A 140,296-nucleotide genomic window follows, 5' to 3' on the forward strand; every position below is an offset into this window, starting at 1 on the left:
GAGTGGGCCAGAGGGAGAGAGAGAGAGAAAGTATCCCAAGCAGACTACCCGCTGAGGGCAGAGTCTGACTTGGGTTCAATCCCACCACCCAAGATCATGATCTGAGCTGAAATCAAGAGTTGGACACTTAGCTGACTGAGCCACCCAGGAGCCCTGAGTGTACTTCAATTTAACCAAAACCTCTGGGATGTGACCCAGTAATCGTCTGTGCCTTGGTTTCCCCATCTGCAAAACTGGGATAATTACAGAACCTACTTCTGCAGCTATATTAAATGAGTTCATTCATGTAAACGATTTAAAGCAGTGCCAGCCCACATAAATGCTAATCTAAGTAATGTAAGTCAATGTTAACTATTATTAGGCACCCACCAGGTACCTCCTAGGTGTTGGTTGAATGCAATAGATATTGCCACAGGTCTGCTGCCTTGCTCCGCACCCCCACCCCCTGGCTGGGAGAGGCCCAGTCTGGCCTGTGTCGGGGGTGGGGGCCCAAGAAGAGGCTCACCTGCCCAAAGGCCTTCCGTCCAAAGTTCAAGGGAGCCGCACCCTTCCCAGGAAGGGCGCCCAGCCCCCTTGGCCATAGTGAGGTGGGCTCTGTAGCGCCCAACCTGCCAGGGGCCCGTGGAGTCAATGACAAGAACCAAACTTCTCCCCCAGCCTCCATCTCTCCTTTTTCCTGCTTTTCTTATTTTCTTTTCCATAAAGATTAGTCTGTGTTGCTCCTCTATCGAGGCCTGGAGGATAAACATGTGGTCCAGAGGCAGAGAAACCCCAGGCTTGAAAGCCCCACTGCCCCCATCCCGGCAGCATAAACCCAGGGCTTTTAAGCAAGGAATGGTTTTCAGTAAATCTCTCCTATCAGCAGAAACCTTTGAAAGAGTTTGTTTAAAGGCCAGGGAGATAAACAGCAAGGAGAAGTGTTTGTTTAAGATGTATGTTCTGTGTGGCCACTCTGGGGCCCGGATTCACATCTAAGGGAGAAGAGCCACTCAGAGACCGGCATGGGGGCCTCCCAGGGGCACCCAGGGCCAGGGATGTGGGCTCCAGCCCAGGCTGGGACTGAGCCTCGGAGGAGATTGCTGAGCTGGGCTGCACCTGCAGGCCCCTCCTAGCCTGGGGGGAGGCGGGGGGGGGGGGGGGCGGCTGAAAGGAACCACAGGGAGGGAAAGGGCCAGGGGAGGGGGACCCAGAAAGGCCTGCTGATTGGACAGCAGGTAGAAGTCCCCCAGGGAGCCCCCTAACTCAAAGTTCAGACCACAGGCTCAAGGCCCAGCCCCCAAGGCTCTCTAGTCCGCAGCCCAAACAAGCAAGGGCTTGAATCCGGGTACTGCTAGCTCTGTGACCTTGGACAAGACACGGTCCCCTAACCCCTAACTCCAGCCCTGGTTCCTCTCTGTTGTGAAAATAACACACCCGCCTCAAGGAGTTGACAAATGTGTGTGTAGAGCACCTGCTCCGTACCAGACACTGTCCTCAGGGCTCAGGATGATAGGACAATAAACAAAATAGACAAAGTCTCTGTCCTTTGGGAGCCTAAAGCGGAGGGAAATCGTCAGGTGGCAGGATGACTGAATTATTCCTATATTAGGTGATGGGAGCTATGGAACAGGGCACGAGAGCCTGGGAAAGCCTGGTCAGGTTTGGCCGGGCTGAGAAGGTGACCTTGAAGGACACGCAGGTCTCTGAGGGCAGGGGGTCCAGGTAGAACCCGAAGCAAGGGCAAATTCCCCGGGGAATAGAATGAAGTACCCTCTGTGAAACACATGTAAAGCTCAGAAGCGCAGCTCTGGGTCAGTAAGTAATAGCCGACGTGGCCATTATTGTCACTGAAGCAATTACTGAGAGCAGGGCAGCTTTCAGGGAGGAAGCAGGACTTGAGCTGGGTTTCCCCTGGAATTCCTTCTCCCTGCCAAGGAGAGAGAGCACAGAAAGCATGTGTGGAGCAAAGCATCTTGAACGTACGAAGACAGGCAGACCAATGACAGGGCTCGTTCCCCAAACCCAGCGTGTTCTCAAGGAAAGCCTTCAGCTGGGGTGGGGAGTCTCAACCCTGATTCTGGCTCTGCTGCTTATCTCTCAGGTCATCTAGGGCAAGTGGCTTGTAGCTTGTAGCTTTGTGGGACTTTCTTTCCTCTAACTAAGATGGGAATAATATATCCCCTCTCCCTGGGACATATGGTGGGTGTTCGTGCCTAGAACATGGTAGACGCTGGCACCTAGGTGGTTCAGTCGGTTAGGCGTCTGTCTTGATCAGGTCATGATCTCAGAGTCCTGGGACTGAGGCCCCTATTGGGCTCCCTGCTCAGCAGGGGGTCTGCTTCTCCCTTTCGTCCCTGCTCATGATCTCGGTCTCACTCTCTCTCAAATAGATAAATAAAGTCTTAAAAAAAAAAAAAAAGAACGTGGTTGATGCTCAATAAATATCTGATTTGTGTTTTGGGCCCCCTCTCTCATCCTTTTAGAATAGAATCCTCATCCTTTAAAATCCGTGGCACTTCCATGGGAAGGTGAGCTGGATGGGTTGATGGGCCCACCAGGTCCCAGAATTGGAGGACAACTTATTGGACAGCTTATTGGACAGCTGAGCATTGTCTTCATGTAGCTGGAAGGCTGTCCCACTGGAGAAAGTTCAGATTTGTTCCTGGGCCCCAGAGGGGAAGGTAGGAGTTGGAGCAATCTCATGGTCAGGAGGGGTCTTCAGTGGCAGGGATGCCTCCTGGCCAAACAGGTCTTCTTGGACTGAATAAGGTAGGAATTGTGTGAGCACAGGAAGCCAGTTTTTGGATGGAGTTTGAGCAGAAGAGATACCTGCTCTGGGAAGATTTTTGGACCTCTGGGTGCCTGGGCATCTCCCCACCCCCAGCATTGAGATTGGGGGATTAATTTGCATTCCTTCCCAGGCTCCAGGGTCCATTTGTATCTTCCCACATCAGATCTTCTCTATTACCTTGTGGAAACTTGCCTGACCTGTGTCCTTAGGTTTCTGCCAGGTGACAGGCCAGCATGTCTGATAGCTGAGTCCCTGCTAAATTTGGAATGGTCCCAGGCACCTGGCTGGCTCAGCGGTTGAGCATCTGCCTTTGGCTCAGGTCATGATCCTGGGGTCCTGGGATGGAGTCCTGCATTGGACTCCCCACAGGGAGCCTGCTTCTCCCTCTGCCTGTGTCTCTGCCTCTCTCTGTGTGTCTCTCATGAATAAATAAATAATTTTAAAAATAAGTAAATAAGTAAATAAATAAATTTGGAATGGTCTCCCCACATTAGCATGTTAGTCCTGTCAGGTAAGCTAGGTGCAGCTTAATGGGGTCGAGAATGTGTTATCTTAGAGGTATGAGGGATGATAGAATTTCAGGCCCTGTGGGAGTGACCAAGGGACAGATCTGTTTGGGAAAACATGTCTGACTAGTTTATCAAATAGTTCCTAGAACCCTCTGAACCCTACCTACAGGAACATCCACTTTAGCTAAGATCAGAGACCACATGGCTCAAAGAATTAAAGGGTGGGAATGCCAGTCCTCGGCCTGCCCTTACCGACCAGACCAGTGGAAGGACCAGGGGGATCTCTGCACACCTCTCCCTGCCCCATGGATGCCTTGCCAAGGAGAACCCGTGTGCCTGGCAGCTGGAAGCCAGCACTTTTCTTTTCAAAGCCCCTGCATCTCCTTTCCCTCCTCCTCCCTTCCCGCCTCCCCCCACCCCAAAAGGAGGATGCCCCTTCTGTTGAGTACACAGCCTGTAATTTTGCTGTCAGATCTCAGCCAGGAGGTCAGTGTTGTGACTGACTGTGTAAGGATCGCTCCCTTAAGGGTAATTACACTAAATTCCCCTCTGAAGGACAGCTCTCTCTGGATAGAATACAAGAAAACCCTGCATCCCCCATTCACGGAAATTCATGATTTCTGTGGTTGTCACTGGCACCCTGACAGCGAGACACTTCTAGGCACTCCGACTACTTGGAGGTGAGTCTGCAGGGTGGCAGGACCCAGGCAGGGAGAAGGGGTGGCAGTGGAGGGGATGGTCAAGCAGGGAGGGGGAGGGGGCCACCAAGGGCCACAGTGGGAACCAGGTGGTGGGTTGGGGACTGGGTTGTCAGCAGGAATGGGACCAGAGCCAGAAGCATGGCCACTCCAAAGGAGGAAAGCAGGACAGCTCCCTGCTGACATCCAGCCAGGAGAGGACACCCCTCCACATTCACTGGTTCCTTTGTTTAACAGGTTGGCCTTGGGCACCCACCTGCCCCACGCTATCCTAGGTGCTGAAGGGTAACTCCAAGACGGGTGGCAACCCTGGAAGGAGCTGTAGGGCTCTCAGGCAAAACAAAGCACTCACAGGTGGAAGGTGAATAGACAGCCTAGTCCCTGCCCACCATCCCCAGGCCTAACCGTTGTCCTGCCCGCTCGCTCTCCTGCATGGCCAAGAGCGGACTGACTGCAGACCTTCCAGATCCAGCATCCCCGGCCCTGGCACTTCTCCCCGCCCTCCCAGGGAGACCCGGGGGGAGCTGGGGAGTCACTCACCCACGACAAACAGTTAAAGGGAAGAAAGCGGGTCTGGCGATATCAATGCACTTTGATAACAATAAACTCTGCTTTTAATTTATGCTAATGTGTAGGGCTGTGGTGACAGTAAGAAGTAAATTACAGAGTGGCTTTCGAGCTGGTAATTATCCCTCCATTTTTCGCTGCTCTGGAAGATGGACACACAATTATGCTCTCTTGCTGTATATTAATACAGATTCTTGACATCTTCAGCAGACCTGGAGCTGTCATGGAGCTTTTTGTCTCCTTTAATTGAAAATTAATGGTTACTGGGTTGCCACGGAAACAGAGGCCACGGACGCCAATGGCGCTCACGTCTCACCGAGGGACTGGCGGCGTCAGGAGTCCGGAATGACCTTGAAAGTTAAAAGAAAAAAAAAAACTTAAAAAAGAAGGGGAGAGGAGGGGAAATGAGGACAGGAGGGTGGGAGAGTGTGTCAGGGCTGAAAGAGAGGAGAGAAGGAGAGAGGAAGAGAGAGAGAGAGAGAGAGAGAAGGGATGGAAAGAAAGGGAGAGGAAACAGAGGGAAAGAGAAGATAAAAAACAAGAAAGAAAGCTGCAGGAAATTAGGAGCAGGGATGCTCGAGAGGGGGACATTCAATTAGGAAGTTTTACCTCTCGATTTTGGTCTCTTATCTCTCTCTCTCTTTTTCTCTGTTTCTTTCTTTTTTTTTTTTTTTTTTGTAAGACCTATTGAAAAACTAGAAGCTGGATTTCGGCTCCAAAATCCATGATTCTACAAATCTATATCAGGAGGAAGGCCAGCCTGCACCCAGAGCCCTGGAAGCAAGAGACAAAGACTCCTGGTGCCATGGGAGGTGGAGCGGGGCAGAGCTGAGGTGTGCCAAGTGGGCACTTGCCAGGGGCCCAGTGGGCTGTGCTGTCAGAAAGGGAGGCCAGAGAAGAGGTTGCTTCATGGGGAGCCCGGGGAGCTGCCACAACATTGCTCCAGCAGTAATGAGCAGGTGAAAGGGCTCTGTCGGCTGGGCCTTCAGCTTGAAGACACAACAAAAGAGCTCAAATGAGTCAGAGATGGGGGGTAGGTAGGGGGAGGGTCCTGACAGGGGAAGGCGAGGACGGTTGGTTTGCTACCAGGAAGATAGGAGATAAAGGGAGACATTTCTGTGTGCCTCCAGGATGGCCACTGGCTCTGGGCTTGGGAACCTCTTTTTCCTTAGGAGAACTTGGCAGGCCAACAAAGGGGCACAGGGATCCCTGGGGGTTCTAGCAGAGAAGGTGGGCTCCTCCCTCATCAGCCCACCGTTCCTGTCTCACCCTCTGGAGCACAGGCTTCAGAAATGCAATGCAACTCAACTAACTACTGGATGTCTACAGTGACCCAGGAGCCCAGCTAGGGAAGCAGATGCAGAGTCTGCTCTAGAAAGTCTCACACTCCAAGCAGAGGTGGGGGCTGGGGTGGGGGCGGTGGGTAGACAGACACAGAAACAAACATTGCAAAGTGAGCCACACACACAGCTCTCTCTATAGGAATGTTCATTACGGTGCAGTTTATAACAGAAAAAATCTAGAAACACTCTGGATGACCAACAATTGAGGACTCATAAAAGTACAGGAGCTCCCCTTTATCCACGGTTTCACTTCCCATGGTTTCAGTTACCTGCGGCCCGACCACATCCGGAAGTAGATGATCCTCTCTCTGACATACGGCTGGAAGGTCAATAGTAGTCTGTGCTCCAGCGCAATGCCTGTGTCATTCCCCTCACTTCATCTCGTCATGTGGGCATTTTAACATCTCATGTCATCACAAGAAGAGGGGTGAGTACAGAACAGTAAGATATTTTGAGAGAGAGAGATCATATTCATGTAACTTTTATTACAGTTATTGTCATAATGGAACTGTGTTCCATTTCACTATTAGTTATTGCTATTAATCTCTCACTGTGCCCAATTTATAAATTAAACTTTATCATAGATGTATAAGTATAGAAAAAGACATAGTATATACATAAGACTATTCACAGTTGCAGGCATCCACTGGGGGTCTTGGAAAGTATCTCCTCAGGATAAGGGGAGACTACGTATACGTCTCTTATTACACACCCAAAAGATGGAGCACTGTACAGTCATCAAATTCTGTTGGAGAAGAATATTTAATGACCTGGGGACAAGGTTCTCCATATTTTTGTTTAATCAAAAAGCCAGATACTATTCCATGATCATGTTTCTAAATTTTTGAGAGATACATACATTAAGCACATTATGCTGTAATAAAGCTACATAAGCGCGTGTGAACATGTATGTGTACTTTAAAAAACTGGAAGATACAGTAAAGTCCTCCTATGGTTATCTCTGAGTGGTGGAATTATGGTTGAACTTTATCTCCTTTTATATATTTTCCTGTATTTTCTAAATTTTTTATAATAAAGAGATATAACTTTTATTGCCAGGTTAATAATAATAATAATAATAATAATAATAATAAAAGATGTATTTTTGAAGTTAGCTTTTCTATAAACCAGTCCTGGGGAGATAGAAATTCCCAGCCAGAAGCTCCACACACACTGAGACTAGACTCCCTGGCCCAGGTGCTCTTCCCAAGATACCAGACTCAGCAGACCCTTCCCTCAATTACTGGGACCCCATTCTCACTCCCACCCAGACCCTACCCTACTACTACCCTGTTCACCCTAGGGTGTTCAAAGATGGGGTGAGGGACTGAGGCTCCTCCAGGAGGGCCTGTGTGGTGGGCCAGGCTCAGCAGGTCCTAAAGCATACAACCCTGGAGAGCAGGAACGACGCCTCCTTGGTTCCTGTGTGAATCTTAACCCCATTTTGCAGACCAGGCATCTGAGGCCCTGAGAGGCTAACTGACTCCTGCCAAGTCACACAGGTACTCTGGTAGGTGGGAGAGCAATCTATCTCCAGATTTGTAGCTTCTGCACCTTTCTCTGCTGCCTCACCCCCCACTGGGTCCAGAGAACTTGGGTGCCAGGTTTGAATTGCTTGGATTTCTGGAATAAGCTCCATTCAGGGAAGGTCACCATGATAAGCTGCATCTTTTCATCATCTTTGTACCCTTGGCTGGACTGGGAGAACATAGTCATGTCACCCCTAGTTAGAGCAGGAACTTTGGAGAAAAACTGGCTGGGAGTAGAGCTCCAGGAAAATGTATCCTTTCCTCCTCCCAGACGCCTCTCCAACCCCACCTGTAAATAGGCAAACAGGATCTGGCAAACAGGATCTCCATCCCTCACGCCAGCACTTGCCCCCCCTGCCCCAAGTCTCAGTCTCCAAAATCAGCTTCTGTGCCTCCTTCCTCTGGGACGCTTTCAGGCGGTTAACTTCCCGCTGCTACTCTTATTCCTTTCTGCCCCCTGGTAACCAAACTACGGCACACACACATCCTCTGTGGTAGGCCCTACACCAAGTACTTTTCATGTGCTCCCTCCGTCTTCTTAACAATCTTAGCAGAAGCTGCTACTATTTTCTTCCACTTGGGCAGAGAAAGGTCAGCTGACTTGACTGAGGTCACACAGCAGATGGGTGGCCAAGTCAGAATCTGGACCCAAGCAGTCTGAGACCAGAAGCCACAATGCCAACCAGCCCACCCACAACAATACAAGAGTTTGAGGTTTCCCTGCAATTCTGTTACACTGGAGGACATGGAACTCAGAAGCCCCTTTGGGGACATTTGAGTGATTAGGCAAGTCAGGGTGATGGCCTTTCCCCAAGAGGGGATCTTGCATTTGTAGGCAGGTGGAGACGGTTCATCCCCTACCCAGAGGGCATCTGGCAACTGCCATGTCATCCTGCTCGAGTCTATCCTCACTGGTCCTGCCACCGTCAACACTCAGGACAGACTCTGCAATGGGGGAACGGTTCCCAGGGGAGTGGCTGGCCCACTGGAGACAGTGGCTGGGGAAGGGTCCCAGGCGCAACCCCCACCCCACCCTGCCTGAGCCCTTGAGAGCCGGAGGAGGCCTGGTGTCCTCCACCCTCCTCCTGGCTGTCTTTCCCAGAGTGAGAATAAACAAGAAGACAAACCCAGCATCATCATGGTGGCGGCAAGGCGAGCAGGGAACTTGCCTTCATTTCCCTGGTTTCCCTGATCCCGACCTTAATCCCCGCTCAGCATCCTGTCAGCCGGGTTGTTCTCAAGCTGACATTGCTGCAGGCGCCTTCTCGGCAGCCTTTCCTCAGATCTGCCTCCTCCGGGGACTTCTAAAGAGGAGCCCGAGGTTTCTCTGTTACAGCCGGCTTCACTCGCTGCCCTCGAGCAAAGCCTGGTCTCCCAGCGGGCCTCAGGGAGAGGGGGCTGCAGGGGGGCAGCACCGGCCCCACGTTTCCATGTTTCGCAGCAAGAGGGGAGGACGGAGGAGGCCGCACCTCAGAAGCTTCCAGAGTGAGGGGCAGATCTGGGCAGGAGCCCCTCCAGTGCAGTCGGTAGCCTCCAGCAGTGGCCAAGCCTTGCTCAGGTGTGTTGGCCCGAGAGCGGGGAAACTGAGGCTGTACCCCTAGGGAATTCAAGCTGTTGCTGCTTCTGGCTGTGGAGGAAGCAGAGAGGTCTGCAGATTTCCTGAGTCTGCCTGGAGATCACAGCTCAGGGTGGGTTTGGAGGAAGGGCAGCTGGGGCCTGCCCTGCTCGTGTATGAGAGAAAGCCCGTACATACAAGTTGATCTGTTGACCCGTGGAACATTCCCAGATGCTGGGCATTGGGAGACAAACAGCAAAGGCAGCCTGGTGAAAGGAGTGAGATGTGAGCTTGGCGCATGGGGCCGGGTCCCAGCCCAGCTCTGCCATGAAGAGCTGTGTGGCCTTGGGCCAGTCACTTGGCCTTTCTGAGCCTCATTTCTCTCATCTACAAGGTAGTGGGAGGTGGGGAGAGGATATAATAAAAGCTACCTTGAAGGATCAATGTGAAGTTTAGAGACAGGTGCAGAGCACCTGAGGTTTAGAATGATTTTTACTACTCTTGTCACCACCCACAGGGGACATGAGAGCTCAGAATTTTGTCTGGGTCTTCATGAAGGGGGCTCCGCATGCAGGGGAATTGCCAAGTCCCTGTGTTTGAAATGAAGCTCAGCCCACTTCATGAAGAAATGTCCAGGACGGTGGGCTCTGGTCGGCCCTGCCCCTCCGACACACCCCCAGCCTCCAGGTTGTGACACACCTATCCTGCCAAGGGGACAGAGATGTGGGAGGCTCCTGGAAGCCCAGGAAGGGGTGCTCCTCAAGTGCCCTCTTGCCTGGCTCCTCTCTCCTGGAACCCCCCCCACACACACACACACAGAGCCACAAATGCTCCCCAGACCAAATTGGAAAGTGGTACCTGAGACCCTGGGTACTCAGCTTCCTATCCTGGGCATCTGCCTTCAGGCAGAGAGCTCTGAGACTGGGATGCAGGCTGGATGGGCTTTGAGAAAGTCCATGGGGTGCCAAGGGCAAGAGGCTTGGTGAGCGGCAGAGAGGGTACCTCCCCATCTATCCTCTTCATTCCACAGGTGGGAGAGAGGGAGCCCTGGAAAGAGGGCTGCAAATCAGCTTCTGGATCCGGTTACTCAATCACCTCAATCGGATTCCTCCCCGGAGCAGTGAAAAGAGCACTGGCTCTTCCTATTGCCAGGATTTACTTACCTGAGTGGCCTTAGACAAGTTACTAAACCTCTCTGAGCCTTGGTAACATGGGAACACTATTGTTTGTAGGCGTTGTGGTGCAGTAATAAGAAATCGAATGCCGATCATGTTTTAGGTTTCAGAAATGGGAACAAATGCCAAAAAGTCCAAACAGCCAGATCAAAATGTCATATAACCAAGCCTGGCACCTAATAGATGTTGGTAAACTCTCCTTTCTTGCCTTCCTCCCTTCCTTCCAACCAATTTACCAGTCTTCAGACTGATTCATTACTGCCCTTGGGGACAAGTCAGATTTCCTCCTGACCCAATTGTAATGTTTCCGGCTCATCTTTTGAGGGCAGGGGCTGCCTTCAGAGTCCACCTAGGGTACTAACACCTCCAAATCAGGATCCCTGGGTGGCTCAGCGGTTCAGCGTCTGCCTTCGGCCCAGGCTGTGATCCTGGAGACCTCGGGATCGAGTCCCACATCGGGCTCCCTGCGTGGAGCCTGCTTCTCTCTCTGCCTGTGTCTCTGCCTCTCTCTCTGTCTTTGTCTCTCATGAATAAATAAAATCTTTATATTAAAAAAAAAATAACACCTCCAAGTCTTTAGAAATCCACCAGTCTCAGAATTCCCAGGAACTCGCCAGTGTGGCCAATTCCTGGACGCTCCCTACTGAAATTAGTGCCCAAGGGGTGGGCCTGGGTGTCAGTATTTAATAAGCTCCCTTGTGATTCCTTTTTTTTTTTTTTAAGATTTTATTCAGTTAGTTGAAAGAGAGTGCACAAGCAGGGGAGCAACAGGCAGAGGAAGAGGGAGAAGCAGGTTCCCCACTGAGAAGGGAGCCTGATATGGGGCTCAATCCCAGGACCCCAGGATCATGACCTGAGCTGAAGGCAGATGCTTTACTGACTGAGCCACCTGGGCAGCTCTCTTCCTTGTGACTCTGACAACCCCTAGATTTGAAAACCACCTCCTTGGCTTCTTCTTTGACTCTGGGTCCACACTGTGTGGTCTTGTTTGTCACATGGTATTTAAAGTCCGTGTCTTGGGAATGTGGCTGCTTCTTCTACCAGCCAGGAGACGCCTATGGAACGGACCTGTGAGAACCCAAATCCACTGGGCAGGACAGATGCCATGTCACCTGTACACATGCCCCTGCAGTCAGCAGGAATTGGGGGCTTCCCGGCCCATCTTCCACAGTGGAGTCTGCAGTCTTCAGGTCAGTATCTCTGGGTTTCCCCAGGAGATGACCTGGAACATCACTGGGGCTCCAATGTCAAGCAAGACATGAGCTCCCTGCCCTGGCATTCAAGGAGGCGGGCTCAGGAGGGTCAAGTCGCCTTCAAACTCTCAAGAACCTTCCTGCACTGAGGTCTGGGGAGCAGGGCAGCTTTCTGCAGCTTCTTCCCTCCCTGGACCATCCCCCCAAAGGATGGCTGCTTTGGTGTTTGGGGAAGGACTGGGAGGGGGTACATCTCAGATCTCTGACAGCTCACATTCCCCTACATTCCAAGCCCCACGCCCTTCTAACTACTCCCACCTGCCTTAGCATGAGTTAAGTTGACCAGAACTCTACCAGAGGAGGTGCTCCTGGGGAAGGGGGGGCAGCGGGATGTGTGAGTTTGAAGTCCTGGCTTCTCACACTCACAGTTGAGTGGACCATGGCAAGTCCCTCCTGGTCCCTGCCCTCCCCTCCCCTCCCCTCAGGGAGCAGCACCTGAAAGCTGGAGCCTCAGAGAGGCCACATTTATAAGTGCTAAGTGAATGCAAGGCTTGGCTCTGTTTGTTCATATTTTGTAGGATGAATCCTTTTTGCACCTTCCCTCTAACAGGTGCAGGCTACCTGCGAAGCCCCCTGTCCCACTGCCGCCTCTCAGGGAGTCCCAGCCTCGAGCTGTCTGGCTCTTAAAATGAGCTCATCTGTTTGAGAGGCTTCAGAGGCAGCTGGGAGGAGCCCCCCATCACCCCACTCCTTCCAAGAATGGGAGAACTCTGTTCTAAGGTAGCTCTGAGCTGTGATGTCTGCCCAGGAGGTACTGGGGGAGGCGTGGAGGGGAGGCACCGGGGAAAGAGGACTCTGGGAGCCAGATCCTGAAACTCCCATGGGCGTGAGAGCAGAAACCCAACCCCTGGCCCCCCACCCCAACCCCCAAGCCACCGTCCGGAAAAAATAAACTATTTCCTGCAACCAGCTCTGAAACAAAGTCTATGAGTGAGCTGTGACACATGTTACATAAATAGAAGCCGCAGAGGGGAAAAGCCTGTTTTCTCTTTCATTATTTATCACTCTCTAACCATCTCCAGCTGGGTGAGTAAACAGGCGCATTGGCCCATAATGAGGAACAGACTGCACTGTGGGGCTGCCGCAGGGGCGCGGGTGCGAGGGTGACAGTGTGTGTGCCCTGTGTCTATCTATCTGTCTGCTCCCCTAGGAGAGGAAAGCAGGAGTCTGCAAGGAGCAGGCTTGTGGGGAGCACCTGACCCCAGACAGCATGGGGCTGTCTACATGGTGCCCTGACTAGGGTGCCACCACCTCCCTGCCCTGAGGGTTGTTTGGGGACTTGTGCGTGCTGGATGGAGGAGGTGGCACAAAGGGAGAGACTGTGTGGGTGGGGGAGGATTCGAGATGTACAAGCAGAGCACGAGGCTGAGAATGTGCCAGGTCTCAGAGCATGACCCCGGTGGGGTGGCCTCTGAGTGTGGCGAGGGGCCGTGTGGGAGCAGGATAGGAGCCGGAGGGAGTGTGGTGCTGTCTGTGAGACAGATACTGAGGGAGACGGGGTCTGGGCTGCTGGGGGTTCTGGGAGTGGGGACTGTGTGTGCATGATCCTGGTGGTATATATGGGTATGTGTGATTCTATGACTACATAAATGTGTGAGTGTGCATGTCCGTGCAACTCGATAGTGTATACATTTGTGTGTCACTGTGGGAGTATGATATGTACATGTGAGACTTTACAGCCATAAACGTGGTTATGGGTTGAACTGTGCCCTCCCCCCCAAAGATATGTTGAAGTCCCAACCCCCAGCACCTGGGAATATGATCTTATTTGGAAACAGGCCTGTTGGAGGTGTACTCAAGACAAGATAGTGCTGGGATGGTACTGGTGGTACCTAATGCAGTGTGACTAGATTCCTCATAAAAAGTCCATGTGAAAATGGAGGCAGAGATTGAGAATAATCGATAATAAGGTTCTGTTGCTTCAGCCACAGTACACAGCCGTGTACTTTGTTATAGCAGCCCTAGAAACTAATACTGGAGTACATGTGTGCACACTTGGGAGTGGGTAGGTAAGTTTGGGAAATCGTGGGAATGTATACGTGAGATCCTGACAGTGAAGGTGAGTATGGGTGTGAATTTCTGACTATGGGAGGCTGTAAATATGTGTGAAAGACAGGGAATGCGCAAATGTGTGTGTGTGTACATACCAGTAGACACACACACTCGGTAACCACCTATCATCATCGTGGGAAGGAATTCAGCATCCACCCTTCACTTCTGGCTGCCTCTAAACACCCCTAGAACCCTTCCCTGGCCTTGGGCAGTCCTGCCTGAGGTCAGGCCAGCCCTGAGAAGGGCTGGATGGTCCTTGCTGAGAGCTGCCCACAGCGCCTACCCCCACCTTGGGGTCAGCCTGACATCAAGGTTTAAACCTCATTCATGCAGAACCTGGATGCTCATCAGACTCCTTGTTTGTGGCCCTGGGCGTTCTTGCCCAAAGCCTGATTTCTCTCTCTAGCTCAGGGCTACTGAGCTAGTATCACCTGTCCTGCATGGGGGTTATAAGGGAAACAGGCCTAAACCCAGAGAGTCTTGGAATAGAATTGGGTTCCTAAGTACCTGTGTAGACAGGCCCATTCCAGGTGACCACTGAATGTCACAGAACCACCTGGACATCTAGCCTCCCAGGCTATGTCCAGACCAGGCTGTCTTCCTGCTGGCTAACCCCTGCCCCCCAACCAGGGAATACCACAATTGTTCAATTACTCAACACAACACATGCCCCTAGACTCTTAGAATCCTCTAACATGCACCAGAGAGGCCTTCCTGCAAACCTCAGACAAGCCACTTATCTCTGAGCCTCAATTTCTCCTCTGTGAAAAGGGTACAGCCACTCTTGCCTGCCTATTTTGTAGGAATGATGTCAGATTTAGGGAGCCTAATGGACACGAACTTGTCTTATAAAGATATGCTTTATAAATTGCTCCCACAGGGGTGCCTGTGTGGCTCAGTCAGTTAAATGTCTGCTTTAGACTGAGGGCATGATCCCAGGGTCCTGGGATCAAGCCTTGCATCAGGCTCCTTGCTCAGGGGAAAGTCTGCTTCTTTCTTTCCCTCTGCCCCTCCCCCTTGCTCATGCTCTCACTCGTTCTCTTAGATGAATAATAATAAAAATCTTAAAAAATATGCTCCCACAGCCCACCTCTGTGAATGGCACGTCACAAAGGTAGCCCACATACGAAGACCTGTAGTATCAGTGTCCTCTCTACCATCAAGGTGGTCTTCTGTTTCCTTTTCCAGCTTCCCACAGTCTCTCCTCTTAGCTTCATAATGGTTTGATTTAATTCAGGGCTCTGCAAAGTGTGGGCCGAATCCTGCCTGTTTCTGTATGGTATGTGAACTAAGAATGATTTCTTATTTTTATTTTTTTTAAGATTTGTTTATTTGAAAGACAGAGAGGAAGAGAGAGAACAGCGGAGGGGGGTGGCAGAGGAGAAGAGGAGAGAAACTGTAAGCAGACTCCAAGCTGAGCATGAAGCCTGGCAAGGGGCTCAATCCCATGACCCTGAGATCAGACCTGAGCCAAAAAACCAAGAGTCTGATCCCCAACCAACTGTGCCACCCAGGCGCCCCAAGAGGTTTTTTTTTTTTTTTTTAGGATTTTATCTATTTATTCATGAGAGACACAGAGAGAGAGAGAGAGAGAGATAGAGAGATAGGCAGAGACACAGGCAGAGGGAGAAGCAGGCTCCACGCGGGGAGCCCGATGTGGGACTCCATCCTGGGTCTTCAGGATCATGCCCTTGCCTGAAGGCAGTGCTAAACTGCTGAGCCACCTGGGCTGCCCACAAGAGTTACTTTTATAGAGGAACATTTGCCATCAATTTTATAATAGGGGGCATTAACTTTGAATTCCAATCAAACAAAATGTTAGCCCTCTCCTCCCCACAAATCTCATTCTTTTCACTAGCAGACATGTACTACAAAAAAAATATATTCAGTTATTTAATTATAATTATAATCCATCAATAAAAATTTTGTGAAAATTTCTTTTTTTTTCTTATTATATAAGTCCCCACATAGTATTCTTGATGCTGCCTCCTGGCCCACAAAGCCTAAAATACTTACTATCTGTCCTGTTACAGGAATCATTTGCTGGTCTCTGCTTCTACTATTGAACTCTGCTATTCTAGAAACAAGTTGGCCATAGTTTGCCAGTCCCCAAAATAGAACACTCTAAACCCTTGGCCATTTTGATTGGTTTAGAGTGAGGCAAGTAAATTCCTAGACAGGTCCTGACAAGCCAGCGTTTGCTTGAACAGTTCACTGGCCTGGACTGGGCAGGATGTGAGTCTAAACCTGATGGGACTCCCTCCAAGGACTCTGAGAACAAGGCCCACCCAAGGAAAGGCAGATTTAAGCAATGTAGAGAACCCTATGGCATTGGTTAAAGCTCCTGGATCACACATCACCTGCAGTGAGCCCTACCCCTTGATTTTTTTGGTTACATGAGGCAATCAACTCCCGTTGTTATTTAAGCTTATTTGAAGTGAATGTTCTGCTGTTTGCATGGTTACAAAAGCATAAAAGAAGATCGTCTAATCTAGCTGGGGGCATTCAAGGAAAACTTCCAAGAGGAGGTGTCATCTAAACTGGGCCTTAGAGTCAGCCATGAAAGCAGAAAGAAGAAAAGGTATTCTAAGCAGAGAGTATAACACAAGAGGAAGGAGCACAGCACAGGCCACAAGTCCCAAGTGGCAGAGCTGGGAGTGGCCAGGGATAGAATCAGAGGCTCAAGAAAGGAAAACTTGTGTACCAGGCCAACATGCTTGATTTTAGCCCCATGGGGGTTGGCACTTACAATATAACTTTTCACAACTGCTGCAGAGAGGTGCAGGAAGGGGATCAGGTTAGAAGTGGGGAGGCAACCAGAAGGGCACTGCAATGTCCCAGGGAGAAGATGATGAGAGTTCAGACCACCAGGAGTGGGGATGGAGATGAGGGAATGACTCTGAGAGTATTTTGGAAATCACATCCAGAGGAACTGGTGACTGATTCAATGTAAAAAGGGAGAGATAGGGAGAATCAAGGGGTGATCCCTAGTTTCTAGAGGGATAGGCTGGATCAGGATACCACCACCAAAGAAAAAATGCAAAGGCAAGGCATGTTTTTGGATACAAATGATGATCTGAGTCTGGGACATGTTGAATATGCCATCTCTGGAGGCTCATAGACATGAGAGTGGGAGTGAGGTCTAAGATTGCAATAGTGCTTGGAGCCACCAACCCACAGATGTGGTTAAAACCAAGAGAGTGGGTGGGATTGTCCAAGAGGACATGTACCTTGAGGAAAGCAGTGGGTCAAGGCTGAAGCCTTGTGAACCACACCAAGCATTTAAGAGGAGGGCATTGGGAAATGACATGAATCTGCAAAGACACATGGAAAGGAAAAGTCAAGGAGGAGCACAGAGGGCAGAGTGTGCCAGGAGCTGGCACCCCGCCCATTACCTCTGGGCGCATACCTTTAGATGGACAAGGCTGCTCCCTGCCAATACCTGCTCTTTGCCAGAGGGTTTTTCTGGCCATGGAAACACCCTTGGCTACAGCTCAAGGCATGCTGGAAGTGCTGGAGAGTCAGTGTGCCTGGAGGCAGCCCTGAACCAATGGCAAAGGGGGAGCGGTAGATAAAGACCCCAGCTTCCTTGCCCCGTGGTAGGGATGACTTGAGACCTATCTCATATGTCTTCCCGAGGTCCCAGCCAATGAAGGGAGTGCTCTTGTGGGTTCCCAGGCTTCCTTCTCACCCCTCCCCCCTTCACTCCTCAATGGGTATTTCCTGGGAGCACTTCCCAAATAGACCACTTGTGTTTAAATCTTTGTCTCAGAGTCTGCTTTTGAGAGAATCTAAACTTGTCATGAAAACCAAACAAGTGAAACATTTCGAGATGCTCCCTCCATGTAACTTTTGTCTTGGGGGGGATCAGGTCATCCCCACCCTGGGTGCAGTGGCCACCTCCACACTCATAAAGAGACAAGCTAATTTGTGCCCTGCTCCTGGGGTTCTCAGCCAGGGCGTTCCCATTCTGAGGCTGAGCAAACTTCACTATCTAAATATCTTTTCCAGGAGGGGCACCTGGGTGGCTCATTTGGGTAAGCCTTTGGTTCAGGTCATGATTCCCAGGGCCTGGGATTGAGCCCCACATAGGGCTTCCTGCTCCGCGGGGAATCTGCTTCGCTCTCACTGCTCCTCCCTACTGCTCATCCTCTCCCTCTCTCTCTGTCTCTCTCAAATAAACAAAATCTTTCAAAAATAAAAATAAATACATATCCATATCCATTCCAGGGGAAGGGGGGGGAGTCCTTTTCTATCTTCTCACCTTAGCTCCTTCTGTGTTTATAGGGGCTCCAGTGTACAGGGAAGAGTGGTCACGGCCCTGTGAATACTACAGAGGCTTAGAAAGACTTCCTCAGCCTGAGCGCCTCTCCTTGGACCCCTGGATCAGCCCTCTCCATTTCCAGCACTCCAGGTGTCCTGTCACTTCATTCCAGTTGTTCAGCCCTGCAGGTGTTTATCATTTCTCTTCGTCTGTGACCCAGGGCCTGGCTCTTACTACCGGTGGTGACCCACAGAGAGGTAGGGAGGGCTGGGTGGCCTGTAACACCCCCCACTTCCAACCTACTCCTCACCTCTTATCCCTCAAGGCAAGAAACCACGGAGAATGGCCTTGAACCAGAGTTCTGGGGACAGGGACAAGGATCCTCAAGAAGCCATATGGTAGAGCAATGAAGCGGATACTTGATGTGTATCAAACCAGGGTGTGAACACAGGCACTTTGCTTACATAATTGTGGAACTGTGTATGAGTTTCATTGAGCTGTGGTCTTGTCACTTGTAAAGTAAGGACAATGACAATACCCCCCCAAAATGTAAGTTGGTGTACCCACTGTGGAAAACAGTATGGAGGTTCCTCAAGAAATTAAAAATAGAAATACTATATGATCCAATATTCCCACTACTAGATATTTACCCAAAGAAAACAAAAACACTATTCAAAAAGCTATATGCATCCCTTTGTTTACTGCAGCATTACTTACACTAGCCAAGATATGGAAGCAGCCCAAGTGTCTACCAATAGATGAATGGATAAGGAAGATGGAATATCACACAACGGAATATTACTCAGCCATAAAAAAGAACTAGATCTTGCCATTTGTGACAACATGGATGAACCTGGAGGGTATAATGCTAAGTGAAATAAGTCAGACAGAGAAAGACAAACACCATATGATTTTGCTTTTATGTGGAATCAAAACAACAACAACAAATGAACAAAGAAACAGACCCATATACACAGAGAACAAACTGATAATTGAGGACAGGAGTAGGGGTATGGACCAAATGGGGTGAAGGGAATACTGGCTTCCTGTTGTAGAATGAATAAGTCACAGGGATTAAAGGCATAGCATAGGGAATACAGCCAGGGGTACTGTAATAGTGTCCTATGGTGAAAGGTGGTAGCTACATTTGTGGTGAGCACAACGTACAGACTTGCAGGATCATTGTGTTGTACACCTGAAACTAATATAACAATGTATGTCAACTATACTTCAATCTTTTTTTAAAAAGACTTCATTTATTTATTCATGAGAGACACAGAGAGAGAGAGGCAGAGACATAGTTGGAGAGAGAAGCAGGCTCCATGCAGGGAACCCGACGCGGGACTCGATCTAAGGTCTCCAGGATCACGCCCTGAGCAGAAGGCAGGCGTCAAACTGCTGAGCCACCCAGGGATCCCCTACTTCAATCTTTTTAAATGAGGGGAGAAACATGGCCCTTATAAATATGAAAGATGTATACTACTACTCCCAATGAAGGAAATGCAAACTAAAAAAATAAAAAATGATTGACTTAGGCTGGGTTCCCCCAGAAGTAGACCCTGAGACAACTATTCTAGTACATGTGGTTCATTCAGGATGTAAAGGAAATACCAGGAGAGAACTGAAGAGGTAAGACAAGGAAGGGAAGGAAGGTGACAGAATGTACACCGTCACACCAGCTCCTAGGGTGGGCTCTCCCTGCTGGGGAAGCCCCAGGCGTACACACAGAACACACATGTCTCAGACTTATCCCACCAGAGGGATGAGGGAGTGGGGGTATTTACACACCAATACCCACATATCATGGGTGGAGGGCTCTCCCAGAAGCTGTTAATGCCCTGGCACTTCTGGCCTCCCACATAGTGCTAGAGTGGGCTTCGATGCCCAGAGTAGGTGCAGGTGATTGGAAGTCTTGGGAGTGTAAGTGGCCAGGGGGTGGGCATAGAAACAGGGCACCAACAGCATCTGTTGCATCATCTTAGCTATTAGAAGGCAAAATGAGGTCACACGTGAAGAATGCTTAACACAGTGCTTGATGCATAGTTGATTCATCTCTAATCAAGACCCAGCCTCATTCCGGCCTTCTGATGCCTGGCTCCAGAGATTTCCTGCTGCCTAACAACCATGAGGGAGGTCTTGGGGACTAGAGGGCCAGGATCAAGAGAAGAAGGGACTGGAGGGGAGAAAGCCAGAAAGAAGAGGGCTGGCAAAAGAACTAGGAAGGAGGTAAGCCCTGGAGCCCAGGCCTGGCATGGAATGTGATTTGGAACAGAGTATGAAAGCCACAGGAAAAGGGGGGATGCCCAGTCCATGGGCCAGATGCCACACACAATAATGAACATATAAAAACTCTCTCCTATCTCCCCTTATGTCCACACTACCTCCATTGCCTCTGTTATTTGGGACCCACCTTCAAGAAAGAAAAGAAAAGAAAAAAGAAAAGAAAAGAGGGAGGGAGGGAGGAAGGAAGAAAGGAAGGAAACCAATCACCCAACCAAAACCAGTGGTCACAGTGAGACCACTGTGAGGATCAGAGATATGTGTCAGAAGTGCCTGGTATAAGATGCTTCATAGGTGGTAGCTATTTGCAGTGTGAGAGTGCAGTAGCTTGACTTTCCTCCTCCACATCCCATCTCACCCTCCAGTACCAGTGGCTGAGACCCCAAACCCTAGGCCTTCAAAGTTCCCCAGGGAAGGTGGGGCACCTGGGTAGCTCAGTAGCTGACTATCTACCTTCGGCTCAGGTCGTGATCATGAGGTCCTGGGATCAAGCCCCACATCGGGCTCCCCACAGGGACCCTGCTTCTCCCTCTGCCTATGTCTCTACCTCTTTCTGTGTGTCTCTCATGAATGAATAAATAATATCTTTAAAAAAAATTCCCCAGTGAAGGAATACTTCCCTTGCTCAGCACAGAGTTCTGAAGGCATCCTTGTGGACCAGGAGGAAGGGAGTTGGAAGGAGTGAGCAGAATCAGAACACAGCCATCTGGGAGGAGGGGATGGCCCCAAGAGAGGGAGTGTGCCACCTAGTTCCATTTTCTATCCAAGTCCCACCCCACCTCTCTGGACTCCCAGCTTCTCTGTTCCTCCAGTCAAGGAAGACCCATTTCCTGCCCATGTTCCACAACCCCCAGCTGATACCTTCAGGGCATCAACTTGCTCTGAGATGTATCAGGCTTTTTTTTTTTTTTTTTTTTTAACTCTGCTCTAAAGTATAAAATCATAAATAAAATAAAATAAAATAAAATCAACAAGCATTTACTGTGCACCTACTATGCAAAACACCCTGTGCCGGGGGCAACAGGAAATTCCAAAGTGACTACAATTGTAAGCCACTGACCTCAATTTGTTATGTAGTCGGAGAGATGAGGCATAAATGATTAAACAGTTAACACAATAGAATGTGTTCAAAGTTTCTAGGTGCTTGTTAAATAAAAGTTAGCCAACAACACATTGTAACATCCACAGGAGTGCCCAAGAGAAGGAAGGAGGTGTAAACTGGCCACCGGGAATCAAGGAACAACTCGGCTCCAAACTATCCTGTGCTGCCACTGCCCATACTGAGAAGCTCTGTGACTTCTCGGATTCCTCCCCACCTCTCTGCCAGACCCTCCTTTCTCTCTCCATCCTGCAGCCAAAGAAACACAGTAAGCCCCTTGCTTGGGGATTTCAGACTAGAAAGTACCAGAATTGGGATTAAAGTCCCCAGTGTCTTCACGAGGAAGGAAATCATGCGGTAGCTCCCGAAGAATGAAGGAGGAAGGGGGTCTTTCCTCCGTGCCTGCCAGCTCTTGGGCTTTTCCTTGTCCCTGGGCACACCCCCTCTTCCAGGAAAGGCTGCCTGATGTGTATAGGGGAGGGGGAAGGGCACTGGGTACTCTCCCCGCCCATCCTTCTAGGTGTCCTGCTGTCTCCCTCCACGGAAATCCCTCCACAGAGAACTCTCATTTGACGCAGAGACACTGTGTTCTAATAGGTGGAAAATTGTTCATCACTTGTCAAGTTATTATTGTTCATTTCCTGATCCTTGAGGACTGATTTTCCACCAATTAGCCTGGGGTCGCATGCCTGCCACCCTATGGACTAGGCCTAAGTCTCTGAGCCCCTGAAAGTGACTGCAGGGGGCCCTGCAAATATCTCCCAGGGCCCAGGCATCCAGCCTGGCACCAAGCAAGGGCAATTGGGCCCCACCCCCAGTCCTGAGTGCAGGCCACACCACAGCCCCCTGGGACAGCTCCCCACAGCACATGGACCTCTACTCAGGGCAATATGGTAAACTGATAAGCTTCCCGCACCACCCCCCCAGGAGCCTCCCTTAAAAGGGGGGCATCTAGGGAGTGTCTTGAGGGTTCCTGGCACAGTTCATTAAGATATCAACCCTTAATGAAATATTTCTTTGTTTAAATCATCATTTATCTTGGGGAACAGGGGCCTTTGTGGCAAAGGAAAAGGCTGTCCCCTCCCATTCCTCCCCCACCTTCACCCAGCACAGGCTCTTGGGGTCTTTCTGAGTCAGAAAGACTAGTAAGCAGGGTGGGGAGGAGCAGCTGGGAAATGGGGAGGGGAGAAGAATCCAGAGTAGAGAAACCACAGGGGGAAAGGAGTGACAACCTGATTGAGCAGGAGGCAAAGGGGGAGAAAGAAACAGAAGGCCTGGGGTGGGATGGGGAGGGGAGGTGCACACAGAAGCAAGCCCACTGCCATGTGACCACAGTGGCCAGAGGTAGGAAGCAACCTAACTGTCCACCACCAGGAGACTGGCAAAGAAACCAGGGCATACCAAACCAGTGGAATGTTCTCCACCAGCCTTTTTCAATGACTGACCTGGAGATACATGTAGCAAACCTAAATTAATCTTCCCAGCATGAAGTTCAGTAATAAAGACCAAGAACAGAAAGTTACCTTCTATTTGAAAATTTCTAGATACCCAAGCAACACTAAAGGATTAATTGTATAAACTTACTTGGGAAGGGCCACCTACCAACTGCAAGAAAGTGACTACCTCTGGCAAGGGAAGGCTGGGGAAAGTGAAAGAGATACAGAGAGGTCCTCAACTAGAGCAGCAGCCACAAGGTTGATCTTTTTAGTTCTAAGCATGAAGAAGGGCACACAAATCAGGAGTATAGAGCAGCTCAATTAATTTTCACAAAGGGAGCACTGCCTTGCAACCAACACCCAAATTCACAAAACTCAGAACAATAATCCCCAGACAACCTCCCCCGGGGTCCCCTCGTACCCTCTCCCAGTCATGCCCCACCGCCTCGAGTTCTAATGCTGTCCATCTGCCCAGTTTTTGAATTTCCAAGAAATGGAATCATCTTGGGTGCTTTCTCATGTGTGGTATGTTTATGCTCAACATTCTGCATGTGCGATATCTCCATGTTGCTGTGCATAGCATTGGCATTGGCTTGGTTCATTCTCATTGCCAAGTACCAGCCCGTGAAATACCACGATTTGTTCACTTATGGCACTGTTGATGGCTATTGTGCGTGGTGCTGCAGAGAACATTCTAGTGTAGGTCTTTTGGGGAACGCATATATGTATGCGTTTTAGGAGTGGAGCTGCTGTGTTATGCTGGAAAGTTTTATTCCTTAATAAGGCTAAAAAAAAAAGTTTTGAGGAAAAAAAAAAGTAAGACTCAAACAGATGATGGAAACATAAACCATCTGGGCCTAGATATGTTGTGACTGTGGGATTAAGGAGACTAATGTTTTTGGACACACCCCCGCCCCCACCCCAGAGTGCCAGGCCTCATATGAGGAATAGGCTCACCCACTTGCCCACTCATCCCCACGGCAGGGAGGCAGCTGACCCTGCTTCAGAGCAGAAGACCTGGAAGCACATCCTTGCTGCACCACCTCCCAGCTGTGTGACCTGGGGCAAGTTGCCAGACCTCTCTGAGTCTCAAGGTCTCCACTTATAAAATAAGAAAAGCCACTACGTCTGGGGAGATAAGGCTCAAAGGCACATGAGTCAAGTGGCTGGCACACAGCAAGCATTTAATAAGTATCAACTGTAGTTGTTGTATGTACAGTTTGCATTTTTGCGAGGTCAGTATTCCTCTTTTTTAGGTGAGGAAATCAGGGATTACAAAAGGGAAATGAAGCATTTCTGGAAAGCAAATGATTTGCCCATGCTTTTCCCTGCCAACCACCCAAGGAGCCATTCTCCCAGTGTTGAGGATGAGGAAAGCAGGACTCAGACATCATGTAACTTGCCCAGGTCACACTGCTGGTAAATGATGGAGGCTTAAGTTCAACCCAAGGCTGCTTCATGCCAGCCCCTGTGCTTCTGACTATGGCCTTCCTGGCAGGGCTAGACCACAGACCCTCATTCTTGCCAAAGCCAAAGCCCCTTGCCCTGGCCCCTTTGAAGGAACGAGGATAGAAACGGGACCCTCCTGTCTATTCTGGATCACTCCACCTTGGGAGCCAAGGGCTACTCTCGAACCTTCTCACAGAGCTCTTGTACCAGAGGGAAGAGCTTCAGACCAGCTGCTTTGATTTCAGGGTGTTTGTTCTGTACCTTTCTTTGGTGAGGCTTGCTTTCCTCCCCAAAATGCCCTTTAGGTGAGGATAACACAGGGCCTTTTGCCTCCCTTGTGCCCCCCTCAATGTGACTCACAGGGCGCTGGAAACTCAAGCTGGTCTGGAGATGACCGGTCACCTGAAATGAAAGCCTAAGCATTTCCCAGGGACTCCCCACTTTGGGCAAGGGAGCCCGCGTGGGAGGTGTGGAGGGCTTCTGCACGAAGGTGATGGGGAAACGAGTGGGGAAAGGACTCAGAATAAGCCAGAAAAGAGGTGGACAAGCCCGTTCCACCTCCCCCTGCAAAAATCCCTTCTTTTGTACTGAAAGTCCCGAGTTGTCATCCCACCCCAAGCCTCTGCAGGAAGGATGGGCAGGAGGCCTGGGGGGCATGGCCACGGCCCAGCTGGGCTTACACAAGGACCAGCCAACTGCAGGCCAGGCCCAGACCTGTCCACACACCCCGACTCCCACCAGAGCTGACTCTCCATGGAAGCTAAACAGGATCACATTACCAAGGGCTTCCTTCCTTGCAGCCTGCCCTCCTCCTCAGGTAAGCCACAAGCAGTGCCGCTTCAGGGGCGTCCATGAGTTCTTCTCCATCCTCACCGAAGTGGCTCTGGTTGGAATCCTGCTTCATCCCTTAGCAGCTCGGTAAGCCTAGGCAAGTGGTGTAATCTTTCCATGCTTCAGCTTTCTCTTCTGTAAAATGGAGATAATGGTACTATCCACCTCATTGGGTTATTCTGAAGATGAAATAAGTCCTCCGCCTGGCCGGCTCTCGGACTCGAACATTAGCTGTTGTTATTCTTTATTGCTACTGCTATTACTGCACTGCGAAGAACACTGTGACAGTCACATAAAAGACACTTAGAATCTTCCTCCCCACAATTTCCCACTTAGATACCTGAAGGGTTCTGGGAGGACCTAAATCTCCATGACACCCACCCCGTGGGACAAAAACAGGATCAGGACCTGGACGGGTGTCACTAACCTTACAACCACTTCTGAGGTTAATATCCCTACCTGCAGAAAAGGGATATTATAATTGATGATACCACCCCAAAAGGAGCCTCCTCTCCTAGGTTCCTTTTCTTCCAAGCGCCTTTGGAAAGACCCTCTCTTCCAAGAGACCCTTCTCTCTCTCCCCAGGCGACAGGACTGACTCACCCTAAGCATCTGCAGCTCACACTCCACAGAGGCATCAAAGGGTCGGCCCTGTCTCCACCTGCCTCAGGTGATCTGGGCCAGGAAAGAAGGGCCCTCCCTTGGTCATGGGCACTCCTTGAAGATCTCTGGGGCGTCTTTCACCTCTCCCCACCCGCAACACAGAGAGACAGGAGATGTTTTGGGAGTGGAGGATTTATTCAGATTTCCACGGGTCTCTGGGTGGGGCATCTGCTACCAGCTTACTCCAGGCCGGGGACACTCGGGCCTTTTCCCATCCGGACTCCCCGCCCCCCCCATCCAACCCCCTCCCCCAACCTCCGCCCCCACCCTAACCCAACTCGCGCCACCGCCACCACCACCATCCCTCCGAGCCCCCAGGCAAAGACACCGAGTTTTGTTTGCAATCTAATTTGTCCGGATAATCGCCTCGATTTTGCACTTCGCTTTGCCCGCGTGTATCCGGCTTTGGGCCCCTTCTTCGCCGGTTAGCAGAGCACTTTCTGGGAAATTCCCCTTCCGGAAAGGGAGTCAGCGCGCGCCCGGGGTGAGCGTTCACAAAGCCCCGAAGGAGCCTCCCCACCCCCCACCCCCCCCCCCCCGAACCCCGGCTCCCGGAGCTCACCGCCAGCCCCCACGCGGCGGGGAGCGGGAGGGAGGCAAGGAAGGACTCCGGCCGGACACCGGCTCCGGGATCGGGGCCCCCGGCCACTCCCCGCGCCGAGCGCAGCCCGCCGGGAGCCAATGAAGCGTGTGGGAGCGGGCCTCTGCCGTACCTCCAGGCTCCGGGCGAGAGCTGGGGTTTGCACGGCGCGCCGCAGGCCCCGCGGGGGCAGGCAGAAGCCGGGGGCCCCGCCACCTCCCGCCTTTTCCAGGTCCGCCGCCCGCGTCTCCTCCCCAAGTCCCCGCGGCTTCCCCTAAAGTTCGGCCCACGTGGTCTTCGCTCGCGGCGGCGGCGGCGGCGGCGGCGGCGGCCAGGCCGGGCGAAAGCGGCTGCACCTGCTTTAGGCGAATTATGGTAGCGCTAGAAGTTGGTCTCCCCTCCCTCCGCCGCTCGCTCGCTCCCTCCTCCCAGGCTCTCCGCGCGCTCCCTCCTTCCCCTCCAGCCCGCGTCCCCCGCCCCCTCCCGCCCCGCCCGCGCGCCGCCCGCTCGCAGCCACTCGCAGCCCGGGCTCAGTCGCAGCCCCTCGGAGTCCGGAGCCGGCCGCCCCTGCGGACCGGACAGCGCGGCCGGCTGCCGGGACGGAGCCCCCAGCCCGCGAGGAGGGCGCGGCGCGGGCGGCGGCGGCGCGGCGGGGAGGAGCCCGGGCCGGAACCAGGGCTGGGCCGGGGGCGGGGACGCCGGGGTCCCGGAGCCCGGGCGCCGGAGCGAGCGAGCGAGCGTCGCGGGAGGACCGGGAAGGAGGAGCGCCGCCGCGGCGAGCCGAGCCCCCACAAAGTGCGATGCCCCGGCGGGGCTAGGGCGCGCGGCGGCCGGCGCGGCGCGGCGCGGAGGGAGGACGCCCGGGAGCTGCGCGGCGCCGGGCGGCGCGGAGGGGCAGCCCCAGCGGGCGGCGGCGGGCCCGGGCTGCGACCCGAGCGAGCCCCATGCCCCGCGCGGGCTGACGGGCCGGAGCCCGCACGGAGCGGCCGGGCCGGACAGGTAGGTGGCGGGCCGAGCCCGGGGACGCGGGTGGGGGCTGGGCCGGCGACCAGACCAACTCCCTGGCTCGCGCACTCTCTCGCCCGCTCACTGGCTCACTTTGTGTTTGCAAACTGCCCGCCGGAGACGCGCTGGGCGCCGGGAGGAGCCGGGCCCAGGCCGGCGCACTTTGTTCCAGCCGGGGCCGGCTGCGGCGCCCTGACCCCGCGCCGCCACCACACCCCGCCCCCGGCCTGGGCCCCCGCGGCCCGGAGCCGCCTTGGGAACAGGTGGGGGCTGCGGCCGGGCGGCGGGAGGTGGGGGCAGCCGGAGGTCGGCGCGGCGGGGTGGGGGGGCCTGGAAAGGCCACTGAGGCCCGCCCTTCCCCCAGGATCTGGCCCCGCCCCCTCCCGGCCTGGCCGCGGGGCGTGGGGTGTAAGGGGGCGCGACCCCCCCACCCCCCGGCCCCCCGCCGGAGTCGAACAAAGAGTAGTTCCCGGCCCCGACTTTCCTGAGCTGGGGAGGGAAGTGGTGGCGCGAGCTCCCCCAACCCAACCCGGGTCTGTCCAGGATTCCCCGAGACGCGCCCCGGAGGCAGATGGGGGTGGGGGGTGGGCCGCGATCGCACCCGCCAAGTAGCCTCGGGTGAGAAGGGGACTCGTTTTGCTGGGCTCGCACCTTGGAGGTGCCGGGGCCAGGCAACCCCTTTCCCCCCATCGCTTCGCTCGGCCAGCTCCGAGATGGAGCGGAAAACTTCTTGGGGACTTGGGAGCGTCTGGAAACGGCCCCTGTGATTTTGTGCGCCTGTGCTGGAGGGCGGGGGACCGACCCGGCGATACCTTTCTCCACCGCATTTAGGGAGAGCCACCCCTGCCCCCACCCGTCTCACCGCGTTGGGGCTGGAAAGGGAGGGCGGCCGCAGGGTTCCGACGCCCCCCCCCCCCAGGGAAGAGGGTTCCCGAGTGACCAAGCAGGACCCCCCCCCCCCCCAGACTGACGACCCCAGTGTCTCCTCCGGACTGCCCGTCACGGACACCTCTGTGACCCGCGGTCACCCCGGCGGTGCTCCGGCCTGGCGCTCCCGGTCAACGCCAAACTAACTTGGGGCTGAGCCCAGGCAAAGCCTGTGGCGCCAGGAAGCGGGGCGCTCCGAGCGACCCGGGTCCCGGCCTCCCCGGCAAAGGACCATGCGATTTCGCGGGACGCGGATTCTGAGACAGAGGCCCTAAGGGCTGCGGATTCCTTCCTACAACTGGGGCGATCTCGTGAACACGTCCGCGTCCCTCCCGGACCCTCTAGGCTAGGGGAAGATGATATGGGAATACGGACACCCAGAGCCTATAGAGCGCCCAGCTCATCCCTTTGCACTCCGGCTTCTCTTGCCAACCCCCGCCTGGCGGATTTCCTCGCTCACTCGGCGTCCGGGGTTTAAGGCGTCTGGAGATCACCGCGTGTCTCGCACCCCAGCACCGGGTCTTCCTACGGATTGGCCTGGCCGCGGAGCCTGGAGCAGGGGCTCAGGTGGGAGGATGAAAGAGCAAACCCGAGTCTGAAGCTGTCATCCCTGCAGTTCCTGAGAACACCCAGGGGCATTTTGGCCCATGCGGGTTTTTTCCTTGAACTTCAGCATCTTCATCCCTCGTTTTAAAGCCTGCCTGGATTGTCCCAGGGCGAACTGTGCTGGGTCTGGGATTGCAGGGCCCGGGAGTGAAGCATGAGATGTGGCGGGGGGGTTGGAGCCGGAGACCGACAGGGTGCCGCCATCTCCCACGCAGAGGGAAGGAGCGGCGGGAGCGTCTACACGGCCTGTAGCCGCGGAAGGGTCTGACCACAGCCCCATCGGAGAAGGCAGTGGGTAACCAGACTGGAACACGGAGAGTCTGAACCCAGAAACTCACTTTCAGCAGAGATCCCGAACTGGAAGCGTCCCCGGGGCTGGGCATTTCAAGCCCCTGACTCCTGGTGAGCCAGCGGGTAGTCTCAGGGGCCGGAAGGGCAGGGATGACAGCATCTCAGATGCCCTGAGAGACACTCGCTTCAGACAGTCCCTGCCCCAGATGATCTCCACGAACCCCATGCAACCGGGAAGAAAACTGCTCTGGGGATGGGAAGTCTGCAGGCTTGTTTTGTTTTGTTTTCAACTTGAGAAACTTTGTCTTGCCTGGGTTCTAGGGTGCCCTGACACCTGGCAGGCTGGAGGGAGGGCCCGAGACTGTTGTAGGCACCTGGACGACTTGCTTTCTCTGACTACTTTAGATTTGAGCCTCTCAAAAGCAAGGGGTATGACTGGGTGGGAGGTTGGGGTGCACTCCTTATCTGGTGTTGCTCCCACTCTTTTCAGCCGGGCAAGGTAGCATGGGGGAGGAAGTGGTGTTGTGGGGGCCCAATCCCCCCAAACATACCCAGGACCCCCAGGAAGTTGGGAATCTCTTCTCCCAGACCCTCCAGCCACTACTTTACTCTGGTCCCAGCCTCAGCACTGAGTTAGGGGAGAGACCATGGGAAGCTTCTCTCTTGGCACTAAGCCGTTGAGTCTCTGGGTGGGGTTTTCTCTCCTTCTCCCAGTCCTGGGCAGGTTTCCCAGGAGTTACAGAGTTGGGGAACCCCTGAGCCCTGGGGAGAGAAAGGCTTGACACCAATGCTGGGGAATGCCAGGGGTAAGGCAGGTTGGGCCCAGCCTGACACAGAACCTGCCTTTGTCCCTTTCTATGCAGGTACTCTGCTCACACCTAGACACTGATACCCCCCCCTCAACCCCTTTCCTCTGCTGTGGGCCAGAAACTTCCTTTCTGGCTGCTAGCAGGTAGGTCCCTTCTCGCCAGGAATGTGCATATCCTGCTGGGCCCCTACTCCAAACACACCTCTTCCTTAGGGGGAAGAAAGCAGGGGGGATGTGCTGGGAGGGGGGGTGGGGGGCTTCCTTTGATGTAGTAATTCCCCCAAGTGTTTGCTGAGCCCCTGGTCTGTCTGGGCAGGTCCCAGGCTGGGCACTAGAGAGCGTGAACAAGAAGGCTGGGTCTGCTCTCTGATGCTTCTTTTGCTGGGGTAGGAAGGACAGACAGGGAGGCTATTGCGTCAAGGAGAAGAGAATGAGAGCAGGGTGTCTGTTTCAGAGGAGAGGTGTGAGGCGCAAAGGGAAGGGAGGGTCATCTCCAGAGGACTCCCCTGCCACACCTGGCATGGCTGCACCCTTCTTCCCCCACATCCTAACCGATCACTGTGCTCCACCCCCCGTCCCCCCCCCACCTTGGTGGTTTGCCTATCTTTCCAGCTGAAATGCAAGCCCCTCCGCATCTGTCCCTGGCACAATGACTTGACTTTCCTAATAACCCAAACTGTGCAAAATAATAATTTCTTCTACCCGGGGAGAGCCACACAGTGTCCCTTCACAGTCTTACAGCTCTCCCAGCTTCTCCAGACCAAGGCCAGGTGGGTGCTACTTTTGACAGGATTCCATTGGCTGAAATGGTTTCCTTGGACTTGGTTCCAGAACTCCAGAACCCAAGGCAGGGAACACCAGCCTGGCCAGAACATGGGTCACAGTGGAAGAGACTTTGGAACCTGACGACCGGCAGTGATGGGACTCTAGGGAACTTATTAAGCTCTTGGAACCTCAGTTTTCCCATGTTGTAAAGTGGGTCAATAATGCTCACTTTAGAGAGTCCGTTTGGGAGTTGAGTGGGAGCTTGTATGTGAAGTCCCTAGCACGGAGCCTGGCACATACTAGTGCTGACCAAGGAGTGGTTTGTATTATTCGACTTCCAGCGTTACCAGCACTCACGTTGGACTGAATACTGGAAATGTTTGTGTTTTAACCTCCATTTCATGGGCTTGGAAAAGGAAGCCTAAAGAGAAGAAGCAACTTGGCTGGGGTTACCAGCTAGTGAGTGGAACAGCTGAGACTAAAATGCAGGGCAACCAGTAGGGCCTGAGCCTCGCTGTGGGGAAGGGAGAGAGGAGGGGATGAGAGGGCCTGTCAACCCAACCCTCCTCCACCACACCCTCCTTTACAAACTCAGGCCTGGGCTGCCCCTTTGCTGTCCACTGAGAAGGCTCTGTTTTCTCCTCCTGCCTTCCCATTAAGGGGGGGGGGGGGGGTCTAGGTTCAGAACCTGGCATTTCCCACCTGCATACGACCCTAGAACGATCCAGACGTATGTTACCCCACCATCACCACTTGTGATGGTGCTTGTGAAGACAAAAATGCGAGGAATAATTCACCTCTCTCCAAAAAGGGAGACTTCTGGGGTTTGGAACGCTAGCCTATACAGTCTTATGGAAGACAAGTTTGGCCACCAGTCTTAGATCAATTGGAGACCTACCTGTGGATGGATCACTTCAAAGAAGAAGAAAAAAAAACTTCAGCCTAAAGTTCCTGGCTTTTTCAGCATTGCCTTCCTGGATTGGCCATGGGAACACACACCTTCTTCACCTGCTGCCAGCCCCACCCTGCTGGCATCACAGCAGGAGCCCTGTTACTCCAAGCCTTGTGGCTGCCCATGCAGGGGTTTGGTGAAATGGCACTCAGTGGGCCCCTCATAGAGACTGTGGGCCCCTCATAGAGACTCAGAGCACACCTGCCTGAGCTAGACATCGAGAACTCCCAGCACAAGAAGTGCACATCTGGACAGGGCCACAGGATGTTGAGCTGTGGGAGTCAAAGTGCCCTGTGCCTTGAGGGGGCCTGGTCCTGATGGATGTCCTTCCTTCCCTTGATTCCTATCCCAGGACTACTCCTTTCCGGGTCTTTGCCAGGCTGTCCCTCTAGTGCAACCCTGCACCTTCTCCCCACCCTGGCCAGAGCCATGCCACCTGTGCCCAGAATACCAGTAGCTCTGCTGACCTCACGGTTCCCAATCCTCTGCCCAACTGGACCCTCCAGAGCTGGGACCTGAGGGCCATCAGGCTTATTGGTAGTCCTGGACCAAGGTAAATGGCATTTTCTCTCCCACTCCAAGCTGATTCTGATGGAACCTGACCTGGGCTGCCCTGCAAATGGGGTAGGGGTGAGGAGGACGAGCTGGTGGGCTTTCCTCAGAGTGGAGTGTGTACACAATACTAACCCTTGGCATTTGTTCAAGGTAGTCAGGGTCAGCAGGTGGAAGTTACCTCGAATTCTCACCAGTAGCAAAGGAGAGACAGATGGTGGCGACTTAAGGGCAGGGTAACTCAGGGAATGGAGACCAGGAGGAGGACTGTGGAGCACTTAATGGGTGCAGTGGCAAGCATGAGGGTTGAGGGGAAGAGGTTTAATAAGAGATGACTCCATTGCAACTTGGAAAATTAGGAGTGGAGCAAGTGCCCTAGGGCTGATCTTTCAGATAGGGTCTGGGGACTGGTCCTGATGCTCCCCAGGGGCAAGAGGATGCCTCTGCTGACCTGGGAGAGCCTTCATGAGGCCTGTGCTGTGTGAAGGAAAAGTGGAAGTTGGGGGAACGAAGGGACTCCCATTCTTGTTTCTTCCAACCGATGAGCTCCCTCAGATTGGGCTCCGCAGCCTGGAGCCCACACTTCCAGGAGACCCAGGCTGAAAGAAATTGGTCCAAAAAAGGGTATCGGTGTACTTCTTCCTTTCCTTCAGGGCTTCCCCAGGCAGATGCACATTGGCACTCTGCAACGAAGGGTGTGCATAGCTGGGGAGAATCTGAAAGAGACACTGAATGGCAGGATTTGTAGGAGACCCAGGGAGTGGCTGCAGCTGTAAGCATTGAAGGAGCAAAGCTCTGAGTGTGGAGAAGCTCCCTATCTTCTCAAGGCTCCTGCATCGCTGGATCATTGGAGCAGGAGGCGCTTGTGAAGGTTGGATCTTGCTAAGGATGCAGAATTGGTCCACTTGGGAGAACCCCTCCTTTAGGAAGCCTCCGGGATTTCCCCTGGAGAGCCAGTGCTACTGGTCTCCCCATCCAGCTCCGCGCCCTTGCTCTGGGTTGCTTGCCCCGCCAGCATTTCCCTGAGCCTCTGCAAGTGCATTAGTGCAAGTTGCTGGAAGTTCCTTAATCTCTGAGCTCAGGCGTGCTACACCTGACCAGAGCACCGAGAAAGAGCCTGGGGCACGAGACCCCCTCCACTCCAGTGCCTGGGGAGTCGAGGGAATTTTGGAAGAGGGGGCTGCCGGTGTTTGAAGTGGGGGGGGGTGTGCCTTCTCCCTGCGAACTGCACTCCTCTCTTTGGGGGATGACTTAGCAGATCTGGGTGGTAAACAAGGTCTGGATTCCAGGAGAGGGTCACTGGACAGCACACTGCTACCAACTTCCTAATGCTGGGGAGACCTTAGGCATGCCCACTTCTCTCTCGGCAAAGGTGTTCCTAACTGCAGGTTGACTTGGGAACCCCTGCAGCCTCTTCTGCTGGGCTTCCTCTGGCCCAGGCCGGAGCTGCGGGTCGGGCATGGGGGGGCCGGGGACACTGCCAGGTCCCAGCGCACTCCCCTTGTTCATGGCGGTGGGCCCGGCCTCCGCCTCGCCCTCCCGAAAGGGGCGCTGTGGAGTGTGGGGCAGGCGACTCCGCACGCACAGGCCGGGCTCCTCCTTCCCAATTAGGCAGCGGAGCCTGATTAAAAGGGGGTGCTGCCCCCCCCCCGCTCGATCTCCATCAACGAGATTTCCCTTCATCAGAATCTCACATCCTCCAGAAATTAATTTGATGCCTCTTGTTATCAATTAATTGAATCTCATTGGGAGAGAGAGCTCAGTGAGGCGGGCTGCAGCTTGGCCCTTGTGTGCCTCCGTGCTGCCCTCCCCCTCACATCAGGATGGCGTCACCCCCTCCCCATTTCTCTGTTTCTGCTTTGCCTTTCATTCTACCTATTTTCTAAAACAAAACCACCCTCATGAATGCTTTTGCCTTTTGCCAGGTTTGGCTTGGATGGGTACCCTCCCTGGGCACCTCCTGGGATTCACCCTTTCTGAGCTGGGGCGGGGGGGGGGGGCAATAGGGAGTTGTTCTCCCCTGGGCCCTGTTCCATCCTTCCTTAAACCAACAGAACCTCACCCTTGGGGGATTTGGCCCTGACCCTGACGCTGTGTACTCCAGGGGCTGCTGGTGAGAAACTTGGAGAGGACCCCGGGGAGAGCTAGGGACAGACTCCAAAGAGCCTCTTCCACAAGATACACACACCCTAGTTGGAGGAGGGGACCTTGGAGGGCCAGGCTAGAGGCCTGCCTGTCACACCTCAGGATTTTGTTCTGGTGAAAGTTTCATATTTTTTAGAAGAGGCCTTTAGGAGCTGTTGCCCCAGCCAGGGGCTGATCTGCTCAATGAAGGGGCAGAGGGCACAGATGTGTGGTACCTCCTGGCTGCCTGAGAGCTAAGTTGGGCCTCTGCAGGAATAAGAAGGTAAATGGAAGATGAAGGAGGAAAGTTCTAGAAGTTGTCCCAATCTGGGAGGGGGTTGTGGCAGGTACAAAGTACAATAAGTGGTCACCAGACCCTGACTGAGGATCTCTGCCTTGCCATTTCACATGCCTTCCCTGTTCTGATCCTCACAACAGCCCGGAGAGATTCTCCAGGCGACGATATAGACATATCTCAACTCTCAGTTGATGGGTGAGGGGCCCAGGCCTGGAGAGGTAGTGCAATGGCCCTGAGGCCACACAGTTAACTGGAACCTGCTTCTCTGGAATGCTGGCCATAAGGGCTGAGCCACTAACTGACCAACTTCACCCCTTAGGAGTCTTGTTGACTCACACAAAACTTATTACAAGGGTACATTTCACACAAATACCCCCCTTTGGCTTCTTGTGAAAAACTAAAACCCTGTCAACACTCAGCCTGCATTTGGTAAGGGCAGGCTGGGATTGATGCCCTGTACTTCTCACCTGGCCTCCTAGGTGACCAGCCTGGCCCCTGAGGGCATTGTGGTTAGTAATTCTGTCTTGGAGATTTTACTTATCCTCAATATTCTTCAAGGAAGAGCTAGGAGAAGGGGAGGTGGTCTGAGAGACTCTGCAAGGTCTTAACTAGAGCCAGAGAAGACCTCTAAGGACACCCTGACCCCAGCTGAATTCTGTTCAGAACTGACGGTGGTATTTTTCCTGTTTTTGACCACGGAAGGAATTATAGGGCCTTGTGTCGCCAGGAGTCTGTTCCAAGCTGAAACCAGGTCATCCCTGCCCAGGTGAGCCCGACTATGAAAGTCATCATCACTTGTCCCCCAAACTTACTTTTTGTGAGGGGGAGTGGGGAGACTTTCTTCCAAGAATGGAACCTCAGGTGGCGACAAGAGAATTGGATATAAGTCACCTTTCTGGAACTCATTTTGTAACAGGGAAATTGGGGCGGAGGGGAGGATGCTGAATCTTGTGTATCTGGATGTGGATGTATTTCGGATGCCCCTTGAGTTGGTACCCAAAATGCCTGTAAATACTACACCTAAATATCATCAGGGGAGACAGAGAGGGCCCAGGGCAGGTCAGGAGCAGGTTGGGCGTGAAGCAGTTAGGCCCCCAGGAAGGGCCAGACCAAGTGATGTGTCCCAGGCTGACTGGAGCCCCTCCTTTGCTCACGGGAGCCCCCTGGTGCCAAGGGCACTACCGGAACCAAGCTCCAGATGGCCACTCAGGCCTCGGATGAGTTGCCCCCACCCCAAACCAGCAGGCCCCCCCACGAAAGACGTCACTATTTAATTAGCCATCTCTGATTAACCAAACTTGGCATTCGGCTTCTCTTGCCCTCATCTTTCCCAGCTCCGAATCAATGGCTTTGATATGCTAATTAGGGAGTAATTTAATTTCAAAAGGCCGCAATTAACAAGGGTGTTGTGGACATGCTGTAGTTAAGCGGAGTAATCTAATTTGCATTAGTAACAAGCAGGGACTAATTAGAAGCTTAATTAGACACTTAGATGGCTCTTATGTTTACTTTCTTAATGAGATGGAGTGGGATCTTTGGTTCTCCTCTTTTCTTTCTTTTCTTTCTTTCTTTCTTTCTTTCTTTCTTTCTTTCTTTCTTTCTTTTTCTTTCTTTCCTTCTTTCTTTCTTTTTTTATTGATTCTTCCTCTTGGTGTGGTTCTAGGATGGGGTGCTAGGGCCTGGTGGGAGCATTATAGGGCCAGAGCCAGTGGAAAGTAAACTGTGGCTGGGGGCAGTGGTGAGGAAAGGTTCAGACTCCAGGGAGAGCTGAAGGCAGAGGCTCAACCGCTTCCCAGAGTGACCACCCTTTAGGCCTCTGAGGTGGGATTCAGGAGAAGAGCACTGATTTGGGAATGGGAAGAGCTGTTAGAGTTCCAGTTCAGCTCAGCCTCCTTGCAGCCAGGTGACTTTGTCAGGTCAGTAAGCATCTTCAAAGTGTGGCTCCTTCATCTGTCAAACGAATGCCAGGTTGTGTGCAGAAGAGGGGACAGGGTATGGGAAGGGACTTTCAAGGACTCTATGAGTGGAATGGTTGTTATTAAAATAAAATATAGTCACAAATTGTGTGCCCAGGCTTCACTTCCTTGTGACTCCGCTTAGAAGTCACCTCCTACTGGAAGAGCCTTCCCAGAGTATCCCCATTCCCTCTAGGCACCCATAGCCAGCACCTCACCCCTACAGTGTCAATTTCATGTAACATTTGGAAAGTTGGGCGATATATAGAGATCAGAGGTTCTCAATCCTGGCTACAATTGAAGCTTAAGGTATTTATTTATTTGAGAGAGAAAGAAATAGCATAGGCAGGAGGAGGGGCAGAGGGGGAAGGAGAAGTAGAATCCCTACTGAGCAGGGAGCCTGATGTGGGGCTCAATCCCAGGACCTCGAGAACATGACCTGAACCGAAGGCAGATGCTTAACCAACTGAGCCACCCAGGCGCCCTCTGCAATTGAAGTTTAGAATGCTTGGAAAATATTTTTAAATGATCCATGTCCGGCCCCACTCCCCAGAATCGCAATTTATTTGATGCAGGGTGGAGCCTAGGTATTGGGTATTTTTCTTAATGCTGTGTTTGCCTGGGTGTGTCTCTTTTTCTTCCACCAACTTGTAAGCCCCACAAAAGCAAAGGCTGTGTTTTATTCCCTCCATATGCCCAGACCCCAGTACCTACTGTGTTCAGTATTAGTTACAGGCAGAGGACCACCAGCCAGCTGTGTACCCTGTAAACTCACCCAGATTTGACAGGATCTGTAAGTGTTGTTTTTTGAATGCCTTATGCAGGATCTGAGAATCTTCTGGAAACAGACCTGAGGAGGAGGGAGGGAAAATGCTAAAAAGGTGAGGGGTATGTGAGTCCTCCAAGAGATGTGTGCATTGCCAGAGGGAGGATAAAGTTGGTACAAATTTAATGGATATCAATTAGGGAATAAATATATTGACAGCCTTAAAAATACATAGTTCCACCTAAACACGTTTCCTAAGCTAGTAGTTAGAAACATCGAATGTTCCGTTAGCAAAAGGGTGTTTATTGCAGAGTCATAGTAAAAAAATAGGTAATAGTCTGGATGTCCAACTCTAGGGGATTGGCTCAATAAATTCTGGAACATGCAGCCCATTGGAGCAACAATGTGACCACTAAAAACTGTTGCTTAAAATATTTGCTGTCATGTGGAAATGGTTATGATAGTAAGTGGTGAGTGGAAAAATAGGAAAATTCAAACCATGTACAGATTATGACCCCAATTTCACTTTTTAAATGTTTATATGCCAAAGAGAGTGAAAATGAACTGACTGGAAGGGGTGGATCCCAAAAGGCTAGCTCTCTGGGTGGCACAATTATGGGTACCAGTTTTTTCTTTATACTTTTTTTCTCTTCAAAATTTTCTACCAAGGTGTCTAATGCTTTTAAGATTAAAAACTAAAGTTATTTGAAATTCAGGAGAGAACGTGAAGCAGCACGGATGGTGGCTCATCTCCCAAGTCAGAGGCTTCTTGCCTTCCGTTAGAGAGGCAGGCCCTCACCCTGACTCTTGCACGACGTTCCTCGAGCTCTGAAGTTTTGTGCTGAGAGGTCTTGAATGGTCTCTGATATTGGGGCATGTGGCTGCTGGTGTGTCATTTAGGGAGAATCTTGGGCAGGAATCAGAGTACAGAGGGAAGCCTGGGGTGCCCCAAAGTATGGGGATAACAGGGGCTTGGAGAGGGATTAAGCTTTATCTGGAACTCAAGAGAGCCCCATCTTCTTAGGGAAAGACACTCTTGGCCTAATCAGAAAGCCCGGTGATGACGTGACTCACATCACCTTGCTCTGGTTTGGAGACCCATTTTGGAGCCATAGAGACATATTCTAAGCCATGGGCCCTATTCTCACTTTACTCAAATGCTGAACACGGGCTGTAATAAGGGGATAGGATCATAAACCATAGCCCACTCAGAATTGAGTTGCAGCAGGACTTTCTGGGCCCCCATACTTACTTAACTACCCTTTTCTGAATGCCTTCTTCATGGAGTGGATTTTATTTGATATCACAGCAACCCTGAAAGGAAGGTTTATTGGCATTAGCCTCATATGACAAATAAGGAAACCGAGGCTCACACGGATGACCTCACTGCTCTTATTACAAAGATAATGAGAGACCAGAAAATGGTCAGCAGGTAGATGGCAAATGAGTGGCTATCTACAGAAGGCCAAGGTCAAAAGTGGCTACTGCCCAAGCCCTCACCTCTTCTGGCAGCCTGAGCAGGTGCGCCTTCAGGGTCTGAGCTGAATGAGGGAGGGGGGGTCCCCCAGGCCTTTGGATGACAGATTGGGAAACATTCTTCAGTTACGTGCAATGTCAGAGCTTATTGCTCTGAAGAGCCCTCTGCTTTATGTCCCTGACACAAGATTTGATAGCAAGATAACTAGAAAGATAGGAAATAGGAAATATAAGGTGTCCTCATGCTCTGTTCTACGTGGTACCCACGTCTTTTCATGTAATCTAGCAATGTGTCCATTTCAAAGACTTTTGGCTCTGGAAGAGTCTGAAACTGGCAGCCTCTATTGAAATAAGGGGCTTTTGCCTGTGCCGTTTCCCCTGCAATTCAGTGTACACTTCACCTGGCCAACACCTACTCACCTTTCATTTGTGAGCATAAATGCCATTTCCTCAAAAAGAAGACTTTCCCTGCACTCCCCCCGCCACCCGCCTGGTTTAAGTAAGATTTCGCTGTTTATTCCCTGTACTCACACTTGATAGAAACCTACTTTATTGTGAGCTTATCTCTTTTTTGTGTCCTTACTTATCATCTGCCTCCCCTCACAGGAACCATGAGCTCCAGCAGAGCAGGGCCTGTGCCTTGTTCTGCCCTGTTCTGCTCAGGTCTGCAGACACGGAGCCTGCCACACTGTAGGTGCCTAAATATCTGTGCAACCCGTGAATGAAGGGTCCTTGCTGGTGCTGTACACTCTTGGCCATCCACTGGAGGAGAGAGAATGACTTCGTTCATAGCCAAAACTCCACTAGTGGCTAAATTTTCAAAAAGACCAATGCCAGATTTCCCTAGTAAAAAGAGGTTGGGGAGAATAGGACCCCCATTATTACAAGTTGCCCTCAAAGCATCTAGGACACTACTGCACAGGCTTCTTTAAGATTTATAAACCTGCAGAGGGCAGGGACCAAATTCCAGCGTCCTGCAAGAAAGGTCCCTGAGGACCTTTTTTCTTTTTTCTTTTAAGATTTTATTTATTTATGAGAGACACTTAGAGGCTGAGACATAGGCAGAGGGAGAAGCAGGCTTTCTGTGGGAAGTGTGATACGGGATTTGATCCTGGAACTTGGGATCACGCCCTGAGCCAAAGGCAGATGTTTAACCACTGAGCCACCCAGGTGCCCACCCCCCCCCACCCCTGCTTTAAAGTAAGCTCTGTGACCATTGTAGGACTTGAACTCACCACCTGGAGATCAAGAGTTGCATGTTCTACTAAGGAAGCCAGCCAGGCGCACCTCCCCATCAGTGTTGTCTTAATCAGGCACTAAATCCACGTTGAATGAATACATGACCTTGGAGATAGATCATTTCATTTTGGCCACAGGCAGCTCATAAACTAAACTCAGTGGTCGGGACACCTGGGTGGCTCAGTGGTTGAGCGTCTGCCTTTGGCTCAGGGCATGATCCTGGAGTCCTGGGATCGAGTCCCATGTCGGGCTCCCTGTGTGGAGCCTGCTTCTCCTCTCTCTGCCTGTGTCTCTGCCTTTCTCTCTGTGTCTCTCATGAATAAATAAATAAAATCTTTAAAAAAAAATAAAGTCAGCGGTCATCACGGGGGAGACCTGTGGTCTTGGATGAGCAGCATCAGCATCACTTGGGAGCTTTTTAGAAGTGAAGATGCTCAGGCCCACTCCAGACCTACTGAGTCAGAAACCCTGGGCCTGGGGCCCAGCAATCTGTGTTCTAGCGAGCCCTCCGAGGGCATTGTGATGCACTCAAGTTTGAGGTCCCCTGGCTTGAGATTAGGGTCCATTTTGTTCTCCCTTCCTACTACCCCATGATGTATTTTAAGAAGCCTCCTGTGTCTTTTATTGAGGCCAGCTTCCTCATCTTTCTCGGAAGTCTATACTCTGTAGATAGCTGGCTACTTCTAGTCTGCTTTCCCCCATTATACGGAGGAGAAACGCGGGTAATGAACGTGGCCCAAGTCACCCACAAGTTGATGGTAGACCTGGGGCTAGGTGCCGGGTTTCCCAACTTTCAGTCTCAGGCTTCCAGCTCTCGCCGTGGCTAGATTGTGGGTTTGCGGGGGGCTGGCAACAGTGACTACTCGTTTCACCTGAAAGCACTACAGTCGCTGCGGGTCGGGGTTACCTGTGGCCACGCCCCCGCCAGCCCTGCGGGCGCTGGAGCCCGGGTGCGCCCGCTGCCCGCTGCCCGCTGCCCAGCTGCGCGCGTGCACGTGTGCGCCGGGGCGGCCCCGCCCCTTCCCCCCTCCCTCCCTCGCGGGTAAACTCCGGGCATCCATCAGTCTGTTAATTGCACTAATTAGAGATCGCGGAGGTGTTAATTGGAAAACCCTGGTATTGTGCCTGTTTGGGGAAGAAAACGTCAATAAAAATTAATTGATGAGTTGGCAGGGCGGGCGGCGCGGGTTCACGGCGAGGCGCAGGGTGTCGTGGCAAATGTTACGGCTCAGATTAAGCGATTGTTAATTAAAAAGCTACGGTAATTAATACTCCCTACGCCATATGTGCCCGCGGAAAAGGCACAAAGGTTTCTCCGCGTGTGGGGCTCCCCGGCCCTCTTCCAGTCTCACCCCAAAAGCATCCTGGTCCTGGGGTTCTCCTTTTAGCCCCAAAATGGGTAGAGCTCGTCACTTCCGGCCTGGGGGCGGGGTGGGGGGCACAAAGCGGACCGGGGAAGTTACCAGGAGGCGTCCCCTGTTGCATGCCCGCCAGGGTTCTTCGAAGGGCCAGGAGCCTCAGGGGAAGTGGGAGCCCCCAGCGGCCCGCAGCCTCCCCCGGAGCGGAAGAGGAGACTGCGGCTTTGACCCAGCTTCCTTCCTTTCTTCCGCAGGCGTCTGCGGGAGCTTCGGGGCCTGGCCCAAGGCTCTGAGATGCCCTGGTTCCCCGAGGGGTTCCTGAGAGGTGGGAGACTGGGACCTGCCCAAAGGGGGGACTAGAGCCCCAGAGAGAAATTCTAGACCACCTAAAATAATGTGGCCTTAGTCACTTTCCCCTGACCCCAAGGGGGCAGAAGAGGGGTCAGGGGAGGTGGGGGTGGGGTGGGGGATGAAGGCCTCAATCTTCGTGAATCCTAGAAAGACCTAGTTGCCCCCTCCTTACGCACTGTATGAAGGAAGAAAGACCAATGTGGTGACAAGGGCAAGGGGCAGTGACTTGCCTAAGGTCACACAGCTGGCCCTTGACACCAAATGATTTCCTTCCTGCAAGGGTCTTCTCCTCTCTCGCAGGTGTCAGCTGCTGTTGGCTGAGGGAATGAGTGATGAGGGGGGGAGGGAGTGTGGACAGAGGGGAAGGGCAGGAGTGGAGGGAGGAGGGGGCTTTTGGAGGGGACTCCCCCCCACCCCAGTACCAGAGGAGGCAGCTCAGGTCCACATTAGGCGGAGCCCTTTGGGCAAGGGACCACAGCCGCAAGCCAGATGGGTCTTCAGTGGCTCCCACCTGCCACTAGAACACTGTGGCTTTGTGTGCATGTGCTGGGGTAGGGAATTTTACCCATGGAGCTTTCCAAGGCCAAAAAGGCCTTCAGGACCACCTCTCTGTAGAGATGGGGAAACTGAGGCCCAAAGGAGGAAGGCAGAGGATTCACAGCTGGTTGTGGCTGAGCCCAGGCTCCTGCCTTCTCCTAGCCAGGGTCCAGGTTCTCAGGGCCCTGCTGTCAAGGTCTACCAGCACCCTGCCCCAGGCCCTGTTGCCTCTAGAGCCTGCTCACCCACAGTGCAGGGAACACCCTAGTGCTATTGCAACACCCAGTGGAGAGCCAGGCAGGAGGCATGAGGCTGCTGGTGTACTCCTCCTCAGAGAGCAGGTGTCCAGCACAGAGAAGGTAGAGGGTGTGGAGATGCCTGGGAACACGTGCAGGTTTGGGTGTGCATTGGTGGGTGGGTGGGAGCAAGGAAGGAGGTGAAAACCCAGGGAGAGGGCAGAGCGTGCCACATGGGAATTAATGCCATTCATACACCCTGCGGAAATGACTTTTCAAATGCATATAATCTCAAGCATGCAAATGAGAGGCTTGCTTCACCCTGTTTAATATGAATGATCGGCCCTTGAATAGCTATTATTACACGCCACATTGCAGCAATTATGTTGTTCACTGGGTGTCGCTCTGTAACCCCCCCCCCATAAAAAGACAGAAAAGAAAGGGACACCTCTGTTTGCAGCCTCCTTCCTTTCTTCTCCCTTTTTCCAAACTTGCTGTCTGATCCACAACTTTATGGTGTGTGTGTGTGTGTGTGTGTGTGTGTGTGTGTGTGTGTTGGAAGGGGGGCACTCTCCATTACCCCAGGGAAGTAACTGCTGGATTTTCTTTCCTTTCTCCCGTACACACACACACACACACACACACCCCTGAGGCTCTGGTCTTTGTCCCCTGGGGCCCAGGAGTTCTCAGATCTCAGAGAAGCTAGATTTGGAATCAAGGCTGGCAGCTGCTCTCCACCCCCAGCAGGGCCAGGGTTGGGGGAGAGGAAGCAGGGTGGGCCCCTGCTGTCTCCCCATCCCCCTTATGTGTAGCTGGGGCCCAGGCCTGAGTGGGGGAAGGTGCTCTGCAGGTCGGTGGCAGGGATCAGGGTGGGTGGCTCAGAGAAGGGGGCTGGGGCCCTGTGCTCGGGCGGTGGAGGCCGGTGCCCACCCCATCCATCATTTGACAGCCACTGGCCCTCAGGCTGACATGGCCATTAAGGCCTAGGCCCAAGTGCTCAATCTCTTCCGAACCATCGCCCCCAACCTCACCCTCACCCTGGCCCACCTCTTCTCAGAACTCAGGAGTGGGAGAGGCAGCTGGGGGTGGGCAGTGGTAGGGAAAGCCCTTGGAAACACACAAGAATGCATAAACATGGGACACCCTAGCAGCATAGGGTCACCCAAAAGGCTACACAGATCAATCTATTAGGATGAAGACAAAGTCACAGAAGAAGAGGGGCCACAGGACCGGTGATGTGGCCCATGTGGCTGGTGGGCCCCCCACAGACCCTTAAATCTCTCCGTCCCCCTCACACACTCCCATACCCTTACACTTCTCCCAACCTTGCTTCCAGTAGAGACAAAAACAGCAAGTGGCCTGGCAGAGTAAGGGAAGAGTCCTTCTGGAGTGAAGGGAGAGGATTTCTGGGCAGGAGGGAGATGCTCTTGGGAGCCGCCACCTTGGGGAAGGAATGAGGAAGATAACCAGTCTCTCCAAGCAGCTCTCTGATCTGTGCAGCCACGACCTGTTGGAAGACCATGTTGTGTGATCCTGGGTCTGCTTAGGCCAAAAGAGGATCAAAGGAAAGAAAGAACACTGGCTGGGTTCTGTAGGCCCCTCAATCTCCATGTTAAATGGGCCAAGTCTTGGGCCTCTCAGGGCCTCAGAGTCTTCACCTTTACAAACAGGGCAGGCAGAGAGAGAAGGGGTAGACTGGAGCTTACATGCTGCAAGGTGGTTTACGTGTGCTGTTCAATTTACTCTGCTCAGGACTCCAAGAGGCTGAAATGAATTACTTCTACAGACAAGGAAACTAAACTTTAGGAAGTGTTTGGGGGGGGGAGGTGTTAATTTATTTTTAAATTTTAAAACAGATTTTATTTATTTGACACAGAGATTGAGAGAAAGAACACAAGCAGGGGGAGGAGCAGAGGGAGAGGGAGAAGCAGACTCCCTGCTGAGCAGGGAGCCCCATGTGGGGCTCGATCCCAAGACCCTAGGATCATGACCTGAGCTGAAAGTGGAGACTTAACCAAGTGAGCCACCTAGGCGCCCCCGGGTTTTTTTTGTTTTTGTTTTTGTTTTTAGTTTATTTATGTAAGTAATCTCTGCACCCAATATGGGGCTCATACTCACTACCCTGAGATCAAAAGTCACATGCGCTTCTGACTGAGCCAGCCAGGCGCCCTGAGGTTTAGGGAGTTTAAGACGCCTGTCAAAGATCAGTGGTGGGTACCAACCAGGTCCCTTGTGACTGCAATTCATGTTCCTCTCAAGGGGCTGTGGCTTCAGGGATAGGTTGGTACTGAGGGCACTCCAGATTTTGAGAGCAGCCCTGTATACTAAAGTACCCCATGTGCTTACAGGCCCCCACCCCCTACCCCCAGCACATGTTAGAACCTCCTTGAGTGGTAGAAGGAAGCTCAGGCCTCCTCTTTCTCCTGGCTGCCTTTGACCGTTCCAAACATACCCTCTCTTTCTGGGAATGTTTCCACCACTCCTTGAGAAGCAGCTGGGGGAGGGAGGGAGGGAGGGCGGGCACAGGATTCAGGCCTTGACTCTTTGCCCTGAACTCTCTGGACTCTCACTTTTTCCATCTGTAAAATCAGGATGATAATAGCTCTCTCATTCCTTGTGAGAAGGAATCATAGTGCTTACAGAAACAGTAAATATTATGGAGTATCTCCTTTTGGCCAGGTACTAGGCTGAGGGGCTTTAGAATGGAAGGTCAGAGGAGCGGGACCGCTGGCTGCCTTCACTGCACAGCTCCAGGCCCAGCTGAGTGGCTCCCAGTAGGTGCTGGGCAAAGGGCAACCACATTTGTGGAACAAATGTGGATTAGAGCTTTTCTGGGTCCTGGGGAAGGAGACTCTGTAAGGAGGCCCTGCCCTGGGGGAAGTCTCTATCTATAGGGAACACACCCAAAGGTCATTACTGGTGGGGGTGGGGCCCAGCAATATGGTTGGTCCAAGTGAATAGCTCCTCTGCTTTGATACAGGGTTTCCTAGAGGACCCTAGCTTCCAGCATGCCCTAGCCTGGAGGGAGAGCCCAAAACGGGTTTCCGACCCCACCCTCCCCAGGGGCAGGGGTGAAGCCTTCACCTTTTCCCCTTCCCTGCCAAGGTCTCCTGGAAGTCCAGGAAATGGGGAGGAGGGCAGTGGGGCAGCCTCAGCATGTCTGGAGCGGCCCCTTCCCCCAGCCTAGGGAGAGGGTGACATGGGGAGGAGAGGAGTCCCAGGAGCTGCTCCCTGGAAGTTGAGGAGGAGGAGATGCCTAGGACTGGGGCCTGGGGGGGGGGGGGGCAGCTGGGGGTGTTAAGTGGCAGTGGTGTGTTGTTTGGGGGTGTTGGGGGGACTCCACTGGCTGCCCTGGGATAGACAGCGGCGGCCTGGAGCCTCAGCCCCTCCCCCATGGCTCTCCCCCTCCCCCCCATCCAGGTCCCGCTAGAACGACATGATGGTGGAATCCGCCTCGGAGACAATCAGGTCGGCCCCCGCTGGTCAGAACGGCGTGGGCAGCATCTCCGGGCAGGCCGATGGCGGCGGCGGGGCCGGGGCGGCGGGCGCTGGCGGCGGCGGCGCGGGCAGGGACCCGGCGGCGGGCGCAGACAGCAACGGCGAGATGAGCCCTGCGGAGCTGCTGCACTTCCAGCAGCAACAGGTAGGAGCCCGCGCCCCCTTCCCGGCAGCCGGCAGGACAGGGGCCCGCCAGCGGGGCGGGTTGGCCCCCCCCTTCCTGGTGACCCACGCCCCAGGCTTGCCCGGGGGGCCTCACTCTTGACCTCCCCTCCAAGCCTCCCAGCCTCCAGGGACTCCTTCTGTGCCCTCCCATTCTAGTGGCCACCTAAAGGCAGGGGCCCAGCAGCATTCCCAGGAGAGAGAAGTGGGACCCAGAAGTCAAGGAGTTTAGAACAGCCCCAGAAATGCCCACAAAGACAGAATGACGCTGGGCAGTAGGCTTGAGACTGTGTGTCTGGGCTGGGTGGTCGCCTGGGCTCTCCTCCTGCACACTGTGGGGACCGAGACCCGTCTAGGTGGATGCCCCTTGGAGGAAGGGGCTATGCACAGAGGAAAACCTTCACTTTGTGTTGTAAAATGTTCCCCACCACTATCTCTGCCTGGGCACCTAATCCAAGCTGTGAAGAAATTAAAGTTCCAGGCACCCGAGTCCAAAGCAGCTAGGGAAAGGCCAAGAGCAGTAGGCTAGAAGTCAGACAGGGCATCTCTGTCTGCGCCCCCCCGCCCCCATCCCCCTCCACCATTCCACCCTCAACTACAGAGTTCAGGAGTTCAAGACCAGCTGCTGAAGCTTGAGAGGCCCTGGGGTGGGGAGCCAGGTTGGGTGATGACAGAGCAGGGGCCCCAGGTCCTGGGCCCACAGCCCCACCCCTGGACAAAGGGAGAATCATGCTTGACAAGTTCAGGGGAACCGGCCCAGCCAGCCCTGGCCTTGGGATTCTCCTCCTCTTATTTGATTGCTCCTCCAAGCACACTGATGGCACTGCCTGTGGGGGGGCTCTCTGGGAATGCTGTGAAGTCGGGTCTTGCATGAAGGTCCCCACCCGTGCCCCACCCCTGCCTCAAGTGTACACATATGTGGGTTCCCACGTTGTCCTCCTCTTCTCTCCCAGGCTCACCCTGGGGCTCCTCCCCCAATTCCATGGCCCCTAAGGGGCCCTCTCCCACCACCACACTATGTGAAGCTGGAGGTCAGACTACAAGCAGCACCATCTGAAGCCCCAAACCCCGCCCAGAGTTGGTCAGCCACCACTAACACAGAAACTGAATGAACCTGGCTTAAGTCCCAGGCAGCCCCTTACCAGCAGTGCAACTTTGGCCAAGTCATGGGGCCTCTGTGAGCCTTGGCCTCCTCGACTCCTAACGTACAGGGATTTTAGGATCAGATGCAAGTTGAGTGTGAAGTCCCTGCACACACTGAGTGGCCCATGTGGATGCCAGCAGACTTGAGAATAGAAATCACTTCCTCTTACAAACTGTGGAGAGGATCTGTTACCTTTCCCTGGAGACACAGTCCTTGGGAGTTTGCTGGCCTCTCCCAGGTCTTCCTAAGCAGGTTCTCTGGGGAAGAGACCCACAGAGTTTGTGACATCTCCTGGGGATGCAAGGTCAAAGGGCAAAATCCTACCCTTTATGAAAATAATAACAAGACACACCCCACCAGAAGTCTCCAAGGCCACTCATTTTGTATAGCCACCTCTTCCCTCCCTTCTGTGCACACTGAGCTCAGAAAGATCTTGAAGGTGGCGGGGGGATGGGACATGGGGGAACTACTGATACTGCAAAGTGTCCTTTAAACAATTGCTAAAACCGCAGAGTGAACACAGATATCTGTATAGCTGAGGAGATGTGTGGGGTGGGGAGAGACAGAACTTTCTGTACTGATCAGGTTTCTTCATTCTGCATTGCACACGAGCCATGTTTTGCCATCTATATTCCGCATTCTGGTTATTCCTGTTTGTTTTGGGGAATATCCCAAAGTCCTGGAAAATCCTATATCTGTTTCACAAATAAACTGGGGTGGAGATTTGGAGGCAGGCAGAGGGCTGTTTTATCCATTTGGGCTCACTATGGGCCTGGTGCCTGGGGCCAAGGAAAATATTTGAGATCTGAAAAAAGTTCTATTGGCTCCAAACTATGAAAGAACCCCACAAAACTAAAAATTATAAATTTTTCAATTAGCAGGAAAGTCTGTGGACCCTCCTTCTAGCCCCATCCATATATGAGCCAGGCTTTGGTGGGGGGTGGAGCTTACGGTATAACACTTTCTGGTACCCCCAACAACAAATGTTCCTGGCTATTTGTGGGGTAGAGTAACTGTAGAAAAGAAAGCCTGGCCCAGCGGGTTCCTCCTCCCTCTCCTCAACCCCAACCAGGAAGTCCTTCGAGGACAAACAAATAACCTTGCCTCTGTTTGGCTTGTTGGATCCTTCTCCTACCCAGGTCACTTAATCACCTGGCCACCTCTGGGTGGTGGGTGCTGTTATTCCCACTCTGCATAGGAGTGGGCACGAGAACAGCTGCAGATAGATCTCAGGTCTTCCGGTTCCTGGACCCAAGCTCACTCAGCCTCCTTTTGGCTACTATCCCTGTCACAGGGTCCCCGTGGGAAATGGAGGGAGCAGGGCTTGACTCATGGTAGGTGCTAGATATCCGTCTACTGGTGAGTGCATGAGAGCGCCCCATTCCTGGCCCTGAAAGCTCTTAAACAAACAAAAGCAACACACTGCCCTGCCGCAGGCCCTAAGTAGCCACTCTAGGGGAGGGAGGTTGGGGACCAGTGTGCAGGCTGTGCACTGGTCCCATTCCTCGTCCTTGGGCCTCCTTGCACCTCCAAGCCCCTCTCCTTCTTTTACATCTGTCCGCTGGTCTCTGTCTCTCCACTCTGGATAAACAAGCCCTGGAAATGCAGTCTTGGCCTTTGAGAGTAATGAGTTGACAGAGCAGAGAGAGATAAACAGGGCAAGTCAGAAGTCAGGCCAGTGACAGGACTTTAGGCCGAAACAAACAGTGCTGAAGAGGGTGGCCGCATCACTTTGGAACAAGAGCAGACACCCGTTTCCATGCAACAGCAGGCTGGGAGCTTGTTCAAACAGAGGCTGGGGCTGGGGCTGGGGCTGGGGGTGGGGAGGTGACCTGGCTTGACTGCCAGGCCCCATCTGACTAGGGAGAGGGTCCCCTGCTGGCTGCAGTCAGGGCCCCAGCTTCCAGCTCCCTCGTCTCAAGCCTGCTGTTGCTGGGTCCACTCTGTCCTTCGGGCTCTCCCTGGGTCTTGGGCCTTACCCGCTTCGGGAGAACCTCCTGAGAGAAGAAGGCTCGCAGTGCGGTAGGCCTTGGAGCATGCATTCATTCAGCAAACATGCTCTGAATCTTATTTACACCGGGCTCCCTGCTGGCCAGCTGGAGTTGGTGATCTGCAGCTGCTATTAAAGAATACCCTGGGCCCAGCAGGCATGCCAGCTGCCCACTCATCCCCTTCCTTCCCCAAGTGAAGTTTCCTTCCTCATTGCTCCTTCCTCCCATTTTCCCTCTGATGGCTTTTTTCTTTGAAGGTTGGCCTTGCATTTTATCCTAATCTGATTTCTCCTGGATAAAATGTCCCCAGTGTGTTGGGGGGGGGGGCAGGTTTCCCCAGGGACCGCACAGGTACTCCTTGGGCTCTGTGATGGGGGGCAATGAGAGCTGGGACGAGTGTGGGAGGTGGTGGGCCTCCAAAGGCCTTGGGGCCCGGCCTGACTGCTCTGGCCCAGGAGAGCCGGTCTTGGGCCTGGGAGGGCTGCGCCAGGCGGGGTGGGAGCCGGCAGAGAGCCGCTGGCGGCCACGCTGAAAGGCATCCTGGGCCTCCAGAGCCTGCACTTCCATTGTCCTCAGGTTTCGGGGGTGACAGGTCAGTGAGGGTCACAGGAGGGTTGCCTAGCGTCTGGGAACTCCAACCGCAGTTGCTGTGACAACCAGGGCCAAATCCCACCCTGTTCACATCCTGTGAGGACATTCAAAGGGGTTGGGGGGCTCTGCACACTAATGGCCTTTTAACTCACCCCCTCCTAAGAGATGGGGGGGGAGTGGTCAGGGCACAGAGGGAAAGAAGAATGGAAGACATTTTTGTTTTCCTCCCCCATCTGGCCCTCCTCTGCCCAAGCTACTTAAGGGGACGAGGTGGAAAGGGAGGCTTCTGGGGTGAATTAGCACACCACCCCCTCCCACCCCACCCACACTCTCAACAGTGGTCTTTAGTTTCAGATGAGGGGCCCATTTCTCCTTGGGACCCACACCCTCCAGATTCTACTCTTCTCCTCTGGTCTCACCTTCTGGACTCTTCTCTTTTCTTTCAGTAGGTTGAGGCCCTCCCTAGGAGGTGCTGGGGGCCTACAGGGAGAGTTGGGGCCCCAACTCTCCAGAGGGGAGACTTAGGAACTCGTCAGTGAAGCCCTTGACTCTCCAACAGCTGTAGCATAGCATAGCTGCTGCCAGGGAATAGAGGCCCAGGTATGAAGGCAGCCAGTGGAATTGTGGGTGCTGTGGAGGGAGAGGGCCTTAACCCTTGTCCTGGTTACTGTCCTGATCCAGGGTTACTAAGCCAAAGGGTCTTTATGGGTCTGCCTCCCAGTCCAATAAAAAAAAAGTTTCTTCAGGAGAGGGCTAGGGCAAGGCGGGTGGGAAGGGCAGAGGGAGGCCCCAGGCCCAGGAAAAGGATCCTCAAGGTCCCTGCTTTGCTGGGACCAAGAGGAAACCAGCCCCCCTTACCACTAAGCCTTCTGCTATGGAATTCTGACACCCCTTCTGGCCCACCCCCACCCCCTTTCTATGCTAGGATTCTTGGGAGTTTGGGGGCAAAGGGGGAGAATTTGGGGGAGGAGTGGCTGAATGTTTCCTTATCTGAGAGTGAAAGATTAAGATGCAGAGGGCCACCCTTAAGTGGGTCAGCGAGTTTCTCACCAGTGGAGCGCCTTCATCCTGAGCAGTCCCGGTGGGAGTCCTTGGGAAGGGACTTGCATGCCCCTACATGCTCCACTCCACGTCTGTCCAATACTCAAGCCCCCTGCAGAAGAAGCACTAGTGTGAGGCTAGTGGCTGGGCTCCTGTGGCTCTGGACCCAGACCTGAAAGAGACCCGCTTCTGGAGAACCAACAGCTGCATGGTAGTGGCAGGTCTGGGATGCATCCCCGAGCAGCAGGCGGTGGGGAGCAGAGAGGAGGGGTCGCATGGGGACTGGCAGCACTGCCACCACACTGCTCTGTTTGCATGCTTTCCAGATCCTGCAGCTCCCTGGCCCTGCCTCCTGCACACCTCCCTTGGCGGGGCTGGGAGGGAACCAAGGAGCCACAGAGGAGTGCCATTCTCACTTCAGAGCATTTGGGGTCCCTTGTTAATTCTCATCTCCTAGAGGCGAGAGCCCTTTCCTGGCAGTGGTAGGAAGGGGGCCTGAAACCCGGCTGTGCACCTAGGCTCTGAGTCTCCCACCCACGTGGGCCTGCCTGTATCGGTGCGTTGCTGGTTTTCATTTTAATGGTTCTAATTTGAGAATGCGCCGATGTCATTTTTACGAGGTTGGTGTAAAAAAAATTTACAGCCTTTCCAAAAAGCTTTTTTTTTTTTTTAAGGGAAAAAGGTGTAGAATCACTTCAGGGGTTTTATGGTCTCCTCTCCCCATCCTCCTTGCTGCCCCCCTTTTCTGTGTCATTTCATGTTTATGTCTCTGCTGGAGGACAAAGCCTGGCTAGTAGAGAACCTGGATCTCCCCAGGTCAGTACATTTAGTGGTTAGGGGCCACTGACCTCTGACCCTTCTCCCTGGGCCCCTTCCCACCCTCTCTGGCCTCAGAGAAGTTGCATTTCAAGCAGTGGGCTGAGAAGTATTTCCTGTTTAATTCAAATCAACAGGTAGTTATTAGGTACCTACTGTTTACCAGCAGTGGGTTAGGTATCTACCCTCAAGAGATTTTATCACTTCCTGCTTAAAATCCTCCAGCAATGCTTCCTCCAGCACAGAATGAAATAGAAAACCGTTGTCCGATGTGATCTGGCTCCTGCTCACCTCTGGGACTTCCTCCGAGGCTACTCAGCTTGGCCACTCTGGCCTTCATACTTCATAATGCTCTAAGGTTTAGGCCCACCTCAGGGCTCTTGCACCAGCTCTTTCGTCCACTGTGAATTTGGTCCACTGAAAGAGTTCCCTCCTCATCCTAAATGTCTCCCCAGAGAGGCCTTCGCTGGCCACACAACTTAAGTAGGCCGCCAGCTGTGCTCCGTGTAATGCTCTGTGTAACGCTAACCAGGCCTGCTTGTCTTTGTTTTAGTGTCTGGTTCATCTTATTAGAACATGATCCCCGTTAAAGCAAATACTGGGCCTTCCTAGGGGCTAGGATGGTGCAAATGCCCTGTGGGGCTTCACAAATCCTTTTTGAATTATTGACAAAAGAATAGAGAGTCATACTCTGGCTGCAGGTGCAGGGGACAGGTGATGGGCTTTCCTGGGGCTCTTTTCAGGTCTGGGATAGGCTAACCTCTCCCCCCACCCCACCCCCCACACAAATGCTCTACTTGTGTCCCTTAGCCTAAATCTAGTCAGCCCCAGTTGAAATTAATTATCAAGACAATTTCCATCTCAGTTTTGCCAAAATTAGCTAGATGCTGACAAAAGAAGTTTGGATTTTATTTTGGCTGCCCCTCACCCCCATCCAAATTAAACCAGAATTTGCCAGAAGTTCCTCTCTCTTGCCTGGCCGCTTGTGGTTCCTCTTCCCTGTGCAGAGCCCATGTCAGGCCCAGGAGATTCAGGCTCTGCCTCTGCTACTGCATGGCTTTGGCCGTGTCACTGTCCCTCTCTGGATCATTTCCACATCTGTGAACTGCATTGTGCTTCACAAACCAGTTAGCTTCAGATCCACCGCAAGAGATACATTTTTACTTGGAGCCCTAGCCCGGTTTCCTGAAACAATGCTTATGCCTACCTGATAACTCTGGTGCTTTCTTATATGCCTGTGTGTGTTCCTTTTTTTTGACCCGCTAAATTGCTATTATGACCCACCATTAGATCATGACTAGCAATTTAGAAAACATGAGACTAGAAACCCTCCAACAGTTCCAGTTCATCAGGTCTGTGTGATGATTATTTTTTTAATAATTTTTTAGAACTTTTTTTAAAGATTTTATTTATTTATTCATAGGCAGAGACACAGGCAGAGGGAGAAGCAGGCTCCCTGCGGGGAGCCCTATACGGGACTCGACCCCAGGACCCCGGGGTCACACCCTGAGCCAAAGGTGGGCGCTCAACCCCTGAGCCCTGCAGGGGCCCTGGTCTGTGTGATTCTACTTCTCCATTCCTAAAGTTTAGCCCTTCCAGCTCATCTCCGAGCTCCACATCCCCGCCCTCCCAATCCTCAGGCTGCAGAAAGGACCATAACCAGCCCTGCACCTGGCTTCCATCGGCGAGGATGCCTGTCCCTCCCCACTGAATTCTCTGAGACAGAGTGAGGGTGTGGTCTCATCCTGCAGCCAGCCCAGGAGACCCTCCTGCTCCAAGACTTGTTTTTCTTTTTACAGCAGCCCCTGTTGCCCTCAGAGTTCTGGCTTCATTCCCCTTCATCCCGAGAGTGCCCCACCGCCCTCCCTGGATGTCATCCGTTATAAGCCATTTGTTCCTAATTGTGGAGATCCTGCTAATGACTTCTGAATGGATGGCGGGTGGGGGCGGGGTGGAGACTTCTCCTTCATTAGCAAGACCATTCTTAGGCTGGAGGGGGTGAAGGGGTGGGTACAGGCGGGCAGGGAGGTTGGTGAGTGAGTCCTGCTGGATGGCACTGGACAAATGCCCAGGGGATGCCCAGGAAGGTGCATATTAATAGTAAAGATAAAAGCTGATGTCCATTCAGGACCCACTGGGTGCCAGGCACTGTGCTAAATATTTCATGTGCATCGTGTACTCTTCACGGCAGCTCTGGGAACTAAGGACAGGGTTATTCCTATTTAGCAGAGAAAGAAACTGAGGATCAGGTAAAGTGACTTATCCAAGGTCACTCAGTATATGGTGGATCCAGATCTCTGACTACAGTCTATGAACTGAATGACCTACTAGTGCCTCCTTTTATTGTTGTTGTTTTTAAGATTTTATTTATTTGAGAGAGGGAGAGCACAGAGGGAGAAGCAGACTCCCTGATAAGCAGGAAGCCCAACTCAGGCCTTGATCCCAGGACTCTGGGATCGTGACATGAGCCCAAGGCAGATACTTAACTGACTGAGCCACCCAGGTGCCCCTACTGCCTCCTTTTAAGGAAAGCTAGCCCTTATCCCCCAAACCACAGAGCTGGAGATTAAGTTTTAAATCCAAGTGGTGGAGAAAGGGGATTTGAGAGGCTAAATGACTCCCAGTTTTCCATTCTGCCCTGAGCCCCACTCTCCTCCCTCTTCCTAGGGTTTCCATGATGGCTTCTCCTTGGTGTGGGATTCTTTTTTTTTTTTGAAGATTATTTATTTACTGATTTATTTGAGAAAGAGAGAAAGCATGAGAGAGAGAATACGAGCTGGGGGAGGAGTGGAGGAAGAAGCAGACTTCCTGCCAAGCAGGGAGCATGACGCAGGGCTCTATCCCAGGATCCCGGGATCATGACCTGAGCCGAAGGCAGACACCCAGCCGACTGAGCAACTCAGGCACTCCTCGGTGTTGGATTCTAAATGCCTTTTCCCAGCCAATTCTGTATTTGGGTATCTCTGGACCTCGAGGAAGGGACAGTAAGTCCAGCTTTCTGAAGATTCCTGCCTTGGTCTAGTCTACCCACCCAAACTACCTTTATTTAGCTCCTCTTCGCACCTAGACAGCTGAAAGCACACAAGGCTCAGGGGAGAGGAGATTCACAGGCCTCGAGGGACGTGCACAAGCTCCTAAAGTCCTTCAGTGGGTGAGGGCAGCTGAGCGGTCAGAGGTATCTGGACTCCCATTTCCTGGCCATGGGACCTTGGGTCTCAGTTTCCTGGTCTTTAAGAGGAAGATAGTGACATAGGCCCTACCTCACTCGAGGTGGTAAAGCTTCATAGGGCTATGTAGGAGGTGGTAAAGCTACATAGGGCTATGTAGGAGGCCCTATATAGAGGCTAGCTCTTGAGCTCTGTCTACCTGGCCTACCTCCCCTGTTTACCGTAGACCAAAGTGAATTTCACAGGTATGTCTGCTATCTGCTGCTGCCCGGGAAGGGGGCTCACCGATACATTTGACAGCACCTGTGCTTTCAAAGAGGCTATGACCTGGTTGGCATCATCAGAGTGAGTGGGGCTGGCTCTGTTGGGGTGGGGGGGAGCCACCATTGCCTAAGTCTCAGCAGTGGGTACCCTGGAGGAGGGGATCCTGGGCCAGAGGGACTCCACCCCTCCCAGAGTGCTGTCCCCAGCCAGGGGGTCTAGATGTGTGGACAGTGGTAGGGAGCGGGGAATGAGCAGCACTGGAGTATACTGAGCAGTCAGGGTCATGTCCAGGCCGGCCGAGTAGGGGAGTTTTGACCCCAAGGCACCCATAGCATGAATTTTTGGTGGTACTCAAACCACTCCAAATTGGGTCAGAGCTGAGCCCCAAGCAAATTACACAAAATGACTTTGGTTGTCCACCATCACTGTCCCATTGCCTGTAAGCGCAGGGCCTGTGCAAGGTGGCCGGGCATGCGTGTGAGTAAGGGAAGGAATGAAGGAAGGAAGCGCCTGCAGGCACTCAGGCTCTGATGACCTGAGGACCTCCGTGGGCTCCTCCAGCCTCTCCTGCTGCCTGCCCTGGGGAATAGTCTCAAGGCCCCTGGCCTTGCTGGGCCATTTCACTCCTCTGTACAGTGGGGGTAAGTGGCCAGGGACACATTTCAGCCTCCCGGGCCACCTGAGGACCTCACCCCTGAGGACTCTGGCCAGTAGAGCCAATGTCACCACATTTTTCGGGCTCTGGGGCCAGGCCCACTGCTCACCTCCACTCAGGCTCTGCAGCCCTGAGCCTGGGAGCAGGCCAGGTTCTGTTCTGTTGTGTTTCAGCAGCTGGCCCAACCCCTGGCACATAGCAGGTGCCCCCTAACTGAAGGAAGGAGTGAGTGGGGGGGGATTCCCAGGAGGGGTCGGCCTTGGCTGGGCTCCCTGTCACCTGGCCTGCAGGGGAGGAAAGGCCCAGACTGGGAGGAGGGCAGGAGGGTGAGGGAAGGGCCTGTCATTTTTTTCCTGTAAGTCTTGTAATTTCGTCCTTTGGGAGACTACAAAGAGTCTGCAGGGAGTGAATCCAGCTTCCCAGGCCACTCCCTCAACTTCCCCTGGAAGGCCATTCCCTTGCGGCTCCCCTCTGGGTCACCTGGGCTGCCCAGCTCCCCCAAGCCTTCCTCTTCCTCCAGCTTACCTCTGACCTCCACCCCCCACTTCTCTGTGGCACCCCCACCTTTGGAGAACAAAGAGTATTTGTCTGACTCCTTAGACCTGGAGGGGGTCCTTCCTGATGATTACATGGCCACCTCCCTTCTTTCACCCCATCTGCTCCTTTCCATAGCTTCTCAGAGCAGCCTTTTGACTCAGAGGGCACATTTCTAGTTTCTGAAGTGAATCTTGGAGAAGCAACCCCAGGCTACTTCTCCAGGGGGAGAGAGGGGCTGGGGAAGGCCTAGGATCAGGGCGGGTAAGGGGGGGAGGTTGGTGGGGGGCATTCATTCCTTGGGGCATGTGCTCCAAGATACACCAGTATTTGGAGACCGTGCTAAAGGGAAGCTAGGTTAAGTCTGGGGGTGGCTGGGCTGTTCAGTGGCAGTGAAGGGGCTTGGAAGGCATGTGTGTATGTGCAGTGGGGAACTCAGGAGCATTTGCCAGGCAGAGAGTGTGTATGAGTGTGTCCCTGTTGCACCACACAAGGCTTTGCCTTGTTGGTGCTTGTGGTGAGGTCAGAGAGAAGTCCATGTAAGGACAAACAAGTGTGTGTGTGTGTGTGTGTGTGTGGACAGAGGTAAGGGAGCAGCGGTGAGCACACTACATTACGTAGGCACGCTGGGCAGAGGAGAGAACCCAGGTTCCCGAGAAGGGAAGGGAATGGACACTTTGCAATGCCACCCAGAGGGCTAAGCTTGGGTCCTTTCATTCCCCTGGTGTTTCAGAGATGGACAGTGGCCTGGTTTTGCCTAAGAGACTGGGACACAGGGAGAGAATAACTTGCCCAAGGTCATACTGCTGGGAGGCAGCACAATTGGGATTCAGACCCAGGTCTGTCTGATGCCAGAGCACCCCCACCCCGCCCCAGTCAAAGGCCTTGAGGCAACTGCCTGGGGTGCCTGAGGAGAAGATCTTTGTGGAACATGATCAGGTTTTGTGCTCCTGGAATGTGGATTCAGGACAGGTCCCCGAATCCCCTGCCTCTGAACCACCCAGCCCCCACTGACCCAGAGTGGGATGATAGAGGGCTTGGCCATCCTTACAGAGGACTTCCTGGGCCTCCTTCCCTGACTCCCTACTCTCTCATCAGACCTCACATCACTCACCTTCCAGGCTCACAGATGAGCCAGAGCTGCTGCTCCTGCAAACTCCACACACTCCCCACCCCTGTGACCCTGCCAACTCGCAGTCCAGTCCAAGCCGCCGGGGCCTCTGAGCCTGGACTGCCACAGCGAGGCCAGAGTTACTCGCTGGTAGTTCAGACGTGCCCTTGAGGACTTGACCCAGTTCCCCGATCTGCAAGGCCCTACAACTCAGATCTCTGGAACTCAGACAGCCACACCATGCTCAGACCCTGAGACAATACCCTCATCCCCCCTCAGCTCCAACTGAATGACTCCAACTAAATGCTACTCCCTTCGCTTCCAGACCGGCCACCCAGCCAAGGCTTCCTGGGCTTAGATCCTCTGTCTGACACCTCCAGACTGTGTGATCCTGGGCAAATTACTTTACCTCCTAGAGACTCAGTTTCCTCAGCTGTAGAATGGAACTGATAATCCCTACCTCACAGCCTCACTAGGACTCAATGAGATCACGTGTGTAAAGGGCCTGGCACATAGTAGATGCTCAGCAAGTAGTACCTAGTATTAGTACCTAGGGTCCTTTTGTGGCCACTCTCCCTTCCACTTGCTGCTCCTTTGAGTCCCAACAAAACCTTTCAGGTCCCAGAGGGAGGCCCCAATAGGCTCTGATCTCTATACCCCAGCAGTTCCTCCCGAGACTCCTACCTCTAGGCTTACTGCCAAGTCCAAGTGGACCTTGGGACCCTCTCACTCATCCCCAAGACCTTCCACCCGGGCCTGGCCTTCTTCCCTTTACTGCCCCCTGACTCTGTGAAACCTGGATCCTGCGCTGACCCCCAACTGCCCCTGCCCCCCTCCAGGCCCTTCAGGCCATGTCGGAGCAGGCTGGCTGCACTCTGACCCTGACCAGGCCCCTGTCTTGCAGGCTCTCCAGGTGGCCAGGCAGCTCCTGCTGCAGCAGGCCTCGGGCTTGAGCTCACCGGGCAACAATGACAGCAAGCAGTCAGCCTCTGCGGTGCAGGTGAGGAGGAGGGTATGGGAGGAGGGCAGGGGCCAGGGCCAGGCCTGGCGGGGAGGGTGGGCTTGGCCCGGAGGGAGGGGCAGGGCCAGTTCCCAGTGCCACAAAGTGGGCAGCTTTCCAGAAGCCAATGCAGTCAGTGCCTGGGTGGGGTGAAGAAACTTCACTTTCTCTTGTTTCCACCTGATCAGCCAGGCCTTCCTCTACTCAGCCTCTTTTTTTTTTTTTTTTTTTTTTTTTTGTCTAAATATTTTTTTTGTTTTGTTTTGTTTTTGTTTTTTTTTTGTTTTTTTTTGTTTTTTTTTTTATTGGTGTTCAATTTACTAACATACAGAATAACACCCAGTGCCCGTCACCCATTCACTCCCACCCCCCGCCCTCCTCCCCTTCTACCACCCCTAGTTCGTTTCCCAGAGTTAGCAGTCTTTACGTTCTGTCTCCCTTTCTGATATTTCCCACACATTTCTTCTCCCTTCCCTTATTTTCCCTTTCACTATTATTTATATTCCCCAAATGAATGAGAACATATAATGTTTGTCCTTCTCCGACTGACTTACTTCACTCAGCATAATACCCTCCAGTTCCATCCACGTTGAAGCAAATGGTGGGTATTTGTCATTTCTAATAGCTGAGTAATATTCCATTGTATACATAAACCACATCTTCTTTATCCATTCATCTTTCGTTGGACACCGAGGCTCCTTCCACAGTTTGGCTATAGTGGCCATTGCTGCTAGAAACATCGGGGTGCAGGTGTCCCGGCGTTTCAGCCTCTTTGTTGCGTGTCACTCAGTTTGTGTCTGCAGGCAGGTTATCTCTCGCTTTCTCCTCTCCGGGGTACCTCCCGCACCTCCTGCACTTCCTACCTCCTGCTTGCTTCCTTTCCCTGACTCTGCCCTGGGAGGGGGGTGTCCCCATCCCTTCTCAGTTTTCTGTTTCTCCATCCCTGTGGGTCACTTGGCCCATCCCCCTCTCCTGGGCTCTCTCTTAGATGTTGAGGTCACCACGTGCCCCCCCATCTCTCACCCACCAATTCTGTCTCCCCCATTTCCTGTCTCTTGGTGTCTCTCTATCTCTTTTGTTTTCCTTTGCACAATCTGCCCCTTTTTATCCCCCCTCCCTTCCCCCAGCTTGCCAGCCCATCTGGCTGGCTGGGGGAGGGGAGATCTGTGGGAGGTGGGGGTGGGGGGGAAAGCCGGGCCTTCTGTTTACCTTTTGTGTCACAAAGAACTTGGGAGAATTGTGGTCTGAGTCGGGGTGGGTCACTATTCGGGCAGCAGCCGGCTCCCCTCCCCCTGGCCCTGCAGCCTGCCTTCCCCTCTCCCCTTACCCCTCCCCACAGCAGCAGGGGAGGCTCAGAATTGGGGAGAGGATGAAGCAGGGCTTTGAAAGGAAGTTTATCTAGGGGAGAAAAGGGTGAGCACGATCCTGATCTCCAGATCCTTAGTGGATCCTGGGTGAGAAGCTCTGGAGTTTGCAGGAGGTGGGAGGCTGAAGGGAGGTGGACAACAGGGGTAGGGTGCAGGGTACTCCAAGAAGGACCCAGGACTAGGCTTTGTCCTGTGGAGGGTGAGATTCCAGCGCTCTTGTAGAAGGTCAGGGGGACTGACAGGTCCGGGCCTGAGCAGTGCCCATGGCCCTCCTTTCAAAGTCTTGATCTTAAGGAGACGGCCCTCCAGGGGGAGGAGTTGGGCCAAAATGGGTTATGGTCTGGGTGGGGAGGTCAGAACAGAATCTGGAAGAAGAGAAAGTTCTCACACTGGAATGATGCGAAAGGCTCTCTGGCCCCTGTGGCATCCGGACTGGGCCTCTTTGGATTGGGGACTCCCCCCTGCCGCCCCCCATGTATTCCCCGGGGTCTGAAGTGACCCTCAGACTCCTCACCCTGGGCCCAGCCTCACACCTCCTTCTTTTTTTTTTTTTTTTTTTTTAAGATTTACTTATGATAGACATAGAGAGAGAGAGAGAGAGAGAGAGAGGCAGAGACACAGGAGGAGGGAGAAGCAGACTCCATGCCAGGAGCCCGACGTGGGACTCGATCCTGGGACTCCAGGATTGTGCCCTGGGCCGAAGGCAGGCGCTGAGCTCCTGAGCCGCTGAGCCACCCAGGGATCCCCCCCCCTTTTTTTTTTTAAGATTTATCTATTTATTCACGAGAGACACAGACCCAGAGAGAATGAGAGAGAGAGAGAGAGAGAGAGAGAGAGGTAGAGACACAGGCAGAGAGAGGAGCAGGCTCCCCACAGGGACACCGATGTAGGACTTGATCCCGGACCCCGGGATCATGACCTGAGCTGAAGGCAGGCGCCCAACCACTGAGCCACCCAGGTGTCCCTCTCATACCACCACCACCACCACCACCACCACCACCACCACCACCACCACCTCCTCCTCCTCCTCCCCCTCCCCCTTCTCCTCCTCCTCCTCCTCCTCCTCCTCCTCCTCCTCCTCCTTCTTCTTCTTCTTCTTCTTCTTCTTTTTAAAGATTTTATTTATTTATTCATGAGAGACACACACAGAGAGAGAGACACAGGCAGAGGGAGAGACACAGGCAGAGGGAGAGACAGGCTTCATGCAGGGAGCCTGATGTGGGACTGGATCCCGGAACTCCAGGATCATGCCCTGTGCCGAAGGCAGGCACTAAACCACTGAGCCACCCAGGGATCCCCTCACACCTCCTTCTAAGAACAGGGAGGGATGGGCTGAGGAACTGGAATGTTCCCTCAACCAGAGAGGGCCTGCTGACCCAAGGCAGGAGGGAAGCAGCTTGAAAGTAGTTGAAGGGTCTGAAGTCAAGCATCCAGAAGGACTTCACGGCTGGCTCTGAGGAGTGGGAGATCTGAAGTAATTGAGAGGAGAAGGGAGGTTATGGAATCTTCCTTAGGAAAGCCCCTCCCCCCAGAAAAATTAAAAGTTAAAAATTAAAAAAAGAAAAAGAGGAAAGCCCCTCCCCAGAATGAGAGCAGCCCTGGATGGCTCCCAGGCAGAGGTTTGGGTCAGAGGCAGAGCAAATGATCCTTTTCTCAGGCTTCCTCTCTCCTTGCTTGCTTCCTCCACTGAATCAGTGACTGATTCATCCATTCATCAAATACTTGCTCAGTGCTAACGAAACCTACAGCACTTACGGAGTCCTTACCCTGGAGCAGACACTAAGTGCTCTACGAGTCTCATTTGTCTCTCTTTATTCTCATAATCCTGTGGGGGCTAGAGATGCTATTATTAGTCTCATCTTGCAGATGAGGAGACCTTGGCCCAGATAGGTTAAGTAACTTGCCCAAAGTCACACAGTTCATAAGGGACAGAGCTGGGATCTGGCTCTAAACAACTAGCTCCAGAATTTAGACGTCAGTGCCTGCACTGTGACGTTCTGTGTGCTTTTTGCACAGCCATGAAGAGCAGTAGTCCCTGGGTGCAGAGCCCTGGCTGGATGATTCTCTGGGTTTGGGGAGATGGGGTTCATGGGGCTATGTCTGAACTCCCTCAGGAGCCTGGAGCTCTGCTGTTGACCCTCTTCCTCCTCCAACCCTGGAAACATACCTTACTTGCCTCTCATCCACCCTTAGGTTCAGTCTCTAAGGAGGTAGAGCTTCTATCTCTGACCAGGGCCCAGGGCCTAGAAATTGAGTGAAGTGGTTAATGAAGAAAGATAGATGGCCACCCTTTTCCAGTGGCCTCCACATGATACTGCCCTGCTCCTTTTTTTTTTTAATTTTTATTTATTTATGATAGTCACACAGAGAGAGAGAGAGAGAGAGAGAGAGAGAGGCAGAGACACAGGCAGAGGGAGAAGCAGGCTCCATGCACCGGGAGCCCGACGTGGGATTCGATCCTGGGTCTCCAGGATCGCGCCCTGGGCCAAAGGCAGGCGCCAAACTGCTGCGCCACCCAGGGATCCCTACTGCCCTGCTCCTAAACACGGGACAGGATTGGCTGCCCACTCACCTCCCAGCTGTGTTCACCACCCCTTCTGGGAGCCAGCTTCAGAAGTTTCTAGAACCATGTGAGTCTCCAGCTCCAGCCTGGAGACGGCCTCTAGTTCATGCCCAGGCCTGGGCTCCAGGCAGGGAGAGGTCAGTTAGAAAGGGCAGCAAATGTAGCTGGGAGTTTTGGGGGATAGAGAGGATGATGGCTAGGGCCAGGCCCCTTAGTTCCATCCAGCCTCCATAGCACCTTCTCAGTGCCCCTGAGGCTGACCCAGAATTTTTAGAAGTTCATTTTCGTGCCCTTACCACTTCTTGCTTGCTGCTGCCCTAGCCCAGAACTAGTCTGAGGATTTTCTTCTGGTCATTTGCAAGGGGGTTTAACCTAAACCAAGCTCTGGCCTGTCTCCCCACTGAGCCAAGGACCCTAGGTAAACCCCACATCAGAGGTTGAGTTTGGGTCCTTGATTTTGGCACCAAATTGCATCCATGGGATCCTCAGCCTCCCAGCCCTTCGCCCTTGAACAAGCTTCTTCTCTGTCAGCTGCCACCCAGCCCAGCACTGTATTCACAGTGGGTGGAGGACCCAGGGGTCTGGGCAGGGTCCCCAAGGGAGGGGCTGGAGGCAGCTATAGGCATTTTGCCCACAGCTCACACTGCCAGGGCTTTAGTAAGCATTTAGCTGCCCTGGCCACTCTCCAGATAGTGACTCACGGGCCTTGCTGAGCTGACAAGCTGACAGTGCCTATCCTGACACATCCTAGCCTAGTGAGGGGTCAGCGGGGCCACCAGGGGAGCTCCAATTCAGTTCTCAGAACCGCAAGAGGCATGAAGGGTGGTGGATGGGGTCATTCCAGCTCAGGAGCTCAGCTTGCAGCAGCCACCTCACTGACCTTTCCAGACCCCCTTGGCCCCGTCGGACAAGTACACGCAAGGTAATCCATCCACATCTGTGTAGCCACCCTCTCCATCCCACTGTTCGGCCAATTGGCAGGATCGGTGGGGGCCAGGGAGGCCTTCCAAGGTCATCTCTTCCATTCCCCTATGTCCAAGTAGGAAAGCCCCAAGGAAGGAAATGCCACATCCTTTCTTGCATGCCACACACCGTGACTCACAGCCCTAGTGGCTGGAAAGAGCCCCTGGTGTCTGGTCTGTCTCCCTGTCTGGACCATGTCCATCTCTCTCATTCAGTCCTCCCAGGATGAGAACGACAGGCCCTGGGCGCTGGTCCTCAGGGACCCTTGCCATTGCAGTGCCTTCTGAGGATCCCAGCAGGCCTAGGGGCAGTATAGAGAAGGGAGAGAGGGAGAAGAGGAGAAAAGAGGAGGAAAACTCAGAATGTTTTAAAAAGTAGGGTTTTTTTGTTTGTTTGTTTAAGGTTTTATTTATTTATTTATGAGAGACACAGAGAGAGAGAGAGAGAGAGAGAGAGAGAGAGAGAGAGAGGCAGAGACACAGGCAGAGGGAGAAGCAGGCTCCATGCAGAGAGCCCAACGTGGGACTCCATTCCGGATCTCCAGGATCAGGCCCTGGGCTGAAGGCAGGCGCTAAACCGCTGAGCCACCCGGACTGCCCCCAGAATGTTTTAAGAAGTAGTTTTCCCTATATTTGGTATAGGATTTAATGGCCTAACAAATCACTTTCACTTACCCCTCTTCCCACCCTCCCTTTGGGGACAGGCCAGGTTATTTAACCTCTCCAGGTCTCAGTTTTTCTCATCTGTAAGGCAGTAAGGATGATTAGGCCTTCCCCCTTGGGTTGCTGTGAAGATTTAGCCAAGTGCCTCAAGGCACGCAATTAGCAATTAGCAGTCCGGGTGGAAAAGGTGAGGCAGGCTGATTTCAAAGAACAGTCCGAGTCAGGAACAGGAACCTAGGTCACCTGACTCAGAAATCCAGGACTCTGAGCTCAGTGCCACCATGGTGCACCCCCAGAAGGAGGAGGAAAGAAAGGACCCCGAGGAAAGAAAGCCTTGGGGGCACCCAGCAAGGGACGCGGGGGCTGGCTCCACAGGGGTATGGGTCTGCGCCATGGTCTGCCACCTAGCCCAGGCCCCTCCCAGAGTGAGGACCAGGAGACCCCACAGCGTGGCTTTCTAGAGTCTCCTCCAGATACACAGTTGTAAAAAGGGAGCTTGGCCTTTGGATCTCCAGCCCCATCGACCCCTCAGCTCCCTGGATCCTTCAGTTTCCACACAGGCTTCCTAACCCACCTCAAGATCCGCTCCAGGGTAGAGAAGGCAATGTGGACGTGGAAACACCAGGAGCTGTAGGGTTCACAGACCCGGGCTTGATTCCCAACCCTGCCACTTAAGGCTTCTCCTTGGAGGACCCTGGGAGCATTCATGGCTATACCCCTCCCAGGGCTGTGGGCACAGAGCTGGTTGGGATAAAGGGCTAGGGCTCAGCCACTGGCTATTGGGGTGGGACATAAGAATGGGAGGCACTGGGACTTCCCCGATGTCCCTGGATCCACTACACTTCCCCTGCAGCTCCTCTGCCTGGGGATTCCCTAATTGGTAGCTTGAGGCTGGGTCCTGCCCCTTGCCAGGGATCTGGAAGGGAACCAACTCCTACCCTACCCATGAGGCTAGGGGGAGGTGACAGGGGCCACAAGTCTCCTGAGGACAGAACCTGTCACATCCTGCCCAGGACAAGTCCCTGCAGGGTACTCCTCCCTGGCTGGGCTGCCCAAACACCTCCCTCCCCATCCCTGGGCTGGCAGAGGGGCCTCTGATCTGCTAGGGAAGGTATTTCAGCTCAGGGGAGCAAACACTCAGTGAGTGCCTACTGTGTATGGGAAACGGGGGAGGGGGGCGGGCAGGGGCCCTTCTAGGGCTTGGCAGTGGGAGGGGAGATGAGACAAGCCCGGCACAGAGTGGTGGGGCTGGCAGAGAGCCCCATCGGGGCACCTGTGCTGCCAAAACAGCAGGACAAGACTCGGGCCTCCCTGGCTCTGACTGCCCAAGCTGGGGGATTTCAGGGAGGTGGGGCAGAGAAAAGAATGGTGTTACTGCTTTTTCAGGAACCTTGTGCTGGTAGCTAGGTCCTCTGAGCCTCCTCCAGGGGCCTAACCCAGGGCAAGGGGATAGAGAGCTGCTCCTCTCTGAGAATCCTGTGTGTTCCTGCTGGAAGGAGTCATCTCTTTAGTTCAGTTCCTGTTTTAGGTTTGAGGAAACCAACACCCCAGAGACAGCAGGTAACTTGCCTGGAGGCCACACAGCAACTTCATTCCAAAGCCTGCCTCCTGACTCCCTGCCTGGTGTTCTTCCCACCCCACTTTGACTTAACTACACCTATAGACGCCTAGGCTGGCACTCCCTGGGTCAGCTCTGGGCCTCTGTGTGTGCCATCTAGACTGGTGTGCTGGAGTATGTGACGTGTCTGTGATCAGAGCCAAAGTCCAGGTCCTCATGGCATGTAGACCACTTTTTTGAATTCTTTCCCTGACTGCAGATTGCCCTTCTGGCCAGGTGCACCCTGGAGATAGCGCCCCTAGAACAGACTGAGCAAGAACTGGGAATGGCTAGGTGTTGCCCATCCCCATCACTGGGGGAGAAACCCTGCAAAGCATGGGTATGGGTTCTTCTGACTGATGTCACTAGGGGCTACTCTTCTGCTCTGAGAATGGTGTATCCTGCAATAACAGCCAACCCTCATGAGCACTTGCTGTGTGCCAGGCTCTATTCTAAGTGTCACCTCATTAATCCTCATGGTAGCACTAAGAAATAGGCACTGCTGCTACTTCCACCTCAGAGACAAGAAAATGGAGAACAGGGAGACAAGTCACTTGTCCAAAGACACACACCTAGTAGGTGGCAGAGCCAGAATTTGCCCTCCAGTCCACGCTGCTGTACTGTGGGTGGGATCAAGGTGAGTAGGCTAATGGGGCCAAATCCCACAGGTGCCTGTGTCCGTGGCCATGATGTCACCGCAGATGCTCACCCCCCAGCAGATGCAGCAGATCCTGTCACCCCCACAGCTGCAGGCCTTGCTCCAGCAGCAACAAGCGCTCATGCTCCAGCAGGTGAGTGTGGCCCCAAGGCAGCTAGGAAGTCAAAGAGGGGAGGATGGGGCAGGGTAGGCCTCCCATCTGGCCTCCCATCTCCCACCCTGTTTACTGCCAACATCACTGCTGGCCAAAGCAGTGGCAGAAACCAGAGAGACTGCTCAGGCTGGATTGATCTGCATTCCTTCAGGGCAGCTGGGGAGAGGTCAGAGGTCAGGCCTCTCCCACAGCAGCACCCCATGATCCCCCTCTTGCTGGCCTTGCTTCTGTATCCAGAACCCCAGGGAAAGGCAAAGTACTGGAACAGGCTGGCACCTTGTTGTGAAGTATTCAGGAGACCCACTGAGAGGCAGGGAGGGCCCAGAGCTGTGGGGGGCAGGAGCCCCCTCTCCCTTCTCCACACCCATACAAGGGACCTGCAGGGTGTCTGTTTCACCACCCCATTGAGACTCCCTACTTCTGCCTCCAGGAGCCTAGTAATGGGCAGGGCTGGGGTTGCTCTGGGGTCAGCAGTCCCCTGCGAGTGGTAACTCACTCCCACCCCTGTCCCCCTCCACATCCCACCCAGCTGCAGGAATACTATAAGAAGCAGCAGGAGCAGCTCCACTTACAGCTCCTCACCCAACAGCAGGCTGGAAAGCAGCAACCCAAAGAGGTAAGGGGCGTGGGCAGGGCTGATTGTACCTTCAGAGGACGGTTGTACCAGCCCTCTCCTGGCCAGAGGCTAGGCGTCCCAAAGTGGCCAGGAGAGGATTGCCCTGCGGAAATAGGAGACAAATCAAGAGGAGGGAATTGCGGGGCATGGGGAAATGAGACCAGGGATGCCCTCCTGCCCACTTGGTCCTCGCGTTGTCCAATTACTGAGAGTGGGCAGGCTGAGCCCTGTGTTCCCTGCACACATGTGTCCTGTTGCCCTTGCTCATGACCAGCTGCCTTGTTGTCGGGCCCTCTCCGGCCCACTTGTCTCTTAGTGACTTAGCACCTCGGCCCTCCACTCTAGCCCCTCAGCAAAACCACTTGCACTGCTCCCCCAAGGCCTGCCCCAACCTGTTGCCGCATGTAATATCCTGCCCTTCCCCTCCAGAGAACTCCCCAGCCTACACCCCCTGCCTCACCTGGACCGCAGGGCCTGCTGAGCTTCTGTACCAAGCCCCTTGGCTCCCCAACTCCATGTCCCAGACATGTGCCTCCCTCCTGCTGGCCAAACCACAGCCAAGTCCTGAGTTGCCTCTTCCCAGAAGGCTTCCCTGCTGACACCCAGTCATTTCCCAATGCCCTCAGCCTCCCCCCTCAAGCTCTTGTCATTGTTGCATTCCCAGCATTATCTCTAGGAAGGCTTTATTGAATAGCCAGCCCCCCACCCCACCCCCAGGGCAGGCAGGCAGAGACGTCCCTGCCTCCTGAGCACCCAGGACATGCTTGGCTCCTGGCGCTCAGAAAAGACTTGCTGACAGCCTGACTTGTCAGTGCCTGTGTGAAGAACTGAATGGGGGGGGGGGTGGGGGTGGGAGGGGGGACAGAGAGAGCGGGAGCAAACAGAGCTCCAGACCTACAGTGAGCAAGCGAGCAAGTGTGCGCCTGAGCAGTAGAGATGTGACTCTTCCCAGGGCCTGGGTCCTGATGACCAGCTGATGCTCATCTTTTAAAGTCCCATCAGACTCTTTGATTTTCTGTATCTAAGAAGCAGGAGAGGAGAGGAGCTGGAGGGGGTAGGCCCCCTCCTCAGTGCAGAAGGGGGGCACCCAGGCATGTGGGAAGGGTGCCCGCCAGGCGGGAGGGGCCCCCCTGACTCTGACAGGCTCATCGATCATTGTGATGAGAGCCCCCCCCTTTCCAGGCGAGCACAGCTGCGGTGTGAGGCGCTGAGGCAGCGGAAGGAGGGGGGCGGGAGCAGGGAGGGCGTCGTGCTGCGCGTCTGGCTCTGCTGTGTGTGTTTGCGCGTGTGCGTGCGTGCGTGCATGCGTGTGTTTACCGCGAGGAGGCATGCAGCCCTATGGAAGCTGGGCCGGGAGCAGAGAGGCTGCAGCCGCGGAGGCCACTACGACAGCTCCGGGGGCCGACAGGCCCTGGGAGGGGGTGGCCGCAGGGTGGGGGCCAGACAGCACGCCGGAGGCTGATGGCACCCCTCTCTGCCCGCCCCCTCGCACCCCCCACCAGGCACTGGGGAACAAGCAGCTGGCCTTCCAGCAGCAGCTCCTGCAAATGCAACAGTTGCAGCAGCAGCACCTGCTCAACCTGCAGAGACAGGGGCTGGTCAGCCTGCAGCCCAGCCAAGCCTCAGGGCCCCTCCAGACCCTCCCGCAAGGTGAGTGCCCGATGGCCCGCCCCCGGCCCCCGGGCGGGCACCCTCCACCCCACCCCCAGGGCCAGAGGGGAGGCCCTGTGGATTCCTGGGGCCCTGCCAGCCTCGCACCACTCTCTCTCCCGCAGCAGCCGTGTGCCCGACGGACCTGCCCCAGCTGTGGAAGGGCGAGGGCGCCCCTGGGCAGCCTGCCGAGGACAGCGTCAAGCAGGAGGGGCTGGACCTCACCGGCTCAGCCACCACCGCTACCTCGTTTGCCGCTCCCCCTAAAGTCTCACCCCCCCTCTCCCACCACACCCTGCCCAATGGACAGCCCACTGTGCTCACACCTCGGAGAGACAGGTGCCTGGGGCCTAGGCTGGGAGAGGGTGCTGCCACCTGGGGCAGGGGGACGGGTAGGCTCTGGACCGGGAGGGATGGCACCTGTGGTGAGGGATTGGATGGGGGGGCGGGGGCAGGGAGGTGGAGCTCAGGGCCCTGAAGTTTACCCCTCTCCCAGGGCACACATAATTGTTGTTGGCCTCTGGGAATCCCATATTAGGGAAAGAAATGTCACCAATGGGAGGGCCAGGCCAAGCTATGAGCTGGACCTAGGGCTGTTGGGGTCTTCAGGGTCCCTGACCACTGCCTCCCTCATGCTCTCCTAGCTCCTCCCATGAGGAGACGCCAGGCTCCCACCCCCTCTACGGACATGGAGAGTGTAAGTGGCCAGGCTGTGAGACCCTGTGTGAAGACCTGGGCCAGTTTATCAAGTAGGTGTCACCCTAATTCTCCACTGCACCCCCCCCGAACAAAAACCTTTCCATAGGGCCCATTACCCCCCAGCCTGCCACCTAGCTTGCCCCTTCTTGGGCCTTCAGCCACCAGCTGTCCTGCTGTCCTCACCCCTGGGGTGCCTAGCCTAGCTCCTTCCCTGCCCCCACCAGCTCCCTGATCCCCACCCCCACCCTCTTACCCATCTATATCGAGGGAACCAACAGCCTTCCTAAACCCCATCCCTTCGCTGTCAGAGCCCTGCAGGGTGAGAGTGTAAGAAGCAGGACAGGATGCCCCCACCGCCCTCCCCAGGTTCCCCCAGATTCAGCCAGAGACTGATGGCCTAGTGACAAGCCGGAAGACCAGTGGACAGGCAGGGTGGGAGGCGGCCAGGCGGCTGGCAGCAGGCGGCCAGCTGCCACAGCCGTGCCAGGCTCTGTCACTGACTGATTAACTCCGCTGTCTCCCAGACCCTTGCAGCATCAGGGTCAAACAAATTGTTTTCACGCTTCGTCAGAGGTTTACTTAATTAGTTCATTTGCAATTAGATCTCTCTGTAGCTGGGATTTTAGCAAAGACATCAAAAGGAGGCTGACGAGAAGGCGGAGAAGGCGGCTTCCCGTTGCCCTGTTGCCCTGTTTTTTTCTCCCCCCACCTCTTTCCCTTTGTATCTCTTGGTCTGTCTGCTCTTCAGGCTGTGGGCAGGAGATGGGAGCATGGGATGGGAGCAGAGGATGGGAGGGTGGTGGCAGCAGGCAAAGTCGGGCCAAGTCTCTCTTTTCTGCCCCCTCCTCCCCTGAAGACACCTCAACACAGAGCACGCCCTGGATGACCGGAGCACAGCCCAGTGCCGGGTGCAGATGCAGGTGGTACAGCAGCTGGAGATCCAGGTGCGGCTCTGACCATGTTTGGGAGGGACGTGGGGACCCCCAGATCTCTACCCCCTCAGCACTGACTTTCCAGGAGGGTTTTTGAGGATCTCAGAGATGGGTCATCTTGTGCTTTCTTGCTCCTAAGTGCCATGGTCACAAGGTGATTGCAGTTAGATTCTCAGGAGCAAACCAAGGTTGGGAGTGTATCTGCTGGGAGGCCTGGAAGACCAGCATCCGTATAAAAACAATCAAAATACCAACAGCTAACATGTTGAGCACTTGCTTGGTGATGACTTAAACGCTTTCCCTATATTAACTCAAGGAATCCTCTAAACAGCCGAATACAGCAGGTATTATCATCATCCCCATTTTACAGATATGGAAAACTGAGGCCCAGAGAGGTGAAGTGAGTTGGCTTCTGGTCACTCAGCCCAGTGGGTGGCAGAGTGGGGATCAGAACCTAGGCAGTCTGGTTCCCGAGTCTATACTACGTAGCACACAGTACTCTGGACAGTCCATCAGGCAGCATGATGGACAACATTTACCCAGTTCTCTGGTACCTAGCAGAGTGCCCTGCCCTGAGAGGGTAGTTGTGAAAGACCTATTGAATTTATGAATGGGGGTGAATGAATCATTCATCTATTCCTGTGTTTCCATTCATTGCGCGAGGACCCTCACACATAAGTGCCACTGAACTTGGGTGTTGTTCAGCCACAGCCTCTGCCTTCGATGGAGAGAAAAGGCATGTGTTGTTAGCAAGGAGGCCCCTGACTTGTAGCTCAGCAGCTTACTGAGCTCGAGCCTGGGATGCACAGTCTGGAGGAGAAGCAGGGAGGGCTTCCCAGAGCAGGCAACCCCAGGCCCTGGCCTTGAGGGTGTGAGGGGGCAGGGCAGAGCTGAGGCCTTCCAGGAGCAGGGGACAAGAGGGAGCCAGGGACTGATAGGCCAGGCTGAGGAGAGCGGTGGGGGGAAGAAGGGTTATCTTGGGTATCTGGGTGGGGAAAGGTGGGATGTAGAGGAGGAGGAGGGTCGGACACCTCCGGGGCTCAGCCCCTGCCCACCTCCCACCTCTCCACAGCTCGCCAAGGAGAGTGAGAGGCTGCAGGCCATGATGGCTCATCTGCACATGCGGCCCTCCGAGCCCAAGCCCTTCAGCCAGCCAGTGAGTGATTCCCCTCTCCCTGCGGCCCTCCCAGGACCCCTGGGACCCCCACCCTTGGCGCCGGTCTCAGCACCCTCCCCATTGCTCACAGCTGAACCCGGTCCCTGGCTCCTCCTCATTCTCCAAGGTGACCGTCTCTGCAGCAGACTCGTTCCCAGATGGTCTCGTGCACCCCCCCACCTCGGCTGCTGCTCCTGTCACCCCCCTTCGGCCCCCTGGCCTCAGCTCTGCCTCCCTGCACAGTGGAGGCCCCGCCCGCCGGAGGAGCAGTGACAAGTTCTGCTCCCCCATCTCCTCAGGTAAGGATTGCCAGGAGGGTCATTTGCCCCCCAAGCTGGACCCCCCATCTGGCTACCTCATCCTCTGCCTATCTCCCCCAGAGCTGGCCCAGAATCATGAATTCTACAAGAATGCCGATGTCAGGCCCCCTTTCACCTACGCCTCCCTCATCCGCCAGGTGAGCATGGAAGGTAGAGTGGGTGGGAAGGGCACACAGGCTGCACCCCCAGCTCAGCGTCCCAGCCTCCGCAAGGGTCCTGGGACCGGAGGAGGCTGGCACATGGCTCTCCTTCCCAGCTTTACACCCTCTCACACAGGTTCCATTTGAGTCTACGCGATGCTCATGCAGACGTGTCTCTGAGGGCATGCGCACTGTTTTTTGCGACCCACACCCACTGTGTCATTCAGCCTCATTCCCATGTACATATGCTCCCAAGAGACTGTTTTCCTATAGACTTATGGTCACTCTCGGTTGCTGCCTCTCTCTCCCCGCCCCCCCCAACCCTCTCATACACACGTGCTTAATGCTCACATCGCATTCATATGAACATACATTTACACAGTTGTCCTCTTGCTCTGATCTCCGTGAACAGGCACACATGTCCTCACACGTATTCCCATACATGCACACATACCCCATCTCATGCTTTGGGTGTGCTTTGCCAAAATCAGGATAAATTGCAAACAGCCCCCACCCTGTGGACATCTCCCTCCTGAGAGTACTGCTTCATGCCCATTCCCGGGCAGGGACTCCTCTGAGGCCAGTTTCTCTTGTGAAGGAATTCATTTGCTCCTCACACAAGTGCAGAGCCCTGGAGGCTTGCGTTTCCTCTGGCCTCTGGCTGGGCTGTAAGCAGCCTGCCTGCCTCGGGGCATCGACAATACCCACCAGTCCACTTGTCTACAGGCCTCTGCAGTGGGTGTCCTCTGTTCTCAGGGTGGGAGTCAGGGGCCAGGCAGAAGGGAGAGACCTCAGGCCTGTGACCCTTCAAAGCCCAGACAGAGGGTCCCTCTGCACTTTTCTTGCCCACAGGCCATTCTGGAAACCCCCGACAGGCAGCTGACCCTGAATGAGATCTATAACTGGTTCACCAGGATGTTCGCCTATTTCCGGAGAAACACTGCCACCTGGAAGGTGAGGCCTGCTCCTTCCTCCTTGTCCAGGGGCCCCAGTCACTCTCAGACATTTCCACATCCCTTTGAGACCAAGGCTTCGTAACATTTAGTCCCCTTAGAGGGGTACTGGGCTGCACCATGGGCCCTTCCACCCCATTTCAGCATGGGCTATGGGATGTTCTCTAACTGCCTCTTAATAGCCCCTTCTTTCCAGCCTCTGCTGCCTTCTTTCTGGGAAGAAGTCCTCCTCTTCCCTGGAGTGCTCCCCCATAAGCCCCATGAAGTAGGACCTCAGGGAGCCAGTAATGCCCGAGCATGTCAGGGAGGTCTGGGTTACCCTCTTGAGACCCTAAGGGTCTGGGTACCTTGGCTGAAGGTGCATGTTTGGAAGCTGTGGGGTGCGATGAACAGACACAGGGATGGGCCAAACAAGACCTGTGGACTGTGCTTGGGGACACAACATCAGGCACCCCCACTCTCTCCCCAGCTCTGCCATGACGGCAGGAAGATAATTGTCTCCATCCAATTAGTCATTTCAACACCTTCGGCCATAGATGTTACTCAGGAGACCGCAGGCAGGGAAGGGAGGGACCCTACAAAAATGGGACACGGAGATGTGGACTGGGGCGCTCAGCCGTTTGTTCTCCCATAGCCAAGATGGGAGGGATGTGTGTGTCCGTGTGTCTGTCTGATGGGTGAGAATATTAGGGTTTGTGCAGCAGAGTGGAAAGTGATATTTAAATGGGGGTGGGGGTGGAGGGAAAGTGAAGGGAGTGTTGGCGCCCTGAGGGGAAGGTTAGACACCTGGGAAGGAGTACTTAGCTCAGGACCTTAATTGGATCCCTGGCTCTTGAGTCCCCCTGCTGGCCAGCTCAGAAACTGCAGCAAAACCGGCTACCGCCGCGCAACGCGGCTGGCTTTCAACAAGTGTCACTGAGGCCCCATCCCCACCACCAGTGCCCGATGGGGTGGAGTCTGCATAGGGCCCCCTCTCCTCTGCCCTGAAATGTGCTAACTGCAGCAGGAGAGACTGCTCCACGGCCCTTCATAATTCCCAAAGCTGGGGAGAGAGGCTTCAAGGCTGGGACAGCTGCTCTGATTGGCTGTGAGTGATGTCATTTCCTGCCAACCACAGTCCTGCCCTCTCCCTGAGCCCGCAGGGCCTTGTTGGGACCACCTGGTCCAGTCTCCAACCCCCAGACCAGATTGCATACCAGGTTTTAAAAAAATGATAGAGTCCTATACAAACATAAAGGATCATTACAATTTTCATCTAATGTTTGTATTCATAATGCAGATTAATCCCCTACCTGTCGGGATGAGAATATAGAGCCTCGCTCCCCATAAGACAGCCTCCTTCTTGGGGGCAGAGTGCCACTCACCCACCTACCCTCCATTCCCGTACTCTCTTAACTGTACCACCCTGCTCTCCTTTTTTGCAATCAGAAAGAGCTAGTGTGGGTGACTTGCACAAACCCCTCAATGACCATCCTGAATCCCCGGTTAGCCGAGCCCCTTTGACCTTCTATGCTACAGTCCATGGTTGCCTGGTAGCCAGGGTCATCCCAGTGGTGTGTCTCTTGCTCCCGGGTGTTCATGTCCACCTCCCCTCACCTCCTATAGGGTCCTGGTTCAACACTAGCTGAATGAGCAGGTGACTTTCCCAGTTGGTGGTGCTCTGCCGCTGCCTCCGCCACTTGGAGCACTGCCTGTGCCCTCCCTCCCTGTGGCACAGCAGATCTAGCTCAGCTTGAGCTCCACTTTGACCTCCAGGATTTTTGCAGCCAAGCTTCATTCACGTTCCTTGGGAAATGTATCCTTGTCTACACCTGACTGTTCACCTTCCACCAACCACCCATTTATCTGCCCCTTGAGGTCCCTCTTCTCAACTCTTCCTCCTCTTGTCCTCCTCCTTTCACCCTTCTGGCCCACACTCCAAGATGCTGTCCACCTCAGACCAGGGCAGCAGGGTCGGGAGCCAGTGTGGGCCGGGCCAGCTGCCATTCATCCAGGGACAGAGCTGCCATCTGCCAAGCCGATGGTCCTCACCAGCCCTCCTCCTGTGTCCATCCCCTCCCAGGGCCCGTGTTGTGGGCCTGTCCTTTTGTTTACGCAGCCCCCGCCAGACCCCTTAAATTGCCGTTAATGTTTCAGCGTAACGAATTAGTCTCTCATCACGAATCAGGCTTCGAAATGAGGGAAAAAAGCCCCGGTGAGGCCATCCTCGGAAATTGGGGTCATTCTCATTTGCAAAGCGGAGGATCGGAGCCCCGTAATGCGGGCAAATTTATTCCGAGGCAGGAGCCCCGGCGTGATTAGGCCCTTTGTAATTATCGCTCCAAGAGATTCCACTCCAGCCGCCCGCCTCCCTCGTGGATTAGCAAGCGAGTCGGAAAAATACACAGGATTTAATTAGAGGCAAATTAAAATTGGTAATGAAATCGGGCCAGTTGCAAGTGGCAAGAGTTGGAAGGGAGAGAGGGAGAGGGGATCTCCAGGGGCACAAGCTGCCCGCCCTGCCGGCTTTCTTCCCCGTTTAGAAATGTAAAGAGGAGACAAGGATGGGGACAAGGCGGGGGAGACTGTGGGAGGACAGGTAACAGGGACAGGAATGGCGGGGGTGGGGGGTGGGGCTGAAGCTGAGAGAGGAGAGTACAGGGACAGGACTGAGGGACTTGGCAGGAGTTGGTGGGCCAGGGCCCTCATCTAGGCCCCCTGGAGGGAATGGGGCCAAGCTCCCCCCAACCCGCCCAAGTGTCCTACAATTCAGATGGCCTCAATTCCTAAAGTCACCACCAGAAGGAGGTGGGAGCGACAAGGTGACTTCTCTCTTCTTTCCTCTTCCTGCCTCACAGCTACTAAATCCATGCTCTCCTTTCTCCCAGTGTATTTCAACAAGTATGTATGAGAGGCCTGCTGTCTACCTCATGCTCTTAAGCTGTCTCTTCTCAAAGCCATGGCTCCCATACTCCTAGAGGCTGGAGAGGCTTGCAGTGAGAGTTCCTGATTTATTTCCAGAACTTCCAAAGCCTCATAGAAATTTTGCATGCACCTGAGATAACAGGTCCCAGGCTCACTGATGTGCCAGGGCCCAAGTGCAGGCTCATGGCGACCAGGAGCCCCCAAGTGACAGCAACATGTGTCTGATCAGTGCTGCCGGGGGAACCAAATTATTACTACCTAGGTGGTGTTCAGTTGGTAGGCAGAGTTTTCCAAAATATGGCAGGGAGAAGGGGACTGGATCATAAAATGGGTTGTGGCAATGAAGACCCTGACAGACCCTGCAGTCCCTGGGTGGTGGGCAGGAGAGAGGCCTGCCTGCCAGCCCCAACCCCAGCTGGGACTCCTCACTGAGACAGCCCCAGCCTCCCTGGGCCTGGGGAGTGGGACCAGGTGGGACAGGTGGGACAGGTGCTTTGCCCCTTGCACCCACCCGAGCCCGGAGAGGGTGGAGAAACCTGCTCAGAGCATGCACCTTGTCACCACCCCCAGAATGCTGTGCGGCACAATCTCAGCCTGCACAAGTGCTTCGTGCGTGTGGAGAACGTCAAGGGCGCCGTGTGGACTGTGGACGAACGAGAGTATCAGAAGCGGAGGCCGCCAAAGATGACAGGGTATGTGGACTCAGCCCTGAGCAGGGTTACTCACCTGGGGCATGGACTGGGCCACCCACCCCATTTTTCACCAGGACACCCCTGTGTACCCCCGTCCTTCCCACTTCGGAGGTGGGGTGCGGAGAAAAGGGATGCAAGAACCCAGGAGAGTGACAGGTGGACGTTTATGTCTTATTCTGTCCCTATGTCTAAATGAGGGAAGGAGCTGGGGGGAGGGGGGGCCTGCCACCAGAGAGACACAGAGACTGAGGGTAGCCATGGCCAGAGCTGGAACACGGGTGGATGCCAGGTAGTATGGCTGTTGGTGAGGTGGCTGCCAGCCCCAGAGCCATACTCCCCTGTCTCCTCACAGGATGAGCTCATCTCTGAGGTCCCCAGGTCCCACCTCTTTGTTTTATAGGGAGAAGAGACCCAGAGAGGGCAAGGGGCTGGGGGGGAGGTCACACAGCAGATTCCTGGCAGAGCTGGGTGTCTGAACTCCCACCTTTTATGTTCTGCTGTAGCAAGCAGCATTTTCATTGGAAACTGAGGAAGTTGGGAGAGGGCGGAAACCTCCCATTGGCTTCCAGGGGTCTCTTACCCACCCCATGTGCTCCTGACGCGCGGCCCTTCTTTGCCTGTGCTGCTTGTCCAGAGGCCTGCTGGGAGGAGAGAAGTCGGACAGTTAGATTGGGTACCTCTGTGGGTGCCGTTTCCCCTCAAAGATCCTCCTGGGAAAAGAGCCTCTCTCTGCCAGGCGGTTGGTAGGGGATATATAGGAAGGTGGCCTGGAAAAGGGAAGAAAGCCATCTCCTTCTGAGTGCCCCCTATACACACATACTAGTCACAGCACTGGTATGTCTCTTTACCAACTTGGTCAGAAGACCTGGGTTCCGGTGCACCTCTGCTTCTCACTGGCTGTGTGACCTTGGGCCAGTTCCTTCACCTCTCTTAGATTGTCTGTAAATGGGGAATAAAGGATTAATCATTATGGGAGAGGGGCAGCCTTGAGCCACTGCTTTACAGGACCCAACTCCTACACACCTTCCTGTGCACAAAAGTCTCTGGTGCAGAGCACACAAGGACCTGCTGAATGCGCAGCTGTTAGATGTCCCAAAATTCGGGATGGCAAGATGGTGTGGATGTTACAGATACAGGACTCTTGGGGCTCTAGCTTGGACCCGGTGAACCCTGGAACATCTAGACAGCAGATGTGAAGTAGCGTGATGGAAGACAGGCATGAGGAGGGATCCCCGTTCCCACTTGCCAGCTCCGAGACACTGCACCTGCTCCAGAGCCCCTGAGAGCCCCAGCGCTGGACGCGTGGAGGGGGCTGTCCATATGTGCTGTGCCCTGTCAACGTGAGGGCTGAGTAAGATGGAGTGCACAGGGACTTGGCAGACAGCACTGACCCTGCTCCAGCCTCCTAGGACCATGAATGGAATGGGCCCTGGCACAGAGCAGGGCCTAGTAAGGCTGAGGGCGTGAAGGAGGAGCAAGTGAATGAATGAACCCAACACAGCCTTCTCTGTCTTCCAGGAGCCCCACCCTGGTGAAGAACATGATCTCGGGCCTCAGTTACGGAGCACTTAATGCCAGCTACCAGGTGAGTGCACCCTGGCCGGAGCCAGCCCCTTGCTTTCCTGCCCCCACACACTGACCTTCACCCCCTGTCCCCCGCCGAGGGCCCATCTGTCAGAGGAGGGCCAGGAGGGTGAAGGCCGCCCTGGGTGGCCCAAACCCCAGCCCTCTGCCCCACCCGACTCAGGGCTCAGCCCCCACCTCTGCTGCTTCAGGCGGTCCAGAGAGCAAGGAGAGCATTGGTTGGCATAACCAATGGTGTTCCCTGGCTTGTCGTTCTGGGGTCTTCTGTCTCCTGGGAAGGGATAGGGATAGGTTGGGTCCAAGCTCCCAGGAAAGCTGGGAGAAGGCCAGTCAGGGTCATGATCTGGCCTTGCGGGGGGGGGGGGGGGGTGTGCTGTGTTGGAAAGGCCAGGCCTGGGTGGGCTGGGGAGTCCCTGAGATAGATCTGCTCTCAGGATCAGCACATAGACTCCCTGGAGGTTCTTTGGGGGTGGGGGCAGGGATATACCTGACTGCCTGGAGCCGGCTGACAGGGCCAACCCTGTGCCCTCCAGGCTGCCCTGGCCGAGAGCAGCTTCCCCCTCCTCAACAGCCCTGGCATGCTGAACCCGGGCTCCGCCAGCAGCCTCCTGCCCCTCAGCCACGACGAAGTGGGCGCCCCCGTTGAGCCACTGCCCAGCAATGGCAGCAGCAGCCCCCCTCGCCTCTCCCCGTCCCAGTACAGGTGAGCACATGGCCTGGACCCCCCCAGTGCCCCCCCTAATGCCCCTGCAGGTGGGATCCCCATCTCAAACCCCCCCACACACACATACCTGTCTTCCCAGGACTGGTGATCTCTCTCTCTCTCTCCCTCCTTTTTCCTGGCGCCTCTCCCTCTTCTCTCCCTTCTTACTCTCCTCCTCCTCCCCCTTTCATTCCCCTCCTTCCACAATGACATCTTCCTCTTCTCCTTTCCCACTGTTTCATCTCCTCCTGACCAGAGGCAACCTCCGTCCATTCCAGCCTTCCCCTTCCTCAGAGAAAAGCTCCTGGGGAGATCAGACCTAAAATTAAGGCCTCAGTAGCTCAGGGATGAGCTGGGGAGGCTAGCTGGGGACACCCCACTGCACTCTGACCTTCTGGATGTTGGGGGGGGGCAGGGGAAGGCCCCTGGGACACCCACATGATCCCTTCTGTCACAGCCACCAGGTGCAGGTGAAAGAGGAGCCAGCCGAGGCAGAGGAAGACAGGCGGCCAGGCCCGCCCCTGGGCCCCCCCAACCCCAGCACTGCGGGGCCTCCTGAAGACAGGGACCTTGAGGAGGAGCTGCCAGGAGAGGAACTGTCCTAAGGGCCTCTAGGGGCAGGCGGGGCAGGGGTGAGACCCCTCCCTCCGGACCCCAGGCCCCACCTACCCCCACTCCTCAGCCCCGCCCAAACCTCAAGGCACTTCCAGGACTCAGATTGGGGGGCTGGGCCAGCGACTCCCGATGTGACCTGACTGACAGACGCTCGGGGAGGGGGGCAGGGACAGGCCCGCCCCCGAGGGGACACATAACCCCTGGTCTGGGACCGGCAGAGGACACGGAGGGCCCAGACCCTTTCTCAGACCCTCCCCTACATCTGAATACCGCCTCCCCCCAACCACCAGCAGCAGCAGGGCCCTCCTCCCCCACCAGCTCTCCCCTACAGGGCCCCTCAGCGCCATGGAGACCCGCAGGCGGGGCTAAGCCACCCCTCTCCAACCCAGGGCCCCTCGCACCTGGCTCTGGCAGTGTTTTCTGGCCAGAGGCCCCCCACCTTCCTAATTTGTGCTCCCTTCCTCCTCCTTTTCCGTACTGTGAAAAAATCTCCCCGCTGCCCCCAGCTCCCACCCCGGCCCAGGCTGTAGGGCCGGGGGAGCTGAAGTTTCAGACCACCCCCGCCCCAAGAGCACCAGCCCCCTCAGCTGTGCCCACTGGCAAGCTGCAGCTGGGGCGGGACAAGTTGTGTGCCCTGTGGGGATCTGTGGGAGCAAGGCTGCTTGGCTCCAGCCTCTGCCCTGGACCTAAGACCGAGCCCAGGCTGAGCTGAGCCGCTACCCCCTTCCCTGGGTGCCCCACACTGGGGAGCAGAGGAAGAGGCCCAGGGCCGGCCTCCTCACAGAGAGGTCTGTGCCTGGTGGACTAACGGAGGGAGGGGGCACCGCTGAAGGGAGCCGCCCTGCCCTTGAGGCTGGAGCTGGCGTCACAGGCAACGCTGGTGCCACCCAGGAGCATCCTGCCTCTGTCACAGCAAAGGCCAGGCAGAAACCAGGCTTGAGGGGCAGGTGGCTTCTGTGACCCAACAGGTCACCCCCAGCCTACAGGTCCCCCATTGTAGTTCTCTCTCACCCTCCCTCAGCACCCCTCCCTGACCCCTCTCCACCCCCCAGTTAAACCAATGACCAAAGACCTTTCTTATGCCGGAAGCAAAAACCAAAACTTTTTGTTGGCTTCTTCCTTTGTTGCCTCCCACACCCCTGCTCCTCCTTGCTCCCTACCCTGGCCCCAGGCTGGAAGCCCTCCCTCCACTTAAGTTATTGTTTTAAACCAAAGTTTACAGTGTCTGTTGGTGGCCCAGACCCTCTCTCCACCCTTCCTCCACCCCACCCCGAGGACCCTGGGACTCAGTAGAGGCTGGGGGCTCTGCTCACCCCAACTCTGCTCTTGGCCAGCCTGGAGGAAGGAATGAGGGCAGAGGGAAGGAGATGTGCTGCCCTCAGCATCCCAAGGGGTTCCCATCTCCTCGGGCCGTGGGCCTTGAGCCCGAGTCCCAACCCTGGGCTGCTTCCTGGGGGCTCTGCAGACCCCTCACTAGGACCAAGTCCCCCCATCACGCTGGGAGTGTGGATTCCAGCAAAGGAGCTGGAAAAAAAAAGTGAGACTCCACAGACCCCCTATGGGGGACCCCAACTTAGGCCGAGGACTGGGTATGTTGGATGCTCATGATACCCCAGGCCAGGCCCCTTTGCTGAGAAGACTCCTTGGACTATTTCCCAAGAACCCCCTCCCCACATACACCCCTTCACAAGCCACCCCTCCTAAGAGGCAGGGGGCCGTCCGCCCCCTCCCCTGTGTACTCCCCACCTGTGTTCTGTTTGACCAGCACAGAAATATTAAACGTCCTCTATTCACCGGGCCCTGCGTGTGTCACCAAGGTGAGGGGGGGAAGGACACTAAAGTGGAAAGATGGCTCTGGGGGGCCGAGGGCAGCAGGCCTGGTGGACAGCGGGGAACCCTAGGGGCGCTCTCTGGGAATGCGTGAGTGGGCCAGGAAGGGGCCCCGCCAACCTCTCTGCTCCTCCTGCCCGCCTCTTCCACTGTCCTCCACGTTCTCTGGTATTTTCTCCTAACCCAGGTTCTGTGGGTCATTCTGCTTTTTCCCAAAGCCACAATTCCTTCTTGCCGGTCCCGCCCCTCCTCCAAGGGTGTGTTCATCAGATTTCCTTCAGGGATGCGGAGGGTCCCTGCTGCGGGGGTCCCCACCACCTAAGACATCCGCCTGCAGGCCCAGCTGCCCTTCTGGGCGCGTCACCGTCTCCACAGTGGAGAGGGTGCTGCCTGGCTGGGGTGACTGGGGCTGGGGCTGTCGGGTGGGTTGTACCTGCCACTCGGTGTGGTGTCAGTGTCGTACCAGTGGGCTCAGGGTCCGGAAAGGGGTCGCTGTGTTGCTGGGGTAAGGGCACCCTGGACAGTTAGGGGAGGGGAGGGAGGAAGCCTAAGCTGTCAAACCAGAGGCGTGTCCTTCAGGCCCCACCGGTTCCTGGCCCCGCCGACCTCCGTGTCCGGTGCCAACCACCCACCAGTTTCATCCTCCAGGACCTCCAGCCCCTTCCAAACACATCCTCCTCAAGGGTAGGGCCCCCCAGAAAGAATGTGTGTACTTGGGGGGAAGCAGGGAGGTCAAAGGGAGGGTGTGGAGAAGGCAACCCAGTTGGAATCCCTTACCCTTCTGGCAAATCACCAAACTGCTGGAACTTTCCAAAAAACACATTGAGTGATGGTGGGGAGTGGGATAGGAAAGAGGGCAAGATCTGGAAATAGTCTTTGCTGACTTCTCAGAACTGTCTTGTCCCTTCCTGCTGCTTTCCACCACGATCTGTTACCTTCTTCATCTCTCTGCCTCACCCCTGTCCATGCCACCGTCTCCCCCTGCCCTAATCCTCTGGACACTTGCACAGAGTCTGGGGTGAATCCCTGTTCCTCCTCAGGGCATCTCAGAGGGTCTAGCCCGGTCAGGCCAAGGGACCTCTGCGTGGAGTCTGAGTTACCACCACCCCCAAGCCTCCACCCACAGGCTGGCCCGCCAGGCAGTGTATAAAGAAGTAGCACTGCTGTGTGCTGTCGCCTGGCCCTCCCTGCCCTATGTGGAGCTGTCGGCCCTGCCGGGAGAACCAGCTGCATGTCATCCCTGTGGACAGCGGCATCCCCCGTGATGTAATAAAACAATTACTTAGGATTTCACTGCAGCCACTTCCCCTCTGGGACCCACCAGCCCCCTTCGAAGCCCCAGAGAATCCAGAGGTGTCTGCTGCCAAGCTCCCAGCTCCCTTACTCTACCCTGGGCGAAGAAGGTTTCTGGTCTACAGACCGGTCCTTCCTGCACCAGAGATGACAACCAGCCTCACCGTCATGACAGTCCTCCCAGGGGTCTAACTTCAGCTTCTCTTGCTTCAACTAGAGTTTTGTTTTTAGTTTTTGGGTTTAATTCTTTCCCTAGAGATACAGCAAATGTCTGGTCAGTGCACTTGGACATGGCGTGAGGATCTGTCTCGGGCTTTGACTGAGGAGGAGAGGGGTCTTGCAATATAGGCAACAGGAGTCTGCTGTGGGCCACCGCCTGCACAAGGCTTACAACTCCATAATTCATTTTCTCGATGATTTCATAGGTTTCCTTGGAGCCCCCCCTCCACTGCCGTTACCTTTTCCCAATAAGAACCAAGCCCCCCTAAGGCCCCTGGGCATGCTAGCTGTCAAGAGGTTTTGCCTACTGTCTTGTCCCTCCTTCCTACTGCGCGTCTGGGTGATGGGTGCAGGTTGGGTTCGTGCTGGCTGGCAGTTTATCCTGGTCTTAGCATTTCTGCCCTGACGGGGAGAGGGAGGCTCTCCGCGAAACCGGTCCTCCAGCTGGCAGGAAAAGAGGGCTACTCCAAGCCGCATATTTGGGCGGGTGAGAAGGTAGCAGTGTGGGCTCTGCAGGGGGCACAAGTGCCCCCTTCCCCTCACTTCGGAAAGCTCTTCCCTCCCTCTACCATGAACTGGCCACCCCTGCCCAAGGTCTTTTGCTAACGGCCAGCAGAGGGCGCTTTAGACAAAGCGGCCCTTGGGCTCCTCCTCTGGGCACACGGGCGGTCAGAGGAGGGGAGGGGAGGGGAGGGGAGGGGAGGGGAGGGGAGGGGAGGGGGGCGGGGAGGCGGGGCTCAACCTCCGGTGAGAACTACAACACCTCAACCGCTCTGGCTGTTTGGGGGCTTCCCGGACCTCTCCAACTCGGCGACCTGAACAGAAATGGGAGAAGGCAGGAGAAACGCTGAAGATCTAGAAAGAAGTGGTCTCGGAAGCCTAGTACCGGGCAGATGGGCTCAATAAAGGTGTTTAGTGGTATTACTAACCCTTAACGAGCTCTCATTTTGTACCAGACACAATTCTAGACACTTTTATCTTTCTTGGGATCCTCACAACAGCTCTGAGTCAAATACCATCATTATCCCCATTTTACAGATGAGGAAAATGAGGCACAGGAATCCAAGAGGCTAACAGATAAAGCCTTAAGAATGAGGAACCTGTGGTTTAAGGTGGGGAAAGGGAAGAGGAAGCTCAGTGGCTTAGTTTCAGCATCTTAGGGACACTATTTTCCTTGGCTCCCCCCTTCCACCCCTTCTTGGAGACTTTCAATGAGGAAACTGAGGTAAGAGCACCTGGGAGCCAGGGGCTAGGCCCTGGCTTCATAGTTCCGCAGCTGCCACTCTTCTCCCAGCAGAATGAGGTAAGTCGGGGCTTGGAATAGTCGCTGTGGGACAGAGGGAACTGGAGAAAGCAGGCTGGAACACCCTATAAAAATAAGCAACCGTGGGCCTTCTGATGGAGCAGAGCGTCAGAGCAGTGAAGACAAAGAGGCCCTTGTCCAAGGTGGGGAATTCACAACGACCACACACAAGCGTACACCTGAGCATGTGCACAGACACACACGGCACACACACGTGCTGCCCGCTACTCAGGCTGTTTATGCCCAGAGGCCTCTTCCATCTTGAAAGCCTGCAATTAGCCCGTGGACACCCAGGGCAGGGACACACAGCACATGGTAGTCACAGAGACATCCCATCACACGGGCCCAGGACCTCTCCACACCTGCAGTCTGCCTCCACCTCAGATCAAAAGTTTAGAAAAACAGCCCCTCCCAAGAAGGTGGTCATGCTGGCAGCCTAGGCTGAAAGGCCCTCTGTCCTGGCCAGGAGGGGCCGCAGCCAGGGTGTGGAGGGTGAGGGGCCAAGTTAGTAGGGTGGAGGGGGGTCCAGAGGTGGGTTAGACATTCTGGGGAGCTTCTGGCCCAGACTAGGAGGCTTCCACACCCACTAGGGCTCAGTGCCCCTCCTGCTCTCGGACCTGGAGCTCAGATCATCTACATCAGGCCACTGCCTAGGCCTAAGAATGGGCCAAGTGTAGGGGTATAAGGGTGAGCAGACGCCAGAGAACTACAGGACAAGTCTCTGTTCTCAGAGAGCTGGTTCTCTGGCTGAGAAACTGATAGAGATGGGCCTGGTGCTACAAGGAAGAAAACTCAGGCCCTGCAGGAGTCAGCCTAACAAAGATCCAAATCCTACCTCTGCTACTTGCCAGTTCTAGGGCTTTGGGAAACTTCTTGACCCCTCTGGACTTCTGTTTCCTCATCTATAGACTGGGTGGGATTATCATCTTGGCTTCTTGAAAAGAATAATGATATATTTTAAGAGTGGTGCATAGGGGCACCTGGATGGCTCAGTGGTTGAGCATTTGCCTTCGGCTCAGGTAGTGATCCCGGGGTCCTGGGATGGAGTCCCACACTGGGCTTCCCTCAGGGAGCCTGCTCTTTTCCCTCTGCCTATGTGTCTGCCTCTCTCTGTGTGTCTTTCATGAGTAAATAAATAAAAAAAAATTTTAAAGTGGTGCATATTAGGCCCACAGCACATAATAGCTGTTAAGAAAATGTAGTCTTTGGATGCCAATGACCATAGGGGGCACAAAGGACCAGACTGCTCCTGGAGGACTCCTTGGAGGAGAGGCTGGAGCTGGGGAGGCGAAATGCATGGGAAGAGGAGAGACTTTTTAGGTTTGTTCCAAAACCACATGCTTGGCTTTTGGAGGTGTTCAGAGCAGGCCTCTTGGAGAAAATGAGGTTGCTGAGAAGCCCGGAAGGAAAGATAAGACAGGGAGAGCTTGCCCAGTGGGGATGTAAGTGAGCAATGGCAGGGCTGGGAGTGGTTAGGATGCTTGTGGTAGGGGGGCGGACCCAAGGGGCCATGGTACTGGGAGATGACACTGGAAAAGTGGGAGCCAGGTTGGGGGGTGCCCACAGGCCAAGCTTGTGGGGTCCAAGGCAGGTGCATGAGGCAGCGAGCCTGGGAGGAGGTGAGAGCAAGGCAGTGATAGATCGATGTCAGGTTTGGAGGAGAAGGAGGTATGGGGAGAGCAGGCTGGCTGAAATGTTGGTGCTGTGAGGGTCACTCAGGTGGCTGCCTGTGTTGTCAGATGGCAAGTGACGAGGTCCCAAATGGGGAGGGTGCTTTGGGTAATGATGTCAGGAGGCTTGTGAAACAACATTAAAGTTGAAGATGGAATTGGGTTGCTGCATGAGAGAAGAGAGGTGCAGAATGGCCTCACCTGGTATATCTGAAAAGTCTGATCAAAGTGTGGCACATTTTCACATTGGAATATTATATAGCACAGAAAGGGAATGCATAAGAGCTGCTTGCATCCATGGGGTACAAAGTAAGCAGAAGAGAGAGAGTACTGCCGTTTACATAATGCTTGAAAACAAAGATAATAATGCCATATATCATGTTAGGGCACATAGGCGTGTAGCAAACAGTTAAATAATTTGTAGGACCAAGAGAACTAATCCAGGTCACTGCCTTTTTAGGGAGGGTGGGGGATGCAATGGGACGGGGTGCTCAGGGGGCTTCAAGCATACTGATAATAACTCAATTTTGAGCTGGAGTGGGGGCACAGGAGTCCATCCTCTTGCTCCCTGTATCTTTTGTTCAGCTAGAAGATTTTATTTAAAAACAAACAAAAAGGGGCACCTTGGTGGCTCAGTCGGTTAAGTGTCTACCTTCAGCTCAGGTCATGATCCCAGGGTCCTGGGATTGAACGCCTCCTTATCAGGCTCCTTGCTCAGCGGGGAGTCTGTTCCTCCCTCTCCCTCTGCCCACCTCTGCTTGTGCTTGTTCTCTCTCTCTCAAATAAATAAATAAAATCTTAAACAAATAAAGACTGATTGCAAGATTTGGGTCCTGGGCCACAGAACTCTCATCATTGCAACCCCTCTGGGCTAAGATAGGGCCAAGAAAGAAGTCAAATGCTGGGCTTTCCAAAGCAGGTGGGACTTTGTGCTGCCCTCATGCAGAGGGTCTGGGGAGAGAGACAGAGAAAGAGAGAGAGAGAGAGAGAGAGAGAGACCTTCCTGGCTGGGGCACATCTGGGCTCACATCTGGCTCTAGGGCAAGAGGCACAGCTGTGAAAGAAGGTAGACATGGTCAAGGGGCAAGGAGGAAGAGCCAGGAAGGAGGGCAGTCCTCAGGCAGTGATGGGGCTCCAGGGTCCATGGTTGGCAGGCCTGAGAGACCTCCGACCACCTACCACCATGGGCTTGGCAATGGGAGGCCTCTGACACCCTAGGACAGCAGTTTCCAAGGACAGGGATGAACTAAGGAGTCAGTGTGTGGAGTGGAGATGGAGGCAGAGGTGTGGTCTCTTTTAAAGGAGTTTAGTAGCAAGGGGAGAGAGGGGACCCCCAGAGGCACAGAGGAGGGGGACATGGCATGGAATGCCAAGAAAAGGTTTTCTTACTGACTTGCTCAACTGTAATGATTTTGTGTATTGTTAAGTATTTTTAAGCAGGGGAGACGGCAGAAAAAGATCAAACCGTATACTCCCCAGTGTATGTGTGTGAGAGCACACCCTCCCTCCTCCACCAGACTCCGTGATTCTCAGTCTCCTTCCTCATTACTCATTAGCTCCCCCAGGACCCAGGCCCAGCTGCTCAGGAAGACCGGAGAGTCTGGAAACAGTCATGAGACTTATGTCCAGGGCAAGGAGTGGAGTGGGAGTCCCATCCTATCCCATTCCAGAACAGAGGCCTGGGTCTGGCCCTGGCCCGATGACACTCAAGAGGAGAAGGGGAGACTGGGCACACAGTGGGCCAGGGAGGCTCTGACACACACACTACAAGGAGGGAGTCCTGAGGTGAATGGGAGAAAGGGAGCAGGACAGAGGGAGGAGTGGGGCTGGGCAGCCATTGGAGTGAGGCCTCCCACCTACTTCAGCCCTCCCCCCCATCGCGCTCACCACCCCCACCCAGCTGCCATTCACTCCCCTTTCTCTTCTCTCACCATCTAACACCTTCTTTATCCCTGCTTGCTTCCGGCTTCCCAAAGAACACTTGGCTGTGATTGACTGTTCCCAGACATCCTTTCCCGCAAGCTGCTCTGGTCTCATGCTCACCATCACCCCAGGCTTGAACCAGGCCCAGCTGGGCTTCTTGATGTTGCCTCCATGCCAGAGAGTCACCCCAAACTGGCCCACTTATCCTCCACTACCAGAGCAAACACAGTGGAGCGACAAATCTTTACTGAGCCCCATTATGCCCAGGGCTGGGTGCTAAAAGCATAGCTAGGCATGGATCCTGCCCTCGGGGGGCTGACACAGCTCTGATACATGGAGCAGTAAAATAAGAAATCAAGATAAGGCACCATGCAAAAGAGCATATTCTCCTCTGGCCGGCAGCAAATTCTTGGTATAGGGACAGTCTTTCTGTTTTGTTTGTTTTGTTTTAAAGATTTTTTTTTAAGATTTTATTTATTTATTCATGAAAGACAGAGAGAAAGAGGCAGAGACAGAGGCAGAGGGAGAAGCAGGCTCCTCACAGGGAGCCCGATGCAGGACTTGATCCCGGAACTCCAGGAGCCCTGAGCCAAAGGCAGATGCTCAACCACTGAGCCACCCAGGAACCCCAAGATGGTTCCTTTTATAACACTTTCAAGGAGTTCAATTGTTAAAAAGATCTTACAAAATTGTTATTAATATGGTAACAACAAAGCCAGCAGCATAGACAGATAATGAAGCCCAGCTATAAAGTCAATCATTCAGACATCGGACGTTTATTGAGAACTTACCAAGCTAGGCCCTGAAGTACCAAATGACCAAGACGTAGTCCCTCCCCTCGAAGAACCCCAAAGAGAGGCAGATACATAAGCAGAGACAGCTTTCCATTTAAGTTTGGGAACCTAGAAAGGATGTGCACGATCTCCCTGGGTAGCAGGGAGCTATGGGTCAGAGGTCACATTTGAGCTGAGTCTAGAGAAGTGCATGGGCCTAGTGAAGAGAGTCAAAGGGCCAGGGGGCGGTCAATGTATTCAGAGTGACCACGCCCAGCAGAATTAGGCCCCAAGAGGCAGATTGGAGTCATATGCTGGAAACTTGCTTGCCCAACTCAGAAATTTGGACTTTTTACTCTAGACAAAATATATGTGAGCAGGGAGTGACAAGCCCATGGCGGGTTGTTTGGTTTGGTTTGGTTTGGTTTGGTTTGGTTTGGTACATTCATTCAGCCTGGGTGTGAGAAGGTAGACCTGGGTGGTATCTGGGAAGAGAGAGGGAAGGAAAGGGGAAGGCCCCCAGAAAGGAAGTAGGAAGAAGCTGAGATGTTCCACAGACAGGAGGCAGGAGACAAAGGGGCAAAGGAGGCCCTGTGGTTTCCCCCGGAGTTAAGAGAGTAGCAGAAGCTCGGGCAAAAGTCAGGAGAGGTGGACAAGGAGTTTATCTGGGTAGAAGGTGAGGGATTGGTCAGGGTTTGGTTGAATTTGAGGTAACCACAGAAAATCCAGTAGGCGCAATTTGTAATTAAAGATCGTAGATCAAGCTCATGCATTTCTCTTCAAGCTCACTGAAGCCCTGCTAAACAATAGTAAAGAAACTTTTTTTTATCTTTCTTTTTTTTTTTTTTTTTTTAAGGTGTGGATTTATAGAAACAAATAGAACAAGGCAGAAGAGGACAGTAACACGTTTTGGAGGTTGGAGAGAGGATGGCAGAGGAATCTGAGTCCTGAGCCAGCAAGGACAAGGAGAGCTGAGAGGCACCCAGCTGGAATCATGGGCCTCCCCACTCAGGCCCAGGGATCAGTGGCCAGCAGGATTACCTCTAGAAGTAGGGGTAGGAATGATTTTTTTTAAATAAACAAGTAAGTGGCTCCCAGGGGGTACAGAGGAAGAAGAGATCTTCAGGCAGAGCACAGAGGATTTTTTTAAGGCAGTGAATTTCTGATGAAGGATAGTGGGAAGAAAGGCAGGCAGGAACAAGGGGCCTGGGGCACCCTAAGAGGAAACCAGCCTTAAAAGGATTTTACCCCACCCTGAAAGGAGACCTCCACTCTTTCCCATGTGATAGGTGGGATGATCATGACCAAAACCTGATTGGGTGACAGGCACAGGGAGGGTTAATCAGATCAAAACAGCCCAAGGAGCCCATAAAAACTCTTAGACTTAGAAACTCTGTGGCAAGCCTCTCGAGTCCCCTCCCTCCTCGGGAGCTGTGTGCCATCACTTTGCTATTGCTCAATAAACCTTGCTTTGCTGCCTGCCACTCTGTCCCACCTCTTCCTTCTTCAAAGCGGCGTGACCAAGAACCACATGCATCGACAGAGAAGAAAATCCTGTAACACTACTCTGTATGAGACTCTAGTGGTGGATACATATCTTTATACATTTGTCCAAACCCATAGAATGTACACCACCAGGAGAGAGAACCCTAATGTAAACTATGGATTTGGGGTGACTATGATATGACAACAAAGGTTCCCTGATTGTGACAAATGTACCACTCTCATAGGGGATGTTGATAGTGGGGAGGTTGTGGGGGCAGGCAGGGGATATATGGGAACTCTCTATACTTTCCCCTCAGTTTTGCTGTGAATTTAAAACTGCTCTAGAAACTAAAACCTGTTATTAAAAGCCAAAACACAACACAATAAGCGAGTAAACAACAAAGTGAACAAGTAGAAAATCAGTTTAATGGGCAGTTAGTCCTCCAGTCCTCCTCCCCCACCCTAAGCAGGCAGGTCCTTTCCCTGCCCGGTCCCGTCAGAGACCATGGGAGATGCATATTCTGGAGTGGGTGAGACAGAGGGTCTTTGGGCTGGGGGACACTGACATAGTTAAGGCAGGGACATCACAGGGGAATTAAGTGTAAGACTCTGACATCACGGTTTCTAAAGACCAGGGTAGTGAAGGCTCACCCACCTGCACAGAGCTTTGAGAGTCCCATTCTTCAATAGAAATGCAAGGATCAATACACATATGAGGAAAGTAATATGAAAAAAGAGAGAGCAATCAAAACAAGCAGACAAAAGCAACTTGGAGAACTGTGCTATGCAAAGAAAAGAAGAAAATTTTAAAGTCATTTTCTCTCAGAAAAAGATGATATTGCACTCATGAAATAGGAAGACATGCTAGGGGCACTCAGCTAGCTCAGTCCATAGAGCATGCGATTCTTGATCTCGGGGTCATGAGTTAGAGCCACACATTGGGCATAGAGATTATTTGAAAGAAAGAAAGAAAGAAAGAAAGAAAGAAAGAAAGAAAGAAAGAAAGAAAGAAAGAAAGAAAGAAAGAGAGAGAGGGATCCCTGAGTGGCTCAGTGGTTTGGCGCCTGCCTTTGGCCCAGGGCGTGATCCTGGAGTCCCGGGATCGAGTTCCGCATCGGGTTCCTGACATGGAGCCTACTTCTCCCTCTGCCTGTGTCTCTGCCTCTCTCTCTCTCTCTATCATAAATAAATAAATAAATCTTAAAAAAAAAGAAAGAGAAAGAAAGAAAGAAAGAAAGAAAGAAGAAAGAAAGAAGAAAGAAAAGAAAGAAAGAAAGAAAGAAAGAAAGAAAGAAAGAAAGAAAGAAAGAAGAAAAAGAGAGAGGAAGGGAGGAGGAAGGGTGTTTAAAAAATAGAAAGAAAACATGCTATAAGAGTAAACATTTGGAGAACAAAATGAGGTCTTAGAAATTCAAAATATAACAGAAATGAAAACAAACCAGAAATCTGGAAGTTAAAGATATCCTCCCCAAATGACAGCAAACAAAACAATGAAGGAAAACAGAAAAGAAAATGAAATTAGAAGTCCAGTTCAGGTGGACCGACATCTAGCTAAAAGGAAATCTAGAAAGAGAGAAAATCCCTAAAAAGGTAAATGAAACGGCATTTCCCAGGATTGAGTGACATGAGTTTCAAACTAAATAGGCCAAAGAGTTCATAAAAAAGTGCCCTCACCAGAGCACATCCTCATGGAATGTCAGAACACCAGACACAAAGAGAAAATCCTACCAACCTTTAGAGAGAAAAATCAAGTCATGTTAAAGAACTGAAACTCAAAATAGCATTGGTTGTTCAACAACACTGTTGTAGAAGATAATGGAGTATTTGTTGCCTTTGAAGTTCCAAGAGAAAATTATTTCCAACCTAAAATTCTATCCCCTGCCAGACTACTAATTAAGTGTGGGATAAAAAATGCGTCAAGACATGCAAATGATCCAAAAGCTGCAATTCCGGTTTATTGCTTGCCACAGTGGGAGGGAAGAGGATGTGTTCCACCATCCCAAGAAAAGGAACACAGAAGGACAGCATCAGAGAGTGGTTAGCAGCCCATGTCAGGAGTAGAGGGCAGCCAGGCTGCCAGGGGACATCAAAGGGCTCTGGGAGAGATCTCTTCAAGAAGATAAAATGCATAGGATACCTAAAATTTGAACCTATTGTGATGAAAATCTGTGCCACTGATTTGGGAAAGATTTGGGGGATGAATCACTAATATATATAAAGAAAACTAAGCAAATAAAAAAGGACCATTAACTGTGGAGGGAACAAAATGTTGCAAAAAGCTAAATAATGTGGTACATGGTTTGGCTAGAAATAATATTTCATCATAAGAGTGAAAACACTGAACCCCGATCTAAATAAGAGGATGATGTAACCATGAACCATACTGGGAGGATGGGGAGACAGGCAGCATTCTGGGGGATGGTTATATGGAGACAGTGGCTGAAAGAGAGTTCAATCTACACCTTATAAGGTGAGACCTTAATTGGTACCTAAAACTGAAAAATCCAGAAGCAGCAATGCACATCTCCTTTATACAGATATGATGCCCAAACTCAAAGGAATCATCTAAAAGAAATGAGAGAGGCAGAGCGTGGGGAGTGGGAAGGGGAGGCCGGGAGGCCAGGAGAGTGCCACGAGACCTTTTCTTAACAAAGCTACTAGAACAAGCTGATGCTTTCAGCTATAGTGTGTAGCCCTCTGGGTTATAATTCCATGCTTCTCCATCTGCCTGTCTTCTAGAAGGTGAGTTCTACAAGGACAGGGCCCAGGCCCCACTCGTCTTGTTGCCCCAGCATCTAGCTCAGTTCTGGTCCGACAGCAAGCCCTCAATTACATGTTTGTGGAATGAATCATGGTAGGTTCAAGCTGGGAGGGAACTTTCTTTTAGAGTCTGTCATTTTACAGGTTGGAAAACAGGAGCCCACAGAGAAGAAACGATGTGATCCCCAGTGAGTGGCAGCTCCAGGGCCATGCTGTCAACCTCTGGATCCTCTGTCCACTGCTCCTGCAACACCAGGGGCTGCCTTCTCCTCTGCATAGAAGCGACAGTTCCGGGAGCTCTCTCTGGGAAAGGCTTTAGAGAGGAGCAGGAATGTGGAGAGGGAAGACAAGCCACCCAGGAGCAGGAGATGTGAGTGAAACCTGCTCCTCAACAGTCAGGAAGCTACAGAAAGGAGTTTGCAGAAAAAATGGCACATTTCCACCACCTTTTTAAAAAAGATTAATTAATTAATTAAATTTATTTATTTATTTATTTATTTATTTATTTATTTATTTATTTGAGAGAGAGAGCAAGTTCACAGAGAGAGAGGGAGAAGCTTCCTACTGAGCAGAGAGACAGGTGTGGGGCTCCATCCCAGGACGCTGGCATCACGCAATGCTAGGATCACACAACACTAAGATCGTGTGACCAGAGCCAAAGGCAGATGCTTAACCCACTGAACCACCCAGGCACCCACATTTCCACTATCTTACCTGTGAGCAAAAGCAACCACAAAGGGCGCTCTGTGCTGCCTTCCAAAGAGTGCCAAGTGCATGGACAGGAGGCGGGGATGAATTTGCACCTAGGTCACTACTGCCGGTGAGTTCTGAAAAATGTGGCCTTTGCTCTCTGCAGCCTCCAGAGAAGAAGGCAGGACCAGACAGAGGTGGAGAGCAACAGTCCACAGCCCCTGTGGCGCCACGCCACCCTTCTCATCTCTGCCTGCAACCCCGGCAATTGCACCAAAACGTCCCCACCTGGGCATTAGTACATTCATACGAACAGTAAATTCATACAAACCCCTAGCCTAACTCCGAATCCCAGTGTGGGCTTAGCAAGTCCACCCTGCTCTCAGTGCCGGAGGAATTATTAGCATCATTAAGGGGCACCTTGTCCTTCCCCTCTCATCCATCAAGGACAGTGTCCAGCACCCAGAGGGGAGGGGGATCTCAAGTCTAACCTGTGACCTGAGGAGGATGTTTGGCAGGATGCCAGAGGGTGATATAAGGAGGCAGGAGGGAGCAGTGTGTTGGAGGGAGAAGCAGCAGCTGATATTCTCTCCAAAGGGACTCTGCTCTGACGCCCCTGCTCGTGGACTTCAGCTCCGTGCCAGGGAAATGCACGGGGCAGGGGCAGGAGGCTCTCACTGGGCAGCAGGAGGCTGGCCGTGTGGAGCCCCAGGTTGGCGAGCTGGCCGAGCCACGAGACCTTTTCAGACATGATATCCGGTTGGGACTCTGTGAAGCCTGGTGGTATCTCAGGCAGGGGACAGGGTATTGTCTGCCTGGGTCAAAGAGCTCCTGGCCATGAAGCCCCTTCCTCCAAGAGCTCTTGGAGCCACACACCCCCCACAGCCCCAACCCACCCCCTTACCCCCCAGTGCAGAACCCAGTCTCCCCAGTGCATTCCATCCCCCGCTGGTCCTCATTTGCCCTCCTGCACTCCTGCCGTGGCAGCAGGATGAGCCTGTGGGGGGAGTGAGGCGGCCAGCACCGTTTCTCCCTCCCTCCGACATGAGAACCTGGGCCCTTCCCTGGACTCCTAGCCGTCCCCTTGTCCTGCTGAGCTTGGAGTCAGACAGACTTAGGGCCAAATCCACATTCCACCGCTTTTTAGCTGTGAGACCGGGAGCCAGGTGGTTGCCACCCTTCTAGGCCTGGCTTTTCTCAGCTGCTAAAGGGGACATTATCCTGGGGATGTTGTGAGGATTAAATAAATAACATGAGCAAGACATTCAGCTGCACTTGGCACGTGTTTCAGTCGTCTGTCGCTGAGTAAAACCCACTCCAAAATGTAGTGGCTTAAAACAAGAGCTATTTATGATGTCTCACGATTCCCGGGGCTCAGCTGGGCAGTGGTGGCTGGGCTCACTCATTTGGCTGCATTCAGCTGGCAGTTCAGCTGGGGTGGCCAGAGCAGGTGGGCCCTGGCTGGACCTCTTTCTCCAGCAGGATGGGTTTCTTGTGTAGTGGTCCAGGGCTGTAAGAGTGCAGGCTGGAACTTGCGCAGCATCACTTCTGGAGCATTCTACTGGCCAAAACAAGTCCCAAGGCCAGCCCAAGAACCGAGGAGGGGGTTGATAGCTCTTGTTTCCTGGCAGGAGGAGCAACATGGTACAGGAATGGGAGAAATTGTTGGGGTGGTGTCTTTGGAAACAGTACACCTGGCACATAGCATTAAAGCAATGGTAGAGGGGGAATGGTGGGACCTCGGCATGCCCATTCGGATTAGAACCCTCTTAGAGTCTGGCCCAGAGAAGTGTTTCCCAGACAATGAGGGCTGTATCTCTGGCATCCTAGAGATGATTTGATGGACCTGGGCATGGCAAAAAGTAATTTTGCATTTTCAGTTCTTTTGCGATCTTTTGATACCATCAAAGAGAAAGATCCCAACCCAGTGCTAGCTTGCCTCTAACACCTCTCTGACCCTGGCCGTCTCTGGCTGGGCAGCATCTGGCAAGCAACAGTATTTAGCTAGACTCTAATATGTTACTTTGTTTCCTCTGTATTTATTTTTATAATTGCCGGGTAATACAGGCTTTCCATTCCTGAGGATGATAGGGAGTTGGCTGACGTAGAGAGCCAGAGAGCTAAGAACCTAGGCTGCAAACTCTCCCCTAAAAACCCCCTTTCGGTGAGTCTGTTGTCCCCAGAGGGAAAGTCAGTATCCCCGGGAGCCCCCATCTTTAATCTGTACTCCTTACCCCCTTCACCCATCAAAATTCTCCCCCTCAACGTAAATTCTACTCCCTACAGAAGTTCCCAGACGTCCTCACAGGCCTCTTCCAGAAACTTCTCTGTACTTACTGTTCCCAAACACCCTCCCCATTTTCTACAACCAGGCAGTATGGTGCAATGGGAAGCACCTGGTCCTGAGGCCAGACCACCTGGGGGACGTCCTAGGTCTATCACCTGTCAGACAGTTGAACCCTTCATGTTTGCAGCCCAGGGCAAGAAAGCAAAGGAGGCCCCCAAATTCTATTATCTTGACAGTTAAACATTACAAATAAACTTACCAAACCATTACATAAAATAATTTCCAGCTTCCTAGGCTGACAAATACATTTTCCTTATAACCAAAGATTTGTGTGTGTGTGCAGACACAGGGGTATGGTTTTCCTATGATGAAAGACAGAAAAATATAAAAATGACTGAATTTAATTAATAATGTAAATGTATGGGAGTTCTTCTGATAGGTTGGCAATGTTTGGATGAATAATCAATAATCAATTCATGAATTATTATATATTTTTCTATAACATTTACATTCCTTGCTCTAATTTCAGTAGGATCACCAATTATATTTTTATAATTGATTCTCATGTAATTGTTTTATTGACAGTAGTGCTATGACAGATTAAAAAGTAAAATGTAATTGTGCTCTAAGTATACATTTCAATATATTTTATTATAAGCACTTTAAAATAAATGTAACAATTTTTAAACTTTAAATTATTTAGATTCTTTAACTTTTCTTATTTTTAAGATATTCAACATGATCAATTGTAATTAAAAAGGGAAATAATAAGATATAACTGATGAACACCAACCAATGATTTGTCTGTACATGAATACCACACTATAATTTTATAATAAATTTTGAAATAGGTTAGTGTAATTCTTCCTAATTTTTACTTCTTTTCGGATTTGCTTTGGCTGTTCTGTCTGTAGATTGCCTTCATTGTCTAAAGATATTTTCACTAAGTATAGAATTCTGGGTTTGACCGTTTCTTTTCCTTTCTTTCCTTTCTTTCCTTTGTTTCTTTCTTTCTTTCTTTCTTTTTGGGTCTCAATTGTCCTGTGGCTTGCGTAGTTTTGCATGAGAAGTATGCTGTCGTTCTTTTCCTTTGTTCCTCTGTATGAGATGTGCCCTTTTCTCTCTGGCTGTTTATACAACTTGCCCTTTATCACTGGTTTGCAGCAATTTGCTTATGTGTCTTCATGTGGTTTTCTTTTCTTTTTTTTTTTAAGATTTTATTTATTCATGAGCATACACAGAAAGGAGAGAGAGAGAGAGGCAGAGACACAGGCAGAGGGAGAAGCAGGCTCCATGCAGGGAGCCCGACGTGGGACTCGATCCCAGGTCTCCAGGATCATGCCCTGGGCTGAAGGCGGCACTAAACCGCTGAGCCACCTGGGCTGCCCTTCATGTGGTTTTCTTTATGTTTCTTCTTCCTGGTTCATTGCACTTCTGGAATCTATTGATTTTCTCTTACATTAAATTTGGAAATTTGAGGGAGGGGAGAAATTATTTTATTTTACTTAATTTTTTCATCATGATAAATGTGCTTTTTAATCCCCATCCCCTATTTCCCCCATCTCCCACTCACCTCCCCTCTGGCAACCATCAGTTTATTCTCTATTGTTAAGAGTCTGTTTCTTGGTTTCTCTCTCTTTTTCCTTTGCTCCTTTGTTTTGTTTCTTAAATCCATAGATGAGTGAGATCATATGGTATTCGTCTTTCTCTGACTGACTTATCTTGCTTAAATTTGGAAAACTTTTGTCCATTTTTCTTCAAATATCTTTGTCATCTCCTTGCCCTGATCTGGGTCTCCAATTACTCATATGTTTGATTTCTGGATATTATCTCAAATGTCATTGATCTTTTATTTATTTTTTTCACGTTTTTACCTTCTCTCTGGGCTTTATTTTGGATATTTTATATTGCTGTATCTTCAAATTCACTGATCATTTCTTCTACAGTATCTAAATATGCTTTTAATCACATACAGTGTTTTTTAAAATTTAAGATAGATATTTTTAATTTATGGAAATCTCTTTTGGATCTTTTTAATATTATTTTTATAGTATTTTTCTCCTCATATGTTCATATGTTTCTCAAAATTCTTGAACACATGAGGCATATGAGGCATATTTATATTATTTCTTTCAATGTCCTTCTCTGCTAACTCCTTCAACTCTTCATTTCTGGGTTTTTCTATTGAGTGATTTTTCTCCTGATTGTGGGTCATACTTTCTACTTCTTTTATATATAAAATATATATTTTTTCTATGTTTATGTGATATCTACACCCAACACAGGGCTCAAACTCCCAACCCAAAGATCAAGAGTTACATGCTTTACCAACTGAACCATTGTGCCCCATACTTTCTACTTCTTTGTATGTATTTTGTTGTTTGTTTGCTCTTTATCGGATTGACGTTTTTTCTATTCCTAGTCTTCTGTAAGTTTTTATTATGAATGAATGTTGAATTTTGTTTAATATGCTGAATTAAATTGATTGGTTTTCAAACATTAAACCAACGTTGCATTCCTGAAATATACCTCACTTTATCGTGATGTATTATCTTTCTTACATGTTGTTAGATTTGATTTGCTAAAATTTGGTTAGAAATTTTGCAACCATGTTGAGGAATATTGGTCTGTGGTTTGATTAGATGCTAGACATTGTGAATCTTCCATTGCTGAGTGTTGGAGTTTGTTGAATTCCTTTAAATAGTATTGGACTTTACTCTGGCACATAGTTAACATACTTGGAATAAGTTGTATACTTTTGAGGCTTGCTTTTAAGATTTTTAGGATGGATATAGAGTAGCTGTTAGTCTAAGGTCAATTTAGACCTCTACTAAGGCAATACCCTTCTGAGAACTGTACCCCGTGTATTACAAGGTCTTTCTACTCTGCCTTTTGGGAACACAAACTAATCCCTGCCCTGTGTGAGCTACAGGCATAGCTCTGCTTCCAGTGACTCTTTCCCTAGCCATTCCTTTCATGTATGTATAAATCAGTACTCAGCCAAAGATTCAAGACGCTTCTGCAAATCTCTGGATATATGTTCAGCTTCCCCTCCCTGGGACTCTGCCCTGTAAATTCTAGCACCTTGGCCTCTTGAACTCTAAATCTGTCTTCTCAATCAGCAAGACATCCAAGCTCTACTTGGATTCCCTTCTCTCTGCACTGAAGCCTGCAAACTGCCTCAGGCAGTGAGCTGGGGTAATTACAGGGCTCACCTCATTTTTTTTCCCTTTTCAGGGGATCATAGTCCTGAGTTGCCTTTGTCCAAAGTCTGAAAATCATTGTTTCATATATTTTGCCTGGAGTAAAGTATTTTAGGGCATGAGAGTAAATCCAGTCTCTTTCACTTCATTATGGCCAGAAACTGAAATCTTGTTCCGTTAATAAATTTATTTTTTTGTGTGGTGATGACTATGCAGAGCCTTCTAAGATGCAGATCTCAGGTCTGAAGCCCCATTGTCTACATCTAAAAGCAGTATTAACTAGATGTGTCACTTTGGGCCAGTTACTAATCCTCTCTTGCCTCTGTTTAGATTATTGTCAAGCAGAGAAGACAATGACAATATTGATTCTAAGGGTCATTGTGAGAAATTGGTAAGATTTTATAAGCTTAGTACCTAAAACGGTGCCTGGCACACAGTGAGTGGGTGTTCTGTAAATGCGGATTCTCTCAGGGACAATCGGATCACCTAATCCAGGCTCCCTCAATCCCCTCTCACCTTTGCTCAGAGAAAGAGGAGTTCTTCTTTATTTTTCCTAAGGCCATCATATCCCCTGGATGATGAAGTAAAAAGACCTTTTATGATTATACTTTCTCCTCATTGACTTCTTTCCCCCTGATTTTTCACCCTCTCTCTTTCCACAGACTCCTTTCCCTCAGACTAAAACATATTCCTGTCTACTGCCTTCTAAACACAAACAAATAAAAACATTCCCTCTTCCCTACCTCCCCCTTGAGCTCCTTTCCTCTGGCTTTATTTCTTTTCCCTGCCAACTTTCCTGAAAGAGGGCTCTGTACTCTCCACTTCTACTCCTCACCTCATGCTCACCCGACATCTCTCCACACCCTGCTCGGCTCACACACCACCCTCTCACAAAGCCCAGGCAACCTTCTAGCTGCAGTGGTCACATCTTAATCCTCACTCCACCTAACCTCGTTGGAGAACTTGACAGTGGATGAATCTTCTTCTTAGGTCAGGGCCTCTACGATTCTATCCAAAATGGCCTTTGGACCCAGACAAGCAGATTCACTGACAGAACCAGGAGCTTATGGGGCCAAAGAAACATGCCCGCCCTTCTAGAACACCAAACTTGTCTTCATGGCCACACTCTGGGTACCCAATATTTAGGAATTCTTTGCCCAAAGAGTCCTAGGCCCACTTGCAGAGTCTGCAAGGGCTTCTTCCCTCAGTTTGCCCTCTTAAAGGGTGGATCATGACTACCACATGCACTCTGGGCCTGAGGGGTGATCAGTGGCACTGTTGGCAGGTGGAGAGCATGAGCAGAGCTTGGCTGTATGGCTGGAATGTGCAACGCATGCTAATGTGAGACCCTCACTCTGCAGGAGAAGCTAAAGGGTGAAAAGAAAGGTGGCAGGCTGTGAGCCAGGGGCCATTTGTGTATTCTCCTGCCCTGCAAATGGATAAGGGTGGGTTTGATTCTGCCCTCTGGCTCTCCTGCAGGTCCCTGACCATTTTTCCCTGTCTCCTTCACTGACTTTGCTCTCATGTCCATCTTCCTGAAAGAGGCTTCCCAGGAGCCAGCTTTCGACCTCCATGCTCTTCCTCCCCCTGCCCATCTCTCCAGCATTCTCTGTGCAGTGAGATAGTTCAGCATCTATACACCTGCCTCTTCCTTCAGATGTGAGGTCCTGGAAGAAAGCCTCCCCTGTTACCTTGGTTTCCCTAGCATGGAGTTCACGGGCACCCACAGGTGCTCCATCAATATCTGTTGAATGACAAAGTGAATGAATGAGTGCAGCTCACTCACTCACAAATTCATTCTGTGAGGCTAGTATTTCCTCAGCTGATGTGATGAAAAGACTAAGCAGGAGCTCTGCAGTTAGACTCATAACTAGATGTGCTCTAGGGTAGGTCATTCAACTGCTCTGTGCCTCAGTTTATTCTTCTGCAAAATGAGGATAATAATAGTACTTACTCATTTAGGATGTCATGAGGAATAAGAGGGCAAACACACAGGCCTCCACTTCCCTTCCTCTATACCTGTGCTTGTCCTGTTTGTCCTCCCCAGAATGCCACTGGCATCATCCCTGTTCTTCATGACCCAGCTTGAATACACCACCTCCTTGCAGCCTTCCCAGATTCCCACAGCCTTGTGTTGCCTCCCCAGCTAAACAACCATGACATGCTGCCCAAAGACCATAGTCCTACCCTGCTCCCAGATTCTGGTTATGGCTCTATGCCCCACTCTCACCACCATAGAAAGCTTCTGGAGGGCAGGGCCTCAACCGTTGGTGCTTAATGAATGCTTAGTGAATGAATGAATAAATGAACGAACAAACGAATGCATGGTTGTAGGATGTTTCAGACACTCTGATAATATGCTGATACATCTATAAGAATTGTTTTTTTTTTAATTTTTTTTAACTTTAATTTATTTATGATAGTCACAGAGAGAGAGAGAGGCAGAGACACAGACAGAGGGAGAAGCAGGCTCCATGCACCGGGAGCCCGATGTGGGATTTGATCCTGGGTCTCCAGGATCGCGCCCTGGGCCAAAGGCAGGCGCCAAACCGCTGCGCCACCCAGGGATCCCAAGAATTGTTTTTTAGAGGGTCTTGAACTGAGGTGAGGCTGGCCCTCAAGAAATGAGAGTTTTTTTGGTTGTGGTTATTGCTAGCAAAAACTGAGCACGCAAGGAAAGAGGCCAGTGAGCTGATCCATTTGCAGTTAGCAAGGAAAGATTTCTGATTGAGGGCTCTATCTCCGCTTTCAGCCCCCACGTGTGCTCTGTGGGTCAGAGATCAAACACAGGTGTCATGGAGGTAAACTCATGTCAGGGCTGCCTGCTTTTCTGGGGCCCGAGGCCCCTCCTTCCATCTTCAAAGGTGGCAATGGTAGGTCAGTAGGTCAGCCAGTCGAGTCCTTCTGCTGCCATCTCTCCGACCTTCTGTCAACACATTGTGTATCTGCTCTCTGATCACAGCCAGGAAGGTGTCTTTGCTTGGAAAGATTTGTGTGACTAGATTGGCCCACCTGGATAACCCAGAGTCATCTTCCCATGTCAAGGCCATACCCTTTAGCGCAACTGGCAAGCCCTTTCACCATGTAAGGTAATCCATTCAGACATTTCTGGGACATCTTCTGGAGGGACATCATGATTCTGTCTAACACAGTCCTACAAGTTGTTTCCTGTGTGAGGACTGTCTAATCTCTTCAGAGTATCTTCCCATTGCCACCATAACAGCAAATCACGAGGTAGGGTTTAGCACATGACAGGCACTGTTCTAGGATTATTCATTTCTCTTTTTTTTAAAGATTTTATTAATTTATTCATAAGAGACACGGGGGGGGGGTGCAGAGACACAGGCAGAGGGAGAAGCAGGCTCTATGCAGGGAGCCCGACGTGGGACTCGATCCCAGGTCTCCAGGATCACACTCTGGGCTGAAGGCAGCACTAAACTGCTGAGCCACCTGGGCTGCCCATAGGATTATTCATTTCTTAACCGATTCAGTCTACACAAATTCCTTATGAGGCACTCCCCCAACCCCCCACACCACTCCTTATGTGTGGGTTGTGCATGGTGACTTCCTTCCAAAAAGCACAGTCAGGAAGAGGTGGTAGGGAAACCTAACGAGCAGGCCCTCAGCCAAGTGATCCAGGGTGACATCCATAGTTGTGAATCACAGTGATCATATAAAATATTGACATGATATGATGAGAAGGGCACATCACCCCTGTGATCTTCTTCCCTCCCTTAAATCCATAACCCAAGTTTGATCATGAAAAAAAATCAGACAAATTCTACAAAGGGGCATCCTACAACATGTCTGGTTAGTACTCCTTAAAACTGCCAAGATCATCAAAAGCAAGAAAAGCCTAAGAAACTGTCGCAGCCAGGACAGGAAGCGCCTAAGGATACATTGACAACTAACTATGATGTAGTGTCCAGGATGGGATCCTGGCACATAGAAAGCACATTGGGTAAAAACTAAGGAATCCAAGTAAACCATGGGCTTTAGTTAATAACAATGTATTAATACTGGCTGATTAATTTTAACAAATGTTAACAATGGAAAAAACTGGCCATGATGTGTATGGGCAGTCTGTACTTGCTTTGCTATAAATCTAAAGTTTTCCTAAAAACCAGTCTCTTAATAAAAAATAAGTAAATAGTGGATCCCTGGGTGGCTCAGCAGTTAAGCGCCTGCCTTTGGCTCAGGGCGTGATCCTGGGGACCCGGGATGGAGTCCCGTGTCGGGCTCCCTGCACGGAGCCTGCTTCACCCTCTGTCTGTGTCTCTGCCTCTCTCTCTCTCTCTCTCTCTCTCTCTGTCTCTCATGAATAAATAAATAAAATATTTTAAAAATAAGTAAATAATTTAAGAAAACCCTACAAGATAGGGGGCATCGCCACCCCCATTTTACAGACAAGAAACAAAGGCACAAAAAGTAACTTGTCCTCTAAAATGGTAGGGCCAGCATTTGAATCCAGGTTTCTGCCTCTGAAGTTCGTACTCTTAGCCACCATGTTTTCCTGCCTCTCTAGGGGCTGTCTAATCTCCCCCGTCAGCCCAGAAGTCCCCCCAAAGTCAGGATCTGTCTCTTCCCTCAGACAAGGAGCAGGACTGTGCCTGCCTCCCTTGAGGGATAAGGACTATATTTTCTGCCAAACAGTACCAGCTCCTGGCCACTGGGCACATCCAGTGTAGACATTATGTCCTGCATTTGAGGTTGGGGGGGAGGGGATAGACCAGTGCTTTTCAAGCAGAGCGCTTTTGCTCCCCCAGGGAACATTTGGCAATGTCTGGAGAAATGTCTTGGATTGTCACACCTAGGGGAGTGATACTGCCTTTTAGTGGGTAGACAGCAGGGGTGCTGTTAAACATCCTGCAAGGCCCAGGACAGCCTCCAAAAACAGAGAATTATCTGGCCTCCAAATGTCAACAGCACTAAGGTTGAGAAACCCTGGGAGAGACCCCACTTCTTTTTTTTTTTAAGATTTTTTAAAAATTTATTTATTCATGACAGACACAGAGAGAGAGAAAGGCAGAGACACAGGCAGAGGGAGAAGCAGGCTCCATGCAGGGAGCCCGACGTGGGACTTGATCCCAGGTCTCCAGAATCACACCCCGGGCTGCAGGCGGCGCTAACCGGCTGGGCCACCGGGGCTGCCCGAGACCCCACTTCTAATACCATTTTTCTCAGCCAGTCATGTGTCCACCCTCGAGCGCCAATGTTTGATTTGGGAAATCCGGTCACCAGAAGTACAGTCAGGACCCTGCGGTGGAGAGCTCCACCCCAGGGAAGCAGGAAGGAGGGGCCAGCCCAGCACACCCCCCCCTCACCCTAGTCTACCTGACCTCCCCTTGGACCTTTTCGGCAGAGCCACCAGGATGCCCTATTTCCCGGGGCAGAAGGAAGTAACCAGCCCTGAAGAGGTCACGGCTGAGTCAGCCCCTCTTGGCCTCCACTCCAGGAGCACGTGGAGGCCAGAAGGAGGCATCCACGTTGTGCTCAGCACTTGCTTGGGGACAGCCAGACGGGCAGGCGTGACCAGGAGCGGGCAAGCGGTAGCTGCCGAGTCAGCCCTGTGCTTGCCCAGGGCCTTCCTGAGGCTTCCCAGGCAGGCATGTCACGGCAACTGGGTCCCTCGGGGCAAGTCAGGACTTTCTGGACCTTGGCTCCTTTGCATGTTAACAGTGGAGAACATTCACTCTATTGGCGAGAGGACAGAGTGGTTGGGGAAGAGCCTTTTGATTGAGCACTGAGTCAGGTACTGGTTCCAGGTGCCGGAGAAAGTGTGGTGAACAAACAGCACCCCATCCTCAAAGAGGGCGGACTCGGTGAGGGGTGAAAATACAGGGGCAAACAGGGGATCTATTCTGAGTGTGGACCTGGGGTGTGCTGGTGCTTCTCCTCTTGGCTCTCATCCGCTGGCCTTCTGCGCTCTGCAGGTGCCTGAAGCCTAAAAACATTTCCCAAACTCCAGTTTGATTCTGCCAATGGGAAGAACTGGTAAGAGATGGAGAGAGAGAAGCAGCCTTACCTGCTTCTTCCACAGGTGATACTTTTTTTTTTTTAAGATTTTATTTATTTATTCATGAGAGAGACACACAGAGAGAGGCAGAGACACAGGCAGAGGGAGAAGCAGGCTCCCTGCAGGAGCCCAATGTGGGACTCGATCCCAGGACCCCAGAATCATGCCCTGAGCTGAACGAAGGCAGACACTGAACCGCTGAGCCCCCACGTGTCCCCCGCAGGTGGCTCCTGAAGTGGCAGCAGTGGTGGGTCCTGGGGGAGGCACTTTGGCAGCAGCACTGGGCGTGTGGGCTGGTTGGATCTGCCCAGTGGCAGCCATTCCAGCCATAGCCAGGGCAGAGCTAGTAGCACTCCCAGCTGCTCAACGCCATCCGCAGGCTGTGGGTTCCAGACCAGGGATATTAGCAGCTTCCTAGCCTCTGAGCACCACCTCCTCCCTTCCAAAACATCTGTGACCAATCTCCCCTGTATTCAGTCCCTTTCTGCTTGAAGCACCTAGAATGGTCTCTGTTTTCCCAATTGGACACTAATTGATACAGATGATAATAAGTGAGATGATAAATGTGAAAATGCTCTGTTTCTTCTCACTACAAGGCCCAGAGCAGAAGGGAAACTCTCGGTGACTTTCCCCTTAGTAAGACTCTGGCATATTCCCACCCCTGCCCCATCAGCTGGACGGCTTTAGGCCAGATCACCTGCCACTCCAATGGGAGGCCATCTCCCCAATGGATATCTTCAGGGACCAGGATTCACAACCCCCCACTCAACACCCCCTTCACTTCTACTACCTCTTTCACCCCCTGCAGTCCTGTTTTATCCTCATGGCTATTAGAAGCACTTTCTGATTATCTGACTCAATCCCACTCTCTCTACTTTCCATCTGTTTTGCTTTGTCAGGTTGCCATCAAAGACTTAATAGCCTCAGAACAGGGCCATGGAGGAAGGTAAAATTCTTGCTCCCTACCTCCAAATACCACTCTGCCACTTCAGAGTGGTCCCCCAAATAATAATAACAAGGCGAATAATCTTAAATGAGGTTTCCTGGGAGTCCCTGCATCTCCCAAACCCCTGTTGGAAAAGCTTTGTTTATTTGAGGGGGAATTTTTGGAGAGAGTGCCCATAGCATTCATCAGATCGTCAAAGAAATATGGGCTCCAAGAAAGCTATAACCAGTAGGTTAAGACCAGTCTGTCAATCACATATATCCCTTTAAGACCAGTACCGCATTGCTCAAAGTGGGATTCAGGAAAGAACATCTGTTTACATTTACTTATTTTTATACCAGATTCGTTCTTATTTTCTTTTTGTCTCATCTTTTTACTTTTCTTTTTTTTAACTTTTACTTATGTACTTTTCAAGATTTTATTTTTCAGCAATCTCTATTGACCAATGCGGGGCCTGATCTCACGCCCCCGAGGTCAAGAGTCACATGCCCCACTGACAGCCAGCCAGGTACCTCCCCTTTTATTTTGCTGCTTTGATGATGTTTGTCATGTACATTTTCTATTAACAATAGCGCAGGTATATAATTTATCAGTCAATAGACACATGTCGGGATTGATATTCAACTTTTCTTAAAGATTTATTTATTTATTTATTTGAGAGAGAGAGAGAGAGAGCACACAAGTAGGGAGCAGGGGCAGAGGGAGAGGGAGAACAGACTCCACATTGAGCAGGGAGCCCGATGTGGGGCTCAATCTCAGGACCCAGAGATCATGACCTGAGCCATAGGCCTAACTCACTGAGCCACCCAGGTGCCCATATTCAACGTTTTGCATTGAAAAAGTTGCCCTGTCAATAGAGTTTGGAGGAAGCGGAAGGGCTCATATACCAGCTTTCACTGCAGTATTATCCATAGCAGCCAGGAGACAGAAACAACCTGAGTGTCCATCAAATACATGGATGAGTAAATAGAACGTGGTCTACTATCCATACACTGGAATATTTGCCATAAAAAAAAAAAAAAACACCTGAAGCTGTGATACACGCTACCACATGGCTGGACCTTGATATTATGCTAAGTAAAATAAGCCAGGCACAAAAAGACCAATCTTGTATTCCACTTACATGAAATATCTAGAATCAGCAAATGCATAAGAGACAGAGAGCATACTGAAGGTTTTCATGGGTTCACGGGGAAGAAGGAACTAGGAGTATTATGTGTTGAATTGTATCTCCCCAAAATGATGTGCTGAAGTCCTAACCCCTGGTGCCCCAGAATGTGGCACGATTGAGAAATAGGGTCTGTGTGGACTGAACCAGGTGGAGGTCATGAGGGTGGGCAGCCCTAATCCAATATGACTGGTGTCCTTATAAAAGGAGACATTTTTATCTCATTTGTTTTTATTGAAGTTCAATTTCCCAATATATAGTATAACACCCAGTGCTCATCCCATCCCAGACAGGCTCTCCTCAGTGCCCGTCACCCAGTTACCCCAACCCTCTTTCCACCTCCCCTTCCACAACCCTTTGTTCGTTTCCCAGAGTTAAGAGTCTCTCATGGTTTGTCTCCCTCTCTAAGTTTTCCCACTCAGTTCTAAAAAGGGACATTTGGACACAGAAACACACATACACAGAGGGAAGATGATGTGAAGACAGGGAGAAGGCAGCCATGTGACTGGAGTGATGTGTCTATAAGCCAAGGAACTCCCAGGATTGCCAGCAAACACCAGAAGCCAGACGAGGCAAGGGAGGAGCCCTGCCTAGAGCTGTCAGAGAGAACGTGGTTCTGCTGACACCTTGATTTCAGACTCCTCGCCTCCAGAACTGGGGAGACAATAAATCACTGTTGTTTTAAGCCACCTAGTTTTTGTACTTTGTCATGGCCATAGCCACCCTGGGAAGCTAACTGTAGGGATTTACAGCTTAGGAGTTACAGCATTTCTGCTTGGAGTGATGAAAAACTTTTGGAAATAGATAGTGGTGATGTTGGCACAACATTTTGAATGCAATGAATGCCAGTGAATTGCACAATTAAAAACAAAGTGGAAAATTTTTGATGTTATATATATTTTACCACAACTTAAAGCAATTAATAATGTAGTACATAAAAACTTATGTCTACCTGCACATGACTGTTTATAATGGCTGTTTATAATTTTGTATATATTTTGCATGCAAAAGGCATGTCTGATAAAGGACTGCTATCCAAAATACAAAGAGCTCTTTAAACTCAACAATAGAGAATGGAGCACCCAACCAAAAAATGGGCAAAAGATCTAAACAGACACCTCACTGACAAAGAAATACAGATGATAAGCAAGCATATGAAAAAAATGCTCCACGTCCTATGTCATTAGGGAAGCACAAGTTAAAGCAGCAAGGAGATACCACTGCACATCTAGTACATGCCTGCATCCAACACCCATGAGAATGGCGAAAATCCAAAACATCGAAGATAGCAAATGTTGGGAGGATGTGGAGCAACAGGAACTCTCATTCACTGCTGGTGGGGATGCAAATTGGTACAGCCGCTTTGGAAGAAGTTTGGCAGTCTCTTACAGAACTAAAATACTCTCAGCATATGATGCAGCAATCATGTTCCTTGGTATTTACCCAAATGAGGTGAAAACTTATGTCTACCTACACATGAATGTTTATAATGGCTTTATTCGTGATTGACAAGACATAGAAGCAACCAAGATATCCTTCAGGAGGTGAGCGGGGAAAATAAACTGAGGCACATCCAGACAATGGAATAGTATTCAATACTAACGAGAAATGAGCTAGCAAGCCATGAGAAGACATGGAGGAACATTAAATACACATTACTAAGTGAAAGAAGCCAATCTGAAGAGTCTACAAACTACGTAATTCCAACTACGTGACATTCTTGAAAAGGCAAAACCTGAAAGGGACCAGTGGCTGCTCAGGGTTAGGGCAGGCAGTGAAATGACTCTGTATAATACCATAGTGCTGGATATACGTCATTACACATTTGTCTAAACCCATAGAATGTGCACCACCGAGAGTGAACCCTAATGTAGGCTCTGGACTTTGGGTGATATATGGGTATATGGTAAATGGTATATGCGTATATGGTGGATGTGGTTTGTGCTCAATTTTGTTGTAAATTTCAAAAAGCTCTTAAAAATAAAGTACTTTTTTATATCCAAATTCTGGCACTGTCCAGATAATTCTAACAGGTTTACTTATAATTGTTACAAAGTTGAATTATGGAGAAGAAGAAGAAGACGACAACGACGACGACGACGGAGGAGGAAGAGTTGTTTGGATGCCACTGACAGAGGACATTTTTATGTGAATAACAGCTCACAGTTAACCAGCTTACCACAGGGATGAAGGAGAAGAGGTCCTCTGTGGGGGCAAGTTACGTAACCCCTCTGTGTTTGGGTCTCCTCATCTGTGAAGCAGGAGAAATATCGGTATTTAATATTAATCTGTATTTACTACCATGACTATTAAATTGGCGGCGAGTTACTGTAAAACGCTGTTGCGCGTATCCCATGGGAAGCAGGGCTTGGTGCTCAGCACAACAGACAGGGGCCCTCTGAAGCTCCCCTCACCTGCTGCTGGGCGAGCGCTGGGGAGGGTAGTGTCGGCAAGAGAGTTAACATTTACTGAGACACAACCAAGTTGTACCAGGTGCTCACTTAATTTCTCCCCCAGTGGAGAGGTAGGAACTCCCCTTCCCTTCCCAAACGGGCGACTCAGAAAGTTCAAGTGATTTGCCCACAATCAAATTTAAAGCTAGGTAGAAGGGACTGAACCAGGATGCAGATCGAGTGGGTCTCCCTGACACCCACCCAACTCATTTCTCCTCTGCTGTGTGCCTGGTACCCCAACCACCAATGAGCCAGAGATGCGTTGCAGGGGATCCTGTCACCATATTCAGCAAGCAGCTTGGAGGTGGTGACACATGATGAAGAACACAGCAGTTCCCGCCATGTGCTAAAGGCCGTGTCAGGAATTGGAATGGGCGCTGCCTGGGGCCTTGGAAATTGTGGCACAAGTCCCAGCTACGTGTACTACTAGTTGTGTGGCCATTAGCAAGTCACTTTACCTGGGCCTCAGTTTCCTCATCTGTAAAATGGTTATATGAACTATCCAGACTGGGGGGATTTTCAAGGAAGCAACAGATCTAGAAATGTCTAGTAAGGGGCTGGCATTTCTATCAGGAAGCGGCGGGGCGAGGTTAGAGCCCAATTCCCCACAAAGTGGCCCTCAGGGAGCTAGTCAGGGAGGGGAGCTGGAGGTTCTGGGTTGGTTCAGATCCAGCAGTCTCCAGGCTACACACAAACACGCCCCCTTCTACACAGCCCTCTGCTGGGAGGTTGCGCCATAATGTCCTGTTCCCCATTCTCCCGGGCATGGTAGAGAGCGCAGCTGTGGTCCAGCTGCGGAGCCCAGCCCAGCCGCTCCCGACCGGCTCTGTGCCAGAAACAGGAAGCCAGGAAGAACTGTGCATGTCTGCTGGACAGTGGGAAGGGGTGGACACCAGGGCCTGGAGCCTGGCCAGGTCTGTGAGTGCATTGTGTGCAAAGGACTATACAGGAGAGCTGTGCAGGGTCACTGTCACCCTTCCTTGCCTGGAGGGCTCTGGGGGGAAGGGATTAGAATAAGCTCCAGGAGGCTGGAAAGAGCACTGGTTTGGGAGTCTGGAAACTTGGGGTTTAGTCAGATTTTGCCACTTGCTCACTGCGTGACTTCCATTAGCCCCTTCCCCCTCAGCCTCTTGTGAAACTGGAACTATCTATTGAGCTGTCTGGGGCAGACACAATTCTAGGGAATATGCTAGCAGACAAACAGAATCCCCTCCTGGAGCTTCCTTCTGCCAATAAACAAGAAAATGTAATAGAAAACATGGTGAAAAGGTCATTGAAGAAGAATAAAGTGGTGTGAGTGGACAGTGAGGGGTCTGGGATGGCCTCTCTGAGAAGATAACATAAGCAGAAGAAATGCGGAAACAACAAAGGAGACCACAGGAAGATTTCAGGGAAGCACATTCTAAGCAGAGAAAAGAGCAAGAACAAAGGCCCTGAGGCAAGCGCATGAGACAAGTAGAAAAACTCAGGAAGCAGTGAGGACAGAAGGGAATGAGTGAGAAAGATGGAGGTGAAGGTGGGAAGAACCCACCTAAAGGAGGCAGGAAGCCATTGTAAGGACTTGGCATTTTACTCTGAACTGATCAGTGGGCTCCAGGAAAGCAAGGCCTGGGCTGGGGAGCAGAGCCCACCTGATGTTGTGTGTGAGTGAGTGGAGGGGGAAACTTCAACCTATGCTCCTTTACCCTAGGGTCCTAGCCAGGTCCTTCAGGAAGAGTGGTATACAAGGCCTAGAGTGATCAAGGCACCTGGCACAGGTGCAAAACTTAAAGGGGCATCAGAAGACTCTGCAATGAAGATAAACAATATTTTCCTGCAATATGTCTAAAAATCAAAATGAATGCAAGAAAAAAAATTCCACGATGCACAAATTGCCAACATCTTAAATCAACACAGGATGTAAGTCTGCACTCGCACGATCCCGTCTCACTGGCTTCACTCTAATGCCAGCCCTGGTTCCAATAAAACTTTATAAAAACAGGCAGCTGGCCAGCAGGGCTGTAATTTGCTGTTCTGGCTTTTTTTTAAATACTAAAATATTGGATTAAAACGTTCTTTGTCTCAGCACCCTTCTAAATTTTGCACCCTAGCTAAGTGCCCCATTTATCTTACCCTAGTCCTAGTCCTGGATAACAGTGAAAGGGCCGATTTCTACCCTGAGGGCCCCAATGTTGATCCCTCTGGAGGCTCAGAGAGATGAAAAGACTTCACCAGGGAAACATGGGGATGAGGCCCGCCACCTGGCCATTACATCCTACTGCGCTCTGTCCTGGAGTGTTGATTTTGATGAGTGTTCATTTTTTTAACTTTTTATTGGAGCATCATAGGCACACCAAAAAAGCGCATGAACCTTAAATGTTCACCGTGCTGAATTTCCACGAACTGAGCACACCTGTAAAACTGGCATGTGGGATTCAACTTAGAGCATATTTTACATTTCCAACAAACCAAACATATTAATTAGTGCAGGGCCAGATTCCTAGGGTTCTGAGCTCAAGCCAGCGACTAACAGTAAGGCTGAGGACTGGGCTGACCCAGAGTTTAGGGGCGGGGATAGGGATTGAGAAGGGGTGCATCACTTAGGGTCAGTGCTTGAGGAGGAGGCCCCATATGCAGGAGAGGACAGAGAGAGAAGGTGGGGGCTGCCCTGGAGACAACGTCCCCTGCCCCCCACCGCCACCCTTGGAGGAGGGCGAGGCCCACGCCGCAGGCCCAGGTAAGCCGGTAAGAATGCAGCAGTCGCGGAGCCCGGCGCGGGTGCGTCCCGGTGACTCAGCCCTTGCCAGGAAGGGGGAGTCCACTCTGCTCTCCAGAGCTCCCAGACAGCAGCCGGATCCGGGCTGGCTCCCGGGACGCCAGGCCAGGGCCCCGCAGCAGGGAGCCCGGCCCCGGGAGCGGGACCCTTCCTCCCGGGCCGGGGCCCCCCCTTCCGGCCGCAGCCACCTGGGCTCCCCGCAGGGAAGCGGCGGCGAGGAGTGAGAGCGGCGAGCACCGTGGGGCCACCGCCGTCCTGGCCGCGACGGCGCCGCAGGGGCCTTGGAGGGCGTGAGTAGCGCCTGCGGGGGCCGGAGGAGGCCGGGAGAGAGCGAGTCCCCGGCTCGGCCCCCGCTCGGCCCCCGCTCGGCCCCCGCTCGGCCCCCGCTCGGCCCCCGCTCGGCCCCCGCGTCCCAGCCTCGGGCTTCGGGCCGGCGGGAAGGCGGGGTCTGGGGGGAACTGGCCCGGCGCCGCCGCCGCCGCCTCCCTAATTGCTCGCTGGCGGGCGCGGTGGGGCGCCCAGGCTGGGCTCCCAGGCCGCCCGGGTCAAGCGCGGCCCGGAGCTGGCACCTCGGCGGCGGCCCCACCTGAGGCTCGTCCCACGGGCGCGCCCGGCCCCCGCCCGCGGGGCCGCAGCCTCCAAACCCTGGCCCTCGTCGGGTCCTGGCCCCAGAGTCGCGTGGAGGGTCCTCGCCCTCCCCCACCCCGCGCTGCCCGACGGCGGCTCCTTCCGTCCCCAGGGCCCCCGGGAGGGACCCGCACGGTCGCAGATGTGCCGTCGGGCCGTCCCTGCCTGCAGGGGCCCCTTCTGTCCTCTCTCCTCGCGCACCCGCAACTTGGAAGGCCTCGGATTCCGGTCTGGAGCCAAAAGAAGGGCTGAACTCGGGGAACTCCCTCTGCCTCCGAGGTTGGTGTTCTCACGCACAGCTGGCGGGGCTGGGGGTTCGGGATGCTCGGGACTGCTAGGGACGCGGGAGGCCAGGCGGCCACCAACCGGGTTCCCGGAGGGACAGCTTCTGGCGGCGCGAGCGAGCACGAGGTCTGTGAGCCCCCGGCCCCGGACGGCGCCCTACGGGGTGGGAGAAGGGCCCGAGGACTCTGATCACTCCCACCTTTGGGACAATGAGATTTGGGGCCACGACTATTGAGGCAATTGCCTCGAGGTGGCTGCGGTCAGAGCGGTTTCTCTCTCACTCTCCTGACTTTCCGAAAACTTTTGCAGAGTTCAGGGCAGAAGGCGAAGCCGCAGCTCCTCCGGCGGCCCCTCGGGGCGCCGGGCCTGGGGGCGAGCGGGGACCTGGGGAGCCTGGGGCCGGGCTCCGAGGTCGCGGAGGAAACGCGAGGAGTCGGCTTCCTGTGGGGGCTCGGGCCGCGGCGCCCCGCGGACAGACGTGTCCGGCCCAGGCGGCTCGGGGCCGGGACGCGGGGGGGAGGGGGCGACGGGGAAGGCGAGGAGGGGGCGGGGAGAGGGTGGGCCTGGGAGGAGGGGAGGGGAGAGGCGAGCCGGGGAGGAGCGAGGGGGCCGGAGAGAGAGAAGGAAGAAGGAAGGGGGCGAGCGGCGCGCGCTGGCGCCGCGATGGGAGAAAGGAGCGAGTGAGAGGGGAGGGGGCGCGGGGCCAGGGCGGGGAGCCGAGCGGCCCCTCGGTGGGGCGCCCTCCGCAGGCGCGCATGGCAGCCCCCGGGCGGTGATCCCCGCGGGCCGAGCGAGTGGCGCGCAGCTTGCACGAGTAAGTCGGTCGGTGGCCGCGCTGGAACGGGGGGAGGCGCGCGTCGGCGGCGCGGTCACCCCCTGCGCGTCCCCCTCTGCCCTGCTCGCGCCAGGGGGAAGGTCGGCCCCGCCCGCTGAGCCCTGTTTTCTGCAGGTCCCGGGCCGATGTCCCAGGTGAGCGGCCAGCGTCCCCCTCACTGCGACGCGCCCCATGGTGCCCCCAGCGCCGCCCCGGGCCCAGGTAGGACCTGGGATGGAGAGCGAGGCTGGAGGGGAGCGGGGCGGGCGGCTGGAAGGGGGGTGGGGGGCGGGGAGGCGGGCTGGGGGAGTGGGTGGGGGCATTTGCGCACCCTCACTCCTTTTCCCTGAAACGCGGGGAGACGGTTCCGGGGAGCTTGGGTGCGGATGGGGGGTGAGGACACTGGGAATCGGGGACCGGGTCCAAGAAGAGTGGAGGGCTGGGGTGATGGGGGCAGGGCCGAGTGGAGACAGCGGCTGCGCCAAATTGGCTCCAACTACCCCCACTCCCAACACCAGACACACACACACCGCGGTGTCTGTCCGTCTGGGATTCGTGTCCTAACCGTTTCTGCCCAGTGTGTAAATATTTATGGGGGCCCCAGGCGGGGCTTGGGGTGTCTGAGTCCTTCTCTCCTTCCCTTCCCCCATCCCAGCCGGAGCGCAGCGCTTCCCGAAAACTTTTGTCCGCCTCGAGCGGCTCCAGGACCCAGCCCCTCCCCTCCTTGCCATCTTGTCTCCCTCGTCTTCCTCCCCACCCCAGCCCGCCCCGTTCCCTGCAGCTCCGACCCTGCTGGCGCGCACGCGTGCACACGCACGCACACACACTCCAACCAAGTGAAATGCACTTACCCCAACTCCCGGGGTCTGTAATCTCTCTGGGATTCCTGCAGGAGCCTCCCAACCCTGGAAGGCTTTGTGGCTCCCTGGGGGTGCTGGCTGTGGCCCTCAGACCGGTCTCCTTGCGATACCCATGGAGGCCGAGGCTCCCCGTGGCAGGCAGGGCCAGGGAGAAGTCAGGAGCAGCTGGGATTTGTTCGGGGGCAGCCGGGTGGAGAGCAGGAGTCTAGGCCCAGATTTCTGGACTTTAAACCCAGTGTAGGTTGGTCTCATTCTTTTGCCTTCCTCTCAGCCACCCCAATTCTCCTCTTCTCCCCTCTTTGAGTGTCTGAATAAGAAAGAAGGTCTGGTCCTGGACCTCCGTCTGACACTAACTGGCTGATGGCCTTGGACAAGTCCTTCCCCCTTTGGGCCTCAGTCTCCACATCTGCCCAGAGGGGCCTGTGTGCCTGTTGGGGAAGGCCGTCTACCTAGTGCACACCCAAGCCAGGCCTGGTGGGGCGTCTCCTACAGCAGAGTGAGGACAAGTGGGAGATGTCTGGCCAAGGGCCAGCACATACATGGGACTAATGTGTCGGCTGAGCATCCCCCCGCCCCCCCAGCCTCAGATTCTCTCCTCTTCCTGGGGCCCCTGGAGCAGAGACTTCTGGGGGATGAGCTTCTCCAAGAAGTGCACTTCTTTCAGCCTGGAGAGAGAGGTTGGGGCGGGACGGGAAGGATCTTTCTCTCTGAGAACCTCTCTCCTTCTTGGCCTCTCTCACTGGCCACCCCCCTCCCCGCTCCACTTTCTGGGCCTCTCTTCCACCCTCTCCCTTCGCCCTGCCTTTTTTCTCCACTTCTCCTTTTTCTCTGCTCTGTCACCTACTACCTCCTTGCAAGATGTGCTCTCCCGTGTGACCCATTCTGAGGCTCAGCAGGGAGCTGGGGACTCAATGTTCTGGGGCAGGGTGGGCCACCTAGAGGGGGTAAGCCCCAGTCTGTAACTTGAGGCACCCTCCCCCCACCCTTCCAGCAGCCCAGAGAGCCCCCTCCCCAGCCTGGGCTGGGCCAGACAATGTGGCTTTCATAATGTGAGGAGGCCTGGCTCTGCCGCCTTGGGAGAATGAACCCTGCTGCCCAGGAAGCCCAAACCGCAAGAGACCCAGCCAAAACCCCACAGCCGCCTGAAGCGTAGACCAGAGTCCCCCACACTCCCTGCTGAGTGCTGAACAGCCAGCCAGGCCATAGCACTGCTCCTAGGGCCCCCCGGCTGGCAGCACTGCCAGGGAGGAAGTCACCCCCCCTCAACTGCCCCAGATGCAGACAGGGTGCAAGGGGACTTGGGGCACCTCTGATTGGGGCAAGTGGCCAAGCCCCCACACCCTCGGCTCCCCCAGTGCCTCCTCCCCACTCCACCCTGTGAGCCCTGGAGAGCCTGGCTCCCTAACCCACAGAAGATTTCTGTCCAGCACTGAGGCGTCACATTCCAGCTCTTGGTTCTCAATTGAATTTCCTGGGGAATTGGAGCCTTCAGACCTAAAATAAAACCAACCCAACCCAGCCTAACTGGCCAACTCAGGCCCTCTTCAGTCCTCAGCCTGGTGGCCAGGATTGTGACTAGTATGTCACAAGTGTGCATCCAGTGAGCCCACATTCTCTCCTTCTTGGGGTTTGGAGCCCACTCCCCCAGGCCTCACCCCCTCATTCTTTTCTTGCCCTAACCTGGGGCATCCTAAATTCCAGGACTCAGTTCTCACCACCAGACATTTGCTGAGTGCTCACTGCCAGAACTTCACTCCCCAGTCCTAAGTAACAAGAGGATGGCTAGGTTGATGCTAAGTCCTCAGTAGATGGGCCACTCCAAGGAGGGACCGTTGGCTTGGGTGTCAGGGGAAGGCTTGCTTGAAGAAGAGGAGCTAGAGCTGAGCCCTGAAGGACCGGTTCGATTAGGGGAGTGGGAAAGAAGAGGGTTAGAACCTTCTGGTCAAGAGGAACAATATGAGAATGGGTGGATTGGAGCATTGTCAGAAGGCCCAGTGGTGACCTGGGGCCATGGAGAGATCAGGCTGCCTGGAACACAGGATCTCTGTCCATTCATCAAATTGAAGATGTAGACTGAGCCCTTGAATACCAGGCCAAGGAGAGACTGGAGTGTGGGATTCCAGTCACTGCTCTCTGAGTGGAGAAGTTCTGGCCCTCTCCAGAGATAGTCAGAGCTCCAAGGGGGACGCTCGGCTCCTCTGTTCACAAGACAATGGAGAGGTCTGGGTTTGAGCCACCAGAGATTGTTGCTCCAGAACAAAGGCCCTGTGGGCACTTAACAGGCTTGGAGTGAACCCATCCCACCTGAAAGAGGTCCCCCCCATTCCTCGGTCCAGGAACACCTCTTACTTTGGTGGACAGCAGGCAGCTGTGGGCTCCTGCTGAAGCTGTGAGTCTCTTGGCCTTCCCTCTTGGGCTATGGATTTTTCTTTTTTGAGATTTAATTAATTTATTTGAGACAGTGAGAGAGTGGGCACAAGCATGGGGAAGGGCCATAGGGAGAGGGAGAAGCAGACTCCCTGCTGAGCAAAGAGTCCAATGTGGGACTCAATCCCAGGACTCTGAGTTCATGACCTGAGCCAAAGGTAGACGCTTAACCAACTGAGCCATCCAGGCGCCCCATGCTTGTGGATTTAAACAGGACTTTCCCACTCCATTCTGGGAGGTCCTTCCAGAACTCAAGGCATTGGCTCAAACCCTAACCTGTGTTACAGAAGATAGTATATTGAGGCAAAGGGGCTGCTGCCTTTCTGCATTCCCTCTTGTAGATGGAGACCCTAGAAAGAGGTGCGGGGCTGGGGCTTCTGCTCAGAGATGCCACCAGTATATCGTGTATGGGCCCCTGTGAACATTAGAAAAAAGTGCTCTCTGGACAAATGGAGTAGGTATATATAGCTGGGCGGGCAGGTGGTGCCTCCGGAGAGGATGGGGCCCTAACCAGGGACGCCAGCATCCCACCCCCGCTTCCTGCCCTCCTTGGCAGACCCCTTTATGCCAAACATGAATTGTGCATCCATGTAAGAATCCTTGGCCTTTGCTGGCCACTGCTTCCCTCCAGCCCATGCTGCATTTCTACCCTCTCGAGCATTCTTATGGGAGCTTCTCCCCAGAGATGTCCTCTGTGGCTGACCAGCAGGGGCTCCTGGTCCCAAGAAGCAAAATGAGGCTCTTTTGTTCTCTTGATGGTTGAGCACTTGGGCTCCACCTTTTGTCTGACTTTTCTGCTCCCTGTGCTTCTAGGGAGAGCTGTTTCTTGGCACCAGGCCTTCTGGGTAGTATCTCCTTCGTAGCTCAGGTCTTCCCCTGAGCTTGATGCCTTCCCATTCTCATTCTGCTTCTGTGTCTCTGGCCACTTAGCACGGGTTCCTCTTAGGCCCTTAGTGTCACATCTGCTGAGTCCCCTTCTGGCTTCAGGAGGCCTGTGCCTCTGTGTTTCCAGGTCAAGGTGACTGCACTGGATTGTCTTTCCTCCCTGATATCTGTCCCCCGTCTGAGGCTCGCCCTAGAATGGCAGGTTTCCTGCAGGAGGGCCTCCTCGGGACTTGGTCCAGGCTCTCTAACTAGCTGCCCCCATCGGCCTCAAGGTCACCAGCCCTGGAGGTGACCCACAAGGAGAGACTGCCAGAGAGTGGCGACAGTGGGGAAGGAGGGCAGAAATGGGGACGAGTCTCCCCAACCCCTCTGTCTTGCCTTCATCCCTCTCCAACCCTGGAGGTAGGCCAAGAAAGCTGCAATCCCTTTTACTACAATCTCCTTTTACTACAGGATTGATGGTGTCATCAGTGTGCACCCCAGTGACCTCAGGAGAAAGCCTAGGAAGTGACTGCGAGGTCCGGGCTCTCTAGGCTCCCCAACTGGCCTCAACACCTCCAATGGCTGTGGCTTCCCTTGTTCATGCTGCAGCCGCTCACCCTGCTGCTTTTCTTGAAATGTCCTTTTTTTCCTTCTTTGCTGATTATCATTCAAGACCCAGGATGGGCACCATCTTCTCCAGGAAGCCTCCTGGATACATGCGTGCACATGCGCGCGCACACACACACACACACACACGCATGTGCACACGCACACACATGCATGCACACCCCCGGGATGGGTGCCCATCTTCTGAGCTTCCACAGCCCTAGTGTACCTCCTGCCCCGAAGTGTTTGGGACTGCCCACCAGCCGCCGCAGAGAACCCCTGAGACAGGGCCCCCCTCTTCCTTGCTTTGGTCTACCTAGCACTTGACCTATTGCAAGGTGCATAATAGCTGCTTAATAAATGGTAAACCAAACAGTGCAGAGAGGGAAAAAGGAAAGAAAGAAGAAAGAAAGGAAGGAAGGAAGGAAGGAAGGAAGGTAGGTAGGTGGGTGGATGGAAAGGTTTCATGAATGGCCCCTACATGCCAGGGCACTGCTGAGCAGTTCATTTACTCTAGGAAACCCTGAAGGACAAGCATGAGGACCCTCCTCCCCACCCTTTACATACAAAGGAACACAAGTCCTGGTAACTTGGCCAAGTTGCTTAGTGCTAAAAGCCAGGGCTTGGATCTCCGAGCTCCTCACTCAGGCCTTTTTCATTATACCACACGCAGGAGAGACAGCGCTGCCTGTCCAGCCGTGGCACGGTGCCTCTAGGGCCAGAGGCTGGACCCGGGCAGGCCCCTCCCTTCCTAGGGGCTAGGACCAAGCTCTGAGCCTCTTTCTTCAAGCCAGCTTGGTCTTGGCCCCCAGGAACCACAGCTGACCTGTTGTAGACCAGGATTCGGGCTGGGAGAGGCACCAGCCAGCAGGCATCGCTCCTCCCTGGATGTCCTCACCTGCTCCCCTTGTCCCAGCCCGGGGATCTTCCAAAGCCATTTGACTCCCCACTCATTAGCCCAGTAGTGAGGGGGCTCTCAACTGGCCCAAAGAGTGGATGGGGCAGGACGGAACTGACCCCTGCCTCCTTGGAGCAGCCGAGGTCACCATGAGCCGAGGTCACTCTGCAGCCCTCCAGAGCTTGCAGGAGCCCTGGGCCCCTCTCCCACCCCAACACCTGTCTCTGCTGGGTTTTCCTAGGCAGGTGTAAGCACATCCCTCAAGCCTGCTGTTCTCTCTGCTGCCTCCTTGGGCCCCCTGGGGCACCCTTGCATGGGGGATGGGGATCTTTGGAACAGGGCTTGCTCAGGGCCACCAGTGCAGCTGAGCCCCTGAGTGGTGCCCTCCCCTCAGGCTGCTCCCAGCCCCCCTGCCCTACAGGCCCCACCTTCACTGGCTCCTCTAACGGTGGCCTTCTCCGGGCCTCCTCTCTCAGCCTGGCCTTCATCTGGAGACAGAAGGGAGACGAAGACCAACACATGCAGGCGCCTGCGTTCTCTGTGATTGAGTCTGTTTCTATTTCTAAGACTAGTCTTTTGTCTATCTCTCTCGGTCGCCCGGGGCGTGTCTCTCTCTTGGTCACTTTGTGTGGTGTGTGAGGAGGCGGGTGTTGATCATTTACGCTCTGGGTTCTTGCCCTTTCTTTTTCTCCGCCGTTGCCTGTGGCTCTCCTCTCCCTGTGCCCTCGTGGTGTCTGTGTTTCTCTGAGTCTCTCATTTCTGTGTCTGCCCTGCTCTCAACATGGCATATAGTGGGTATATGCCTTCAACACCCTGTCGAAGCCCCTGTCACCCTGAGTGCACAACTGGGGGGTCTGATGAGAGGCTCAGGATGCACCCTACACCCTGGAATGGCTAGCCTGGCCCCGAGCCCCATGACCCCTGACTTGCCTTCCTTCCCCCCCCTTACCCTCAGGCCTTCCTGCAACCCTGGTGGTGCTAAGAGTTGGGAGTTCAAGCCCCTTTCTGCTTGGGCCCCCACTCCCAACCCCCTACTCCTCTTCCCCTGGGCCCAGGGGGCCTAGTCCTGCTGCCTCAGGAGCAGTGGGTTTGAAGGTGGCTCCATTTCTGCCTTCCGCCCACCCTGCGCAGAGGGGCCGAGCTGGTCACTGTAATTACATGTGGCTGCGGTCCGCCTCTTCCCAGTGTCTTGGGCCGGCTCCCTGCCTCCCTTCCTGCCTGGCCCATCCTTCTCCTCACCCCCAGGTCTCTGAACCTCTCTCCTGCTATCATGGTCTCTCCCTGACCTGGCTTCTCACTGCCTGTCCCTCTGGCCCTGCTCGTACAGCACACTCCCTTCTCTGTCGCCCCTGCCTCCCCCTCACGGAGTCTCTGCTGAGTCTCCTTCCTGTTCCAGGCCTGTGTCACGGGGCTTCTGGGGGACCCCTCCTCTGGTGCCCAATCCTGCCTTCTGATGTTGTCTGTCCCTCCTTCTTACCTTTCCTTTGACTCTTTCCCTGTCCCTGTGTCTCCATCCTTGTCTATCTTCTCCTGTGCCGTGTTTCTCCCCACTTCCCTCCTTTCTACTGCACATCCCTGGCCCCTCTCCCCCATGAACTCACAGACCCACGTGCACACGCTCATGTACACACATAGATACACGCACTCTTGACCACTCGTGGCTTGTGTTTTGGCAGCTTTCTATTTTGGAGTCTGGCACTATTGCCAGAGAGGGTAAGGGCTGGGTAGCTGGTATAAAGAGACCAGGAATGAGGGCACATGGCATTCTGGGCTGTGGGAAGGGGACCAGGGCCGGGCAGACAGGAGGGCACCAGGAAAATATACCTTGGTCGTGTGTTTTTTCTCCAGCCCAGACCCCATCCCTCCTGCCTGGGCTGGAGGTAGTAACAGGATCCACTCACCCTTTGGAGACAGCGCTAGAGGAGGGCTCCCTGGAGGAGGCGGCGCCCCCCATGCCCCAAGGCAATGGCCCTGGGGCCCCTCAGGCCCTGGACAGCACTGACCTCCATGTCCCCACAGAAGCTGTGACACGTGAGTCCTGGAGGGCCAGGGGGTGGGAGTGGTAACATGTAGGGGTTGCCCTAGGGGCATCCTATCCATACGGGCTGGCAGCAACATGGTGGGTGCCCGCGGGAGCCTAGCACGGGGCCAGAGCCTCAAAGTGTGGGCAATGAAAAGGTGTAGCACACTGTCAGTGCCCTTGCTGTCTAGGAAAGAGCCCTTCACATACAAAATGATGAGTATAACATCAGTTCACAAGGAGCGTGGACGGGCTCCAGGCAATATGGTTCAAGACAAGAGGGCGTGGGGCCGTATGAAAGGAGGAAGAGAGCTGGGGGTGCTGAGGGCCAGAAGCCAGAGCCCGCTACAGCCCACCCTTCAGGGGATCCAGGGTGAAAAGGAAAGAGAGAAGCCCCTAGCTAATCTGAACAGAAAGGAGCCTATTCCCAGGCTTGTCTCAAGGCCTCCACGGAGGTCCTGGGAGGGAGAGAACTCTTCCCCGTCACCCTCACGAGCAGGGGAGGAGGCAGCCAGAGCCATTTGTAATTAATAATAGGGGTCACAAAATCTATAGACACATTTGCACTTTCCAGCCTTTTTTCCCTGAATGATGCCTCACAAACTCCTCAAACCAGCCTGTAGTGAGGCAGCAGGATGGCCAGCGCCAGGTCCGTTTTACAGGTGAGGAAACCGAGGCGCACAGAACCACGCAGCCTGGACACAGCCGGGGAACTCGGGTCTCCTGGCTCAGTGCTCTTTCCTCTGCCTGTCTGCTCAGCTGGCATGGCTGAGCAGGGAGCCGCCTTCTGCCAGGGCAGCTGGGGCTAAGTTGGACTCCCTGGAAGTCAGGGTTACTAAATCCTGCTAGCGCACTGCCCTCAGCCTCCTCTAGACACACCCACCAGCAGAATTGAGAGAAAGAGGTCAGCGCCGTGGCCACAGAGGAGGGGGCCTGGATGGGAGTTGGACAGACACCTCTGTGTCTAGGGGCCCAAGTGTTTGTTCTGTGACTCAGTCCCCATGGCCACCCCCACGGCCATGGCCACAGCAAGCTCTGTGTCTGTCCGAACCTCCCAGGGCCCTCAGCCTCACCACACACTCCCGCCCTCTGGCCACCGTGCCCATGTGTAGGCATCAGGGCAGGGGGCACGGAAGCTGGCCGAGGACTCAGGCTGGTCTCCCGCCTTGGGGCCAGGAGGTGGGAGCAGGATGATTCAGGCCTGGCTGCTTCCCCTGGCCTTCCCCCTGTTTACCCAGATGCAGGCACCAGCCACACCTCAGGGCCAGAGGCTCCCAGCGTGGAGCTTCTCCAGAGTCCCGTGTCCCATCCTCCCCTGACTCCCCACCTAGCCTTCAGCTCCTTCCCCTCACCTCCATCCTATCCTCGCCCCACTTCCTAGCTGTGGAACTTTGGGCAAGTTTTGCCCTCTCAGGGCTGTGGGACAGTGAACAAGTTACTCTGCTTCTCTGGGACCCAGTTCCCTCCTCTGTGAAAGGTGGATACTGCCCTAGGGAGAAACTGAGAGGGTTCGTGAGAGAATGGCACATCAGGCACTCAGAAGAGTGGCTGGCAGGCAGGAAGTGCTCCATGATGTGATGTCACTACAACCATCTTTCAGCAGGCCCAGCCCTCTCCGGCAGGGGAAGCACTGAGGCCACCTTCCCCTGTCTGCAACCTCCAGCACCACCCTCCAAGACACCTCCTTCTCGTACAGTTCAAACCCAGAGGCCTGGCCTGGAGGGAGTCAGGGACCCAGACCCCCATGCCTATGGGATGAAAGTGCCCAACATTTAGGCATTTACAGAGGGTGCCACCCAGGAGCCAGCAGCCCTGAATGACTGAGGTGTCCCAGAGCTCTCCACGTCCCTTCTCAGTCCCTTCCTACACACACACACACACACACACACGTCTGCCCCCCATCTCTTGCAAACAGAACCACACCATTCAGGTGAGCAAATCTAGTGTAAGGAAGGAACTGGGTGCTTTATCCCCAGCTTCTCTGTACCCCAGTGATGAAGCTGAAGCTTGGTCCCTCAGCCTGGGATGGGGACTCAGAGAGTTCCTGACCTCAGGGATCTCCCCATGGGCATCTCTTGCCTTCTTTCCCCCCTCATTCTGGGCCCCCTACTAGGTTTTTTCTGCCAGTCACCCCACAAAAGCAGACAGGGCAGGGGAGTTGAAGTGGAAGAGGAGATAGAGGGGCTCCTCTGAGGTGCCCCTGGAGTCCAGGGCCAGGGCGTTCATCTCCAAACAGATGTTTCCAATAAATCACCCAGCACACCAAGGGCAAAAACAGCTGGGGGCTTGGCAGGGGCCAAGGTGAAGGTTAACTGCTTCACTGCTGTCCTCTGCACCCCAGCCAAACAGTCCTTATCCCTCCTCCCTGACCACTGCCACTCCTGCCAAAACCCCAGGACCCCAAGAGCAGAAGAGTGGATTTCACATGGGATAAGATGGTGGGATCCGGGGCTTTGAGCCTCTGCTCTTGCCTTGCACCTCTGTCTTTTCCAGAAAAGACAGGCTCAACTCTACTATTTCCTGATGTGCCTCTGGGCAAGTCAGTTTTGTTCTCTGGGCCTCAGTTTCCCCATCTGCAGAATAGAGGGCTGGCTAGGTGACCCGTGGTATATCTAAGAAAGAAGGCAGGATTAGGGCAGAGCTCTGGGAGGTTGGGCGCCCCCCACCCTCACCCCCATTAATCTTTCTCATCATCTCTCTAGGCCAGCCTCAGGGGAACCCCTTGGGCTGCACCCCACTAGTGGCAAATGGCTCAGGCCACCCCTCAGAGCTGAGCAGCACCAGGCGGGCAGGAAATGGTGCCCTGGGTGGCCCTAAAGCCCACCGGAAGTTGCAGACGCACCCATCTCTAGCCAGCCAGGGCAGCAAGAAGAGTAAGAGCAGCACCAAATCTACTGCCTCCCAGATCCCCCTCCAGGCGCAGGAAGGTAAGCACCCCATCCCCGCTCTCCCTAGACAAGGCCTTCCAAGTTGGGCGCCTCCAAGCATGATGCAGGGACGAGCAGCAGCACCCTTACCAAGTTGCTGGTTACATGCAGGCTCAGCCCCACTCCAGGCCAATGGGATCTGAACCTCCAGGTGGGGCCCAGGAGACCCGGTGTTCACACTGCCTCCAGGGAATCTGCCAATTTACACCTGCTGGGTAAAGTGAGGCATAGCTCTGTTCTCAAGACTAATCCCTTCCCGTCCATGCTCTCCCAGAATTGCTGTAACAAGGAACAAAACCATCTGGGCTGAGCCAGCGTAAGCCAGTCAAGTTCTGGAAACAAAATTTTCCTCAAGGAGTGGACCATCTGTTTAGTGAGAGCAGAATAAAAGGATGCACCATCAGATATTAACTGGGGGTGTGGCAGGAAGTCAGAGAACCCAGATACACTAGCCATTGTTCTGGTAACACGAGGGTCCTCTGCTGGGCCACCCTGGGCAGCTGGCTTCCCTGCCCCACCAGGCATCAGTTCAGTGTGGGTGACAGCAGCCTGTGGCTCAAGTGGTACTTGACCTTCACCCCAGAAGTTTTGAGTGAGTCCTGTCCACGTTGGGCGATGCCAGCCTGGTCTTCTGCAAACAGGATTCAGTGTACACATTTGCACGGAATGTGTTCATCAGCCTTCCCGCAGGGCAGATTCTGCTCACCAGTCTTAATTATGAAGGGAATATTCATCCATTTAAATGTACTGGGCATCTGCTGTGAGCCGGGTACTGTGCTATGGGCTGGGTACCCAGTCCCTGGCCTCATAAAGCTCTCATGAGAAAGACAAACAGGTAATCACCATATGGGGTGATAAATACAGTGATAAAACCACACACGGGACATTATGCAAACACAGGGGACACCCACACCAGCCTAGAAAGCTGAGGAGGGGAGTCTGGGAAAACTCTGGAGGTGTCTGAGCAAGCCTTAAAGAGTCACTAGGAAAAAAAAGGGGGGGTCACTAGGAGGATCCAGCCAGGGGAGCATTAGCATAGAAGGGAGAAATGGCTAGTTTGGCTAGATTATCTAAGTCTAGGTGAGGAATGGGGAGAGGTGAAACTCCAAGCAGGCAGGGGCTGTGGGGGTGGGAGGCACCTTGTGAACTGTGCATCAGACCTAGACTTTTTATCTGGAGCGTAAGGGGCGTCTGGGGGCTCAGTCGGTTAAGGGGCTGACTCTTGATTTCGGCCCAGGTCATGACCTCGGGGTTCTGGAACTGAGCCCTGCCTCCAGCTCCATGCTGGGTACGGATCCTGCTTAAGATTCTCTCTCTTCCTCTGCCCCTCACCCCGTGCTTCAGGTGGGCCCACAGGAGTGCTTTCTTGCTCTCTCTCTTAAAAAAAAGTGTTTATCTGGAGGGCAATAGGGAGCCATTGAAGGATTTTAAACAAGGAAGTGGCTTCATCGGATTTGCATTGGAAGAGAACTCCCCTGTTCAGTTTACAGGTAGTTTGCAGGGGTTCTAGCTGTGCAAGACCTCAGTCCTATTACACGGAAATGGGGTGAGAGAGTCAGACCCTCTGTGGCACGTGGGACTCCCGTAGGACCAGCAGCCTTGTGCCAGGGGCACACCTGGTCAGGGGAACTGGATGCTCTGCTGCATGCCCAGCCTCTGGGAGGGATGCCAACTCAGCATCCTGGCAGCGCACGGAGCGGTTCGGAGCCAGCCTGCCTGGTTTCGGTTCCCAGCTCCATCACTTACCAGCTGACTGTCCACGGGTAGGCTCCTGCATTAATTCACTTACCATTTATGTACTCAGCCCCTCAATGTCAGGTGCTTTCTAGGGTCTTGTAACATATCGGTGACTACAACGAACAAAGATGCCTCTCCTTGTGGTGCTTACGTTTCAGTAGGAGGAGAAAGCTGTGCAGTGGTGTGGAAGGTGCTAAGTCCTTCCCGGGAAAGGCGAAGCAGCCCAGGGCAAGGGGCTAAGGGTGCTGGGGTGGGGCAGCAGGCTGCAGTTTTAAAGAGGGTGGTCTCGGAAGACCGCTGCAGTGATTCAGGAGACAAGAGTGTGGGAGGAGACCAGATCTTACTTCTAGGGAGGTGGAAGCCACTGGAGGGTTCTGAGCGCAGGAGGGATGCACTCTGCCAACCTTTTGCAAGGGTCCCTCTGGGCTGATGTGTGGGGAGTAGATGCAGGGAAGGGTAGTCAAAGGTGGGGACTGGGATGACCAGTGAGAATATTTTTGCAGTTGCCTGGGTGAGAGATGAGCAGAATGGGAGGATTCTGGGTATATTTTGAAGTGACTTCTATGTGCTTCACATAGTTTCTTCATCTGTAGAGTGGGGCTAATAGTAGCCCCATCTCATGGAGTTGTTGCCAAATTTAAATGAGTTCCATTCATGCCTAACACTTGCTGGGCATGTTCAACACTTGTTGAACAGTGCCTGGGACCTGGGACCACGTGGGTTTGTTAAATAAATGACTAAGGATGAGGAAGAGCAGGGACTCAGAATCCAGACCGCGGGGGCTCAGAGCCCCGCTCTGCAGGGAGCGAGGCAGGTGCGTGCATGTAACTCTGTTCCTTGGGGTCATCAGCCAGAGGGAAGCTGAGCCCCTCATCTCATCCCTCTGTGGGCGCAGGAGCAAGGGGAGGGTAGCCGCGCACTGGGTGAGCCCTCTGTGGCTGGGTTCCTGGCCCTGCCGGCTCACCGGCCCTGTCCCCCACCCCCACCCCCACGCCCGCAGACTGCTGTGTCCACTGCATCCTGTCCTGCTTGTTCTGCGAGTTCCTGACGCTGTGTAACATCGTCCTGGACTGCGCCACGTGCGGCTCCTGCAGCTCCGAGGACTCGTGCCTCTGCTGCTGCTGCTGCGGCTCGGGCGAGTGCGCCGACTGCGACCTGCCCTGCGACCTGGACTGCGGCATCGTGGACGCCTGCTGCGAGTCCGCCGACTGCCTGGAGATCTGCATGGAGTGCTGCGGGCTCTGCTTCTCCTCCTGACGCCGCCCCCGCCGCCCGGGGCTGGGGGGATGTGCCCGGGCCAGCTCCGAGGAGGGAAGGAGGGAAGGAGGGAGGGGCGCCCCCCCCCCCCCCCCCGCAGCGCCGCTGCCTCCTAGCGGTGCGGGGACCCTTGGGGCCTGGGCCGCTGAACACTGTGAAGAGGGGGCAGGGGGGGCAGGAACGGGGAGAGGGAGGCGGCGCCGGTGGGCCGTGCGCTTCTCTACCTCTCCCTGCCCCTGGGGCCCGCCTCCCGCCTCTGGCTCCGAGGACAGCAAAATGTGAAGTGAGACACCCCAGCCCGCTCTGGGCCGAGCCCCTGCCCAGTCTCCTTCCCGGGCCCTCATGGGGGCCTGACTCTTACAGTGACCCCCGAGGTCCCCCAGGGGGCAGGGCTGGGCCACGAGGGACAGGAAGGGTATAGAAAAGACTGGAAGGGAAGAGGGAGGGAATGGAGGGAGGGTATGTTCTATTTGTTGCTGTAAATAAAGTTATTTGTCCATCTCAGATCTTTCAGCACTCACGAGTAGTGTCCGTGGACTGCGCGTCTCCAAAGCAAACACACCCCCACCCCAGCACACACACCAAGCACCCAAATGGTAGAGGGGGCCTCCCTGCCCTCTGGGGTCCCTTCCCTCCTTCACGTTCCCACGAAGGCAGGAAGAAGAGGCGTACCAACTCCCCACCATGATTTCCCTCTTCCCACCAAAGGGAAGGGAAAGCCCAGGGAGGGAAGAGTTAACCCTTGGCATAGAATTAATTAACAACAGATGTGTTCGGGTTTTGATTAATTAATCTCCTGCTGACTCCTGCTTCTTGAAGCCCTTCCCCACCCTTCCCCATGATGGCTCCGAGGCTTGGGTGCTGCCTGTGTTGGTGGCAGAGCAGTGCCCAGGGTGGGGGCAGCTGTGGCGGGGCCCAGCATGGGCTTGCTCCTGGGCTGCACTGGGAGGCAAATATGGCCCAAGTGGGGGGTCACTTGGCCCAGCCTCAGTGCCCTGTCAGAGGGCCCGAGAGGGAAGAAGACCTGCAGGACTAGCAGAAGCCTCGGAGGCCATGTGCGGAAGCCTCAAGGCCAGCACCCTTGATGTCTGTGGGGAGGGTAACCCTGAGCCCTGCAGGGCTCCCCTGGGGGAGAGGGAGCTTCCACAGGGAGGAGGGCTGGCAGGACTGAGGCCTCCCCACCCCATCTGGGACCTGGGGGAAGCCAGGAGGGGTCCAGGGTGAGTGACAGGGCAGTTTGGTGATTGGACTTGGATCATCCTGAGAAGAGAAGGCTGAGGAAGGCCTTGGAAAGTGGAGTAATTGGTGGGTACTGCTTTCACTAGTGGCCTGGAGGGTTTCTGAAAGAAGGAGGGAGCTCAGAAGAGGATGAAATCTGAACTCTTAAAGAACATCATATGATGGAGCAGCCCATGACTTCGGGAGGGGGGTGCAGTCGCAGCAGAAGGAGATATAAGAGGCCCTGAGAAGAACTGCCCCGACCACCATGCGCCTCCCCCACATCCCCCCCACCCCCCAACAGGTACACAGTGCTTGCTTGCCAACGGCAAGGTTTCCCTGACCTCTGGGACTTTGTAGGACACTCAGGACACAGAGAGGAGGGTACCTGCCCAGGGTCACATAGTCAACACCAAAGCCAAGAGCAGCCCTATCTCCTCCACCCGCCCCACCCCCGCCCCCATGTTCATTTATCTATCTGGTGATCTGAAGTTTTGTGCCTAGTTATTGCACACCCAAAGTACAATAGGCTCAAAAGTCTCACCTGGGCGTACACAAGCTTATATACCTATTTTCTCTCTCTCTCTTTTTTTTTTCTATTTTACAAAGATGTCGAAATTCTATACACATTGTCCAGCACTGTTTTTATCACTTGACCATTTGTCTGAGGGATCTTCCTTAGCGCAGCGAAGAACGGCCCAGAGTTCCACTGAAGCCCGAGCCACAACCTGGTTACCCAGCTCCACTTAGTCCCTTCCCTTTTTTTTCTCTGCTACAAACAAGTCCGCGTGAACACGGACTCTTCCATGCATAAGCTGCGTCTGTAGCATATGCCTGAAGGTGGGATGGCTGTGACTTGGACAGGGCCGCGCCATCAGAGGGTGTGCCACTCTGCTCCCATGGCCACAGGAAGGCCACTAGCTGCCACTGCTGTGGCTCTTGGCCCCCAGGAGGGCAGACGGTGGTGGGGGGCATCCATTCAGTCCCTGCCCCGCCTCAAGGCTTTCCCAAGGCTGGGGTCTGACGTTAGGGAGGCCGGGAGGAGGGGTGCAGTGCGCCTGACCAGGTCTGGTCCAGGTGGGCAGGAAGGCCCCCTCCCTGGCCCTCTCCCCTCCGAGGGCCGTGGCAGGAAGAGGCTCCTCTCCAATCCAAATAGCCATTTCCTGCTGCAGGCTCGGGGCTGTTTTCTTTAGGACAGTGGCTGAAACCCGAGAGGCTGAGCTGGTGAGGGCGGGACAGGGGCAGGCTTCAGCCAGCCTCCCCCCAGCACACACAAGCTCACACTCACACCCTCAGACTCTCCTTACAGTCACGTACTCACATACATTCCACAAAGTCACACACACCACACTTACACACACACACACACACAATGTACACATATGTACACTCCGGCTCTTCACGTGACATGTGCAGCCGTGGCCAGCCTTGCTCGGGGCCTGGGGCTGTGCTGCAGAGCCTCTGTACACTCCCCCCCCTCACCCCCTGCCTCCCCTAGCCTTGCCCATGTGGCCCTCAGCCGCGTTGGGAAGCCAATGGCTTCTGTCACATGGGCTACTCACCCACCCAGTCCTGCCCAGATATCCTTCCAGAGCAAGCCCTAGTTCTAGACCCTTCTTCCCCTCTACTCCACAGCTGTTCTCTGTTGGCTCCCCAAGCTGCTTTCCAACTGGCTGGCCTGAGCCAGGTGTCAATTCTAGCCCTGGCTCTGGGGTTGGCCCCCCCCACCCCCGCACCCCCCACCCCCCTGGGGTGGGCCCCCCTCACTCCCCCACTCCCCCCCGAGGAAGAGGCTCTGTCCCTTGGCCTCAGTTTCTTTATGTATACCGTGGAACATCAGTGAGACTCTGAAAAGGTAATGGTTGTCACAGTATTCAGGGAAGTAGCCTGCCTATCTGGTTTTCCTTTATCTAGAGAGCAGGTGACGAGCCCCCTTTTGCCCAGGAGACTTCTTGACTGGCAAACCTCATGCCCTGAGTTGTCTAACCCAAGACAGGCATCACCACACCCATGGGAGGAGAAGGTGGTAAAGCCAAGTTAAGTTGTCTCTGGCTAGGACTACCCATGACCACTGGGTGAGCTTATGTGCCAAACTCATAAGATTTTGCCCCATGACCAAGCAAGTAGCTAAGCTAGGGGCTGGCTGATGAGGGGTGTGGTCAGCAGGCCCCTCTGCCCACATGGCTTCCATCAGCCTCTCTCCATTCTTTAGCACAGTTAATTGGCATTCCCCATACTGGTACCCAGAGCTGGGCAGAGCTTCAGGCCCTGCTGATCCTGTGGCTCTGGGGCTCCTAGGACGGGACACCTGTCAGCAGACTCCTGCAACCAGTCATGCCTTGGAGCCTTGGCCTATCCCCATCATCACCCCCACTACCACCACTGGGAGGTGAGGCAGAGGTGGGGGCTGAGGGCTGGTCCCCGAGGCTCTCGAGACAGTTGCTACAGATGCTCCCCATTGCTGAGCAGTGGCAAGGCAGTGGGGTAGCTCCCAGGACTGGTCCTGGAGGGGAGGAGGAGGAAGAAGCAAGAAAGGAGCCTCAGGCTACACGTGGGGGCAGCAGAGGGGCCAGAGGATCACAGACCTGGCCCCTTGTCACTTCCGTGTTTGTGCTCCTTTGCATATTCTGACACTCATGGACAGAGCATAAGGTGGACCCATGGCCACAACCCTCCCGTTGATGCAGCCATCCCTTCACCCTTCACCTCCCCCAGCCTTGCCTGCTCCTCACCTAGTTTGACTACCTCTCCCCAACCCTTCAGCAGCCTCCTCAGTCCACAAAGCCTTCCATCTCTGGGCATGCCTCTTGTTACAACCTCATTCCCTCCTCCTTCAGAAGGGTAGGGCACTGGGGGGCTGGGGCAGGTGGGAATGGGAGGCATATTCCTGCACTGCGTCTACCCGACATTCCTCTTTTTGCCACATTTTTCTTTTTGCTCCCCTTCCCCAGGCCAATCACCACGTCAAGGGCTGGAGAGCTATGACAGGACTCTGTGGCCAGGGAGGGTGGGTTCCTTGGCTGCCCCTCCAGAACCATGTGGAATCCAGGAGAAGAAGCTTCCCAAAGAAGTAGGGGTGCTGTCACAAAAAAGAGGGAGGGGTTGGCAGACAAAAACAGCAGGTGTCACCATGGGTCGGACTACTATGTGTAGGTCCAGAGGAGGCGCCTGGGTCCCGGAGGCCTGGCTGGAAACCTTGAACCGTCAAATGCCACTCAAGGCCTTTGGCCAGAGAAGAGAAGTCAAGGACGGTGAGCCTCAACTATCCAAAGCTCGGGAGGAGAATGAGGCTTGTTTTGGGGCTCCAGCAGGCAGAGGGAGACCAAGGAGCAGACACCAAGAGAGAGCTCTCAGCCCCAGGCAAGAGAATCAGCTCTGATAGTGACAACAGCCAGTGACAGTGGTGCGGTTGCCTTCCTATTCCAAGGACTGTTCTTGTGGGGAGGGAGGTGGATGGGGTTGACTGGTGTCCTGGGGTTGACTGGTGGCAGGGAGGACAGGTGATGGGGTCATGTCAGGTGGCCGCCTCAATTCCTGCGACCTCAGACCTTCCACAGCCCAACAATGCTGAGGAGAGAAAAGCAGGGATGGAAGGCAGAGGGGAGATTGTGGGGGGACAGAGTGCAGACAAAGTGTCCTCGAGGCCCTGGAGGCAGAAAAGCCACGCAGGCAGGCTGCAGGACCCCGTCCCCAGCTCCTCCCAAGGTCGCTGGCCGTGGGCTGTGGGGGCAGTGGTGCCAGTCATCCCAGGTCCCTCCCGTGCCTGGAGCCTCCGCAGCACCGGGCAGCTTGGCATTCATTAGGGGCTGGCTAATGGCTCGGAAGATTGGCCAGGGGCGCTGCTGAATAGAGACCTCGGTGAGATTTATTCCTAATTATCTCATTTGTCTCCCCCCATTACTCTTTATGGCTGGGATTTATAGGGCCATTAGTGGGGCCCAGCCAGGCCAGGATGAGCATGAGCCTTGAGATGCTCCATAATAATAACAATAACAATGCTCACCCTGGCCAGATTAATGGGGGGTTTGCCTTCTTGTCCTCCCCACCCCCTGTCCTTGCTGCCCACATGTTCCTCTCCCTTTGGGACCCCTGGTCTTCAGCGCCAGGTCCTCAGCCACCTGTGGAGTTAAGGCCTGTGGTCTCCCCAGTTCCCCAGTCCCCTCTCCACCCCAAGCTTGCCTCTTGGCCCTTCTCTGGTGCCACCGTTTGGGAGCTTCAAGGTGGTAGTGGGGGAATGTGGATTCCAATGGGAATGCCTCTGGAACAAGCCTGTATCAGTAATGGATGTATCAGTAATAGTTGAGTTTGGCTATAAACGGCAAAAAAAAAAAAAAAAAAAAACAAATAAAGGTGACTTAATCCATAAGGACATGTATTATGTCCTTAACAAGAAGTACAGAGCTAGGTGACCAACCCTGAGCCAGTTGAGAGACTCAAAGATGCCACTGAGGAGCCTGGTTTCCATCTTTCTGCTCTATCATCCTCAGCATGTGGTCCACATCTCCCCTCATGGTCACAAAGTGGCTACCAGAGCCCCAGGCATTAAGCTCACACACAGCATCCACGCCAAACAAAAAAAGACAGGTGGGGGAAATGAGGCCTTCTTCTCTTGCACCTTTCACCAGTGGAAGGAAATCATGCCCAGATGCTCCTTGCAGGTCAACCTACACCTCTGCCCAGATGGGGTCACATGTAGTCTTAGGTTGGGCTCCCCCAGAAGCAGGTCTTAGACAAGGCTTCGAGTACAAGTTTGTTCAGAGATTTCGGGAAACCTCAGTAGGAGAGCAGAGAGAGACCAGGAGGGAAGGCAGCCAATGAAGCGTGTGTTAATTGGTTACCACTGTGAGCGATTGGCACCCAATCCTGAAGGACACGTGCCTTCAATGTTGCTGAGTCACTGGTTGACTCAAACCCACAGTCACTCATTGAAGGCCATTCCCAAAGGAGTGTCAATTTTCTGGCACTTGCTACTCAATTGCGCTGCTGGAGGAAGCTTTCAGGCAAAGGGGTGGAGATGCAGGCAGGCAGAGGTTGGCCAGCCAACTCCTCATTCACTGGTAGGGCCCAAGCATACAGGAGGGCCCCATCACCAGCATTGGGCTTGCCATGACAAGCATCCAGACCAACATGGATTCACTGTTTGGCAAGGAGAACTTGGCTAGCCATCAGGGAGGCTGCCATAGGGCTGGCCACAGCCTTTCTCCACAGCCTGTGTGTATGCAGGGCAGGCAGATGCATGCATCCTAAGCACACATTCTGGGACCTGAGATTTACATGGTAGGAGAAGGTAGTACAAAAGGGAAGAGTCTTCCCAGAGAGAAGAGGGAACTAATACTTAATAAATACTACATTTATTACCTATTGTTATGTAACAAGTAATCCAAACCTAACAGGTTGAAACAATGATAAATATTTATTCTTTCATAGAGTTTTAATGGGTCAGGAATTTGGACATGGCCTGAGCTAGTTGAGTCAGCTTCAAGTTCTCAAGGTTGCAGTCAGGATGTTGACCAGACCTCTGGTCATCTGCAAGCTTGATGGGATGGGATGGTGGCTCCCTCACATGGCCAGCAAGTTGGTGCTAGGCCTTGACAGGGGTCCTCAGTTGCTTGTGTGTACACCTCTCCAAAGGGCTATCTGAGCATCCTCACACCATGGGCAGCTCACTTCTCCCATGAGTGATCCAAGAGACCAAGGTAGGAATCACACTGTCTGTTATGACTTGGCCTTAGAGTCTTCCCTATCTTAGAAGCTGGCTACCATATCTTCTATGAACCAGGGTCCACAGCCTATTTGATCTTCATTCCATTGTTAGAAATTCATATCTAGTTTTTATAGCATGCCAGGCTCACTCAAGTGCTCAGCACATGTAGGATAGGAATCATTATCCCCATTTTATAGATAAGAAAAAGAACTTGGAGAAGTTAACTAACATATTTGGGATGACATCTCTCATGAGGCACTGTGCCAGGCTGGACCTCAGATTTCCTGGCTTCAACACCTGAACTTGTCTCATTTCACCAAGCTGCTTTCAAGACAGCAGAATATGCTCTGATCTGGGAGTCAGGGGTCCTATGTTATGATTTAGGCTTTCTGTTGCTGAGACACCCTTGGCCATTATGTTCTATAGCAGATGGTGTTGACTGCCTGCCTGTATTCATTAGGAATATGTCCACTGTCAGTTTATTTCTCTCTTTTGTAGAGAAGTTTGGAGATGATGGTACAGAGCTGGGATAGCACTCTACTCCTTGAGGCTCCCAGAGGCCCAGGCTCCTTACAGATCACTGCTCTGCTCCGGCTCTTGTTCTCATGGTGCGTTGTGGTGGCACCCAAGTTCCTGGCAGCAAGTGCAGAAGAGAATAGAAAGGAGAGCAGAGGGCATATGCCAGATGTCTCTTAAAGAAGATTCCTGAAGGCTGCTGTGTGCAACTTCTGCTGACTTCTTATTGTGTAGAACTTAGTCAAATGGTCATGCTCAGCTTCAGAGGAGGCTGGGAAGTGTACTTTATTCTGGTGTACTTTGTGCCCAGCTGAAAATTCTATTATTTTGGAAGAAATGGAGCATGGCTATTGGGGGATGGCTAGCTGTTTCAACTACCCTACCCAATAGCCATTAGCTTCTCTCTCTCTCTCTTTTTTTTAAACAGATCCCTGATTTAATTCAGTCTCCTCCAGGCAGCCATGAGCTTCTATGACAGCAGACCTCAACTCTAGGGAGTGAATTATGATTATGATTGATCAAAGCCAATCATGTGGTTTCATTCCCTTGCTAGTAATTTAATTTATTCTAAAAGGGGTAGGTGACACCATCTTGGCCAGTGAGAACCAAAGGTAAGTCTCTGAAGGTTCTAGGACCTAAGACAGGAATATTCCCATTTCCATCCTTAGTGATTGTTGTCTGTATGTAACCTAGGCAGAAAGAACCACCTTAGGAGTATGAAGGGAGCCAGTCTAGGAGGTCAAGACAACCCTTCCAAAGATTTTAGAGTGGAAAGCAGAAAAATATCTGTTCCTGAAGACACCTTTGAGCCACCAGAGTAACCAACCCTGCAACCATACTATCTATAAATACTATCTGTTCAGTGTTGTCCTGTGGTGAATTTTATTTAAGCCACTTTAACTAGGCTTTCTGTTACTTGTGGCTAAAAAATACTGACTTATGGACAATTCTACACCAACAAACTGGGCTAAAAGAAAGCTAAAAGAAATGGAAAAGCTCTTAGAAACATATAACTTACCAAGCCTGAATCAGGAAGAAATAGAAAATCTGTGCAGATCAATTACTAGTAAGGAGATTGAATCAGTAATTAAAAATATCCTAACAAAGAAAAACCCAGGACCAGATGGTTTTACTGGTGAATTTTACCAAACATTTAAATAAGAATCAACACAAATCCTTCCCAAACTCCTCCAAAAATATGGAGGGAACACTCATTGTCAAATTCATTTTACTAGACTAGCATTATCCTAATACCAAAATCCAGAAAAGGACACTAGTAGAAAAGGAAACTACAGGGCAATATCCCTGATGAATACAGGTGCAGAAATTCTCAATAAAATACTATCAAACAGAATTCAGCAGCACATTAAGAGGATCATTCATCATGATCAAAAGAAATTTATTTTTCAGGTGTGAGAATGTTTCAACACACATAAACCAATGAGTGTGATATACCACATTAATAGACTCAAAGAAAAGAATCATGTGATCATCTCAATAGACACAGAAAAAGCATTTGACAAAATTCAACATTCATTCATAATAAAAAATCTTACTAAGTTAGGCATAGAAAGAACGTTATAAAGGCCATATATGACAAGCCACAGCTAACATCATACTCAGTGGTGAAATGTTGAAAGCTTTTCATTTAAAATAAGAAAAAAGACAAGGGTTCCCATTCTTACTACTCCTATTCAACATAGTATTGGAAGTCCTAGCTAAGTCAGGTAGCAAAAAGAAATAAAAGAGGGATCCCTGGGTGGCGCAGCGGTTTGGCGCCTGCCTTTGGCCTGGGGCGCGATCCTGGAGACCCGGGATCAAATCCCACGTCAGGCTCCTGGTGCATGGAGCCTGCTTCTCCCTCTGCCTGTGTCTCTGCCTCTCTCTCTCTCTCTGTGTGACTATCATAAATAAATGAAAAAAAAATTAAAAAAGAAAAACATTAATAAAAAAAAGATATTAGAATTGGAGAGGAAGAGGTAAAATTATCTCTATTTACAGATTACATGGTTTTATATATAGAAAACCCTAAAGATTCAACCCAAAACTGTTATATCTAATGCATGAATTCAGTAAGGTTGCAGAATATAAAATTAATATACAAAAAACAGTAGCATTTCTATAGACTAACAGGAAATTTTATGAAAAAGAAATAAAGAAATCAAACCCATTTATGATAGTATCATAAACAATAAAATACTTAGAAATAAATTTAACCAAGGAGGTGAAAGATCTCTACTCTGAAAACTATAAAATATAGATGAAAGAAATCAAAGAAGACACATATAAATGGAAAGATACCCCATGCTCATGGATCAGAAGAATTAATACTCTCAAAATGTCAACACTACTAAAGGTCATCCATAGGTTCAGTGAAATCCCTATCAAGATTTCAATGGCACTTTTTACAGAAATAGAAAAAACACTCCTGAAAGTTATATGGAACCATAAAACACTCCAGTTAGCCAAAGCAATGCTGAGAAAGAAGAACACTCCCTGGTTTCAAGCAATACTAGCTATAGTTGTGGTGTTTGCGTGGCTCAGTCAGTCAACTCTTGATTTTGGCTCAGGTCATGATCTCAGGGTCGTGAGATCTAGCCCTGCTCAGGCTCCACACTCAGGCTTCAGAGTCTGCCTGAGATTCTCTTTCTCTCCTTCTCCCTCTTCCCTTCCCACTTTCAAAATAAGTAAAATCTTAAAAAACAAAACAAACAACAACAACAAAAAACTAGCTACAGTCATCAAAACATAATAGTACTGGCATGAAAACAAATAAACCAATTGAACAGAATTGAGAGCCTGGAAATAAACCCAAGGATATATGGTCAATAAAATTTGACAAGGGAGTCAAGAATACCCAATGGAGCAAAGAGAATATCTTCAATAAATGGTGCTGGGATAATTGGATATTTTCTTGGAAAAGAATGAAACAAGATCTCTATCTTATACTACTCGAAATGGATTAAACAGTTAAATCTGAGACTTGAAATTATGAAACTTCCAGAAGAAAACATAGGAATAAAGCTCCTTCACATGGTTCTTGATAATTGCTTTTTGGATATGACATCTAAAGCACAAGAAACAAAATAAAAAATAATCAAGTGGGACTACATCAAATTAAAAAGCTGCTGCACAGCAAAAGAAGAAAGCATCAACAAAGTGAAAAGACAGCCTGTGAAATGGGAAAAAATATTTGTAAGCCGTATATCTGATAAGGGGTTAATATCCAAAACATATAAAGAACTCATACAGGGATGCCTAGCTAGCTCAGTTGGGTGAGTGCAACTCTTAATGTTGGGGTTGTGAGTTCAAGCCCCATGTGCAATGTAGAGATTACTTAAATAAATAGAACTTTTTAAAAAAAGAATTCATACAACTCAATAGTAAAGAAAAAAATAACCTTCTTTAAAAATGGACTAAGGACCTGAATAGACATTTTCCCAAAAAATCCACAAAAGGCCAATAGGTATGTGAAGAGGCTCAGCATCACATTAGAGAAACTCAAATTGAAACCACAATGACATATCTCTCTGTACCTGTAAAAATGACTTATCATCAAAAAGACAAGAGATAACAAATGCTGGTGTGGATGTGGAGTAAAGGGGACCCTCGTGAACTCTTGGTGGGAATGTAAATTGGTGCAGCCACTATGGAAATCTGTATGAAGGATCCTAAAATATTAAAAATAGAACTACCATATGATCCAGCAATTCTACTTTCCTTATCCAAAGGAAACAATACTAACTTGAAAAAATATCCGCATCCCCATGTTCATGGCAGCATTGTGTTCAATAGCCAAGACATGGAAACAACCTAACTGTTCATCGATTGATGAATGGATAAAGAAACAGTGGTATATGTGTACAATGGAATATTATGCAGCCGTAAAAAATGAGGAAATACTACCATTTTCAAGAACATGGATAAACCTTAAAGGCATTATGCTAAGTGAGTAAGTCAGACAAAGACAAATACTTTCTTTGAATGCATGATCTCACTTATATGTGGAATCTAAAAAAGAAAAGAAAAAGAAAAAAAAACCTCATAGAAAAAAAGAGATCAGACTTGTGGTTACCAGAGGCAGAGGGTGAGGGAGGGGGGAGTTAGAGGAAAGCAGTCAAAAGATCGAAACTTCTGGTTCTAAGAAAGTGCTAGGGATGTAATGTACAAAATGTTGACTGTAGCCAACACTGCTGTGTGATATATAGGAAAGCTGTTAAGACAGTAAATCCTAAAAGCTGTCATCACAAAGAGATATTTTTTCTTTTTTCTTTTCTTTTTATTGTATCTATACAAGATGATGGGTATTGGCTAAACCTATTGTGGTCATCATTTCACAATGATGTGAAATCATTGATCGTATAAGTCAAACGATCACGCTGAATGCCATACAGTGATGTAGGTCAATTGTTTTCCAATAACACTGACAAACAAAACCATACTGACTAATCTACTTCCTTTCTCTTGACTTAGTTGTTCTATGAGAGGAATAGAGAGGTAACTCCCAAATCTCACTTTCCTGGTGAAGAATTCCAGAAAGCTCAATGTCTACCATGCTAGTGACAGAAATCCTATGCAAACGAACTTAAACCAGAAAGGAATTTATTGCCTCTTATAGCTGGAAGGAACACTCTGGTATTTATAAAATTAAAAAGAGATTTTCAGCAATCAGTGGGAGCAGGGGACCCAATACCATCAGGATTCTCCTCTATTTCCTTCCTTCTGTTTCAACTCTGTGACTCCTTGTCTATTGGCCTCAAAGTCTCCTGTTGCAGACAGTTCTTCTCCATGTTGGTAGATGAGGGAGAGAGCAAGGCAGAGTAGGAACCAGACGTGCCAGCACAACCCCAATAGGAAAAGGGTTCTTCATATAGTTTGTCAATCCTAGGAGAGGACTCTAATGGCTCTTCTGGATCATATGTCCATCCCTTAGATGAATCCCGGTTGCCAGGAGCATTGGACACACTGATTGGTCAGGCCTGGGTCATCTGTTTACTTCTGGAGGGTTACAGTTTACTGTGACTCTATGTGATTGGTGCCCCCTTGAAGCTGGACAGTGTGTTGCAGAACATGATCATGCCTGGTTGGACCAGGGAGGGTGCCTGAGCCATGAAGGAAGCCAGCCATCTCTTGGGCTCTTGTCCTAAAACTCTAGCCAAAGGGGCCACTCCATTTTGGATGATAGCTCTATGAGTCAGGACCAGTTAGGAAAATGCAGAGTATTGGAAATTGTGACTGTGTTTGGAGAATGAGGGGAGGATTTAATATAGAGAATGGGTTTGATGGGTGGTGGCGGTGGAGGAACTGAGAAGCCAATGTGATGGGGAGGCACCTCAGAGATTAGCAACACGAGGAAGACATGGAGAGAAAAGAGGAGGAGGTGGTGTTACCAGAGCCCAGAAGCCAGGGCCACATGGGGGGGAGCTATACCACTGCCAGGGCTGCCTGGTAGAAGTTGTGCCATGGAGTAGGCCTGGTTGGGGCAGCTGGAGCCCCAGAGGGGACCCCCTGCCTCTGGGGAAGCCACTCCAGACAAACACTCTGGCTTCTCCCTCCCT

At 52.9% G+C, this 140,296-nt stretch overlaps 2 protein-coding genes and 2 long non-coding RNA genes across 14 annotated transcripts; 2 read left to right on the forward strand and 2 right to left on the reverse strand.

The window, feature by feature from the left end:
• Positions 1–4,596: 4,596 nt before the first annotated feature.
• On the reverse strand, positions 4,597–26,445 carry LOC111098256. The gene is made up of 5 exons (XR_005367686.1): positions 26,187–26,445; positions 24,759–24,945; positions 9,830–10,018; positions 6,157–9,237; positions 4,597–4,894 (listed from the first exon to the last, which is right to left on the reverse strand). It is a non-coding gene; the product is annotated as an uncharacterized LOC111098256 (long non-coding RNA).
• Positions 26,446–26,962: 517 nt separating this feature from the next.
• FOXP4 (forkhead box P4) lies at positions 26,963–80,999 on the forward strand. 9 transcript variants are annotated; one of them, XM_038554010.1, is made up of 17 exons: positions 26,963–27,052; positions 45,720–45,942; positions 58,163–58,273; positions 66,094–66,216; positions 66,767–66,853; positions 68,356–68,503; positions 68,629–68,842; positions 69,148–69,252; positions 70,059–70,146; positions 71,207–71,290; positions 71,382–71,589; positions 71,671–71,747; positions 72,603–72,704; positions 76,178–76,299; positions 77,818–77,884; positions 78,417–78,586; positions 79,044–80,999. In XM_038554010.1, exons 2-17 carry the CDS (start codon positions 45,736–45,738, stop codon positions 79,189–79,191), a joined length of 2,061 nt encoding a protein of 686 aa, XP_038409938.1. In that variant the 5' UTR covers positions 26,963–27,052; positions 45,720–45,735; the 3' UTR covers positions 79,192–80,999. The 9 variants fall into 9 exon arrangements, with proteins under 9 accessions (XP_038409938.1, XP_038409943.1, XP_038409940.1 ...); XM_038554015.1 differs by having other exon boundaries at positions 71,418–71,589; XM_038554012.1 differs by having other exon boundaries at positions 68,632–68,842.
• LOC119874161 lies at positions 75,282–78,203 on the reverse strand. Of its 2 annotated transcripts, none has more exons than XR_005367688.1 (3): positions 78,061–78,203; positions 77,148–77,238; positions 75,282–76,940 (listed from the first exon to the last, which is right to left on the reverse strand). It is a non-coding gene; the product is annotated as an uncharacterized LOC119874161 (long non-coding RNA). The 2 variants fall into 2 exon arrangements; XR_005367687.1 differs by lacking the exon at positions 78,061–78,203 and adding an exon at positions 77,323–77,883.
• Positions 81,000–112,611: 31,612 nt separating the features above from the next.
• MDFI (MyoD family inhibitor) lies at positions 112,612–127,806 on the forward strand. 2 transcript variants are annotated; one of them, XM_038553327.1, is made up of 5 exons: positions 112,612–112,881; positions 113,837–113,923; positions 121,208–121,390; positions 124,082–124,306; positions 127,044–127,806. In XM_038553327.1, the coding sequence occupies exons 2-5, from the start codon at positions 113,848–113,850 to the stop codon at positions 127,298–127,300; spliced, it is 741 nt and encodes a 246-aa protein (XP_038409255.1). In that variant the 5' UTR covers positions 112,612–112,881; positions 113,837–113,847; the 3' UTR covers positions 127,301–127,806. The 2 variants fall into 2 exon arrangements, with proteins under 2 accessions (XP_038409255.1, XP_038409256.1); XM_038553328.1 differs by lacking the exon at positions 112,612–112,881 and adding an exon at positions 113,616–113,701.
• The last annotated feature ends 12,490 nt before the right edge of the window (positions 127,807–140,296 follow it).

This window comes from Canis lupus, chromosome 12 (genome assembly GCF_011100685.1).
Source record: "Canis lupus familiaris isolate Mischka breed German Shepherd chromosome 12, alternate assembly UU_Cfam_GSD_1.0, whole genome shotgun sequence".
NCBI lineage: Eukaryota > Metazoa > Chordata > Mammalia > Carnivora > Canidae > Canis > Canis lupus.

What these genes read in the sequence shown, in the direction of transcription:
- FOXP4 (XM_038554010.1), top strand. Translation starts at nt 45,736, where the DNA reads ATGATGGTGGAATCCGCCTCGGAGACAATCAGGTCGGCCCCCGCTGGT. An exon ending in TACAGCAGCTGGAGATCCAG is followed by an intron (nt 70,147 to 71,206) that starts GTGCGGCTCTGA and finishes ACCTCTCCACAG; the next exon opens with CTCGCCAAGGAGAGTGAGAG. An exon ending in AGGCCGCCAAAGATGACAGG is followed by an intron (nt 76,300 to 77,817) that starts GTATGTGGACTC and finishes TCTGTCTTCCAG; the next exon opens with GAGCCCCACCCTGGTGAAGA.
- MDFI (XM_038553327.1), top strand. Translation starts at nt 113,848, where the DNA reads ATGTCCCAGGTGAGCGGCCAGCGTCCCCCTCACTGCGACGCGCCCCAT. An exon ending in CCCCACAGAAGCTGTGACAC is followed by an intron (nt 121,391 to 124,081) that starts GTGAGTCCTGGA and finishes TCATCTCTCTAG; the next exon opens with GCCAGCCTCAGGGGAACCCC. An exon ending in CCCCCTCCAGGCGCAGGAAG is followed by an intron (nt 124,307 to 127,043) that starts GTAAGCACCCCA and finishes CCACGCCCGCAG; the next exon opens with ACTGCTGTGTCCACTGCATC.